Source organism: Castanea sativa, chromosome 8 (assembly GCF_040712315.1).
Source record: "Castanea sativa cultivar Marrone di Chiusa Pesio chromosome 8, ASM4071231v1".
Lineage (NCBI taxonomy): Eukaryota > Viridiplantae > Streptophyta > Magnoliopsida > Fagales > Fagaceae > Castanea > Castanea sativa.
Genome location: NC_134020.1, coordinates 34,284,821 through 34,428,999, shown reverse-complemented (window position 1 = coordinate 34,428,999; position 144,179 = coordinate 34,284,821). Strand labels below are relative to the sequence as shown.

The window sequence follows — 144,179 nt, the reverse complement described above, 5'->3', positions numbered from 1 at the left end:
TGAGAGAGTAGAGAGCTGTGTCTATGCTTGACTACTTGTGGGCTTGTGGCTATGTGAGTGAGAGAGCTAAGAGATGAAGAAGGAGAGGCGGTCGTGTGAGATAATGAGTGAGAGAGTTGAGGCAACTTGGGACGGCAGTGAGGCGTTGGGCAGTTGGGCCAGCAGTGAGATTAAGAGTGAGTGAGATTGTGAGTGAGTGAGGGAGATGGTGAGCTAAAGAGGCGGCTTGAGCTTAAATGAAATGAGAATATAAAATTTTAGGGTTTATAACTATATATATATATATATTAGGGTATTTTAGTAACTATATATATATATATATATAAAACCGGGTTGGGCTGGGTCCGGGTCCAGGCCCGGTTTTGGAAAAAACCTGGACCTGACCCAGACCTGGTTCAGGTTTTTTTTTTTAAAACCCAAACTCGACCCTATTTTTAATCTGGCCGGGTAAAATCTGGCCCATTAGGGTTGGGTCGAGCTGGGTACTCGCGGGTCAGGCAAAAATTACCATCCCTAGTAAATTTCCCAAAAATCACTTACACTCACTCCACTAAGCCAACACGTCTCCTATGAGGAGAGTGGAACTAAACAAGGAGATCCACTCAAGATCTCCTATATAATAGTTAGACTTCATCAAATCAAAGGTATGTGAGAAATTGACTAACTCTTATATTTTGAGAGTTCATGGAGATCTTGAGGGAATTCTGAAGGGTCCTTGGCCAACACTACACTAATGCACTCCGATAGTGTGTTTCCTTCTTTTTTCTTTTTTTCTTTTTTTTCAGGTTTTCAAATTATACACAAAGTTCAAAGTATATAGCCCACTGATTTCATACTTCATCAACAACAAGTGATTAACAAGTGGTACTGTTGAAGACACAAGACTACTCCAGAAAAGTTAAAATTGCAAGTCTCAATCCTTGTTGATCTATTGAGAATAATTGAATCACAGCTATTCTTTGGAAGTTTCTAAAAAAAGTTTTTATGCTCATACCTACCATGCTCCTCCTTGCAATGCTTTCTACTAGGTTTGCTTGTGTATTCTGTTTTCAATGGTTTTATTTTATCTTTTAAGGGTTGGAATTTGTTTTATTTATTTTTTATTATTTGTGATTTGAAATGGGATCTTCTTTAGAGAAATATTGTGAATTTTTTTTTCGTGTGTGGAAGATTTGAGTTTTTAAATGATTATGACATAGTTTCGGGGTGTTAATTGCATTGTGTTTAGTTCTTGAGAAAATAGAGAAATAACTGATCTAATTGCACCGAACCAGTATGGTACACCACACTTCGTGTTGACCAATTCTCACCCTCCACAAGTTAGGTGCACAATCAGGCGTATGAAGAATAATTGCTCCTATAACTGCCGTGTAGAACCCCTCTACCAAAACCAGCCCCAAGCGAAAATTATATGTTGTACTCGGCATCTCTCACACAGAGGCGGGCCCCACAATGTGTGGGACCTGTCAGTGTGTGAGTGACTCGGCATATATACCTGGTACACCAAATACCAGCCCCATCGCAAGCCCTAATTAAAACAAAGTAACAAAAATAAAAACAAATAAAAAAGGTTAGTGAGTAAAAAAATTATGAAAATATTTTAAACACTAAAAGTCAAAGTTCACTTTAAAAAAATTAAAATCAAAATACTGACCCAACCATCATTTAATTTATTTAGTCTTTTATATAATATATGTGCATGGAAAATCAGCTCGACAGATGTCATGTATTTAATTGGCCGAACATTACTCCATTGTCTCTGTCTGCCACCCTTTCCCAAAGGAGAGGAAAACATCTTGTACACCCATACAGTAAGTAACGTATATGGGCGGAGCATTTTCTGCGAAATTTTTATTAAAGATTTTGGTTAAAGTTATGTTGGGATACGAGTATAAAAAAATTTATTTATAAATTAATATGTTATTAATCACAAAAAATAACTTAAACATTTATTATGTTGTTTAAGTGTTATTAACCTAATTCTTGACACATTAATTTATAAATTGTGAAATAAACTTTATAGTAGCTCTAATATTTTCTTTTGTGTGTGTGAAAAAATGTGTAAAAATATGTTTAAAATTGTTTAAAATGTAAAAATATGAATTTGAATATGCTTACCAAACAGACCCAAGTGTTTTGTAGTTTAACTTGTGTTTCCAATAAAAATATTGAAAAATCAAATTTTGGTCATCCCAGCATAGTCATGGCTATGGCATGCCCACGTGCACGCTGACACAACCAAATAACCTTATTTTGGACATGTTCGTATAGCTGCCCGTTAGAGCATCCACAGCAGTAGAGCTAAAAATTTAGCTTTTTAGCTCCACCAAAAGTTACTTTATCTATTTTACCTATTCACTTTACAAAACATGCTGCAGCAGTGGATCTATTTTAGTTTTTAACACAATAAAATAATATAAACATCACAATAAAATAATATATCTACTACAATAAAATAATATATTCATTACAATAAACAACCATCACAACTACCCGCAACCGCTACCATCGACTCTTCCACCGCCACCGCAATCGCTACCGCCACCGCTACCGCTGCCGCCACCGCCGCCAATTCTTCCACCACCGCAACTGCCACCGCCACCGCAGTCGCTACCGCCGCAGCCACCGCCACCACTACCACCAACACCGATTCTTCCACCACCGCGGCTGCCGCCGCCACCGACCCTTCCACCACCGCCCAAATTATACTTATACATTTTTTTTTTTACTAAAACAATTTCTCAATCATCATGATAACAATAACGTAACAACAATTTCTTTTTTAGTACTAGTTGATGGACAGAGATGAAATCAGTCAACCAACATTTCTCCATATAAACGTGTATTCTAGAAACTGTGTAGGATGTGGTTCTTTTTACAAACTTCATTTTGGTTCTTTTTTTAGTAATATCATGGTTATGAAATCCATAAATTCCTGCAAACAGAAAAATTCCAATCCATTTCATCACAAATACATTCAGTCCAATACATTCTGTACACACAGAAAATTCCATACACACATAAAATTACCCTGCACACAGAAAATTCCCAATACATTCTGTCCAATACAAATACGTTCTGTCAATTCACAAATGTTCAACTGACTTGAATCTGTACACACAGAAAATTCCATACACACAGAAAATTACCCTGCACACAGAAAATTCCCAAATACATTCTGTCCCATACAAATTCGTTTTGCCAATTCACAAATGTTCAACTGACCTGAAGTGAAACAGAGGGCTGATCGGCGGTGAGCTGAGAGGGCTGATCGGCGTGGGTCTGAGGCCGAGAGGGTTGATCGGCATGGGTCTCAGTTGATCGGCGGTGGAACGGTGACGTTGAAGACGGTAAGGGCCGGCGACGGTGAGCTTGAGAGAGTTGAGAGCTTCGACGGCGTGGGCTGAGGTTGATCGGCGGTGAGCTTGAGAGAGTTGAGACGGCGTCGGCGTGGGTCGGCGGCGAGCTTCAGAGAGCGACTGTGAAGAGAAAGTGAAGGAGAGAGTGAAATGGAGAGACTTCCGAAGTGACTGAAGAGAGAAGACGGCGTTGACGGCGGTGGCGGTGAGCTTCAGAGAGGGCTGTGAAGAGAAAGACGGCGTCGGCGGTGAGCTTCAGAGAGGGCGGTGAGCTTCAGAGAAGGAGAGACTGAAATGGATGAGCTTTCCGGAGTGACTGAAGCGAGGAGGGATAGCGTGAAATGAAAGCCAGGGAGCAGGGAGTCTGATAAATGTTTTTTAATCGAACCCGAATAAAATACTATTTTTTTTTATAACTTTCAGCTACAGTGCTCATGTATTGATACATGAGCACTGTAGCGCAAAGCTAAAAAATTTTAACTTTGCCTCCACTGCTGCGTATGGGATTTTGTGGTTTGAGTGGAGCTAAAATAGCAATATAGCTATTTAGCTCCACTGCTGTAAATGCTCTTACAATCTATGAGCTATATTAAAATAAAAATAAAATAAAAGCATAAAATAAAATAAAATATATAGCCCCCAACCGCTAACCACAGCTGAGTCAAACTTCTATAGTAGGTAAGACCTCCCCCGAATGCAGGTTGTGTAGACGTCAAGATGGCCAAAGTCCAAGCAGCGTTGAAGGGTTAAAGTTAAACGCTAAACGCCTCTTCAAACTTTCATTCTAGACTTCTTTGGTCTTTGGTAGTGTTATATATTTTCATTCACAAATTCCAGCGTCTACTCTTTATTAATTTCTCGTCCCAGCTGATACTCATCAACAAGCTCTCACGAAGAAACGTAGAGAAGAAATTAAACATGGCTTCCGAGGGAGAAAGCACTTCTCCATCTCTACAAGACACACCTGTTTGGGCTTTGGCAACCGTTTGCTTTATCTTCATCTACCTCTCGATCTTTATCGAGCACTTGATCCATCTTCTTTCCAATGTAAGTAAACCAAAATTAACTATTGATTTACACACGGGAATAGTATATAACATGGTCTGCAATTTGATTGATGAACTTTCTTGCTTTTAATAAGTTCATAAATGCTAAGTCAAAGGTAGCTACTTGATTATTTAACAATGGTTTATTGGTGCAGTTGCTTAAAAGACACCGAAAGACTTCTTTGTTTGAAGCTGTGGAGAAGCTTAAATCAGGTAGGTTTCTAAATTATACAATTTAATCAGTATATGTATTAAGTGTCCGATTGATTTATTCATTTACTTGGTTTTATTTGGTGCTGTTGCAGTGTTGATGTTCTTGGGATTCATGTCTCTTATATTAGCCGCAACTCAAAGATACATTGCCAAAATCTGCATACCCATCAATGTTGCAAACTCAATGCTTCCTTGCCGCAAAAGTGCATCTATACAAACAACTAAAGCAGTGGGATTTTCTGACATAGGGACTGGCACATTTGAACATTCATTGCAGGCAAAAGATGCTTTTGGGGATATTCCATGGCTAGAAAGAAGATTGGCAGAAGCTGATACTACTACTACTAGCACTAGCAATTCTGATTATTGTGGTTCCCAAGTATGTTCTATCAATCTTAATTATTTATGACATTTTTCACAATTATTGAAATAATCTTCTTCTGATTCTCGCATAATAAAATTGGTGTCACCTATGATATTTTTCTAATGGCAATATATCATGTTAGTAATTATGAATATATTGTGTGTAACATTACTAGTTTAGAGAAGAGGAGTTTTTTTTTTTTCCTTATTTTCTTATCATTATTAATTGTGATTGGTTTGCAGGGAAAGACATCTTTTATATCACAAGAAGGGATCCTTCAGCTCAACAATTTCATCTTTGTGTTAGCGATCATGCAGATTATCTATAGTTTTCTGACCATGGCTTTAGGAAGGGCCAAGGTATGCCTACTTTTGCAATTTAATTTTGAGGCAAATTGCATGTTTACTTTTGAATATTTTAGTGAAAGTTGTTAATGATGTAATGTGAAAGACTTAAATTAAATATACTAGAAAACAAAGTGGAAATTTAGATTGATATGATTAACAAGTAACAACCACCTTCCTAACCAAATCTTAGAATATAAGAAATTAGTTTTATTTGGACATTATCTTTGTAGAAAAGATGTGTGCACAAGAAATACAATTAGTATTTTTCATTAGGAATAACAACACTTTAAATTTGTCCTATTAATTTCCTTTTTGAGCAATCTTTGGTGGAAATCTCAACCTCAAACCCAGTTAATTTGAATACATGATCTTAGAGTTTTTTTTAAATAAAAATAATAATTAAGTGCAAAATAGCTGCCCCCCTCGTTGGCTCTAATTATATATATGCAAGTCAATGCACCCAATACATAATGGACTACGGTATATTTGCAAAGGCAAAAAATTATGTATAAAATATTAAATTTGATCTTGTACTCAGATCACAGATAAAATAAAGATCAGTTGAAACAATTGAAGGAGGGAATAGTTGAAATCGTACTGCCCGTTTTTGTGAGCATTAGATGAATTTGGACAAAATATTCAAGGATGGCATCCTTATTTGTTATTCTAATTAAGATTTCAGTAGTGCATCATAACATATACTACATTTCAGAGATCTAAGAAGAGTTTGTAGACGTCATTATAATTTATAATCTATAAAACACTGAAGTTGTTTCACTTTATAAAATTGTGCCACGTCATTATACTATTATTTTTTAATTAATTTATATTATATTCTATCTATATTCATACCTTCCATTAGAATTTTTGTAAATCATATTTTCTTTATATAGTAGAATATATATAATTCTATATAAAAACACAATCATAACGAATGCATAATACTAGAATATAAAATTCCATATACAAACATAATTGTAAAAATTTTCTATTTAAAAATAAACATGTATGATCAAATTTTATATTTGGACTGGGGGGGAATAATTTGTGTATGCAAAACGAGTTCGTACCATGTCAAACCATGAGTATTCAGTTATATGGGTTGACCTGTACCTGACATGTTTAGTAAACGTGTCAAAAATTCTCAACCCTAACACGACCTGTTTAATTAGAAAATTTGACCCGACACGACACGTTTAACCTATTTAATAACTTGTTTGATTAGTTTAAGTAATACCTGACCTGAATAACTTGTTATCAATTGTCATATATCTAAAATTAAAATACAATCATAACCATATATATAGTAATAAACATATAATTACAACCATAAATTAAACAATAATAACAAAAGCTAATACTTTTATAAGCTAAATGGGTCAAACGGATTCATATGTTAAACACGAACACAACTTGTTTATTAAATGGGTTAGCTATGTTGACCCGAATGAAAAATATAGGGCACAATTTTGTTGAGTTAAAGTTAATTTATGAAATAATTTTTTTTTCTTAAGAACTTCATTGTATTTGTGCTTGGTCCCTTTGGAAAATATTGTTGGCTCCACCACTAAATGTCACTTATCTTTTCAGGTATAAAATTCCATTGAAGGTTGAAAATTGACCATACTCATTTTATTTGAAAATTTCAAATAATTTCTTAGACAAGCACACAAAAAAAATCATAAAAAAGTAATATAATATTATTAAAATCTCATACTCAATAGTTTTCATATACATCACATGAATTAGCGACTAATTATGAAGTATAATACACTTTATTGATGGGGGAAAATGATTCATAAGTATTCATACCCAAATTTAAAGTAGTTGCGTAGTTGCATACTTGCATGTGTTTTTCACTTTTTCTTTAAATATAATTGGACTTTTGTTTTTTTCACATACCTAAACTTTCTTTTAATAATTTTTTTAAAAATAGTGAGTAAACTCTTTAATGCACTATGCACCTACAAAAAGGCTACCCAACAACTTTTATCTACACTTAACGGCATACGTTTGGTCATAAATTCATTTGTCAAACCAAAATAACTAAGGTGATGACACCACTTAAATTTTTTAACTTATTAGTTTATTCTAAAATAAAGTTATCTTTATTATCTCACTAAGAAAAATAACATTATATAACTCATTGATATAAATATTTTTTACCAGCAATACACACACTCCGTCTCTCAAAATTAACTTCAATAATTAAGAAACTTGATATAAAACCTAGATGTAAATAGTTTTTTGTTTCCTTTTTGTTTTTTGTTTTTTTCCCCCCCTCTAATTTGGCCATTGGAATTGGAGGAATGTTAATAGATGAGGCGCTGGGAAGCTTGGGAGAAAGAAACTCAGACAGTTGAATACCAAGTAGCTAATGGTAAGATTATGTTACAGTATTCTACCAATTTTGAGAGAAAATTTTTTTCTTTTAGCCTCCTTGATTTTCTTAGCACATCAATGAAAAAGGACTTAAAAATATATTAAATTTATTTTTAATCGAAAATTGAGAAATTAGAAAGAATATCATCCACAAAGATTAAAAAAATTTCTTAATTGCAACGTGTCCTCTACTTCTTAACTTACACAATAGTATACCATTTTTGGAAAAAGTTTTATCAGGAATTTAAAAAGTTTTACATCTTTTTCAATTTCCTATAAAATATTTCTAAAAATAAATGGTTTAATGTGTGCTCTTAGGGGTACACATTAACCGGACCCAAATAGATCAAAAAACATAGAGTCTAGACGAAGCCATTGCTATAACCCAGAAGCCTTTCAGGACAGATTTCCATGTTTTTGAAGAGTCATGTTGTTTGGTCAAATGTCTCAAATGAAGAAAATAATTGGTGTAAGATAAATAGCATGATTGCAAAACCCTAGCCATAAAGAATGTGGATATTGCCACAAATGCCGCCATGCTAAATTGATTGCAATGATGGCCACAGATACCATTATGGTCATTGTGAGATTTTATTGTGGCCGTAAAAGAATCTCAATGAAAAATAAAATATTAGAAAAAAGTTAGTAAAAATATGCGATCTTATTTGCAATTTTTATTTTCTGGTAACATATTTTCAAACTCAGCATATGCCTGCTTGGTATTCTCCTTTTTTCTAGCTTTTATCCCATGCCAGTATAAGAATTTGAATCATCATATCCACTATTTTTTACATTATTTCAATATGGCTAAATAAAGATTATTTCAGGGTTCAAATTCTTTTACTACAAGCTGATTCCACCATTTTTATTTATTTTATTTTTTTCACATCATGACTCTTTATTTAGATCCCGATCGATTTAGAGTTACAAGACAAACAACCTTTGGGCGCCGACATATGAGTTCTTTTACAAGAATATCATTCCTTCTTTGGATTGTGAGTTCATTTTCTTTTCATTGTGATATACTTCCATTTTTGTCCTTCCCTCAAGAATTTACACACGTAGCTCTAAGTCTAACAGTGTAATTTTTGTATATAAATTTGAATTGAACCAGAAATGCTTCTTCCGTCAATTCTTCAATTCAGTAGCCAGAGTTGACTACCTCACTCTACGCCACGGTTTTATCTCGGTTAGTTTCTCATTCTACTTTTCTGAATTACAGTTTTCATCCTAGATAGTCATTATTTTGAACTAAATCATTCATAAACAGTTTGCACTTTATTCAATAAAAAAACTCATTTATGTTTATTTGTTTATAAACAAGCTAAGTTTGAGCCTTGATTTTAAACTTGTTTGATAAATGAGTCAAGTTCAAGCTAAAAAAATTGTTCATGAACAAAGGGTTCAATAAAAAACAAGACAAGTTTAGGTTGGTTTGTGAACTTGGTAGTAACTAATAAGCTTGATATGGACTTAGTAATAAGTTTGATATGGACTTGAAAATAAACTCATATCTTACTAATCATTTAATTAATTGAGAGTTAGACCACTCATTCAAACCAAAAGGCCTTGATCGATAATGTGTTTGTGTTAGATCTCAAGTTCAAAAACTCAATATAAATCTTGGGTTTGAGTTCAAGCTAGGCTTAACTAATGAATTAAGCCAAGTCAAGCCAAGTTTAGCGTTTTGTACTTTTTGACGAGCTCAAGCTTAAGCTCAAACCAAATTTGAACATTTTAAATTTGTTGTCAAGCCAATCTTGAACATTCAATGCTCGACAAAACTCGGCTCATTTATAACTCTAATTATTATATTATATGATGGACAAAACGTATATACAATACTTTAGGTGTTGTTCCTTAGATTCCCCTTTTAAGATTCAGTCATGTGGCTACTTAACTAAAAAATATACTTCCGTCCCATGAAATTATATCCACATGACAAAATCTTAAAATGAGAACCTAAAGAACAGCACCTAAGTACTGTACCTAAGTCTTACTCATTATATGATTCATGATTCTCAAAATCATGTAAAGTTTATTGAGAATAGTGTAATTTCTTTACCAATATGTAAAAAATAAAAGTGTCTTCAAGATGTTAAAATTTATAATAATAAAAAATTAGTAAACACAATATTTTAAACTATCTACAAATTGGAATGCACTATTTTCAATTTCTGCCTTTTTCTCTCTTTATTTTTAGATGAATGAGATTCAATGTGTACACAATATACAAGAGCTTAGCTGCATATGTCATTATTTTTATTTATTTATTTATTAATGGAAAAAAGGCGAAGATGACACTAATATAACTCTCGTCCACTGATTTTGTAGGCCCATTTGTCAGCAAATAACAACTACAATTTCCAAAAGTATATACAACGATCACTGGAGGATGATTTCAGAGTTGTAGTGGGCATCAGGTTTTGAATTTATACACCCACTATAAAATGCGTTTGCCCAATTGATGATTGATATTCATATTCTACTTTATATCAATAACTTTTTTTTTTTTCCTGCTTGCCAAGTTTAACAAATTTTTGTGAGTTTTAGCTAGTTCAATTATTAAAGTGTTTTGTTGTAAAATAAGAAATTTAGGATTCAAAATCCTGTTTATATCAAAATCAATTAATATTTTTAACCTCATGATAAAAAAAAAACATCATTATGAAACGTATCTAAAAATAAATAAATAAATAAAGTCCAGCGAACTTTGATATGCATGCTCAATAGACCCATCAAACCCCATTTAGTCCCAATCCAAAACGATGGGGCGATCCGCAGTAGGTAAATAAATTGTAGTTAGTTTGGGCTATTTTTCCATCCAAAATGGGCTCCGCGGGCCTTACTAGCTCACATCAAAATGAAGGTTAGCCTGAAAGGGCCGACATGTAAGCATTGCTAGGCAATTGTTGGCACCTCTCTCTCTCTCTCTCTCTCTCTCTCTCTCTCTCTCTCAAATAAGTATAATAGAAAAAAGAAATGAAGGGCATTCTTCATACTATGACTCAGAGCATTCACATTTAATTATACATAATTTCTATATTTTGGACCAACAAAAAATTTTCGTGTCTATTTTAGGTAACAACTTTCACAATATACCTTACATTTCATTTCTCATTTGCATTATATTTTAAAAAATTTTAGGTAAAATGCAGGTTGATCCCATGGGGTATGAATCAATTGCAAACTAACCTCCTGTGTTATCAATTTTGTATTATCCCCCTAAGGTTTAAGAATTGTCCAAATTGACTCCTCCATCTCAAATTATTCATTCTATATTATCCTTTATGTATTTCTATGCCTTTTCATTTCGGTTGTTTTTGCTGAATTTTTATTTTTTTTTTGAATCAAACGAACATGTCTTTATATTGTACTAAATAAATTTCATTTCCTATATTATTTAAGTAAAACTACATGCACAAGAAATTTAACAACATTTTTCACACACGCTGAGTTGGCACTTTTTATTGATTTCATTTTTTTATCGATTGTTTACAATTTACCACATCAACCAAGTGTCAACTTTTTTGTCAAAATTTTTGTGTTTTTAGACTTTCTCATACTATTAATTATGCTTTTACTTTTCGATCTCTATATTATCAAACTTAATAACATATTTTTTAAACTATGTGAACAGCCCTGTAATGTGGTTTATCTTCGTCATTTTCATACTTGTGGATGTGTACGGTGAGCAAAGAGTCCTTGATTACTTTTTATTTCTTTTTATCATATTATGTTCCATCTTTACAGTCAACTAACTTAATAAATTATACTCATAATTAAACTAAAACAGGTTCGCATTTCTACCTCTGGGTATCATTTATCCCATTAATTGTAAGTATATTCAAAACTTGTAATGCAGTTTCTTATAGTTGTGACATTTTACAATGTCGTTTAACAGCCGATTTTCATGCATTGTAGACAGTGCTAGTTCTTGGAACCAAACTCGAAGTAATTGTAGCGAAAATGGCTATTGAACTCAAAAATCAGACTCACGTAATCAAAGGAGCACCTATCGTGCAACCCAATGACAATCTCTTCTGGTTCAATCACCCAAAATTTGTCCTAACCCTTTTACATTTTACTTTGTTTATGGTAATATATTCCTCCTCATACTTAAATCAAAAAATGATAATTAATCTTCTTACTCTAGGTAAAATTGCTAAAATGAACTGACTGTTTTAATTTATCGTTCTTTTTCCAGAATGCATTTGAGATTTCTTTCTTTACTTGGGTCACGGTATGGCTTCCTTTTGGTCTTATTCTATTTGCATTGTATATATATATATAGTCAAGTGATTGTGAACTCATTTAACAAGTTCATCTTTCTTTTACTATTCAGTTACAATATGGAATAAAGTCTTGCTACCATGAAAGCCTTGAAATTCTCATTATCCGGATGGTATTAGCGTACGTGATCAATTTTTTTCCCTCTCCTTTTGTTTCCCCAATTAAGTGATTTCTTTATTTTCCCATCACCACCATCCAAGAAATTTCTAAGATTCACATTTATATGTATCTCCATGCAATTTAATTCAATAAAGTTAAAGACACAATTTTTCATTACTGTTAAGATAATATGTTGTAATAGATCGCAATTGATCAACATAAAAATGATATTGCTCTGATTATAATGTGTCATGCAATAGTTTTAGTGTGAGATTTGTTGTGTGCCTAGCATTATTAATTTAAATTTGTTCACTAAAAGTTGTTTATTTTGAATTCTATCTATATATAGGGTGATAGTTCAAGTCTTGTGCGGCTACATTACTCTTCCCCTCTATGCTCTTGTAACCCAGGTATTTATACGTGCATCTACATGAATGAATTCATGCATGCACATGCTTATTAGCTTATACATAAACTGGGCTATCGTTTGCACAGATGGGATCACAATTCAAAAGTGCGGCGCTAGAAGATCAAACAGTGCATGTTATAAAGAAATGGTATGCTGAATCGAGGGACAAGAAGAAACGAAAACAAGATCTTTCACAATATGGTTCAGATTATTTGTCTACTCCATCAAGCAGCAACAGAACCTTTGGTTCCCTCGATTTGTCTTCTCATCATCACCGGGTGCTAACATTCTCTGAGAATGTCAACCATGTTTCTAGCGAAATTGAAATTGTTGAAGAACATCAAGAAATTCACCAAGCCACAGACATGGATGGTTCAAATAATATAGCGCAAATAGAACTGACAGAGGTCACTAAAACTCAAAATTAGGGTTTAAAGAATGAAAGCCAACAAGATCAAGATGATGAAAACGGAATTGCCTATTTAGAGGATTCGGAGCGGGCTTTTTTGACCAAGTTCAGCTTATGTATGTACCAGCTCATCTGTTAATTATAAATATCCATAAAATAGCTTTGTATACATAAAATTTGAAAGTTCTTCTCAAAAAAAAAAATTTTGAAAGTTGGTTATTGTTGTGCAAGAGGGCCTTCCTTACAAGATTAATTGTGAAAAGTATTATTAGCTTTAAAGAAAATCTTTAACCAAATAAAAATAATAGGAACAAAGATAATATGATAATTAAAATAAAAGATAAAAACAACAACAACAATAGAAAACAAAACAAAAAACCATGTGTGGGATGGCACTTCCACACAAGTTTAGTAGTGAAAACTATTACGGATTTTAGAAAGATTTCCAAATAAGTAATTGGAACAATAAAAATCTAAATGAAACTTTTATATGGGATAAAAATGAGAATCGTTGGCTTTTATTGTTCCATACATAATTCAACCTCAATGGTTGACAATGCTATAGTGGACTGTAGAATTGACCTCCAAGGTTCCAAACTCACCAATGCTTTTGCAAATGTAAACACAAGTAGCCCATAACATAATGACACTTATCTTGATCACTTACATAGTCCGAGTCAACATAATTAACCAATTGTGTATCTTCAATCTTTGCTCAAGTCTCAAACCCAATTCATCAATTCCCAAAATGTATCTCAAGATTCATTTAGCAAATTGCCAATGATCTTTCCTTGGATCATGTGTATAACAACTAATCATACTGACAGTTTGTAAAATGTTAGGTTACTTATCATTGTATACATAAATCTACCAATCAAACTCGCATGTGCGACATGAGTCATGTGCTCTCACTCCTCATTAGTGCACAAGGATAACAAAGAATTAAGCTTAAAGTTAGGGGTACAAATATAGGCTTATTCTTCCATACAAAAAGAACCACTCCTTCATGTGTGCTTTGATAGGGGGATAAAAAAAGTAAGGAGGATAGAGAATGTGTATCTTTCCTTTTTTTTTTTTTTTTTACTTGGGAAGAGAAGATGAATGAAAGAAACATCATACCACTATTATATAAGAAACTACTTTTATTTTTATCTTTATAGTACTTAAAGTTTTATTACAATAATTTTTTTTTTTTTTTTTACAAATGAATATTAGAATCACATCGGGGAGAAAATTGTAATTGTGCTCCTTCCTTCATCTTTTCTCTCTAACTGAGGTGGATTAAATTTTCTAGGCCCAGATGGAGAATGTAACTCATCCTTACTTTCCATTCTCGTTTTCATCCATACCAAGTGGATGAAAATCTCAATCTCCCTCCTATTTTTTTTTAGAAAAATGTTATGTACACAACATTTTCATAACAATAAATCATAAGTAGCAAGTTGTTACGGGTTATTAACTTATTATTAATGGCAAAAAAGTAATTTCAATTGTAGCCTTAGAGATTTAAATTAGAACCAATCACAACTTACTACCTATAATTTATTAGAAAAATGTTGTGGATATAACACTTTTTTTATCCTCTCCAAAATCCCAAACTAAACTCATGGAGTCGAGCTAGCCTAAGCATTCATCTATCAATTATATATGGTAGCACCAGCTCATTAACTAAAGCACGGCTATAGACATTAAAAAACTCATAATTTTATTTTCACAACTTCCTAAAGTGATAAGTTGTAGTTGGTTTTACCCAACAAAGGAAAAAAAAAAAAGTTGTAGTCAACTCAAAATCACTTTTACATGATTCTATCATTTTCACAAATTTTTATTAGGGTGGTATTTATTTTACACACTCAAACTGCACATAAATCATAACTTAAAGTCACAATTTTCAAGTTGAAAATTGATTTTAAATCACGATTTATGTGCAATTTAAGTGTGTACGAGATAGTGTATAACAAGATATGTGAACTAATTTTTACCCTTTTATTATATATATATATATCAATCATAATATACCTCCTTAACATTTTTTTTAAATTATAAAGTTTATTGCATTTATAAACTTGCTGCATTAACTCTCAGTCAATTTGGGCCGCATAATCATTCAAATAAGTGGTGCTCCCTATAGACTAACTAGCACTTCTTTTTTACACTTTTTTCCGTAGACTAATCCAAGATTCCATTTGTCGCATCTAACTTTAAATCAAAATCAGTGATGGATGTATGCACAAAAAAATTTGCATAAGAGACGTAGACATAACATTTTTCATATAAATTAAACCCAAATTTAAATTAACCAAGACAAGTTGCAAGACAATTTGGGGGAACACTCACACGCATTGTGCTCCCCAACTTACATACCACGTGTACATCAAAAAAAATATGGTAAACACAAAACGACATGACCATTGAATGACGATGCCATATGCAAACATCATATTGCCCAAACTTGATCGCCATATTATTATGCATATACCCGATCGATGAAATCAAGGTTTTAGTTCTCGAAAGAAACATGTTAACATCCTTAAAAATCGAATCTCAAAAAAAAAAAAAAAAAACAACTGCATATATCTCGATATCAATAGTAACAAAATTTATGGATTCCAGTTAGCTCAACTGGTAAATCTCTAATGGTTGAATAAGAAATTTGAGATTTAATCTCCACCTACACCAAAAAACCGATTGATGGGTTAAAACTCTCTCCAATAATGACAAAATTTCTTAAAATATAATTCAGAAATATATCAAGCTAAAATTTTAAAATTTATTGATTGATTGAAAAAAATTCGGAAAAAAATAACGAAAAATATCATATTGAGTTATGAGGAGAATCAAGGTTTGTATACTATCTGCCCTCCTCGCTTATTGTAATAAAAATAAAATAAAAAATAAATAAAACAAAACAAAACAAACTTGCATGTTAGAATTTTTGAAAGTTTAACCTTAGACATAAGACACAATTTGATAAAGGCCACGTGTTTCAAACCAGGCCCAGTTTAAATCAAACACCAATAATTCGTGAATGGATCTTATCATGTCCGAGTTCGACAAAACAAAAATTAAAGCTGGAGCCCACTTCTTAAAAAGGATCACAAACATATTGGCCCATTATTGCCAGAGCATAGCTAAATCCTGCTGCCAAAGTTGACAAAAAACCGAAAGTCTTCAACTCTGTGCACTGTGCACTTGTTAGCTCACTACGGCCCAAAAACCGTGGATATGGATATACAGAAACACTTTCAAATTTTCCATTTTCTTTATTAAAAAATTATTTCCTCAAACGACATGAAAGAAAATAAAATACATAGAGGAATTATATATTTCCAGCAAATAAATAATAAGTATTTTTTATTTTTGGCATTAACTTTTTTTTTTTTAAATCACTTGCTCCCTTTGCCAAGTTCATGGGATTTAGAACATCAATTTTATAGTAGGTTCTAGTTAGTTCAACTAGTAAAGTTTATGATGGTAAAATAAGATATCTGAAGTCCAATCTCCGCCTACACCAAAAACCGATTAGCATCTTAGTCTGATGATAAAAAACTATTATCAGAAGTGGATGTCATAGGTTGAAACTCTCTAAAAAAAATCAGCTTTGTAAGACAAAAATATATATTGTTAATACAAGCCCCTTAGATCTTGGTTCGAGTGGGTTCGAGTTATGCTTTGTTAGGTTTCCTTTTCCCTAAAAACAAAAATAATTTTGAGACCCTACCAAATTGTTGTTATAGAGATTATTACGAGTTTATGATTATGACCCTATTGACATACCACGATGAAATTTAGTATTTGTCAATTGTCAGATATCCCAAAGATGTTATTATTATGGGTCTAGTAGTTGAGGTTGATATTACAACTGCCCCTCTGGCAAGTTGCTAAGAGATATAATTTATATAAATTTATCACTCTCAAATTAGCTATAAAAACATAGCCACATGATAGGGGTCAGAGTTTCCTGTGTGTTAGGAATTCAGGGCATCAATTTTTTGGACTTGTAAGTTTTAAGGGGGCAGGCACAAACACATTTATTTTGGAGCTTCTAGGTTCCATGTAAGGGAAACATAAGAATGGTTTGGAATAACCATGATTGAAATTGGTTTCCTGCAACATAATATTCATACCAACAATGACTTTGCTAGTTTTTCCTCGCTAAAATGCAAACTGACCCCTCAAAAACAACACCCACCCACCCACCCAAAAAAAAATATATATATATTATGAGCCTCTTAGAGTGGTTTCTACAGAGTATGAAATTAACTTACATAATTAATTATATACAGGATTTGATTGGACTGTTAATATGTGCATATTCTTTCAACTTAAAACTCACTTTTCTTGTCTTATGTAATATACGTACTTGTACTACACTTATATGTCTTCTATATAAATGCTCTCCTATGCGGTTTAATTCTTAAAAAGTATAATTCAATCCGTATTTCTAACATGAACTAACAATTGGGATTACACCTCGGTCTAATAAACTACTTGAATTGTCTTATGTAACACATATTTGTACTACACTCATATGTCTTCTATGTAAATACACTTTTGTACGGTTTAATTCTTGAGAAATACAATTCAATTAGTATTTCTAACATGAACTAACAATTTAGATTACACCTAGGCCTAATAAACTACTTGAATCCACTGTAAAAAAAATTAAAAAAATTAAACCCAAAAAAAAAAGAATGAGAGAAACAATTTAGGGGCAAAAGGCCAAAAAAATGTAAAATAGAATATGCTGTTTACAAAAATGCCCTTACCATACACGTGTTTTAGTTTGTGCTCGAGACCCTCAGGACTCAGGAGGATTAAATAAGTTGGGCCGAAGTTGGGCTTTAAGATTTGTATCCAAAAAAAAAACGCAAAAAACAAAAAACAAAAATTGAAAACAAAATGCAAAAATAAAACAGTTCTCTAGCACCAAGTTATCAATCCAAAAAAATTTTACTTAAAAGTTAACCGAAGCAGTAGAACCTCTTTTCATCTCCAAAATTGGGCCTCAATTAACCCCTTATATTTTTTCCCACTCTTTTATTATGGTGTTGTACCAATTTTGAGAAGAGAATATATGAGTTTTGAGTTAATTAAGGAATTTTATGAGCCGTGAGACATGGATCGGGTATGGGTCCCTCTCACTCAACCCTTTCCTTATCATAATTTAGCGATAATGAAAGCACTAAAAGCATATCTTAGCCCCAAACCACAAGATCTTTTATCTATAATAATGTTTCTTAGTAAAGTATTGTCCTTAAAAAAAATTTTAATGAAATGAATGTGTATGACCCTCGATCTCTTTTTTTTTTTTGGTTGTTGTCAAATATAAAACTTTGTTAAAAGCACTTAGTTATGCCTAAGATACTCCAATTGCAAGTTGGTAATCATGGGGATACCATTTGTCCCATAAATAGGACCCACGAGGTCTATTTTCGGAATTATAGTGAGTATATAGGCTCCTTTTTTAGGCACATAAGCCAAACTAGTTTAGCTTTATTAAGCTAAGCTAGTCCAAGCCTAGTTATATGGGGTCGTACATGCAATCTTTAGGGTTAATTTTATAGGCACATATAATACAACAGCTAATAGTAATAATCTTTGGTGTCACATTATCTAAACCAAATGAATGGGTATACTATAAGATTAGTAAATTTACTAAAAGAAATGCAACAAAAGCACATACATTATTACTATCATTAGTAAAGAACATTATCTCTCACCAACTTTGGACAAGTGTGTGCCAACCAACACTTTTGTGCATGCATGAGTAGCTAGTAGGCTAGTAGGCTAGTAGGGTCATCATCGTATAAAGCCTTGGGCTTAGGGAGACATGGACATATGAGAAAGGGTACGATGAATGCGGGCGATTAGAAATTAAAGAAGAAAGATAAACAAACAAAAACAATGCACCGGACAAACACAAATTTTGATTAAAGAAAAACAAAGAATCAGTGATAAATAGAGAAAGAGAAAAAAATTTGAGTTGTGTTTGTCGAGCAGTGATTGGGAGCAGCAGAAAGTAGCCGGCATGAGTCTCGAGGGACTTCCTTTTTTTAATCTCTCTCTCTTTCTCTCTGCTTCACACACTGTGCCTATAGCAGTGTTTTTTTTTTTATGGATACACAGAAACACACAGTTTCTCTCTCTCTCTCTCTCTTTCTTTTTCTTTCGTGGTTGAGAAGTAGTAAACACATTTTTCATTTTTTGGATAAACCCTGTGAGAGAAGACACTTGTATTGGCCTTTAATAAAAGTGAGGTTAATTATATTCAGCGACAAATGTTGGTGTGACATTTCAGTATCTGTGTCATAATGTTAACTAGCTTTCCTTTTGGAAAAAGAAGAATTCAATCCCCACGTGCACTCAGCTAAGCGTGGACGCTCACTTTATTCACTCTCATCAGTATGGTGAAAAATAAGCAACTTTACGTATCCACTATTCTCCTCTAAGTTTCTCACCCAAAAAAAGAAATGATTCTCTTAGACAAGTGAATAATATCTAGGTAATGAAACTATTATTCATTTAAATTATAAAAAAAAATAGGTGAGTGTCGAAATGGATTGATTAGGTTGAGTTTTTCATTACAATCAATCAACTATTGTTTATTTGTTTTTGTGAATTCTCAATATAATAGCACTTGCTTGATTCTTTCTTAACGAGTGCATTCGAACGCCCGTTAGCATATTTTATTAATAATATTATACTTTTGTTAACATGTGTCAAAGTACACCATGAAATGGACAAATATTGAGTCTAGTGCACTTGATCCATTGATGATGAACGAAACTCAAGATTGTTTAATAAGAAAATGAACAAATCTTGAACATATAACCTTGTTTGGTGATAATCTTGAACTCAATTCGTATTCGAAATAAAATTAAATAAATTAGTCTAAACTTTTAATACTCATATCGACTCATTCACAACCTTAATTTCATGTTGAGATTCAAATATGTGACATTCTAGTTGGAGAAGCCAAGGAAAAGTAAATTTAAAGGTTAGGAAAAAGTGAGAAAAAAGAGTAAGGGTAATCTTTTTCCCGCTAACCCTCCCATTTTTTAAGCTGAAATTAAACTAGGAAACCAAAATTTGAAGCTTGAAAATTTTCCCATCATTTTTTAAAAGCAATACTAAAAAAAAATTATTTAAATGTGTTATTAGAAAAATTAATGTCAATAATAATAAGAATATTGATAATTTTAGGTTCACTATATTTTAATTAGTTTCATTAACCTTTGTGAATTAGAGGTGTGTGGGTAAAAATGGTCAGAACACACATTTGGGCCTTACGTCTGATTTGGCGGTGTGATCCTGTCTGAGCAGAGCTTTTGAGGCCCACAAGCCAGCTCTTGCTAGAAAGGTTGATAAGGTTGTCCGAGGAGAAGCATCTCCTCGGCTAAGTCAAGTGAAGATCGTATGACACGTCATGATGTTTAGGAAGAGAATTCTGGAAAGCTTGTTGGGTAAAGATGTGTTCCACATAGTTATAGAGAGAGAGAACGTATGAGAAATATCAAGGGAAAAGGCTGTTACCACCGTATTAAAGACCCTGCACCTACCTCTTTGGCCGCATTAATGGAGAAATAACCTCTGAACAGTAATGTTCAGCCTTCCAGCTATTGTTTGAAGACTTCAAGAAGGTGATGGATGGGACAAGTATCTAATTGGGTATTCTGTGGTACACATGGAAGATGAAAGGGAGAAGAAAAGGGATATAAGAAAGAAAAGAGGCATTAGGAAAAAGGGGGGATCGGAGAAAAAAGAGAGGAAGAGATAGGAAAATCACTGTACATATTATCTTCAGTCATAATCTTTTGTTTAAAGAAAGAAAGGCAATACAAGTGATCCTCGGCTTACGTCCGAGGAGAGTTTCAGTTATTTTCATCTATTGATTGCGTAGGTAGTGGCGATCTAGTCTACCTATTGGTTGTCCAATATACGTAAAGCCTAGATTTCAAACTCACGCTTTATAAATTTCATTGTATAAGACTTTTTGGGCCTGAGTCCATCACTCGTTTAGGTCCGGGTTCAAATTGTGCACTTACAAGAGGTTAAGATTAAAAATGGAGAACAATTGATTTTAAATTTTTTTAGGAGTAACTTCCTTAACAAGTTGCTTCCAAACACATGTATTCTCAAACTATATTTTCACTTTTTCTTTCATATTTTAGTCTCTCCTTACAAATTTCAAGAGTCTTATATCTTAATGATATTTCATGTTTTCTTTTATGAAAAAAATCAAAAATCAAATATTTCACCTCCATTATTAATTTATTATAACTATAAAAATAAAATTTAAATCTCCCTAGAAATAGAAAAATAATTTCTATTAGACAATAATTTTCACGAGAGTTGAGTACTTGTATAAAAACTACCCCTTTGGCAATTATAAAAAATGTTGTCACTCTAGAATTATTGTTATTAGTTGTTAGTTGAACAAGAGCAATCAGACACCGAATGTCAAAATGTGTAACCCAATTTACGAATGAGATATTCCAACGATCATTTTCAACGTCATATTCATTCATTACTTCCAAACACAAAGAGCAAGAGGATGTAAAGCAAAATATCAAAATTCCATGTGGCCATGTTGGGAGGGTGACTATCGATTATTGTAAATACGATTGCATGGTAACAAAGTGAGACAAGAATCTCAACAAAAAAAAAAAAAAAGTGAGATAAGAGGGAAGAAGAATATGACACATAGGAAGTGGATTTCTAAACTTCAATATCAATGCTCCTGATCAGAAATTATAAATTTTTTAAGGTAAAAAAAGTATAATAAAAACTAAAAATTAGTTATAGGTTCCAGTTAGCTCAATTGATAAAATTTTTAATACTTGAATAAATGATCTAGAGGTTTAATCTTCACATACATCAAAAATCAATTGATATTTTAATCTGCTGATAAAAGATACAATTATCTTAAGCAAACGCTATAAAATATGAATATCTTTCATTCCCAAAAGCTATCCAACTTCCTCTTGATCAAAAAACACTCATTTATGTTCGCATAGGAATCTTCTCCACTCCCCATGTAAGATGATTTTTGGGTCAAAACCAATAAACTCTTTCAATAATGCCTATTTAGAGGCTCCATTTTTTTTTTTTTTTTTTTATAACCGTTTCTCCTTTTGGCGGGGAATCCCAATTCTCAAGTTTGAAATAGACTAGAATAAAATCGGATTTATATATATATATATATAAAAATGATAACAAATGTCCTTAGGGTATTGGTTAATAATTCATTTAAATAAAGTTTTAATGGGAAAAAAAATTAATTTTTTGACAGCTTTCTTCATTTCTCATAAAAATTGTGTCAAAATTTTCCTAAAACAGATTGTTAATCAATACCCTAAGGACATTCGTTAGCATTACTTTTTTTTTTAATAAAATACACTATACTCTACCCTTTTTTAAAGCAAGTATAACCCACTTTATGTATAACAAAAATATAAATTGGTATGTCAAGAAAATGAAGTCACCATGACAACTCCATTCATCTCTTATGGTTTCAACTGTTTTAATAAAAAAGAAAAAAGAAATATATATATATATATATATATATATATATATATATAAAATTCTTAGTAATGAAGCTGTGGCTGCCACTTTTTTGTCCATTGCATTTGTCACCGAATTAAGGGTGTCATGTTGCCATCAGTATGTATTTGCCACTCATGGTCATGGGCTAAAATTATCCTTTTACTGTAGGCTCTTATTATGAGTTTGTTATATGATAATGGCGTACCAATCCATCCTCGAACATGAAAGAAAGGGCCATTTCAGCTGTTAATTAAACTTAAAACTTCTTGAAAAAAAAAAAAAACTTAAAAAAAAAAAGAGATCATGACTTATCATCTTATATTCAAACGGAGCTTCTTGTAGATTTTGACTTCCAATACTCTCTACAAATCACAAATCCGTGCCAAAATGGTTCAAAAAGAGGTCACAAATCACAATTACAATATCTTTATGATAATTTGATAGTTAAGAGAGAAATTATTTAAACCCTAATTATATTTATGGAAACACAAAAAAATATTAATTGAATTACAATGCTTTTAGTACAACAATATTAGTACAAGAGCCCAAAAAGACACAATTATTAGAATTCATAAAATTGATAAATTATTGCAGCGCTATAGTTTCCATTTGCTTTATTACTCGGTACACTGCTTAAAAAAATAAATTTCTATGTGTTTCATACCACACAAATTCCAATTAAACTTTTATTAAATCTCAAATTTTACATTTGATAAATTACATAATTGATATATAAAATAAAAATTCATAACAAAGAAAGATATAATTTTTGTCCTTCAAATTCGATTTTAGTCCTCGAATTTAAAAAAGCAAATTTGGCCTCAAAATTTTAGAAAGGAAACGTAATCATGGGGTGCTTTTTGAGGGATTAAAATAAACCAACCTTATATATAAGGGACCAAAATCGAACCAAGGCCGTATATATATTAAGAACCAAAAACAAATTTTATATCAAATCACATCCTTCACTCAATTTTGTACTTTAACAATTAAAAAGGTATTAGTTTCAAAGTTAAATAATACATAAATTCTTAAATTTATAGTTCATAATTCACTAGTCCAATTGTGGGGGGACGAGGATCCCAAAAACAATTTAAATAGGCAATCAAGGTTATTTCTGAAGAGCTAGAATCCAACAATTGATCTAGGGCGTTGATCTCACAATTCGAAAAGAGATTGGGGTAGCACACTTGATGAAGGTTCCGAGGACATACCTCGGACCTCGAGGGATGAGCACTAGTTATATGAATGACATAATGTTAAACCATCAAAAATGAAAGAAAGCAAACTTGACACGAAATACGATAAGGATGAAGAAATAAGGGTATAGAAGTCACCCCCTCCGCATTAAATATAAGACAACCACTCATCTGGTCGTATTAATGAGAAAGTGACCATGAACAATGGCAGCACAGCTAAGATTTTAACGTAAAGCTTGCTGGTATGTTCTCAATGGGACTAGAGTTCTAGAAATGTGATCCTAACCCTCCAAGTGTAGGATCCAGATACATTGTAGTTGAATATAAAAGCAAGAAGAAGATCTAGATAAGAGGAGGGAGGAGGAGAGAGAGAGTCAAAAAAAAAAAAAAAAAAAGAGTTTATCCATTTTGTAATCTCATCCTCGGACTAGACCCGAGGATCAACACTTGTGTTTTTTTCTTAATCAATTTTCCAACTATGAATTAATGGAATAAATACCGTTTCTCATTCAATTCTATGAAATAACCCTTCTTAGTTTTTGCATTGGATATCAAAAAATATATTTGACTTCTCATCTCTAAACAAATTTGTTGTGATAGCAAACAGTAAAATCATCATTTAAGACCACAAGGGTGATTTCTAGCTTTTTTGCCATTACACCAATGATTTCACAAAATAAAAACAAAATTGAAAGAAATAGTTTTGACAATAATAGAATAATAACTAGCATCTCAAAATTTATCTTTAAAGACATAATCATAGTAGGATTACTACATAGGCAGATAGTGGTTTTTTTTTTTTCCTTAATTTAAAAAAAATAGTTTTGAAAAATATGAGAATGTGTTACAGGAAACAATTAATGCTACAAGCATATTACATAAATTTTATACAAAAAATTATCTAGACTAAAAACAAATAGAATAAATGAGTTACTATAATTTATTTAACTGTTTTACATAAATTTTATTTCCTGAAAACAAGAAGAAAAAGGTTATTAATAACAAGCACACAAATTATGGGTTTTGAATAAAGAATGTTACTCCCGAGGTCATAGTCAAATACAATGATAGATAGATTGTTAGTAGGTGATGGACCTAGTGGAGGGAGATCACAGATTGACAAATCAATTATTGGTGTTATATATTTGCATTTTACTGTAGGACGCTGTATAATTTAAGAATTTTTTTTAGGATAGTTATTAATTAAAAAACTTAAATTATAGAAAATCTAATAAAGAGATAGTTTGAAATTATCAATGTCACAAAAAAATATCCCAATACATAAATACAATTTCTTTTGATTAACAAAGACAAAAAGAATAAAAAAGTGTCATGCATCATGATATTTAAGCATTTAGGTGAACATCATTATGCATTACACATATTTTTTTGGGGAGATTTGCATCACTGCCCTAGAGAGAGATAGACATTTGATATTCTAAAAATGTGAAGTATGAGAATAACCAACCCAAACAAGGAAATCAAATTTGAAAAAAGATTGTATTTATTATACACAAAGTATTTTACAAAGTTTTACACAACCCAAAAAAAAAAAAAATTGCGGTTTTTGGTGGTATGTAAAAACAGTTGAGAAATATTAATGTCACAAAAAATTTCACCACATTTATTATAACTAATCACATGGTGAGTTGTGAGTGGTAGAGACGTGGACTCCATGAACTCACTAATTTTTATCCACCACTCACAACTTGGTACTTAGCAAGTTGTAAAAAAATTTGCAACCACAGCATTTTTCAATGGGTTGGGCTTGTGTCCAGTGACCAATTTCACTAAACATGTTAAAATGTGGACACTTGTCCAATTTTAAATACGTGTCTATATTTTAATGTGTCCAGTAGAACTGGCGAAAGCCTCTCCCTCTCTCAAAACAGTGTGCATATATGATATAACAAGTATTTCTCTTAAAAAAACAAAAACAAAAACAAAAGTTGACCCGCGGATCAACCCAACCCAAAAGACCTTAGCAACTGCCAATTAACAAGTGACAACAAAGAGTAAATAGAATGCCCATATTGTCCCTGCTCCCCGCTATAACAGTTGATTGGGGTAAAAGCCTTGTATTTTAATGATGGAATGCCCGTGTACTGCAAATTTCAGTACGAAACATACAATTCAGAATTCATATAGAGAAAGAGAGACAAGGACGGTTTAGTAAATTAGAGGATACTACAGAGAGAGAGAGAGAGGAGTGTAATCTGTGATGTGGGGGTGGGGGGGGCTATGCAGTGCAGCAGCGCCAAAGACGCAGGTTACTGTTGAATTGTCGAGACTCGAGAACAGTTTTCTTAATAAATTTTACAAATGTTGAATTGTTATGTAATTGCTAATTCCTGTAATATCCACCACCGAGACTACTTTATTGTCTACAGTTAACAACTTCGGCCTCACATTACTCTAAATTTGTCATGAATGAATGTTGTTGCAGTACCTCTAGGCTTATTTTCTGTATTGTCACTATTGTATGTGCTATGTCTCTCTCTCCCACAGTTTGAGTTTGTCACCTATAAACTTTTCCAATCCACTCGCCCATGCTTCTTGCACGGAGACCCAGGGCCCAGCTGCACGATGGTTTCGGCTTTTTCTATGTATCCTTCTTTTTGGGTACAATTATAACCCTCAAAATAGGAAAATGTTAACACCACACAATTTTAGTCACAATTCATCACGTGTTGATCAGTTTAGTGGGTTCATATAAGTTTACACTTTTATCACTCACAATTCGCATAATGAGTTGTGGCCAAAATTTTGTAAAAGTATGTGATCGAGTATTGCTCCTCAATACAGCTACATAACTCTCTTCTTCTTCTTTTTTGGTAAAATAATAATTTTCAACCTAGCCCATGAATTGGCTGCTATTATGCTCTACTATTTATGTCATATGAAGTTTGAACCTTAACTTTTCATTTTCAAGAGTTAGGTGGCGTTTGGATTTAGCATTTATGAGCTGCGTTTGCGTTTCCTGCATTTTTTTTTTTCTTCTTCAGTTGAGCGCTTCTTGCACTGTTCATTATCCATGAACAGTGATTTTAGGCTTATGAACAGTGCCAATCGTGTGAACAGTAAATTTTTTATTTTTATTGTTTTCAATTTTCAGTGGAAATAAACAGTATCCAAACTGACCCTTAAGGAAGTAACAATTAATCTATATGTTATTGTGTTTAGTTGTTCTGTACTCAAAATAATTAAGTTGGGCTCTATATGTAGTCTTTTTGGATACAATAATAACCCCTCAATCCAGCTGCATATTTTTTTCCTAGGACAATAATAAACCTTAACCTAGCCCATAAGCTATTCATATAATGTTTTCATGTAAAGTTTGAAAACTTATATATAATTGTTTTCTCGTAAATACCAATCAATAGCATAATTCACGTTACCAACAGTTTCGCAAGACCACACACTGACACAAAATCATGAATCATCCTTTTTTATTCATAATTAAAACTTTCAAATGTATTATTGAAGCAAAAGGTATTAGACTAATGTATTATTGAAGCAAAAGGTATAAGACCCTACCTTCTACCACTTTTTGCATGCGAGGGCATATAATGTAAAATTGATGAATCTCATTTTATACATGTTGAATATTGAAAATTATTAAATGCTTTTTTTTAATCATAAATTATTAAATACTTTTAGAGTAATATTTCTTCCTCTCTCATCATAAATTTATCCACTATTATGTTACCGCAGTATTAGCGAGTGAGCATTGCTCATGGAGTATTGAATAATTAGTTGATATTTATTATGGTTGCAACTCGAACAATTATAAAAATTAGTTGATATCAAGTGCGATGTGCAATGCATTTTGATAAATTTTATAAGAAGTTATTTATAACCCATCATAAATACGATTATTGTTAGTCATAGTTAATCTTTGAAGTTTTTTAGTAAAACTAAATTTAAACTAAATACATTGGAGAAAAAATTCCTCCAATTCATGCAACCAATAAATGTCATTAAATCACAATTCACATTATCACCTACAAACTGTTGATTTCTAGGTATCTTTCTAGTATGATTTATGCTTTATATATAGATTCTATAATGTTAATTTCTAGGTATCTTCCTAGGTATCTTTCTTATGCCACTAAAGTCTCTATATCAACACCTACAATTTTTATGTCAATGAAAGTAGCTTTTCATTGATTTCAAAATTGATATCAGAGATAAAATTAAGGCACATTAACATTTTAATTGAAGAAAAATTTGATTTTCAAATATCGTAATTATAATAGAGAGAAAATTGATAGAAGGATATCTTAATCAATTAGCTATAAAAACTGCTAGAATTTTCATGATACAATAATAGAAAAAATAATGACATAGTGATACAATAATATCACAATTTAACCTCCAAATTTTAATTGAATAAAAGCAACCAAAATACCAAAAAATACTACAAATCCTTATCAAGTATATGCATCGTATGAAAAACCAAAAATCTCAATTGGCACATAATATGAAAAAATCAGCCCAAACACATTAGAATGCTACATCAGTAAAAATGTATACATAAAATATAAACAAAATATATAAGACGAACATAATATTTTGGAAATTAACATACCTTTCAGAAAGGGAATTAAAGATATTGTGAGAAAAATTATGGAAATTTAATTTTTAAATTCAAAGGAAATGGAGATTTATATTGGACAAATGTAAATACAAATAATCATATTACTCAATTTGTTGAATCTGACTCTTGCACTTTTGCATTGAAGTTAGCTTATGCAGAAAATTGAGAAGTTTTCTTAATTCATATTTTTCCCATAACTTTTTAGATTCATTCGTATCTATCCAAAGCATTTAAAATTATAAATGTATACAAATTGTTTGAATTATGAGAGGTGCTACGTCCACAACATTTTTACAACATTTTCACAACAAATCATAGGTGGTTAGTTATTATTGGTTCAAATTTGAACTTAACACTAAGATTACTTTTTTACCCCAACAATAACAACCAGTAACAATCTGCCACTTAAGATTTGTTGTAAAAATGTTGTGGACATATCATTTCTCTTATATTAATACATTGAAATAAATGTATCTAACATAAATGCAAATTTTGAATGAGGTGAAAGTCCAAATGAAAAAAATGTCATACAATGTACTACTTGGCAGAACCTCATATTCTCCCGCACGAGGTCTCTACTTATATATATATATATATTGTAAGCGCACAAGTACGCCTGGACCCAAGAACAGTTATGGGCTCAGGCCCAATGAGCCTTAAACAATATGAATTTGTAGAGTGTGGGCTTTAAACCTAGATTAGAAATGTATAGGGATTAAATGACAGATTAAAGATTGCCAGTACCTGGAAACAACAAGGAGTAATGTAAATAGGCCTCCTCGGACGTAAGCCGAGAGCTGTTCTTATATTATATCTCTTTCTTTGTTTTTTTTCTTTTTTAGGTTACAAAAAGTTCCGTCCCGTTTCTGTTCTAGGTCCCCCCTTAAATACTCCCCTTTTTAATACTTTATACACGTGTTGCCCCCAATTCCTCCCTTAGCCTAGATATTTCTTTTCTTAGTGCCTTTGAACAGTAACTAGAAGTTTCCCTTCCACTGTTCAAGTGTCACTTCCCCATTAATGCGGCCAGGGTGGTAGGTGCAGGGTCTTTAATGTGGAGGTAGCAGCCTTTATCTTTGATATTCTTCCAACATCGGTGCTTCTAGGACATTCAAGGGTTCACCCCCTTTAACCATTGATCTTGACCGTGTCATTCCCTAACCTTTACCATGAAGTTCCGGGTTCTCTAGTGTCAGTCCGAGGGGAAAACCATCCTCGGCTGGACCCTCGGATCCTCGGCGTATGGGCCGACTTAAAGTACTAACAAGTCCTAAACTCAAGAGCAGGTCGGCCTTACTTAGCAAGACCCAACGGCCCATATTACTATCAAGATCTTTTTACTCCCCACATATATATATATATATATATATATATATATATATATATATATATTACTTGGTTAGTATTTAATATAGTTCAAAAGCAATGCTTATGCCTCTCACATAAATCTCATCATAAATTTTATTAGTAAAATCTATTACATAAAATGAATGAGTATTACTCCAAAGTACTAAAAAATTAAAACCATTACAATAACCATTGATTATTCATTAAAATGTTTATAATTTAAGGAAAGAAAAATTTTCTCTTTAACCAAAATCTGAATTTTATTTTATTTTTATAGAAAAATGCTAGAATTACATACATTAATTTTTTTTTAAAAATTTGTTGATGTGGTGAATAATTATTGATTTTATATAACCATAGAATTTGATTTTTTTTGGTAAAACACATCTATTCATGTATTGCATCATTTAAAATTAAAATTTTCTACCTTCTTGATACCTATTATTAATTTTTTTTAAATAAAAAACTAGTGTCTCATCACAAAGTAATTCAACATTCATAAGTACTTTATGATAAAACAAATTTCAAACATTTATGAATGTTGGATTACTTTTGAATTTTTTATTTGTCTAAAACAAAAAAATAAAGGGGAACAAAAGTTTCTTTTTTAATCTAAATTTAAAAATTCTACTAATTTTTGTAAAATAAATTAATGAATCATAGTATACATCTTTAAATTTCTTCTGCATAGACATAGCAATGAAGCATTGCTGAAGGATTTATTGATATACATATATATATACATATATTTCTGTTGGCTGAACAAAACACATTTAAGAAGGCGCTTGAATTGCACTCCATTATTAGGTCGAGTAGAAACAGTATCTCCAGAAAAATATAAAGAACAAAGAGTGATGAGACTTGAGATATAGGAAGAGTGGGACTGCTGAGAGCTCTCTGAGTCACTGAGTCCTAACAACTAACAACACGCCCACGATAGTTGCTGCCAAAAGTCTCAAGGGTCCCAACTTTCACATTGACAATTCTCTCCATTTCTCTTTTGTTTTTCTATTGATGAACCACTGTGGCACTGTCTGGTCTGATATCTCAATTCTCAAGCCTCCAGTGAATGCAACATAACTGAAAAAAGATTACCCATTTGCAACAGGACCATTTTCTGCTGGACCATTTACAACTTTTTCTTCATTACCTTATATGCACCCTTTCTTTTTTCATGTATGTCAAGTGAATACAAACACGGATGTCCGTCGAAAACATCAGAAACTGCCAATTGACTTAAAAAGTTTTTATTTTTTTGTAAAACGCTGCTATAATATAGATTAAACGCTTCTGTTACAAAATAGCTTGATTTTATCAAAAGCCAACAAAGTTTCTCAAGAATGGCTTAAAAAGGTTGTTGCTAAATGCTAATATATTACCCTTTCTAAAAAAAAAAATGTCAAGGCAATAAATAATGTGATTTTATACAGGTAAACAAAAGAAGTTGTAAATGTGCTTAGCTTTAAATGAGTTGCTTTATTTTCTTTTTCTTGAGGATGGCTAGCCTAATGGTAGCTTGCTATTATTAATTGGGGAAATATCTTTTTTTTTTTTTTTTTTTGTGTTGTACACATTGAAGTATTGAATGAAAACCCCCCTTTTGTCTGGGTGGAGGGCCTCACCCACAGTGACAGAAATTATGAATAAAAAAAAGAGAGAAAAAGATAAAGCAAAGACAAAGCAAAGGAGAGAGAGAGAGAGAGGGGTGGGGGAGAGTGTGGGTTCTGTACTGTCTTAGCCTGTCCCCCCCACCCAACACAGTTTCTCTCTCTTAACAGTCTTAAGTCTAAAAGCCACTACTCTCACATTGGCTTTTTTTGCCTTTTGCTTCTGTGCTTCCTATGCAATTGTCTATGTCTGCTGCTTCTGCTCCCCCTTCTCAGTACCTGCAAATGGGGGGGGAATCATACTTTGAATTTCTTGTTATTATTTGATACCCACCTCTTTTCTTCTCATCTTTTAGCCCTTTGGCTTGGTATCCTCCCAAACATGACTTTCTTGTTGTTTTCTATTCATAGGCTTCCACTCCTCTCCTGTTTTAGCTTTGTGGGTACCCCTTAATATATATATAATATATATATATATATATATATGAATTCCTTATTTTGATTTGACCCCATTTCCCAATTTCTTATTAGTTTTGGTTTTGTGGTAGTACCCTTTGCTATGACCACTTGATTACTCTCATCCCCTCCTTTTTTTATTTTTTTTTCTTTTTTTTATTTTTTATTTTTCATATTCTGGTGGTGTTGGGTTGGCTATTTGGTTGTACTTGTATTGAGCCACACACAAGAACCAACTCTGGGTATTCATGGAAATTGATCTGAACCATGCAGTGAGTGAGGTGGAGAAGAATGCATATTGTAATGGGAATTGTGGCAAGGGTGGCTGTGTCTGTTGTCTGTCCTCTTCTACTTCTTCATGTTCTTCAAATTCATCTTCACCTCCCAATGTGTCTTCTTCCATTTATTTGGAGCTCTGGCATGCTTGTGCTGGCCCTCTCACCTCTCTGCCCAAGAAAGGAAATGTGGTTGTCTACTTCCCTCAAGGTCACTTGGAACAAGCTGCCTCAGCCTCTCCTTTCTCACCCATGGAGATGCCAACCTTTGATCTCCAACCACAGATCTTCTGCAGTGTTGTAAATGTCCAACTTCTAGTGAGTTCTGAGTTTTTTGCCTTTTTTTTTTTTCAAAAAAAAAAGTTTTGATTGAATTGTGTGTGCTTTCTTCTTTGTAAAGTTCCTCCAATTTAGCTCACACACAATTCAATATTCTTTTAACTTGGTTATGATGTTTGTTCTCTCTTGAAACAGGCCAATAAGGAGAATGATGAGGTCTACACACAGGTTACTTTGCTTCCTCATCCAGAGGTATGATTCTATTGCTGCTTGGATTTTAGCAAATACTAGTATTTTATGTCAATAGAAGGAAAAAAAAAAAATCAATGTTCTAGTGACTTCTTAGATCCTTGTTGCTTTGAAATTAATTTCTCTGTTACAATACTCCTTTGTTCTAGGAGGGTAAAAAAAAATGTCACATACAGTGCACAGAGCTCCCACTTTTATGGGGTTTGGGAGAGGTAATATTTTGATGATGATGATGCCAATTTTGTTTGTTTTGTAGTTGGTGGGAAAGAATTCAGAGGGAAAAGAGCTTGAGGAGTTAGGGGTGGATGAGGAAGGGGGTGGAGGATCACCCACAAAGTCTACTCCCCACATGTTCTGCAAAACACTCACTGCTTCTGATACCAGCACTCATGGAGGCTTCTCTGTTCCTCGTAGAGCTGCTGAAGACTGTTTCCCTCCTTTGGTGTGACTTTAAAGATATTATATTCTCTCCTTTTCTAAATAGATAATTTAACTGAGTCACTGTGATTAAATTGACTTGTAAAATTGATTGGATTTCCTTCATTGTAGGATTATAAGCAGCAGAGGCCCTCTCAAGAGCTTGTTGCGAAAGACCTGCATGGCGTGGAGTGGAGGTTTCGACATATTTATAGAGGTAATGCTGATATAACTCTGTTGAGGTTTAATTGACAGAAACATTGATTGAGTGTGATTTTTATTTCTTTTCAGGTCAGCCAAGGCGGCATCTGCTCACTACAGGATGGAGTATTTTTGTAAGCCAAAAGAATCTTGTTTCAGGGGATGCTGTGCTCTTTCTAAGGTATATATGCTTTTCAAAATTCTAGTGGCATTTGGTCACCACATGGTTGTCAGTACGTTTCCTTTCTCATAGGAACGAAGGCATATTTTATTTCACCTTTTCTTAATGAAGAGTATCTATTATACCATAATATAAAATAAAAGATCTACATATCTCAAAATGTCAGAATTTTTTTTTAAAGGACATATCAGAAATTTTCTATTCATGTAGAGAAATAGACAAATTTCATTTGCTACCTAATTGAACTAAACAAGTAACAGACATTTAGGGGGCAAAATTTTCAATTCCATGCCTACAAAATAACATGTTCCATTTGGTGTCCACATGTGCCCCAATGTGTCCACCATCTAGTTATATTAATGTCTTTCAAACATTTATGATGATCTTTCTAGGGGTGAAAATGGAGAGCTGAGGTTAGGAATTAGAAGAGCTGTTCGACCAAGAAATGGTCTTCCTGATTCAATTATTGGCAATGAGAATTCTTATCCAAAAGTGCTTTCACTAGTGGCTAATGCAATATCCACTAAGAGCAAATTCCATGTTTTCTACAGTCCAAGGTATTACCTACTGTCCATCATCTGCTTATTTTATCTAAGAAAATGCACCTTATAAACTATTGTTAAAATTGTTGTGTCTTCCATAATATGTTTCCTATCAACTTAATTGACCGTCTTGTTTCTCAGGTAACATTGGTAGTTGATATCAATAGTAAATATGATTGCAGTGGATTTTTTTTTCTTACTTAAATCTTCTCTAGCTAAGAATTTAATCTGTTAATTTAGGTCATGTATGTTTAATGTTTCATTGAAGCTTTTGAATTAAGGCCTGAGTTAAGGCTTGTGTGGTTATGATGATAGCCTGTAGAGGAAGTCTTGACAAACCAGATGACTGTATTCTTGAGTATGCTAGTGTATTTTATATTCACCTCATGATCTTAAGGGCAAGATTTAACAAGGGCAATGAAACATAAGTGTCAATTATATGCGAGGCCAATTTGAAAATATGTGCTAGAAAGAAATAAAGAAACTGAGAAAGAAAAGGGAAACTGAAGCATGTTCTTTGTTCCTTGTTAAAGCAAAATAACACAAGCACTAGCAACAGAGTGCTGCCAAGAGAATATAACTTATCTTAGTAGGGTGAGGGAGACTTAATGCTTTGAATGAAAACAACTTAATTGAGATTGTAGAATATGGCTACAAATCACAAGTCTTGCCTCCATGAATGTGCGGGCAATTCATTTATACATTGGTAGTTCATGGATGTTTGACGTTTATGATAAGATGTATGCGTGGACATGAATCGTGGGTGGAATTATTAGAAACTATAATAATGTGAGTAGTCCTATATGTTTTTTGCGAAGTCTGTTGATGGGTTTGGGAGCTTCCATCTTTGTACTATGGATCCAACCATGTCAGTTTTCTAGGAATCCTCCAATAACACCTCTCAGGGGCTTCTCTCTATCTTGTGTTAAATGTGCACAATGATTAAAGGATGACTTGCATTCTCCCACCCTAAACTATAAGGTCAATTGCAATGTCCTCTTTAAACTTCAAATCTCGGCAACCAACCTTCTAGATTATGGGGTCAAGTTGCAATGTCCCTCTGCCTTTAAAGTTTCTCTAATTTCCATTTACCTTCAAATTCACACACTTATCACATGATCATGATCATGTGTTTTTTTTTTATAAATATTTTTATCACATGATAAGCATGTTAAAATTTAGGTTAATATGACTCAAATTGAAAGGATTCTACTAGTGGGGGCGTTACAACTAATCGCATAGTTTAGGTGTTGATTGTTCGAATTTAAGGGAACATTGCAAATGATCCTATTGTTTAGGATGTGAAAGAGCTTAACCACAATAGTATGATAACCAGGCCCTCAGCATTGGGCAGGTTGCCCCTTGGTTGTGTTATCAAACAACTCCAAAAGAATCGAATATGCTGATTGTTGTAGACCATGAAGTTGATGTGAGGGCGGAAGAGCATCTGAGCATGGAATCATGGAAATGCTCAACCTTAGGAGGTTTAAAAGGTTTCAATCGTGTAGGAAGCTGGAAAGATCTGTGCTACGACATCCAAAAATTTTATATAATTTTTTAAAATATATATATATATATATTTATAACACATTGAAAATAGAAATCTAGAATTTGTATTACAATATATAAAATTTAAAATATTAGTATATCTAATTTACATATATTAGAGATAAAGAACGAGAAATTTGTCATTGAATAGGAATTTTAAATACCTCTCCATGTGACCTTTATATCAAGCTATAGTTTTCCCCCTTTTTCCCCACCGGCCCCCCCCCCCCCCCCCACTTGAACTCATTATGATAACTCTCTCGTTTTATTTTCTATTTGGGTATTTTGAAGTCTTCCCAAATTGAAAAGCATTAATCATGTGATGTGAAGTAATAGCTCTTAAAGGTGTCTGTTTGTTGTCTTACTGATTTTTAGAAACTTTTAAGCATAGTTGGTAAAGCATATGCTTGGATAGAAATAACTTTGTAACATGTTCTGTTCAATGCTGAACCGCAGGGCAAGTCATGCAGAGTTTGTCATACCCTACCAAAAATATGTCAAAAGCATCACCAATCCAGTGACAATTGGGACAAGATTCAAAATGAGATTTGAAATGGATGATTCACCAGAAAGAAGGTCTTCTTTGATTTCATTTGATTACATGACATGACCAATATTTTTGCCTCACTATGATTCTCTTCTCAGGATATAATATCAGATTCTGCTTCCTCACAGGTGTAGTGGCGTAGTCACTGGAATAAGTGACATGGATCCCTACAGGTGGCCTAACTCAAAATGGAGATGTTTGATGGTGAGCTTTGTTGTTTTTCTTTAAATATTATCAACTATAGTGAATGTACTTGAGTTTGAGATACCATTGAATTTTACTCAAATGATCTTTTATAGTCCATTTTCTTGATGTAAGTTAGCACAAAGTCCCCCACCCCCAAACAAACAAACAAAAAAGTGCTAATAAACACCTTCACATAGAAATATGACATCATGATTTAATCACCATTCTGGAATCTAGTAATTACCTAGGGAACCACTCTTTAAGTGCAGATTATTGTGTCCATCCAAATGAATTTTTGGTCTAAAATTGAATTAAATATGGCCTTGGCAGGCCCTTCAATGAATACTGTCTTAATGACATTTAAACTCATCTGACGAATACACTACACATGCATCTTTTTTGTGTCACGAAATTCATATTGAAAAACACGAGTTCTCTAATGAACATGACATGACCATTTTAGCATTAATATCTTTTATAATACACAACAGGTCAGGTGGGACGAGGATATAGCAAGCGATCATCGTGATCGAGTTTCACCATGGGAGATTGATCCTTCTGTTTCTCTCCCACCCTTGAGCATTCAGTCTTCCCCAAGGCTTAAAAAACTGAGGACAGGTCTGCAGCCAGCCCCACCTGACAACCCTGTAACTGGTACAAATCTTTCCAATGAGCTAGTAAAATTAACTCTTAGTTATTTGTATTTTCCTTCAGCAAAAAAAAAAAAAAAATCTATTTGTATTTTCCATTGAGATAGTCTGATTTTTCTTGCAGCAGGAGGGGGTGGGTTTTTGGACTTTGAGGAGTCTGTAAGATCCTCTAAGGTCTTGCAAGGTCAAGAAAATATAGGTTTCATATCACCCTTCTATGGATGTGATACTGTAAACCGTCCACTGGATTTTGAGATGCGATCCCCTGCACATCAAAATCGAGCATCAACTGGGATTGAAAAGTCTAATATTAGTGAGTATTTGACGGCTCATCCCACCACCTACACAGGCTTTGTGGAATCTGATAGATTTCCAAAGGTCTTGCAAGGTCAAGAAATATGCCCACTGAGATCATTGACAAGAAAATCTGAATTTAATTTAGATGCTTGGAGAAAACCCAGTCCTGGTTGCAATTCTTTCAACATGTATCAAGCATCCAAACCCAATTTCTATCCACTGGAATCAGAGAGCCTTCAAAGCATGTATTTTCATTATAAAGACATGTATAAAGCTGGCTCAGATCCCAGAATGCGCTCTTTTGCAAATAACTTAACAAGAGAGAATGTCTCATTCAACCCATCTTCTATTCAGACAGGGGTTATAACAAATGAATTTGGAAAGCCAAATCTACCAAATGAGCATAGGCCAGCAACACACGTGCCTGCTCCTCCCACTTTAGGGACAAATATGAGAAATCCAAAAGATGAAAATTTTAATGGAATTGTGACTGGCTGTAAACTTTTTGGGTTTTCTTTGACTGGGGAAACTCCAAATTCACAAGTTTCTGGTAAGAGGAGTTGCACTAAGGTAAGCTACAATACAAGCAACTTTGGATAGTTACTAGCCTTTTTTACTTCCTTTGCCCACTTATGTTACATAATATGAGTGAAGGTTCACAAGCAAGGCAGCTTAGTAGGAAGGGCCATTGATCTCTCAAGGCTAAATGGATACGGTGACCTCCTGAGTGAACTAGAACGGCTGTTTAGCATGGAAGGCCTTCTACAAGATCCTGATAAAGGATGGCGGATCTTGTACACCGACAGTGAGAACGATGTAATGGTCGTTGGGGATGACCCATGGCAGTAAGTGTCTCTTGTTAGAAATAACCTTCTGCTATTTGTTATACCTAATAACCAGTTTATTGTGTGATGGTAATCAAATTAAACACATTTATAAACCTGGTCACATTTTTGTTGTAAGAAAAAAAATGTGTCTGTGTGTGTGGGGGGGGGGGGGGGGGGGGGGGAGGGGGAGGGGGGAAGAGAGAGAGAGAGAGGTTTGATCTCTCCTCTTACCCCTGAAAATAATTGTAGTAGTAGTAAATGAAAATGAATACTACTATTATTATTGGTAATAACAACAGTGTTCAATGGCTGTGGCTCAATAAGTTGAGATTAATAAGTTCTCATATTATGGTAGAGTACATTTTGGAGATGCATATTGGGAAAATTTTTTAAATTACAAGAAAGATGGCATCCGGTGAAGCTATTTTGTTTTTCAGTTGATTCATATGGTAGTAAAATTATACGATTAAAACATGTAAAAATAAAAATGAAAGAAGCAGTGGAAGGAAACTGGAGGTAGCGAACTTTACAAGACAAACTGATGGCAAACCTTGTTTATTGTGGTTCTTTTGGAAGATCTAAGGTATAGATTGCATCTCATTCATGACTTTTGTGTTTGGTATTTATTTTCTGGTGGCAGCGAGTTCTGTAATGTTGTGTCCAAGATCCATATATATACCCAAGAAGAAGTGGAGAAGATGACCATTGGACTGATCAGCGACGATACTCAGAGCTGTTTGGAACAAGCACCAGTTGTAATGGAAGCCTCGAAGTCTTCATCAGTAGGCCAACCGGACTCTTCTCCCACAGTAATTAGGGTTTAAGGATTACTTTTGTATTAGTAAGTATTATTATATGTTTGATCTGTTTGTGTGTGCTACTTATAAACACCTGCTTCTGGCTACTTATCTCCCTTCTGGTGAATTCTAAGTTCAGTGGTTGCTATTATCAATGAAGATACTGAACAATAAATTTGCATGCCTAGGCCACAGGGAAGTCCTAAGTTCATTGAACTCTTTTAAACGTTTGGTTTATTCTCATATATACAGAATATTAGGCAGCCCCGTGGCTGATGCTTTGCTACATATATATTAAGGCAGTTTTTCTACCAAAAAAAAAAGGCAGATTGATATCTTTTACCAGCAATTTCTTTAACTTTCTAACAACCTCCTTTGGTACTCTTAAATAAAGAGCCCTTTTTTATTCGTCAAAATTGTTGGTGGTTCATTGAATGGCTTCACTCTTTGAAACGGAGGACTTGAATTTTTTTTTAATGTTTCTGTTTTTGTTTTATTAATGGATGGTTCAATGTAAAACCCAATAATGACACTTTTCCCCTGGGGAGGTTTCAGGGTTAATAGAAGAGTCAAGGTCAAACTAATGTGCACGAATGTGGATTTAAAGCTTCACAGATGTTGTCCAAACACATAATTTTCACAGAGATGCCAAGGGATTTTCTGTGTTATGACAAAAAGATTGAGAACAAAATGTCTAAATCCAACAAAAAGAATAAATACAAATGTCTCATAAGTTTTCATGGATACATATATATATAGATAGTTCCTTGATTGCCCTCACGATCCGTTCTTTAGGGTTGGAGGCAATGTGTAAAGATCTCTACATCAAGAGACTGAAAATAATTCTTTATGGATACAATTTGATTTTTTTTTTGGATACAATTTGATTGGTAACGGTTTTAGCTTGCCACCAACCAAAGGAAGTCAATAACGTTCTAACACTGGCAATATTTTTTATCACATACAAATACAAATAATATATTTACACCACTATTTTTTTATTAAATGTTAATTTTAACCAAGTCCACCGGTGAATTACATTATTTTCATATATTTTCTAAGTTTGCAAAATTTCAAGAGGATTAAAAATCAATAACTGTGTCATCAAACAAATATTTAAAATTTAAAATTTTGTAGTTTAAAATTATGCATAAAAAATAAGTTTAAGAATTTAATGGTAAATAAAGTTTGATTTGCGTGAAATTTAGCATGCATTTTAAGAATATTAAGAACATGTAATTCAATGAAGATATTTTCAGATTATTATTCCAATAAAAAGTTATTAGATGGTGTAATTTTATTATTATTATTATTATTATATATGGTGATACTTAACCCCAAAACTATACACTGGCTGATACCAGTACTAAAATATTTTGTTCTCCTAAACAAACCGAAATAACCTACAATACAAAATTGATTCCCTTGCCTTGCCACCAACTACAAGCTTACTTATGTTTCTCCCGGACTTTAATAAAAATAAGGTCAAAATTACAAATTATATCCTTTAAGTTAAACATTTTTTTAATTCAACTCTTTTAAGTTTCATTTTTTAAATTCCATTTCTTTAACCATATCTTTTTTCTCTATTTTTCTGTCCTTCCATCTGGTTCCATCCAATATTATTTACTTTCCCAAATCAACGCCATTTTGTTTGATATAATGGTACAAATTAGACATAGCCAGAAAGGATTACATTGTAAACGAATGCAAATTGAAGGACTAAAATGAAAAATAAAAAATAAAAATTGAAACTTAACATACTAAATTGTAATCATATCTAAGTTAAAGATAATGAATATAAATTAGTTTCAACTCCAGCATCTTTGTTTTTAATGAGACATGGCAAGCTAGTTTGAAGTTCATGCCTTAAATTTATCTTATTCAACCAGTGAACCAGTGAATATTCATCTTCATCTGGACTTTTCTTTTCTTGACGCAAAATTTTATATTCACTGTAAAGAATCTCAAACAGCTTGGGCTGCATGTATGATTCTCCTGGAAGGAACAAGTGACACTGGAGGATGCTTCAGTCCAGCAACTTAAAAAAGAACGCACAACTTCTCTCCTACTGTTCCTTAAAGAGTTCACGACCTATAATCATTCGTCTGATCTCACTAGTCCCTGCCCCAATTTCATACAATTTGGCATCTCGAAGCAGACGACCAGTTGTATACTCGTTCACGTATCCATTACCACCTAAACATTGTATAGCCTGCAATATTGCATATAAGCAAACCTTTTTTTTTTTTAATTGGTAACACACCCAGTGGGTCTTAAACCCACAACTTCAATCTCTATCCCATTATTATGAAAGAAGTGTCATTTAAGCTATAACTAATCGGCAATATAAGCATACTATTTTGCAGGGATTGTATTTGTATGCATGTAATCTATTCAATGAATGAAATCTCTATCACTGCTGTAATGCTACTGGTCACAGGTCAAGATAAGGAGGGGCTCTATTGGATTGGTTCTACAGATTTCTTAGTGGGGGAAAAATAAATAAATTTGCATGAATTCTTATGTGTTACAGGCTTCAGCTAGGGCATTCAAGCAATATGGCCCTACACGAATCAAAGGGGTAGAACAGTACCAACTACAGATCTTCAGCATTTGTTGAGTTTATTTTACTAAGGATCCTTGCTCGTGTTAGCTTAGACAAATTCTTCTTTGGGAGGGAAGAAAAATCCCCAAGGATCAAGGATTAAGATATGCATCAAGTGAATAAATGCAACCATTACATAAGCATAACAAGAATAAATAAGAACAGAAGTTGTGCAATGAACTTTCACCTGTAAAGCAACTTGGGTGGCTCTTTCAGCTGCACAAAGTATTACTCCAGCACAATCCTGAAAATTTGTGTTCTGGTTAGCTTATGATTCAGTTAGCAATCTTATGCTGCTATATGAGAACCTTATAATTTCTCTTTCATGAATGAAAAAAATATGTGGCAGCATTGCCATTGCTCCATAATCATTCATAGAAGCAATAGAAAACAGAAATTATAACAATATCAAATTGGAGACAATTCCGAGGGGTGAAGCAGCGCGCCGGGGGGGGGGGGGGGGGGCAACATTCCATGGCAACTTTGCAGTGTTTCTTCAAACTTGATCAAAATTCATTTGCAACAAACATATGAATGGAAAATCAATAGATGACAATATGCAACCATATCAATACGTAGACACACTTTAATAGCCTCCCTCACATGCTAGCCTGCCCAATAACTTTGAAATGAATGTGGGCTTTATAAGTACAAAAGAACACAAGGGTTGAGCTTAAAAGAAAAAGGAGCACTAATACAATCTTGGAGAACAGATTATTCTTCATGATTAAGCTTTTAGAAAATGGGCCAATAATGTATAACATCACCACACACTAGCATTCATATTGATGTAGACTAATAGAAATCATAAGTAAAACAAAGAGCAGCCAGTATTTGCAGTCAAAACTGGTCTGCCTTCTTTAATTGTCAATCCAAGGGTAACCCTAAAAGCAATTTTTTTTTTTTGGGCTAATAACCAAAAAAATGTGACATTTATTATAGCTTTGATGATTGGAGTGGATTTCAAAAGCTCCAACGTTCACCAGCAAAATTCATTTCATTATGGACCCAACTTTACAATATGAATTTGCAATGAACACGAACATGCTGGCTAGAGATTCAAATATTGTTAGATGCATTAAAATCTGAAGAATTATACTTGGACCCAAGAAAGAAAAGAAAAAGAAATATCAAAATTTAAAAGGCACCTTAGGGTTAGTTTTTCCACTGTCAGAGTCTCTTGCAACAGAATACACATATGACCTGAAAAAAAAAAAAAAGTTAATTTCTGCCACATGAAAGATTAATGACTGTAAATAACAGTGCATCATAAAATCAGAATCCCATGCCTTGAGGATTGTAAAGAAGTATACATGTCGGCAATTTTACCCTGCAATTGTAGATCAATAATCAACATAAGGATTAGGATTCATGCACTGAAACAACTACACATCATCAGAATAATCAGTTGTGTCAATAATAATCATGAACCTGTATAAATTGAAATTCCCCAATTGGACGACCAAACTGCTCACGCTGTCGAACATAAGGTAGAACAACATCAAGACATGCCTGCATAATACCTAGAGGCCCAGCTGCCAATACAAGCCGCTCCAAATCAAGCCCTGACATCATGACATAGACTCCTGAAATCAAAGGCAAACGTCTTATGAGAGATAAGACTTGGGTAAAGTAAGATAGACTGTCATCATAAATTACTACAACAAGAACTAGAAACATTTCGGTTACGCTATTAATGTGACATAATAACAAGACCGTTGGCGATTATAATTCAGTTTAACAAGAAGTTCTGATTTTCGGCAGGGGGGGTGGGGACTACTACTTTTTCAGTTACGCTATTAATGTGACATAATAACAAGACCATTGGTGACAATAATTCACTTTAACAAGAAGTTCTGATTTTTCCGCATGGGGGGGGGGGGATTTTAGACAACTACGACTTTGATTAGTAGTTCCAAATCAAATTAACCAAAATTACGAGTAATTAGGTTCCCAAAGTTTCAAGAGCAACCGGGTTCCTAAATTTATAAGAGTATCCTAAGCATGCAACTTGTTGGTACTCACATTAGGCATCCAACATAATTAAAAAATTTCCTTCCAGTAACAAAATTATGAGATTATGGAATGCAAGACCTTTTCCTTCCTGTCCAAGAACATTTTCTTCAGGAACAAAGCAATTTTCAAAGACAAGCTCACATCTGCTCAGACCATTCCATTATTAGTTGAAGATAGGGACAGCTGAGTCAGAATTGGACTTCAACAAAGATATTACATTTAAAGAAAAGTATAACATACGTATCACTTCCGCGCATCCCAAGTTTGTCTAATTTCTGGGCAGTACTGAATCTGCAGTCACCAAAAAAAGAATTAACATTTACAAAAACATCATGGATTCAAGATGTTCCTGTTTCAGCCTCCTAAGGTAATTTTAATTTTTTTTTTTTTTTTAAATATTCCTATTGTTACTTTATTTTGCTTTTAATCATTTCAAGCAATCTTCATTTTTATTCACATTGGGTGCCAATGAAAAGAAACCATTCCACCTTGTTCAGTATTATCTATTTAAGAATATTAACATACTCTCAATATGAATGTCTACCTCCAGAAAACATGTTTATTCTATATATATATATGGTCTCTCTCCCAGAACCCTCCTTTTTTTTTTTTATAAGTCCCTCCTTAGTCCTTACTTCTCTTATCAATCAAATCATCATGCAGTTGGCATAGCCACAGCGCATTGCTCATCTAAACTTGAGGTGGGAATCACAATCATGTTTTAAACAGTTTTGATCATGTGTATAAAAGTCCCAATGTTTGAGATATTGTCTGGCTCATACTAATGCTATTTGTAACCAGTGCACATGCCATCTATGAAGCCCCATTACCAAAGTTCCCCTCTTGGACTGGCTATAGCCCAACATGAGATAATTGCTCAATTATATTTCCCAATGACATCCAATAAAAAGTTTGACTTGCACATGTGAAAAGATAACACTAAATCAACTCTAGTGCAAGTACCCGGGCATTCCCTTTTCAATGATGAATGCTGTGATTCCTTTTGAGCCAGCTGTTGTGTCTGTTTTCGCATAAACAACCTGTCCCAGTTCTACAAATCAGTTGTAAGAAACACAAGAATATAAGAAAAGTAATACAGTCTAAAAAGCCAAATTGATAGTTGTATAAGCTATTAAATTCTGTTATCATCCATAATTTTGACCATGCAATAAGGCAAAACAAAATGCCTTTGAGGACTAGAGTTAACTCTTTTCCCTTCAATTTTAATTCAAATAGATTCAAGAAAATTGCAGTAAGAACCTAGATGATGTATGATCATCTACCCACAAATGAAGACAGGTGATTCACTTGCATGCATAAGAATATGGCCCAGAAGCAAATATAATTGGTTAGCTCTAAAAAACAGGAAAATTTTCTAGCTTTTTTTTGGGTTAACATTCAAGGGTGCCTTTATCTGTTCAATTGATTAAACCATCTATTTTCAACCTTGGAGTCATTCTCATTGAAAGAAGGGGATTTTGTCCCTACTGTCAATTACTTAGAGAAGATGATCATACAATCATACGAATAGAATGCTGTCAATTAGAACCCAAAGAAAAGATAAAAACGTTGTACGCTAAAGAAGCTTCTTAGCATTGAGTTCTGAACATTGAAACATTAACCTCACAAGATGGTGGATCTAACATGAATATTACCAGAGAGAAACTAATCACAAGTCACAACACTACAGAGTTTCTATCATGGAGCAAAAGGTTGCATCTATTTGAATCTCATATATTAACGCCAACCCTAAAATTGTATGGCACTAAGTCGCATCCCTCAGTATATGCTGCAGTCCACTGGTGAGGACATAGAGAGTTGACCACTAGACACAGAAAGTAATGGCTATTCTGTGGCAGAATGCTCTCTACAGAGAACTATAGAAAATCTGAAATCCTCTCATGTTCATGAGAAAAGAAATTTAAAAGTATAAATTTCAAGATCAAACTGTATGTTGGCTGACGTGTACCTCATACATAGTAAACTGACATTTATTTTTCCAACATCTAGTGAATGGTTTTGCCACTAGATATAGTATACAATTAACTAATAATGTGCAATGATAATAACAAGCATAACAAGAGGAAAACAATTCTAACAAGAATACCAATGTTTGAGCAACTGGGCCATTGGTGCACCACATCTTGTTTCCATTTATAATATAACCCCCATCTACCCGATCAGTCTTGCATTTCATACTAACGACATCAGATCCAGCTGAGAACAAAAAAAGATAAATCAGTAAAACTATGTAAAGAAAAGTTGCATAGGCCTCAACAACATCTATAAACATAAGACAAAAACAGAGTAATAGTGTAAATAAGTTACCATTAGGTTCACTCATTGCAAGAGCTCCTACATGCTCCCCACTGATAAGCTTCAGAAAAAGAGATTAACAAGGTTAGCAAAAAGAAGTAAACAACATCAGAGCAAATTCATCTAAATATAGGAAGTTGAAGATGGAGGGGGGGAGGGGGGGGGGGGGCAGAAGTGGTGTCGTGCATTAGAAGAGAGCAAGTAGCATTCAATTCAATTCAATTTACCTGGAGGTTCTTCCCCTTTTTTCATCACAGTTTAATTCACACAAATTACCATGATTGGTCAAATTATGACCTTATTATGGATTATACGAGGCATGGAAAGTTTTCATATAAAAAGCTGTTGGTGTTGGCAAATTCAACCATCTCTTTCAAAGGATTCACCAAAAACTTGTTTTTTGATGAGCCATTATTTTTTATTGGCAAGTTGCACTAGTACCCCATGGGTTCTAAACCCACAAGCTCACCTCCAACAATTCTTGTGGGAGAAAGAAGTGACATTTGAGGTAAAACCCATTTGCTTGATGAGCCATACTTGAACCAACATAATTTGCTATACTATCCATTGCTATGTTATCATAGATCTTCTTATACTTTACTTGCTGGAGCAATTATCTGAATAAGTAGTATTAGTAACCTAGACCAAGTATTTGTCAGTATTTGTCATCTGAATAAGTCATGGCTGTAAATAATGGAAATATATAATTTGGAAATAGATCAATAAAGAACCTTTGGCAAGTATTTCTGTTTCTGGGCAGTGTTTCCATTCCTCACCTACAAAAAGGAAGGAAACGGGGGTTAAGAATAAGTAACATCTAAATATTATTACAAACTGAAAGATAGTTCTCTTTATTACCAATTGATTAATGCAAAGGTTAGAATGGGCACCATAGGAGAGGCCAACAGACCCAGAAGCACGACTTATTTCTTCCATCGCTATACAGTGATACAAGTAACCTAGACCTAGTCCTCCATATTCCTCTACAAGAGAACCAAGAGTTAACTACTGGAAATTCTGAAAACAGGGTGGAACATGATGACAATACATAAAAAATGAACTAAATTGCGGAACCAATTCTTTGTAGTGGGACTAGACTTAGTTCAAGTAACGTAATGAAGAAAACTTATTTTGGAAATATAAACACTTGGTTCAATTAATCCATATTTTGGAAATAGCAACACTTAGTTTAATTAACTTAATGAGGAGAACTTATTTTGGAAATAGAACCACTTAGTCCAATTAATCCATATTTTGGAAATAGCAACACTTAGTTTAATCAATTTAATGAGGAAAACTTATTTTGGAAATAGAACCACTTGGTTCAATTAATCCATATTTTGAAAATACAAATACTTAGTTCAATTACTCCATAATCTTAAACAATAAGAAATAACACAGCCCAAGAGGAGAAAAAAAATTGGTTGCAGATGAATATGGAGATCTTCCATCAAAACATACCACAAACCATAACACAAGGCAGTGAAAACTCCTATAGAGGTGGATTAACCAAATTCTTCTATTCATTTAAAACTCTACCTGGTGCTGTAATTCCATGGAGATTGAATTCACCCATGAGTTTCCATAAGTTAATCCCCTGAAATAAGAAAACGAAATACATTCATAGCTTAACTACAGGATAAGTAGAGTTTATAACATGAAAAAAGTATAACTTGTACATACCTGTGGGAAAGAATTCGTTTGATCTATTTTTGATGCATGAGGGGCAATGTTCTCTTGAGCAAATTGAGCAACACTTTCTTTGAACTACAAAAATTGCATAGAAATATGTCAAAATGCTATAGGCATTATAGAACCTACTTAGCTAGTAACATATGCTCTTTTTTTCTTTTTTATAGTTAGAAGCATATGCTCTTTGAAGAAAGCTTTTCTAAAAAATAGCTAAAAAAAGAGTCTCAAGTTAGATCAAATTCTTCAACAGCTTCTTGAGTTACAAGAAGAAGCTTAGCAAAAACACACACATAAGTGCCTCTTCTTTCATATCGACATGAAACTAAGTCAAAATGTTTTTTACAATTTTTATTGACAGTTAGTCAAAAACCAAAACAGAAGTTTGAGGAGCTCACTGACAAAAAAAAAATCAGTCCCTACTTTCTCCTTTTGCAATAAAAGCATCTCTTTTGCAGTTATTCAATCTTTTACCTAAAATAGAAAATGCAAAATATTAAAACCTGTAAAAAAAAAAATTGAAAGCATGTATACATGGATTATCTTTCTCTTTTGTATTTACTAACTTGCTGGGTGATCAACAAGATTTATTTCATTGGTTTGAATCCAAGCATTTGAGCACTTGAAATTTCAAATTATAACTACAGTTAATTTCACCCTAAAAGGCCAGCCATATCAAGAGCTCTCCGCAGTTGTTAATATAGCCTAGATCAACCTAATATGCCTAACAACTTAATAGTCCAAATTCACACAATTTCCTTGTTTTCCAATAATTATTTTTACCTATTAAAAAAAAAGTCCAATTCCACACAATTTGGATATCACAATCTTCCTCACTCAAATCTCTAATATCCTTGTCAAGACCTGTTACACTACAACACTACTAATCACATGGTTGTCACAATTTGAGTAGGGCTAGCCACATTTGTGCTATAACCAAAAATAACTATTCACAATTGGAACTCCCCCTTGATATAGCCTAAGTTGGCATAGAACGTGCAAATTCACACAAGACAGGCCATTAGAAAACCAATATGTTACATACACAATATTTTATTGATTGCTACAATGGAACCAATGCCTTCAAGTTTGATATAATGGTCTCCCTTGAGGGAATTCAAACTTCCAAGTTAGACTAGCTAACAATTTGTAACTTGGGAAATCATGACTATCTTTCGTTCATCCACAATTTTACCCATGGGGCATCTCAAATATCCCATTCTCTAGCAATACCAAAATTTCATTTAGGATTTGGTAAACTTCCAAACATTGAGAATATATTGAAACTCTAAAAAACTGCTCCACTCGAAAATATTTAGCTAGTTGGGTCCTCATTGCCATTGAAATGTGAATATTTGAGTTTTGCTACTTTTGGAATGATAACACAACTCGAACTCGTTGTACTTGGTTCAATCACTGGACCTCCCCGTCCCACATCAACTATGGCACCAGTGAGCTTTTTGCATGATCGTGACTTTGGTAGCTTTTTGCATGATCACGACTTTGGTTACCAACTTACCATGAAATTGATCGAGGTGAGCATACATCATAGCAAGCATCTGTTGCATCTCTTTGAAAATTTGTTGTCCTGAAGCTAGAATGCTAATCTTAGCTTCTAATCGCTCAAAATGGAGACTCCTACATGACTTGCTCTAATATCATTAGCTACGTGCACAATTTTTTTATTGGTTGCTTCAAGGAAACCAAGGGCTAATAAAATGGACTACTTTGACAAAGTTGATATATAATTCCTAGACTAGATAACAATTTGTAACTTGGAAAACCATGACTATCTATATCAATTGAGTAAATCAGAATTTACACATGAAATTTCAGTGACATAAAATAGGCTTCAACTTTCTAGAATTAATCGACACAACAAATCATAACTTATCCTAATCCAAATTAATCTACCTCATCCTAAGTTAAACTAATTTATTTGAAACAATGTTGGTAAAAAAAAGCGTCAAGCACACAGGCTTCTTGGAGCCTAAGCGCAAAGCGCAAGCACACACCTAATTGAAGTAAAGTGCATATTCGAATCAAATATAGCATCTTATAACCTCTAATATAATTATTCATGACATATAAAAAAAAATAAAATAAAAACTTTTATTAAAAAAAAATTGATATTTTTCCTATTTGCAATTGTATAATGTTTGAAGTTCAAATTTCACTTAATAATGTTTGCAATTGATATTTTTCCTATTTCAATTTCTTAAAAATTTTATATAGTAAATTGAAAACAATTATCAATGAACAGTATTTTAATAAACTAGTCATAGAAAGTTTAAACATAACATTTCATATAATTCTCCTGCACTTTATAAAAATACAACACCATGATAGTTATGATCAAAACATCAAATTAAGTATATGATTCAATCAACATACATCTAAAAGGCTTTTGACATGTGAACAAAGAAACTGCTTTTGTAATACAACACCTCAAGAATAGCGTATGTATAATAAAAAATCAATGGTCCATGTCATTTCCTTCAAGATTAATCAATTTGTTAGATTAACAACACACTGATTTGAAATCAACAAAACGTAGCACTATCATTATTACCTAATACTAATCAAAACAAATTAGATTCATAACACAATTTCCAAAATAAATCACAAACACACACACACACAAAAACAGACATTGGAACGCACAAACATACACACACACACACACACATACATACATACATACATACATACATGCATGCATGCATACATATATTGAGAGAGACCTGTATCTGAGTATCATCGAAGAGTAGAGCGGTAGAAAAGTGTCTCTTCCTTGTGAAAATACTGGCACATACAGACCTCGCTGCAATAAACCTTTGCATCGCTACGCTATCTAATTTTTGGTTTTGGAGTTCAAAGAGAAGAGAAAATTAGAAGGAAAAGATTAATTGAAAGAATCGGAAGAAGAAGGATAGGTCAGACAGAGTAGGGAACCCCTTAACTTATAGGCTATAGGCTATAGGCTATAGGCTATAGCAGTGTAAATTTTTAAGGTACAGCCGAGCTCATAGCTTGTCCGTATCCAAATATGGCAATTTTAATTATTCTAGGGTTTCTATAAGGTACAGCCGAGCTCATATGAACCTCTGAGATCGTGATTAAAACTCAAAGCTAGTAATGTGATTTGGATTTTGCTAATGTGTGTCCTAAGGACACGTAATAACTTATCATTTTTGGAAAGTTTTTCTTGAAAATTGAAAGATTTTGATAATTTTTTTAATTTTCGAGAAAATTTTTCTATAAATGAATGGATTAACGTGTGTCCTTATGGTACACATTAACCAAACCCATGTGATTTTTATAGGCTGTCAAAAAAAATTTTTGATGTGATTTGTATAGGCAGTTTAGATTTTTTATTAGGTCCGATTAACGTGTGCCCTTAGAGCACACTTTAAGTTATTCATTTTTTAAAATATTTTCTCGAAAATTGAAAAAGTTGTTAATATTTTCAAAAAAATATTTTCAAAAATAGCAAAATCCTTTTTTATTTTATATGACAAGTTGCTATGATTTGAGAGATGTTTTTTTAAGTTCACTGGACTTGGCACAGGTGATAATTACTAAAGAGGAGTGGAGTAAAGTGACCAAACTAGTGGGAGTTTTTAGTGTATACGACTGAAACTCACCGGTTTGTCCCGGTTCATGCCTGCTTCACTCGTTGACTAGGCTTACATGTGCCAATGCGTCAACAATCCTATCTTATTCTATCCTATCCTTCCTCTTTTTTATTTTAATTACCATACAACTTTTTTAATGAATAAATATTATTCAATTCTAAACTATAGGATCCACTTTGTAATGATTTGGAGTTTATATCATATGATTCATATCCTAGCCTCCTCTCTATCACAAAATTATAATGGTTTATTTGGATTGAGATGAGTAAAGTACACTTGGCTTTATAAACTAATTTTAAGCCAATTTTACTTTACTCTCGCTCCCTCACTCTCAATCCAAACTAACTATAAGAGGATACAATTTGCATAATTATCCCAAATAAAACAAATAAATAAATAAATAAATACAATTTGCATAACACATCCTGCTCTAGTGATTGTAGCATTTTTTTTTTTAAACTTTTCCTTGAGATTTTTATTTAAATCATAATATGCGAGCCATATTTTCTGAGGTTTATAAATTTGCAAAAAGTGTGACCATCATAATTAATTTTGTTATATACGGGTGCTGAGTTTATAATGGGAGAGATAAAAGAATAAAATCAAAATGTTAAATAATTGATGAGAGAGCGGAGGATGGGACTATTGATATGTATTAAAAAGGTTGAACTACCTAGGATATAGAATGTCACGGATAAATGAATACAATTTTGCTCAAATGCTAAATAATTTATGAGAGCGGAGGATGGGACCATCGATATGTATTAAAAATGTTGAATTGCCTAGGCTACAAAATGTCACGGATAAATGAATTTAATGTTGCTCAAATGCTAAATAATTTATAAGAACGGAGGATGGAACCCTCGATATGTATTAAAAAGGTTAAACTATCGAGGATATGCAATATCGTGGATAAATGAATACAATGTTGCTCTCAATGCATCTCTCTCTCTCTCTCTCTCTCTCTCTTTGAACCCCTATTAAGTCAAATTTAAAATTTCTTGAAATATAGTTAATAAAGTCAAATAGAGTTTTATGATTCTTATAAAAAAAAAAGATACGAGAGTTTTGTCAAAGTAACTATCTTAACAATTAATAACTCATTTTATATCTTGGCAATAGAGGTTGATTTATGGTAAATTATATTGATAATTAATAAGAATGTGACCGCTTATAGTAAAGAGAAGATAGTCATTTTAAAGTAAACACAGCTTTTATGTCTCAACTTTAATTATATAATAATTGAATATGATATTAAATACTTTAGTATAACATTTTTGTGAAAAAATATCATAAACTTTATCAGTTATTTCTGATTAGTTTTAATTAGCTCAACTGGTAAGTTTGTGATAGTTGAATAAAAGATTTGAGGTTCAATCCTGCTTACCAAAAAACTAATTGATATCTTAGTCTAATAATATATATATATATATATATATATATATATATATATATATATATTGTAGGGTCAATTGGCCCAAGAGTATGTATTGGGCGAGAGGCCCAATCTGAGGACACTAAATGGTTCGAGGATGTGGGAATATCGACCCAAGAGGCAGTGCTGATGGATAAAGAAGCGGAGGTTGATCAAGGTCATCCTGGAAGGTGGTCCGAGGAGGAGTCCATTCTCGGATAAATAAAGCCGAGATAGGAAAGGGTTGCCCGAAGTCCAAAGGCAATATTCTAGGAGATCCTATAAGTAAAGATATGTATGGTAGGTGTACAGGATAGGAATAAGGGCTATGAAATATCCAAGATGAAGCTGCTACCACCACATTAAATGCTCTGCAGCTAAACATTTGGCCGTATTAATGGGGAAGTGATGCCTAAGCATCAGAGTTCAGCCTTACAGCTATCTCTAAAGACTTCAAGGATGGACTGATGGAACAAGTATCCAAACTAGTAATCTGATCCATACGTGGAGGATGAAGAGAAGAAGAAAGATGATATAAAAGGAGGAAAAGATATTCAGGAAAAGGGATCGAAAATAGGAGAAAGAAAACACTGTAGACATTAAGATCAATATCTGTAACCTGTCTTTGAGAAAGAGAAATATAGGAACTAGCCTCCTCGGCTTGAGTCCGAGGACAATTTTTTTTTATATAAACTATCTTATCTGTATGATGTTGCAATCTAGCCCATTATCTTTGTTATTTAAAATCACTAGAACCTAGATTTCAAGCTCACTCTCTACAAATTCATTGTATTGGGCTTTTTAGGCCTATCCCAATCTTGTTTTTTGGGTTTGGGTGCAACTTGTGTCCTTATATATATATATATATATCATTGGTTTTCTTAACAATAAATTTGTAGTCAAGTTTTTGAATAATAACAATAACATTTATTGTCATAATTTCTTTATATAAATTTTTTTCTATTATTGATGTTTAGAGTTTTTCGAGCACATAAGTATTCCTTGAATGTGCGTAGTTCTCCCATCCTACACACATTAAGTAATTACAAAAAGAAATCTCTTAGGAGCACTCTAAGATAATGGTTATAAATTTTGAACCTAAGAGTTTGAATCACCAAATCAACACTTTGAGGTTTGTATTATGCTAGTTTCGGTATTTGTACAAATATAAACATCCACAATCTTGAAAAATCCGATTCTTTATAAAATCGAAAGAAAGAGAGAAAACTATTTTTATAGATTGTGATTGCTTATGTAAGTGCTCAGAAAATAAAGACCCAAGCCCACTAAGAACAATAATACCTTATCCTTCAAATCAAGCCCAAACAATAGAATTTATTGAGAGAGAGTGAGAAAACACTTCAAGTGCAATTCTAAACTAAGTTCTAGCGTATAGCCAATGAGACTAGAGTGATAAAGAAATGAAGTATAAGTAGTGATTGAGAAAAATGCTCTCCTCGGGTAAGTCTGAGGATTCATTTCTTATATATGAATGTTACAAGTTTTAAACCCAGTAATACATTGTTCACTTCCTTGTTTTTCTATATTCCAGAGAAAAGCCCCTTACTTCTGGAAGGTTCCCTACCTTTTATGTCCTTCTTTCTTGCATCATAGCTCTACACTTGTACGCCTTTAAACATTCCTCAGGGTAATTGTCCCATCACAGCTCTTCTGAAGGTGGTAGAAGGGGCTGCTAGCTGTGAAGTCACTGTTCAGGTGTCATTTCCACATTAATGCAACTGACATTGTTGGTATGAAGCATTCAATGCGAGGGTAGGAAGTATATCTTTCAGGATACTTCCTGCCACGTCCCTTGCTCCTTCCATGGTCCCCTTTTCCCTTATTAGGCCTTTGTAAGATACTAACTACCCTGTTTCTGCTTCCATCCTCAAGCAAGTGGACTCCTCGGATCTTACTCATCTCCTCGGGCTAGCTTAGACAAGCTTTTCCGTGGTCTAATCCTCTCTGCTCCTCGAACCCCCCATAACTTAAATCTTAAAAAATTATATGAAAAAAAAATCATAACATAAATTTTTTTGACACCATTGTAAGAATACATAAAATGTAACCAACGGTAAAATTTAAATAAGTATGGATAATATTTTTTGCTATTGTTAAAAAAACTTGTTGTATAATAAAATTGATATTAGTAATAGATCTATGAAAATTGATGTTACTTTAATCATAACTAGTCAATTTAACAAGTTGCAAAAAATATTTAAAAAAAATTTGTATCCTTAACATAGCCCTGAAATTTAGGATATATATATATAAATATATATTTTTTATATAACTAATATTTAGAGTTTATAACTTTTTAAATTACTACTTATTTTTTAAATTACAGTCGTCCCATCAAAATTTTGTAGGAATGGCAACGGGTCGAGTTTGGGGTGGGTTTTTCTATTCTCGAACCCGACCCGCGGGCCTACTACTGTGACCCGAACCTAGACCATTTAATAAACGGGTTTTTTTCTCTCCCCAAACCCACCTCGTCTATGATGCCCCAATTTGATTGATTGTTTGATGTGTGTGGGTGTATGATGAGTCCCACATCGGGTATTTACTGAGTTGAACTAGGCTTTATTAACAACTACAAGGAACCTTAATTGTGACTAGTTCTTTTGAGGTACAGTGTAGATGTGGCTAGCGCTTTTTCTTAGGTCGTTACATATGGTATCAGAACCAGCCTGGTAACCCCGTGTAGGCTTGGAGACACTACTCCACAAAGTGATCCCTAACGAGGACGTTAGAGATTTAAGTGGGGGGATTGTGATGCCCCGATTTGATTGATTGTTTGATATGTGTGGGTGTGTGATGAGTCCTACATCGGGTATTTACTAGGTTGAGCTGGCTTTATTAACAATTATAAAGAACTTCATTTGTGACTAATCCTTTTAAGGTATAGCGTAGATGTGGCTAACACTTTTCTTTGGGTCCTTACATCGTCGGGTCCCCGCGGGCCCTGTCCCCTCATGCCCAACCCAGCCCAAAACCAAAAACACAAATTTCGATTTATGATTTTTTAGCCCAAAATCAAAAACACAAACACAAATCCAAACATAAACACAGATATCACAAACACAAAATTCAGATTTATGATTTTCCCTTTCAAAATCACAAACCAAACACAAATTTCAGATTTATGATTTTTTATTTCAAAATCACAAACACAAACAAAAACACATAAATCGTAAACACAAACACAAACTCATATGATTGAGATGAACTAAACTTAGAAAAAAGAAAAAAAAATGGAGAACGACGTGGAGTGAGGCCGTAAGGCCATGAGTGAATAGCTAAGCGAGGCAATGAGGGGGGCGGCTGAGTGAGGCCGTGAGAGGGTGGCTAACTAGCAGGGTGTGAGATGGGTGAGGGATATGGCAGATGGGCGAGGGAGATGAAAGGGGCAGAGGGCTGTGCAACAGTGCGGGATCAGCAACAACGAGGACGAAACGGAGTTGAGAGAGTAGAGAGCTGTGCCTGTGCTTGATTGCTTGTGGCCGTGTGAGTGAGAGAGCTAAGAGATGAATGAGTTTAGAATATATTTATACTTAGGGTTAGGGTTTTTAATTTTTTTTTAATATTATATATGTAACCGAGTCGAGTTTAGGGTCAAGTTTGCATAATACCCGAACCTGTTTTGAGTTATTTTAATTAAAACCTAGACTCACCCCATTTGCTTCAGAGATCAGGTAAAACCTGACCCATTATGGTCGGGCCTGGCTGGGTACCCGTGGGTTGGGCCCAAATTGCCATGCCTTAAATTTTGGTAAGAAAAAAAGGAAAAAATAATTTGGTGACGAGTACCCGTTGGTCGAAAAAGTCGCCTTAATATCTCGAAATACCGCCTTAGAAAAGTTGTTAGGCATTCGTTAGCGACAATTTATTATATTTATCGAATTGAGCTAGTCTCAGTCATCAGTCACTCCCACCAAGTTTGAAACTTTTGAATTGAAAACACACTCCGAACTCCCAGCCGAGACGGTGACTGAAAACCATGATTCCATAAACACAGTGTCTCAGTGAGACCACTCTCTGTCTCTATCTTTCTCTAATTGTGTCTGTTACAAACAAACCCTAACCATGGAATCTAGAGATAAAAAGGGGTCGGCTCCACCGAAGCCTTCCAAGTTCGCGGTGTACCAGAACGCAGCCCTCTCCGCTGCCCTCACCGCTAAAAGCTTACAGCCTCCCAAATACACCCTCCTCTGCATCTTCTGTCTCTCCTCCGCCTCCGCCTGCGCTCTTCTCACCGTTCTTTCTCGGTACTATTTCTTCTTTCTCTCTCTAGTTTCACTTTCAATTTAGTTTTATTTTTCTAGTTTTTTAAAAGCTTCCCCTAGTTTGAAACTTGTTTTTTTTTTTTTTTAGTTTAAAATTAGCGCTTGTAAAAAGCTACGAGGAGATTCTGTTGCGAAACGGAGTTTTTGAGTTTTAAAAACGCTCTTTTATGCTCCCAAAGATAAGTGTTATTAGTTTCTCTATGGTTTTAAATCTTGCATTATCAAGATGAATTGATGGGACAATTTTTGTAAATTTTGGAACTTGATTCGATTGCTTTTCGGTCTTATTTACTCTTGGTGATAAAATTTAAATGAATTGTTGTTGCTTTGAGGAGCAAGAAAGTGTTTCGAATGTGAAAGTGTCAATGCCATAGGGTTTTGTGACTTAGTTTTCAAACCCTTTGAATGTGGGAAAAGGAGAGGAAAGAAAAGTAAAAGTTTTGAGTCATGAGTATCTCACTACATTGAGTCAAAATTTAAACTTATACAGGAAAAATTCCGACAAAAATTTTTATTGCTTAACAAAACTGAACCTTGAATTCTTAGATTTTCAAACTTATTATGCTAGTAGGAGATGGAAAAAAATTTATAAGCAAGAAAAGGACTTAAGTCCTAAACAAAGTAGGAAAAGAAAACAAGACATTTATTGCTTATGTGCTGAAATTAATTGAGATTTTCTATTATAAGCAACATAGATTCAAGTGTTTATTGTCCATTTTCTTTTCTCTCCAACCAAAAAAAAAAAAAAATCCAAACTAGAATAATGCATTTTAAGTTCTTAATTATGTCCATGGGTTTTGCTTTTGAAATTCATGTCGCTAATTATCTTCAATTGACTTTTTGAAGGGAGAATGGGTTCATTGATGATTTGAAGTTCAAAAGTCTTCCCCAAGAAACAGCATGTAAGTTTTTAAAAAAGAAAAAAAATTCCTTAGATTAGTTTACTGACTGCTCTAATTGCTATATCTATTTTGAAAATCTTGTTTTTGTGTCTCAGATTTGTTTGTCAAGGCAATACAGACTATAGTGGGCTTAGTCTTTTTTGGAACTATCTTTGCCCTCTTTAAAGCCATCTCTCTGCGTAGAGAAAGAAATATTGCTGCTGTGCCTGTTTTATCTTCCAATAAAGGAAATAAGGATCAAACATGTCTTTCGAACCATCAACTAGAACTTTTGGGAATAAAACCAAAGGTTAAACAAGTAGTATCCGATTCTTCGAAGAAACCTCCCAAGTCTAGACCTCACTTGACACCTTCTTCAGATGTCCTTGTTCCACTTCATCAGCCAATTACCAGCCCAAATCGTTCATCAAGAACGAGTGCAGATAGATCAAACTCCAGTGGGGGAAATAGGATCCGTGCTGTCAGCACCCCGTCCAAATCACCAAGTTCTTCCTCTTCTTTATATCTTGTCCCTGGTTCTGTTTCACAATTGCCTTCTGTTCAGAATTCGCCTGGGGTGGATTCGGTGGTCTCGTCTCCTTGGTCAAATAAGCGAACCTCCTCTGGAAAAGAGATAACATCAGAAGAACAGCTTGAACAGTTTTTGGCAGAAGTAGATGAGAAAATAACAGAATCAGCAGGGAAACTGGCTACTCCCCCCCCAACCATTAGTGGTTTTAGCATAGCCAGTCCGAATACAATTTCCAGTTCAGCTAATACCTCTGGAACTACTAGGAGTACACCGTTAAGGTCTGTGAGGATGTCTCCAGGTTCCCAGAAGTTTAGCACTCCCCCCAAGAAAGGAGAGGGTGACCTTCCTGCACCTATGTCCATGGAAGAGTCCATTGAAGCTTTTGAACATTTGGGCATCTATCCTCAAATTGAGCAATGGCGTGACCACATCAGACAATGGTTTTCTTCAGTTTTGCTTAATCCTCTACTTAAAAAGATTGAAATGAGTCATATTCAGGTCAATCATCACCTCCTTCTCTCATCCTTTTGTTTTTATTTCTTTGGCTACTTTGTATTTTGTGAAAAAGTATGATGTTCTCAATAAATACTCATGGCATGTTGCGTTTAATTAATTTTCATCTTGATTACAGTTTGTTTATGGTAAAAATGTGGGATTTGGGATTTATTCTTCCCAAATTGAAATTCTAGACTTTCTTGAGTGATATAAATGATAGGTGGAAGTATTAATTGCTGGGCTTTTATTGGGGATTCCTACTTGAGTTTAGAAAAAATGAAAAAGCATATGTTTATCAATATAATACTACAGAACATAATTTGGAAAACCCATATTATATTCAGGAATAAATCAGCATGATATGATTACTTTTCAACTTTGCTTGGTACTGGTTTCTCATATAAGTTTAAAACTTGACATAATTTGGAATTGACTTGAAAAACTGAGAAAAATTAGAAAAGAGTTTGGTGCCTTGAATGATAGTGATGCAAGTTCTTAAAACCTAACACCCCTCTCCCCCGGGCTCACGCCCCTTCTTCTTCTTATTGGGTTATGGTAATACAGAGGGAAATGGATTGCAAGCACATGTTTAATTAAAAGTTTGACTAGCGTCAAGCATCTTAAAGATTAATGTTCCTTTTTTCATAATATTAACACATGCTCTATGGACATATGAAGGTCCCTAGTCATGTTGCATGAAAGATTGTCCTGGATACTGCAAAGAGCTGAAATCAAATGAGATAATCAGTAGCATAAATTCCTCTACAATGTCGTTCTATTGATACTTATCTAGAATTCTTGTATTTGTAGGTAATGCAAGCAGCTGCTAGACTAGGTATTTCAATTACAATAAGTCAAGTCGGAAGTGATTTACCAACTACTGGAACTCCAACTTCTGTTTCTCCAATTGATAGGACTAAGGAGTGGCAACCAGCATTTACTCTAGATGAAGATGGAATTCTTCATCAGTTACGTGCTACTCTTGTGCAGACTATTGATTCTTCCACATGTAAGCTGCCCCACCATCAATTATTTGATATAGGTTATTTTGAAATTACGGGATTTGTTTTGTTTACAGTCCTTTGCTGATGTTTTATGTGGTTGTTTCCATCATGTGCAGCCAAGTTGCCTCTAGCCAACCTGCAACAATCCCCACAACAGAATCCCTTGATCCCTATTATGCAGGAGTGCGTAGATGCTATCACTGAACACCAGAGACTTCATGCTTTGGTGAAAGGAGAGTGGGTTAAAGGATTGCTACCTCAAAGCAGTGTTCGAGCAGATTATACTGTACAACGGATCCGAGGTAATTGGAATCTTGATTTTTTTCTCCATATGCTTATTGCCTTTCTTAGGTCTCCCATAGACTTCTGAATTAGAGTATGCTAATCTAGAATATCTTATCACAACTGTTTTGTCTGTGTAATCTAACCTTAGATTACTTGCATGTGGAATTTCTCAGAGCTCGCTGAAGGAACCTGCTTGAAAAATTATGAGTATCTTGGAAGTGGGGAGGTATATGACAAAAAGAACAAGAAGTGGACTCTTGAGCTTCCAACTGATTCTCACTTGCTTTTGTATTTATTCTGTGCTTTCCTAGAGCACCCAAAGTGGATGCTACATGTGGATCCAACATCTTATGTTGGAGCCCAGTCTATCAAGAACCCATTGTTCTTGGGAGTTCTGCCTCCAAAAGAAAGGTTTCCTGACAAATATGTTGCGGTCGTATCTGGTGTACCTTCTTTTTTTCATCCAGGAGCTTCTATACTGATTATTGGAAGGCAAAGCCCCCCAATCTTTGCCTTATACTGGGATAAAAAGCTTCAATTTTCACTTCAGGTTAATATTCGATATGATCAATTTTCTGATTACATTGAATATGTCTTGCGCTGTTATTTTCTAATGAAGAGGTCTCATTGTGCTTAAAATTTTGTAGGGTTCAGGGCAAGTACATTACATATCTAATTAAGATTTTGTTTTCCCATTACATCGAATATGTATTGTTGGGCATGATTGAATATTTTTTTCCCCATATAAGCCAGGATTGACATCTTGTATGTGTTTTGCCTGTTTTGTCCAGTCTTGATAGCTTTATTGGATGGGTCAAGCTTCTATTTACTAGGTGCCTTTAGTGTGATAGATCTAGGCTTTGGCATCCATCCATGCAATAAACATTCTTATTAGCTATTTTTTTCTTAGTCATTCATTAGAGAAAAGCAATGTCTGTATTGACATTTCTCTGTCCCCTATGTGTGTGCCCTTTTGCAAATGTGAATATACTTAACGTGTTGGTGCTAGTTAGTCATTTATGCATAGTAGTGTCTATGTCTTAAAAATAATTATGTTATTTATTTTCAGGGAAGAACAGCACTTTGGGATTCCATCTTGCTTTTGTGCCACAGGATTAAAGTTGGATATGGAGGGATGGTTCGAGGTATGCATCTTGGTTCCTCAGCCCTGAGCATCCTTCCAGTTCTGGCTTTGGAAACTGAAGACTGAGTACTTGTTAGGGCTGCTGCATTTTTCTTGTAATAGGCTTATTGCTGCTGACAACAGCTGCAAAGGACTCGTGAATATGAGTTCAGACTGCACTTTTCCATTGCTAACTTGGCTGAGTGAAACCTATCTGAGATGAGACCGCTGTTTTACTCACCCTATTCAAGTCCATTGATGATTGACTCTGGGTTCCGGGGTTTCTGGCCATTTTGTATTCTTTAGATGAGAGAGCTTTTGGCCAAAATGTAGGGATAATTTATAATTTATTGGCTTGTACTGTTCTGCAGAAATCTTCGCTTAATTTCCCATTGTCCAAACTTGTGTCATGCAATCATACAACAACAGTCCCTGATCATATGCTAAACACCCCTGTTTGAATAATTCACATTATTCTAGGGTGCCTTTCATCATAACTTCAAGGAAGAATGACTTAATGGGAAACAATGCCTGAATTTCTGTACGTATGATTCAGTCATTATCAGGGTAATTCTAAAAGCAGTCAAAAAGAAAATACCTTCCCCTGTAAAAACAAAAATATATTGATCTGAGGTTTAGTTTGATTTTTTGTTCTTTTAAAAAAATTATTTAAAGGGATTTAGCCTGGGTTTAGTGACTCCAAAGGTACAAATTTGTTAGAGTTCTAAAACTATCTGACGGACTGACACCATAGGTAACATCATTTTTTGTTCTTTTTTTTTTAAATTTTTTTTTAATTTTTAGCCTATCTGTAGGGTTTCTTAGAAGGAGTGTAGGAAACTAAGGAACCTTAAAATCTTCTATTACCACCCCAAATATACTCATGATCTTGGACTAAGACTGCGAAAGAGGCACATCTAGATGATGAGACCAAAGCTGGAACAAAACTTGTACTCTCTCATGGAAGATGAAATTCTCCATAGTGCTACAAAAACTAGAAAGTAGAAACCTCCTAAAATTAAAGTTTCGAAGTTGCATCAGTTGGAAACTCACGGATATGACACGTTTAAAAAAATAAAAAATGCAGTCGTATGGAATTACAATGGGTTTTATAATTACAACGACAAATGCAATAACAAGTGGCCCGTCTAGCTCAGTTGGTAGAGCGCAAGGCTCTTAACCTTGTGGTCGTGGGTTCGAGCCCCACGGTGGGCGCGAGTAGTCTTTTTTATTACATGTCCCATTAACATAAGTTTAGCATTTTTAGCTTGAAATATGTTGTTCCCCTCGGGAGCATATCACCTGGCTATAAGGATACACACCATTTGTGTTAAACCATGACCAAGTTTATTAAATTTCATAATTTATGTTACTAAGAGTCTGTTTGGATAGAACTTATTACTGAAAACACTGTAGCAAAATAATTTTTAAATGTGTAAAAAGTACTGTTCATGCCAAAAATCACTGTTCATGGCCAATGAACAGTGACAGACACGCTGAAAAAGAAAAAAAAAGGAAGCCAGACGTGGACGCTGGACGTGGAAGCTGAATCCAAACACATTCTAAGTGCGTTTGGATTGAAATGAAAAATTAAAATTATTTTACTATTCAGCTTATTTTTGCTACTATTCATGAGCCCATTGCACTTTTTGATACTATTCATGAGCCTATTGTACTATTTCAACTAACTTTTACATTTATTTACAATACTTTCAGCAATAAGTTTTCAGTTTTAGCAAAACTAGTCACTAACCCGTGCTATGCATGAAGGGACAGACTTAGGATTTTAGGCTAGGGGGGCCGGAGTTAAGCGAATTTTTTTAAAAAAATACGCATCCATATAGTATTAAAAAACTATCAACCAAGACAAATACACAAAAACCATTGTTTCTTAATATATTAAGATACAACCAACTACCAACAAAAACAAAAGACACGAAACACTATTGCTTCTTAATACAATTATCTATGAAAAAGGAACTCGACGCTCTTTTAAATCTTCAAAATTATCTATGATTGAATCCAAACTAAATGTCAAAACTATATCCCTTTCAATGTATAAATTTAGTATTTTTCACTTCTTTTCAATTTATAAATTTATCTAATTTAGCATTATGAGTTACCAATAGGCGTAAGTGAATTACTGTTATTTTCTTAAATTTATGTGACAATTTACTATATTATATGATTTATTATGCATTATCCCCAAAATCTTTTCCTAAATTTACCCTTTTTTTTTTCTTTCACTTGTCCTTGTTATTGCACAACTACTAGTCAACAAACAATCAAACATGTTCTCTCTCTATCTCTCTTTGCTATACAATATAAGAGAGAGAGTCACAAACACAGAGTGACAGAGAGTAACGAAGCCAAAAGGCCCAAAAAAAACACCACAGACACAAATTCAATTCACAATCACCAACATCAGTTCATCACTATCAGTAAAAACACAAATACCACAAGTCCACAGGCACAGATAGTCAGATTCACAAACAATCAAAAATTATATTAGGTTTTGAAGGATAGAATAAATACTTGTGAACTACTGGACTGGGCAAATTGAGCAACCGACAGGAAGATGGGTCTCATGTCGGCATGGCGGAGTAGGTGAGTGGCCTTTTGGGTCTGCGACAAGCGACAGTTGACAGGGACTGGGGCGGGTTTACGAGATGGGTCTCGCGTGATGGCGGCGTGGGCAGCAAGATGAGTCTTTCTCGCGTGGTGGCGGCATCACAGCGTGGACAGCGGCAAGATGGGTCTTTCTCGCCTCTCACTCTCTCAATTTCTTTGTACTACTCTCTACTCTATCTGTCTCGCTTCTCACTCTTTCTTGCCTCTAGCTTTCTCTCTTTTTTTTTTTTTTTTTTTCATTTCGTTTTTCCATTTGGTTTTGGACTACTGGCTCAGTGGGTCTACTCTTTTTTTTTTTTTTTTTTAACATTTACATGGGCTCTGGGTTGGCTAACTCAGTGGGATGGTTCAAGATTTTCGGAGGGGGGCTTGGGCTAAAAAGAAGGGGGTGGGGGGTAAGTCTTCTTCTTGTTTTTGTTTTTGTTTTTTTTTTTTTGTGGAAAATTTACTTACTAAAATTTTTTTTTGGGCTTAGGGGGCCGGGGCCCCCTTAGGCCTCCACCTGGGTCTGTCCCTGTATGCATGGGAACTTACATATTTGTGAGGTAGACTAAAATAATTTTATAAAAAATTTAAGAAACTACACCATTGCATAATTTGCTTTTGTATAACTTCAATTTGTGTTACAATTTGATGAAGAAGCCGCTGCTTAAATGTGCAATGACTTACAAAAATTTGTAAAATGATAATTTTATTTAAATATTGTGTTGATGTGGAAAATTATGAGAGATTCAGAGGCTTTGGCTCGCAAATTTGGAGATAAATTATCAATGTTTGAGTTTGAGTTTAAGTTGGACTTGTTAGAGAGATAGAGTTTCACTCATTGTTAAGTTTGGATTAAACAAAAATAATTTTATTTAAATAATATGATATTTATCTTTAAATATTGTGCCGATGTGGAAAATTGTAAGAGTTTTAGAGCTTTCAGTTTTATATATAGAGTTTCACTCATTATTAAATTTGGATTAAACAAAAATAATTTTGTTTAAAAAAATAATAATGATGAGTTTGAGTTTAAGTTGGACTTGTTAGAGAGATAGAGTTTCACTCCTTGTTAAGTTTGGACTAAACAAAAATAATTTTATTTAAATAAAATAAAATCTTTATTTAAATATTGGGCTGATGTGGAAAATTGTGAGTTATTTTTATTTAAATATTGTGCTGACGTGAAAAATTGTGAGAGTTTCAGAGGTTTCGATTATATATATAGATACGCGGTATCCAAACACACCCTAAGAAAACCACAAATGATACCCAAAAGTTATAATCTTAAAATTGACATTGTGAGTTTCTTTCTACCCTAATTTTTTAGTCCTCCATGGGTGTTTCTCAATGTTATTCTGCCTTGTTCTCTTCTTTTTGAAGAGAATGGGGTACTTATAGGCAAAACAAACTTGTTCCCTAAAGAAGGGTGAGATGGCGGTGATGACCTTTGTCAAATCGTTCATGTTGTCGTCAGATTTGTGGAGGGGTTGTAGGCCTAATATTATTTCCTCCATTGTTCAGACAGGTTATTTAGCATTTTAATGCTAGATAATTGTCAGTAGTTGGTAGTAATAAATGCAAAGGTGACAACTTTCTTCCCTTTTAAGTTATCGTTTCCTTGTATCAAAAAAAAAAAAAAGAAGTTATCGTTTCCCAATTCAAAAGGTTTACTACTCAGCATGGGGGCTTTGTTCATCAAGAGGTATTAAGGTCAACTTAGGAACCTCGAGACTTGAGGGTTGTACGAGATCATGAGCCTCAATTTTCCTTAGACATATTATTGGAAGCTTGGTTCGGTTCGACCGTGGAGATCCCAAGGGAAGAACTCAACAAGGATCCCCCCCCCCCCCCAAGCTTGATCCTTAAGATGGGCTTGTTCGGGCCATCGGCAATGGGTTTGATTAGGGGAAAATTAATTATGATTAATTTTACATTGTTACTTTCACCATCTTACTTTGTTTGTCCTATTTGAAAAGTCAAATTTTTTAAGGGAACATCATTTATTGTCTTGTCTGCCTTATAAAAATGTATAAGTTTACAAAACTACCCTTAAATAAATTTATCAGCTTTTTTTAAAAAAAAAAATCTTAATGAGGCAACTAAAAAAGTGCCTTAATTAAATTGATTTTTTTATAAATATAAATATTATACTTAGTTTTCTTTTCAAATAGTTTTGAAAATAAAGTAGGGTATAATATGAATATTAGTAAATTAATAACTTTTATTTTTAGAAATAGAACGATATTTTGGGACATTCTAAAATAGAATAGATGACAAACTAAATGGGACGGAGGGAGTATTATTTATGAACGTGTTGTTTTAACGCTCCGTTTGTTTCAATGGAAAACCTAGTGTAAAAATAATTTTCCTTATTTTTCAGTGTTTGGTTGCATAAAAAAAAGATAAGTCAAAGGAAAATTATCTTTGATCAACATAAAAAGTATGACTTATTTTTAGAGATTGTTTTCCATTAAATTTTTTTGGAAAACAACTCTATCTCATAACAAGCTAAATAAGGGAAGTTAAGAAATTTTTTTCAACTCAATTAAAGTTGCTACCAAACATGAGAAAATGATATAGTTTTATAAAAAATGTTTTTTAGAAAATAACTCATTTTCTAGAAAACATCATTGTTAAAACAAACAGAGCGTAAGTTAGATTTTTTTCTCAAGAGTGGCACATATGATATTTTCAATGGATACGTTAAGGGTTAAAATCCTCTAACCCATCTATAAAACATTTGAAAAGTTATATTAATCTTTTAGTTGCAAAATGACAAAACTTAAATACAATACAACACATTATAGAACTATTCTTTTGTTACCCATTTTAAAAATCTAATATACTTAGAAGCTCTGTCACTTCTCTCTGTCTCTCTCCACAATGAATGCAAGGAAAGCCCAATAATGCATAAGCGCCCAGGTTGTTCTATATGCTCTTGTAGCCTTCCATGCTCAGTTCCTCAGGGATCTCCCCCTCTCTGGTACTTTTTATTTTTCTCTTGAATTTACAAACCCTTTTAACTAGTTTTGAAACTTTCTCATAATCTATATTGGTAGATTATCAAATGCTTTAAGAAAATTTATATTTTGAATATTCAATTTCAATACCATGTTTTACCTTATGAATTCAGAAACCCTGACCTATTACCTGGTTTTGAAGCTCTCTCATTATCAAATGCCCTTTTTAATCTTCCTTGTTTTGAGTTCTATTAGATTATCACTCCTACTTTCTTAATGGGTTTTTAACAGGGGAAAAAAATCGTAAATCCCATTTGCTTTCTTAGTAACTAGATAGGTGGCTAATTTTTAAAACATGTGACTAAGTAACAACATTGTTATTCAAAAGCTGAAAACTGCTCTTGATGTGTTTTCAAAATACCTAAATTAACAATTGTGATTCAAACAATTTTTTTTTTTTTATAATTTATATATAAGCATGATTCAAATACTCCTGACTAAACTCTCCTGTCAAACATATTTTTTTTGGGGTTCACACATTTTTTTCGAGCTCTTAATTCTCAGTATTTAAACACCAAAAAGTACTGTTCCAGCAGACATACCAAACAAACAAAGCCTAAGCATATGTATCTAAGTTCTGGCCTCCGTAAAAATGTACTTAGAATTGCAAGTCTCTCTCTCTCTCATAGTCTCATCATTCAAGTAAAAACTCTCTCTCTCACTCACTCAATAAGCCTACTTTACTCAGTCTCTCTTAAAGCAACGGACACATTCTTGTCTTGAGATTACAAAAAACCCACCACCCCTTCTCTGTTCTTCTCTTCTCTCCCATTCAATCTGATCACAGCACCGTCGCGACGCTGCGCCTTTCCACCGCCTCGACTCGGCATCCCAAGCCTCCGCCGAAAAAAAAAAAAAAAGAAGCAAAAACCCGTTTGCCAACTGAGAAAACCGTAAGCCCCATTCATTGTGTTCAATCTTTTCTATAATTTTTTGGTTCGAATTTCGTCTCTATTAGCTTATAGATAGATCAACTAAATATATGAACAGGACCACCTTGTTTCGTATTAGACCATGTTTGTATCTGGGTGTATGCATAGCTTTAATCAATCTCTAAGACATTGTGTTTATGTTTAATTGTAATATCTTATATTTCTAGCAACAGATCCTGAAAACTTCGTCGATTATTGTAAAAAAAAGAACATCAAGGTTTGATTTTTGCAAAGGTTGAAACTGATGTTGGTGTGTTGGAATCTATATCAGAGGGCTTGAGTTGTGAAGACTTTGGGAGTGAATAGTGAATAAGCTATAACATTGAGATTTTCCCTATTTAACTTATTGACCCAAATTGATAGATTGAAATAAAAAAAAATGCAACTTCAGGTTCAGCCTTTATCTTTGGGTACCTTGGATAACTGGGTATGTGTTAATTTAGTAAATGTTTGTGTTGTTGTTTTTGAGTTCTTAGACCTGGGTAAACACGTGGGATAAGCATTTGAGCTTCTTTGAGGAGAGACTTTGAAGGGCCTAAGCTTTGGAGAGAGTTTTCTTGAATTGATATCGTATCGGATGGAGATGTTTCGCTTATTGGGCATAGTGTTAACCTTCACGATGTTGTTGTTGTTTGTTTGTTTCTAGTGTAGTTGAGTTTAGTTTTCCAGAGGGTTTGGTGGTGGTGGTGGTGGTGGTGGGCTCGTCTCATTAATGTTTGTTTCCTGAGAAAACTGAAGTTAAAAGAAATGAAGTTCCATAGTTCTCTGTAATGACTAATGATGTCTTTTTGTCAATGATAGTGTGGCTTAATTTGGGGGTTTTTTTTTCCCTTTGATTTTTGCATAAGAATTTATGTTGATTTTTATTATATAAGAGTATGATGAGTTGGGTTTTTTTATGGATTTTTTTTGCTAAATGGATTGGATGTGGATTTGGTTTAGCAATTTTTTCTTCTTTGAATTCAGAGTTTGTTGTTGTTGTTCTCTCTCTCTCTCTTTCTCTCTCTCTCTCTCTCTCTCTCTCTCAGAACCTGTATACAATCAATGTGGTCAGGTCATAGAACCCAAAAAATTGACATTGTCCATTAACAAATTTTTAATTTAACAGAATCGGGGACATTGCTCAATTTTATTTTAAAGTCGAGAAGACATTGAGATGGACCCAATAGTTTAGGGAGGAAAGTGAAATTAACCCAAAGTTTTATCTTAATGGATATCTAATTGTTAATCTTCAGTAAATATAATAATATTTGAGGACTCTTTTGATTGTTTGAGTGAAAATATTTCTGAAGTAATATCTGTTCTAACACATCAACAGAATTTATCTTGCAGCTTGGTCTCCATCTGAGAACCCATTGCTTCCTTGGCTTAGGGAAACATGAACAATGGAAATGGAAGACGATTGAATGGGGAGACAGAGGAAGATGATGATGACGAAGGAAGTGAGGGAGACCTTGATGCTTGGGAGAGGACTTATGCGGATGAGAGGTCATGGGAGTCTCTGCAAGAAGATGAGTCTGGGCTTCTCCGCCCCGTGGATAACACGACCCTTTACCATGCGCAATATCGCCGGCGCATTCGCTCTCTCTCCTCCCAGGCAACTACTGCTCGGATCCAGAAGGGTCTCATTCGCTATCTCTACATTGTTGTTGACCTCTCAAGGGTATTGGAATCATCACTTGATACCTGTCTTGTAGTAGTTCCCTTTTGAATTTTATGCAAATGGTTTGTTAATATGATCTGCTAGAACAACGTGCTAGTAATTATATGCTGGATTGAGAAATCAAAATATTGCATCTTTGTGGTGAGTATTGAATTGTAAATTGTAAGATCTGCTTAATTGGCATTTCTCCTGCCATGCCTAATGACTGTATCTAGGTAATACAACATACAACAGACTTTACATGTTTCTGACCCTCTAAAATATTTTCTTGAAAGTGGGTTTGGCAAAATATGTTTAACCTACAACTAATTTGACATCTAGGAAAAATATGTTTTTACATGTGGCATGCCCAACATATAAAGAACTGGATAAAGCACCAGATCTGGCTTTTAATTGGAAACTACCTTCAATCAATAATGACTAGGGTAGATTTGACAGCATGGATTTAGAAGTTTTGGCAATTCTTTGGATTGATTAATTTGCATTGTTTATATTTATTTATATTTTTTTTCATTTGCCTTCTCTCTATACGTGTAGGCAGCTGCAGAGATGGATTATCGACCAAGCCGAATGGCTGTGGTTGCAAAACATGTTGAGGCTTTTATTAGGGAGTTCTTTGACCAGAATCCTCTTAGTCAGCTTGGTCTTGTGACTATAAAAGACGGAATTGCTCATTGCTTAACAGATCTTGGTGGCAGTCCTGAGTCCCATGTTAAAGCGTTGATGGGTAAACTGGAGTGCTCTGGTGAATCCTCCCTACAGAATGCCCTGGATCTTGTTCATGGGTATCTAAATCAGATTCCATCATATGGTCATCGAGAAGTTCTCATCTTATATTCTGCTCTTAGTACTTGCGATCCAGGAGATATATTGGAGACTATCCAGAAATGCAAGAAGTCAAAAATGAGGTGTTCAGTTATTGGTCTCTCTGCAGAAATTTTTATATGCAAACATCTCTGCCAAGAAACTGGTGGCTCTTACTCTGTTGCCATGGATGAGGTGAGATCTACTAACTAGTGGGTGCTTCTATATTGTAACTAAAATAATTAAATTTTTGTCTCCAGGCATTTGAGTGCAAAATGGCATTCTAAATGAAGCACTAATTGTTGTAATCATTAAAATGATAACTTAGAAGAAACAAAAATCTGATATTCATTTAAATCCACCTGAGTCTAATAGAAATTCAAGAAAGTGAAGTTGCTATGAGGATAATGGTTTGGAGTGCTGCTTACTACATTCGATCATTCAGAGTTTTTTTTACAAACTTTTTTTTCCCTTTTTTTGGCAGTCCCACTTTAAAGAGTTAATACTGGAACATGCTCCCCCACCTCCAGCCATAGCAGAATTTGCCATTGCTAATTTGATAAAGATGGGTTTCCCACAAAGAGCAGCAGAGAGTTCTATAGCAATTTGTTCATGTCACAAGGAGGCTAAGGTTGGAGGGGGTTACACTTGTCCAAGATGCAAAGCACGTGTGTGTGAATTACCTACTGAATGTCGTATATGTGGGTTGACACTCATTTCTTCACCCCATTTGGCAAGGTCATATCATCATCTCTTTCCGATAGTACCATTTGATGAGGTGTCTCCATCAGTTCTGAATGATCCACATAACAGATTACCAAGATCTTGTTTTGGCTGCCAACAAAGTTTTCCAAATCCTGGTAAGCAGTTGCATAGGATGAATAAGAAATTTTTTTGCAAAGCATCTATTACATGGGCAATCCACAGTTTGGCCTGCCAATTGATCTTTTATGATAGTGCTGAAATTGCATTTGGTAGTAGGAATATATATATATATATATATATATATATATATATATATATATTGCTGAATCATGTTATACTCTTTTTGGGTTTCAACTTTATTGAAGTAATGCATAGGGATAGAAGAAAATGGGGCTAGACTGTGGTCTCTTGAAAATATATTTTTCAAAATAAATGATATATTAGTTTCTTGAATGATCTAGTAAGTCTAGAAAATCTGGTCCCTCTAGGCTTGGTGCTTTAGCACCCGATTCATTTGGTGCTACAAAATGGGCAGCAAGGTCAGGCAAGTGGTGGTATAGAACTAGAACTAAGACAGGATGATGACTTATGAGAACAATATTGTACTATGATGTAAATGAGAGAAAAAAGGGCTGATACAAATATAATCTAAGCTAATGAAATCTTAGAAGAGTCAGATACAGCATTGAAGTTCTAAGCGTCCCTTGATTCTTTTCTTTTCTAATGATTTTGTAAGTATTATATTTGTGTCCATATGAGATATGTCCTAGCCTTTCCTGCTGATTCTTTTTTTCCCCTTTTAATTGATTTTGTCTCAGGAAACAAACCTAGCCTTCGTGTCGCTTGCCCAAAATGCAAACAGCACTTCTGCCTTGATTGTGACATCTATATTCATGAGAGCTTGCATAATTGCCCTGGTTGTGAGAGCTTCAGGCATTCGAAGTCCCCCATTGCTACTGAAGAATGATGATTCCTGTGACTTAATAATACCCCCCACCCCCATCCCCCACAAAAGGTGCTAAAAGAAATTGTGTTTCAATACTGGTTCTCAAGCCAAAACTTTTTTTTTTTTGGGGAAGAGGGGGAGGGGGGTTGTAAGTTCTCTAAGCCACCCACACAGACTATAGCTTGCATAGTTGTTTTTGGTTGTGAGAGCTTCAGGGCTTCAAAGTCCCCCCTCCCCCCCCCCCCCCCCCCATTTGCTAGTGAAGAATGATGGTTCCTGTGACTTTTTAATATCAACACCCAGGTGCCAAAAGAAGTGATTCAATACTGGTTCTCAAGCCAACAGTTCTTTTTGTTCTTGGGGGTTTGGGGGGGGGGGGGGGTGTTGTAAGTTCTCTAAGCCACACAGATTATGCTGTCAGAACCATCCAGATTACCAGTCCATTTGGGCACACTCATATGGCCTTGATTTAACCTTTGAAGAGGGAATGCATTAATGCTTGTTAGGTGAAAAAGAGGGAGTGACTTATCATTTTTGCAACCACCAAGGTTAAAAGAAACCAAGTTGGTCATTTTTCCATATGAATTGTGGTACTTTTTATTTATAAAAAGTTTATATATGTTATTGATATGTTCTTAGTGAAGAGAGTTTTTAGCCTTGAAATGCAGCTTTGCCTTTGATGTCTCCTAAGAATTGAATGAGCCTGGGTAGTAATCCTTCATGATTTGTGGTAGGGGATACGAATATGATGGCTTTCTTTACTATCTGTAGAAATATTTTCTTTTAAAACATCATAGATGACCCTTTTTAATTTTATATGTTTAATGTGTAGATGGAACTCAGTATTCTAAGTTTTTGTAGCTTGTTTTGAAGATCTTTGTTATGTTGATGCCCCCATTTTAAGCATTGGTTTAATTTCATTAGATACCCTGTGTTTCCTCTTCTATAAAAAAGGAAATGACTTATCTTGGGTTAGAGAAGAGGAATGTTTGGAATGCCCAGGGAAGTCTGTTTGCAGTGACCATGAGGGACTTGTGCAACCCAATGAATTTGTGTGTTCTCTCTTTTCTTGTTGCTGAAGGTTTTGTAATTAATTCAAGATAAGAATGTTATTTGAAATGTGAATATTGAGATGGTTGAGGGCTGCCACTCTAGAGAGCTATGCTTGGGAAGCCTCCACATCTTTTATCAACATCTCATTGTCATGCAAATGGGGTCCATATTTTTAGAACTACTCTGGGAAAAAAAGTATCTAATCTTATTAGGGTATTAGAATGTTCATTGTTAGTTGTATAGCGGATGTCTCAAATTACTGTGCCATTTATACTAAAAAAATAATAAAATAAACTTGTGCTATTGGATTACACGATTAAAAATATTTTAAAGTACAAGATTGAAGACTTCTATGGAAGACCATGTCCTACATGTTATAAGTAATAGAGGATAAATAGTAATAATGTTTAATGGCGAAGTGTTTTTCAAGAGGTTATTTTGCAACAAATTAAAAATGATGTATTCTGGCAGCGGAACAAATGTTCTTAATTCCCTCTATAATAGGCTATTTTGTAGTGAAAACATTTTTGTATTGAAGGAGGGTTGGAATGGTTTGTTGCAGGCCATGCTGGGTGTGTGCTCTTCGTAGTTTAAACCTTCTTTTTGTTTGAACTAGATAATTTCCCGCGCGATGCGCGGACACTTTGCAATTTTATTTAGAAATAATTTTTATGTTTTCTATTGTATATGGTATTTATGTTTTCCAAAACTATTGTCGAATGCTTTAGCTCCCTTTTCTTAATTCATATTTATAACTTTTCTTATTCTAGAAGTAGTTCCAAACTATTGATTGGCTTTTGTTTACTAATATTGGTATATGAGATTGAAATTCTATAGTTATTAGGCATTCCTAGGAGACCATATCATATTATAAATTTAATATTAAAAATAATATATAAAAAAATTGGTACTAAATTGTAGTTATTATATATAGAATAAGGAATAATGAAAATACTTGTTTTCCAAACTGATGGTATGCCTTTTTCTTTAATTAGCTTTGTTAGAGTATCCATGCAATTTTCCTCAATGTTCATATTCAAAATATTTTTAGTATTTGATATATTTGTGAAGCAAGCTCCCAAGCATTCAAATATAGTATAAGGAAATTCAGCAATATATATAGTAGAAGGAAAATTGCAAAAAAAAAAAAAAAAAAATCTAAAAGTCTTTGTATGATTTATTAAATTCATATAAAATAACTTCATATTAACTATTAACAAATTTTCTCAAATCTATTAAATTATAAACCTCATTCATAATTTTGAATACAATTCTAATACTTCACACTAATAAGGGAAAAAAATTGTTTCATTTATGCGTGTGCAATACAATACATTAGTATCAAAGTAAAAGTAAAAAAAAAAAAAAAATACAAAAAGACTATTGTAGAGAATAAGTAAAAAAAATACAAAAAGTCTAATGTAGAGAATAGGTAAAAAAAGAAAAGAAAAAGTGAAATAAGGGTTGAAGGTTGACAAAATAGTATACAGTGACATATATTTATCAAATCAAAAGTCTCAAATCCCATAAAGGGTTCTTCATGGCTTCAGCTTGTTGGCAAAAATACAGTCACACATCACCGTAAACCCAACACAAAAACTCCAACTCCAAAAATCTCAAACAACCAAAGGCTCATATCCAATCATAACCCTCACAAAATCCACATGACCTTTGACTTCCGCATCAAAACCACAAGTCGTTTACATTCTTCCTAGTTTGGAGAATCTCATATGTGCATTTGAGTTAGGATAATGTAAAAGACTATGGGCAAGGGTATATAAAGGAGTAGAAGTGCAAGAGGTGAAAACCTAAAAAGGAAAAAATAATCTTGAAACGATGTACCTAAGAAAATAAAGAGTCATTATCTTTTAATTGGTGTTTATTTAGTAAATAAAGACTACTCATCTTGGTGAGAGATAGATGAATAGTCTTGAAACGATGAAACAAAGAAAACAAAAGGTCCATATCTTTTTTTGCAAAAGAATCCTAAAGGAGAGAGCCACTTGGCAAAACCTCATATTCTCTCAAATGAAGTCTCTCATTTTATATATATTAGTCACTAACCCGTGCGATGCACAAGATAGTTAAATAAAAATTAAAAGTACTTATTTTGTTTAAAGGTTTATGATTTAGCTTTAAAAAATGTATAACTTGAAAATAAATGAAAATAAGTAATTTTTTGTTCAATATAATAGTTTAGAAAAATTCTCTTTCTTTCATATCATTGGTTCCACATAACACATTCCGACGTGGGCTATTCTATGGTGATGACTTCACATAATAATCAACTACAATTAAATTTACTATTCATCACTAATCTAATCTATGTTATCTTGATAGTAGATCTACAAATTGTATTCTCATATTCTTAGAGATTGCCATATTATTATTATTATTATTATTATTATCTATATATAATATAAACTGAAAATTTTGACTTTTTAAGATACTTACGTTAGAATTAGGATAAAAAAATAATTATAATTTTTTTTTAATTAGACCTCACGTTAGAATATTTTTTTTTTAAATGACTCACTTTAGGTTTCAAAAACAGAAAAAAGAAAAAAGAAAGTGTAGGGTCAATGGGCCCCGGGATATATGTTGGTTTGGTCCAAAGGTATTAATTGGGCTAAAGACCCAATCCGAGGACACTGAATGGTCCGAGAATGTGTAAATGTCAGCCCACGAAGCAATGCTAAAAGGTAAAGAGGTGATATCTGGTCAAGCATATCTAAGAGAATGGTCCGATGAGGGATATGTCCTTGGCTATCTAAAGCCGAGGTAGAAGAAAGGTTGGTTGACCTTCGCAGACACTATTCTAGAAGATCTTATAGGTAAGGGTAAGCATGGTATATGTAGAAGATAAGAAGAAGGGCGGTGTGATATTTTTAATAAAGTTGCTATCACGGCCACCGCATTGAATGCTCTGCAATTGCTTCTCTGGCCGCATTAATGGGGAAGTGAGGCCTGAGCATCAGGATTCAGCTTTACAGTTGCCTTCAAAGACTTGAGGGGAGGGAGATGGGACAAGTATTTAAATCAAGAATTTGATCCATGGGTGGGAGGTGATATAGAAGGAAGAGGAAGGTGCTCAGAGAAAGGGGACGGAAAAATAAAGGGATAACACTGTATACATCACCATCCTTAGTTGTAGTCTATCTTTGAAAGAAATAATATAAATCATCATCGGCTTGTGTCCAAGGACAAATTTCTTTCATATAAACAGTTCCTTGTGTGTAATGTCGTGATCGAGCTCATTATTCTAGTTATCTAACATCATTAAAACCTAGATTTCAAGTTCACTCTCTACAAATTTCATTGTATTGGGCTTTTTTGGCCTATTCCCTTCTCACTGTGGGTTTGGGTGCAAATTGTGTCCTTACAGAAAGTTTCAAGTAAAAAAAAAAATTTAGGATTAAGGAAAAAGAGGGAGAGAGACTCCTATTAGGACTCTCTCACTATTTAGTTTAAAAAATTAAAACTTTTTTATAAATTAAAATGATGATGTCACGTTAGATTAAAAAAAAAAAAAGACTCACTCTAGGTTTCAAAAAAAAAAAAAAAATATATTCATGTAAAAAAAAATTTAGGATTAAGGAAAAAAGAGAAAGATTCCTGTTAGGACTCTCACTATTTAGTTTTAAATTTTTTTTTCTTTTTATTAAAATGATGATGTGGAACATTGTGAGAGATTCAGAAGCTTCAGTTATATATATATACACTAGTGTTTAACCCGCGCAATGCACGGGGTCATTTTATGATTTAGGGTCAGCTTTACAACACTCATCATAAAAATCATTTGATAAGTTTGGCTTTTGTCTTTCATATAAGACATGCAATATAATACCCCATATTTATGTTGTTGTCATTAAAAATCTTGACTTTGCATGTCATCAATATGTGTTGCAATATAAAAGAAAATTTTTAAAGAAACGTAAAGGTTATTGTAAATTTTTTAAGTTGTATAAGTACAATTGATACCTTTGTCTCTAAGTTCTATTCCAAGTCTTCTATTTCAGTGAAATGTTACCTTTATAAATTTTCACAATAGCTCAAGTGACTATTACAATGAATGACCCTTTATATGTTTGTAAAAATCATAATCTGTCTTATTTGCCTTTATGCTTTTACAAAAACATGTGGAAAGAAAAAGGTATTTAGAATGGATGAGGCTCTAGAAATTGACTTTCATTTATTGTATGTATATCGGCTTAACAATTATAATTATGTAAAATCCAGAAAAGCTTGTTGTGTTTAAACAAATGAACCGTAAAAACACTTTTGAACTTTGTTTAACACCAAACACAATTTTAACTATTTAATTTAATATTCCCATTAATATTAGAGTGGAATAATGAAGTCACAAAATAGAGTATATATGCTTGGACAATGAAAATAAAATTGAACATTATCTTGATGAAGGAATTAAAGAGAAAAACACAACCATAAAATTTCATATCCAATCATTTTGACAGAAAGCCAACTTATTTAGAACTACCACCTAAAAGTTAAAGAATTAAGATACCTACTTTGGCATTATAGGATATCTAAAGAATTTCAATATCGTTAAGTCTTAAATTTGCTCACAATTGTAAAATGATGTAAAAAATATTTTACATGGTACTGACATGCGTTGTAGAGGAACAAAACTTATCGTAAACAAAGATGACCCACAATCGAAACATGTGTGATCATAGCTAGAAAAAATAAGCACCAAAATAGTTCTCATCATAGTCAAACTTTCTTTAAAATGTTGATTTTCAATTGGAAATCTTATAAATTATATGTTAGCACTCTTCAATTGGCATATCTGATCCACATATAAGGAAAAATGTACCATAGAGAAAACATTGAAATTAGAGACTATGTATAAAATTGGACAAACAATAGTTAACATTGCTAAAACAATAGTTAACATTGCTATAACAATAGGGTTCAACCAGTGTTCATGCTCTGCTTCATTTAAACATCTACAATAATAATAATCTCTAAGAAAATGCATCAATTAACCTTTTTTTAACCACAGTAAAACAAATATGTACAATCTGCAAATCTCAACAACAATAGAGGATTTAAAAGTTCTCTTTGACCAAATAGAATAACATCCCAAAACAATAACTAAATATATCCTTCTACATCCCAAACACACATAATCCTTTTTTATTCTTTTTCTGTCACTCAAACACACATGACCTGTGTTAGGTGTAAAAAAACATTATTTTAATATGGTGTATTGTAAAATAAAGAATGTGATGTAAGGACTCTTGTAAGAGTAGTGGTTATAATGAAGTCCATACATATTAGAGTAGAATACTAAAATCACAAAATAGAGTATATATTCTTGAAACTTAACGTTATCTTGATTAACGAATTGAAAAAAAAAAACCCATAGAACTCCATATCCAATCATTTTGACAGGAAGCCAACTTATTTAGAATTAACACCTAAAAATTAAAGAATTAAGATACCTACTTCAGCATTACATGGTATTGACATGCATTGTGGAGGCACGAAACCTATAGTAAACAAAGATGACCCAATATCCAAACATATATGATCATAGCTACAAAAAATAAAAAAAAAGTATCAAAACAATTCTCATTATAATCAAATTTTCTTTAAAATACTGATTTTTAATTAAAAATCTTATAAATTATATGTTAGCAATACAACCACTCTTCAATTGGCAAATCTGATCCACATAAAAGAAAAAAGATATAATAGAAAAAACTTTGAAATTACAAACTAAGAATAAATTTTTTTTTTTTTTTTTGTTGATAACTACAAACTATGGATAAAATTGGACAGAAAATAGTTAGCATTACTTTTTTTTTTTTAACCACAGTAAAACACTTATATGTTCAATCTACAAATCTCACCAATAATGGAGGATTTAGAGGATTTAAAGGTTCTCTCAAAGAGAATGCATCAAATTTTTTATTTTTTTAAAAACATTAAAGCATAAATATTTCCAATTGGTGAAATTCCCCAATAATGGAGAATTAAAAGGCCTTCTGAGATATAACTCCCAAAGTAAATGAATTTAATTTGTTCTAGCATGTTCTTATATTGTAGTTAGCCATGACAATTAGCCCTGCTTATTATCCATTTTGCTTCATATCAACTCCTAGAAACGTGCTACAAAATTTAAAAGATAAGTGGTAGATGTGAAGCCAAAACTTTTTTTCTAATTAAAACATGATAAGTCACTAACCAAATTGAGTCTTAAGAATTGAGAATGATCTCTGCCATATTTAGATGTACCAAAAGCAAGGGTTCAAAATATGGTAATCCAGTAACAATAATAAAAATGAAGATCGTAATTATAGCATTTGGCAATCATAAGCTCATAAAGTACTGTCTTTTGTCTTTTGTAATTATAGTTGTAATGTGAACTTCTAGACATATTAACTTTAGGTATAAACAGCACTTCATGTGTGGGAATTACTAAAAATTTTTTTGCAAAACATAAATCATGCATTTCAACACTTACAGAATAATCACTAATAGAACTCAAAACCCTTAAAAGCAAGACAATGTAATCATTGAGTTAGACTGAATTGGAAAACCTCACAAACACATAAATAAGCCAACTTGATTACAAAACATAGCAGGAAGAAAAAAATCAAAGAGAACTCTAACTATCTATTTGGCTATCGGAAGAAGATTGAAAAAGATTAATGGAATCATAATAGTGTTTTAGACCAATTGAATCCAGAACAAAAACCAATTCAAACCTGAGTCTACTCACACATAGATATGAAAAAACGTATTGATCTACCTTAAAATTAGCACTTGAATCAAACCATTCACATACAAACCAACAACTTTTGAGTACAACACTACTTATTTAATAGGAAGAACAGCAGCCTGAGCCTATATGCAAAAATTAGTGAAATTAAGACCCAACAAATAATTCAGCAAATTTAGACCCAACAAATTGCACTCCAATTAGTCTTACATTTGGGAGGAAAAAAAAATGACAGTAATAAATTGCAATTTTAAACACATTTTATCAAACAGGTAAAGATGCTGCAAACTCAACAAACACACAGTAAGTTAATGCTCATTACACATTACACAAAAAACAATCTCTAAATAAATGTTAAGATAAATGATATATCTTTGTTTTCGTTGTTGTTTTTTTATTATTATTATTGACTAATACACTTATCCTAACCCTTTTTGATAGTTTAATTCATTATAGAATATCAAATGGCATTCAAGATCAGTGTTATAAGATGCTATAACCTATAACATTAATACGAAACATATACTGCACTTTCTGTCAGACATTTTATTAGATATTTTGCATTCAAATAGGCTTCATAACAAAATTCTTATACATGGGTAGGAGCTGTTAGTTAACAATTCAACCATGGATACCTTTAGTTAATTTTTTGTGAACACATGGAAGAAGAACAATTGAATGCGAAACCACATGACAAATCCAATTGAAACTTCTGATTTTGTTGCTGATGCCACAACTAATGATTATGGTTCTGATATTATGATGGTTTTATTGTTCTAAAATGCTCTGAAACTCGCATGAAATAAAATAGATTTGCGATGCAATCCTCCACTCTATTTAGCATTCTAGCTATCCAAAACAATTCCATTAAAATTTTATGAATAGGAATAAAATGGATAGTCCATCAATTAATCCAATTCAAAACACACGCTAATATCTCAATGACTCAGTGTCCACTATTTCTGGTAGTTTCAATATTATGACACCAATAATTTGAGTCACTGACCACCCTTTTACCACTGCAGTACCAAATCCCACACACAAATATTATATTACCTCAATATATATAAAACTAAAGCATTGAAGTTGCAAAGATCATTAATTGACACAAACCCATCCTATTTCTGGTATTACAGAAAGTATTAGAAAACTATAGGCCACAAAATTCGAATAACCGTAACATAATTTTACAATAGATGATTAAAAATGAAATGTATAGATACTTCTAATATTGGCTAATTGCAAACAAATCCAGGATTTTATGATGACTTAAAACAAATATATGATAATGCACACGCAATAATCATGATATATCGACTTTCATACTCAAAGAATCACCCAACAGAAAAAATTTAATTTGTGTAAAATCAAGTCTTAACAATTGCAAATTTGCAATCATTATTAATGCATACAAAACCCACTATCATAGAGGGTCCCATATGCTAAATTGCTACATGGAAAAACTAATGTAGTTTTTTTATTCTAAAAAAACAAAAATTAAAAACCTCAACAAAACAACTATAAACTCGAATTACACCAGATCTTAAACTTACTTGACAAATGTGATATTCTCATCTACCATTCCTATGAACCACTATGAATAAAAGAATGAGAACATAGAATATTTGAGAATCAATAAAATTTAAAAGAAAATATTTGATTACATAATTTTGAAACAGAAAGTGAGAGCAAAATAAATATAAAGAAGTTGGAGAGGGGTACTATGCTGCATATTTAAATTTTTTAAAAGAAAAGAAAAATGAGAACAAATAACTTAGGAACCAAAAAAATAGAATCAAACTGGTTTCACACATACTAAAGTTTATAACAATGAAACAACGATCAAAAGCACACAACTATTGGAATCCCTTATTAAATAAATAAAAACAATTGTAGAAGTAGTTTAAAAAACCCAAAAGACACAAAGAATGCAATTGCAGGAAAATGCTTCCGTCACATAAACCATACATGTCACTCAAAGAACCTGTCTCATTCATATACTCATTAGCAAACTCTTCAGGGCAAACAAAAAAAAAACCTTGAGCAAATATTCAAAATCCCATAATTTTACTCCCCCTTACAAATAACAGAACAGGTAAGAGGGAAAACAAAAACCCAAAAGTTAAAGTGAAATTATTAACTTTAAAAGATCACTAATCATTAAAAATTTAGGTAGGACTTCATCTTGTAGGATTATGAATCAAAATAATTAAATTGACAGCAAACCATAATTGAAGAGAATATTAGGAAAAGAAATTAGTACCTTTGCTTTAATGAAATTAGAAACTCTAGAATGTAGAAAGATTCCACTTCAATTTAAATTTGGAAACAAACCCTATTCAAATTGTAAAAGTTAAAAACATATAACAGATCTAATTTACCTTTTAAATTTGTGAAAAAAAAAAAGTCAGAGATAGAATAAGAACCCCATCGGAAGCATTGTTTGAGGGGAATCTTTTTCGTTCTTGATGCTGAAGTTGGCTTCATCTTCCACCTGGAAATAAAAAGAAATGAGTGAACTCTGATCTTAGTTTCAACGAAACTAAGACGAAGAGTTTTTTTTTTTTTTTTTTGAGGAATTGATAGACATTCTCTATATGTCTACTTCATAGTTTTTGTTTTTTATTTTAGCAGTTTAATTGGGATTGAAGAGGGTTCTTTAGCCTAATATGTTTGTCCTTCCAAACGGTAAGGAATTGGGCCGAACTGATTGGTTTAATCTTGACATGGCAGAAATTTAAGTGGGTATTTTTCCTAAGTGGCATAACATGAGACATTGCATTTAACATAAACTTAGTTCACATACCTCCACCGTATGCATTCAAACCTAAATAATGTAGTATATTTAAACATATAGTAAAAGCAACAACAATGTCTGGTAGCATGGTAAGAAAGTCTGTATAGACAAATCAAATAGCAACAACAATGTCTGTTAGCATGGAACTTTGATAGATTGTGTTGTTTATGAAAGTGGGATACCAAAAAGTGATGAAACAATTTAGGAGATTCAGTCACTGTGGAATGATGCATTAGGTTTGACTTATTCTTTTGTGAGTTATTGTTTTTATTGGATCTAAAGGGATGCTAACTTTGTAACTCATGAACTGGGCAAGAATGTTTTGTATTCAAATGTAATAACTGTCCCGCCTACACAATGTAAAGTACTAAATCTTGCTTGGAGTTTCCACAAATAATCTTCCTTAGACCACTAAACACTCTCTTCCTTCTCTTATCTAGCCTCCAAATCGTTACTCTGTTTACATCTATTTTTTAAAGAATTAAAAAAGGCAGGAATTTTGAACAATCACCAGAAACCATCTAGTTGACTTTTCCACACAATTAGAGTTTTTTAAGCCTTCAAATAACTCTTAGATGTTTGCGCAATTGATACTCTTTTCTCAATCTGATTGCAAACATACAAACTTGATTTTCATAGTCAATTTTTCAAAGTTAGATATTTTAAAATCAGTTTTAATTTCTTTGCTTTAACAAAGGATTTTTTTTTTTTTTTTTCTCTTTTGGGCAGTTTGTTTTTTCTGGGTTTCTTTTTATCTTTTGTTGTGAATATGCTGGCTTAACTTTATCACTACCTAAATGGTAAAAAGCCCAAACTGCATACATAGAGTACCTTTTTTGAAAGAAAAAAAAAAAAAGAAAAAGAACAAGAGAATTGCATTAGAAAATAAAATCAAGAAGTAAAACAATTAGGCTATGCGAACCTTTGAACTTGTTTGGGTAGTTGTTCTTGCGCAAAACAGTTCAAAACAGGGCTCTTAAAATTGAATTATAATGTAATATTAGACACCCTTGTCAATATATATTAAAAAGGGAATTGATGATATAAACCTTGAAACTTTTTTTCAGCCATTCAAAGCAACAAACATACTACCAACAGAAGCCAATTATTGGTTGGAATTTTCAAAACCCACTACATCTCCAACCCCATCAATCTATGAATTAAATTTCTAATTCACCCGTCATCCAAGTCTATGCATAACGAATTAAAATAAACAATATCCAATACAGCAGAATTAGAAGAAGACAAAAATTATTAAATGATCACCCAACAACATTGTCAAGACATTAAAAAAAAAATTGAAACCTTAACTATTTTAATTAATATCTGTTATCTGTTAATCATCCTAAAGAATAATTTACCCAAACTTAAGCCCTAATCAAAAGCAATTCAATTGAAATACCAAAAATAAAACATATTTTGTCAGCAAATTGTAAATTAATAGTTGAAAACTTTACCGGAAATGTCTAAGGAGTCTAAGTAAGTATGAAGGTGACTTGAAGGAGGAAATCAAAGGGAGACCAGTCTGATAGTGATAAATTCCCTTAGATTTCTCTATCTGTCTCTGCAATTTTGCCTCTTACAACCATTTCTTCTCAATTATTGTGAAAACTGATTAGGGCCTTATATATATGGTGGTTTTTTTTTTTTTTATTTAACAGTGTAAAGGTTCAGCAATTTCGCCAAACCAAACAATCCCTAAAAAAAAAAAAAATGAAATGGATCGCTGAACAGGTACATCTCTCATAATCTGAAATAAAACAAAAAATTAAGTAAATAAGAAAACAAAAAATTAAGTAAATAAGAAAAGGGTATGATGAAAAGAACTTAATGTGTAATTCTTAAGCCTTTTTTATGCTATAATTAAATGAATTCAAATTTGAGGTGCAAACGGGAAGAAAAACTAAATCTAACAAAAATCTGCCAAACAGGGAAAAAAAATCTAACAAAAAACAATAATGACAAAAAAAAACCCAAGAAATAGAAAAAATAAATGAGAAATTAGGTACCTCTAACCTTGATGCAGTATTTTTTTATTATTAAAGACCCAATGAGGAGACGGTGGGTCATTTGTTACTTCATTGTGGTAAGGCTCATTGGTTGTGGAGTTTGGTGTTTAGATCTTTAGGGATTTCTTAGGTCTTGTCAAGATCGGTTGCGGATACTCTTTTTGGTTGGTGGAATTGACCTGAAAAGCATGTATCTAGCATTTGAAATTTAGCTCCTTTATCCTTGATATGGTGTCTTTGAAGGGAGAGAAATAGGAGGACGTTTGAGGATATAGAAAGTTCGGATGACCAGCTATTAGCTTCTTTCAGTGGCTCTCTGTTTGACTGGAGGGACTCACCTCTAGTGACTCTCCCCCTATGTTTCTTAGCTCTCTTTTGTGTAATTAGTATCTTTTCCTTTCTTTTTTCTTTTTTCTCTTTCTTTCCCTTTGTACTTTTCTCTCTACCTTATGTTTTCTGCATAAGGTAGTGTTCTTGAATATATATATTTATTACTTATCAAAAAAAAAAATGTCTGGCACAGAAATATGGTATACTACGATTAGAGAAAAAGACAAAAGAGAAAGGAAATCAGATATCAAAAATCAATTGGGAAGACGGAATCTAAACAACTGTGATGGGTATAGAAGTAAAAAGGTGTAAACATTGTAAGAACAGAAATTAAGAATGAAACATTTGTTGTTGCAGGGAAGGAACAGCACAAAAGCAAAGGAGAGACTTGGATTGCTTCCAAGGATTTGCCTTCCCACCTACAAACCCAGAAAAAGAAAAACCCTTTAATTTTTTTTATTACACAGATTTGGAATTGAAATCAATCAATGACAAATGAAATCTACAACTGAATCCAAGAGAGAGTTAAAAATTAAATAAAAAACCTAAATTTGTACTTGATAAATGCAGAGTGAAAAGATTGGAAGCTCTTCGCTAGGAATGCACATTTAAGAAGCGTAAAGAAATTGAAAAGACCAAAAATACTCTTTGCAATCCACGCTGATAAAAAAATTACCGAAAACAATTTTAACTCCAAAATACAAAACCAAACAAACAACACAAATACCCCAACCATAAACCAAATCTAATTTAATAACCTTTATCAGAATCAAATGTAACCCAAATGCCTAAATTGAACCTATACTACCAAACACCCAAACATAAATCATAGAATTTCAAAAAGAATAAAGAAAACCTTTTGACGGTGATGGTTTTCACTGTTGCAGAGGTTTTTTTTTTTTTGTCGTCTGTTTGATGGGTTGGAACACGCTAGGCCGATCTGTGTGTGCAGCGAAGAATCGCAAGTTAGAGTGAGGTGGCGTTTGGATCCAGCGTCTGCGTCTACGTTCACGTTTCAGTTTTTTTTTTTTTTTTTTTTCCTGCGCAGCTTTTAAGGGACAAAGGCTACTGTTCATGTACTGTGCATGAACAGTAGCCGCAAAAGTAGACTTTTTAGCCCTTTTCTGTGTATAAGTGGGTCCCGTGCACTGTTCACGGGACCCATAAACTTCACTTTTCAGCATTTTTTAATTAAAAATGGGTCCGACAGTAATATTTACACATTTAAAAATTATTTTGCTATAGTGTTTTCAGTTTTCAGCAATAAGTTCTGATGATGCCAAGAAAATCAGTAGGCTGGATGCTTCGGACTTCAAAGGACCACTGGTTCTCTCTACGGCCTGGAAAAGAAAGAAAAGCGAATCAAAGGCGACCGGGGCTGCCGGCCAAAAATCCTCCGATGGCAAAGTTAGTTTTTCTCTCTATGTTATCTGAGTTCCAACTTTTTTGGAGTAGAAAATGAACATCCCTTGGGGTTGTCTGAAACAGCCTTTATATAGTGTTCTCATAGGCGGTTACCAAAATTGGAACTTCTCCTGACTTCAAGGAGAGATAGAAATAGAACGCAACTTGCATAACCGCTTGGAAGTTATGTTCTTGTTTCACAACGGATACCTGGCGGTTATGCGTAGGATAAGGGATTATCACATCTTATTCGGAGATTTTCCTATGTGTGATACCCTCGTCTAGGAGTTCCTCAGTTGGGTGTGCTTTGTTACACGCGCAGGGGCTGTTTCATCTATCGGGCAAATTCCTTCAAGACGAGGCTGTCGGCACTCTGGACGTGCGCATCACTGGTGGTGCTTACCTCGTCCAGAGTTCTTCCTACCTGGACGAGGTAGCTGAAGGTAGGTCAAGAAGGGTGTTTACAAGTCCAAACTGGCCATGGACGACCTTTATGGACGACTTGGAGATAGGCAAAATCAGTACCCCATCAGTTGCCCCCTTGTTTAAGGGTCGTCCAAAGTTCTTCGGTTTTTGGACACACTTCAACATATTATCCCACGTGCCTCAAGGTAGAGGGTGGGGCTTTAACGGCCACCACATTGTGCCACGTGTCATCATTTACTTGGATAACCGTCATGTCGATTTGAGTTTTTGAGGAAGTTGCCACGCGGCTTTCCCTGATTGGATATTTCGTTTCAGGCCTTACTTTTCAACGCATATAAATAGTGGATTTCCTCCCATACCCTCTCCATTTTTCAAATTTCCTTGTTTGACATCTCTCGTCCGTTGCCTCGTCTAGGAGTATTCCAGCGTCCCTAGTTTCCGTCGTCTAGAGCCAGGTATTTTCTCTACGCTCGTCTTTAGGTTTCCCTTACATTTCCACAATGTCCGAGGTTTTTTCTTCGTCTAGCAATAGTGTTAATAGGGAGATAGACGAGTATTGTAACACAACTAGCTATAGTGGTTCTAGTAGTGATAACAGTAGTAGCGGTGGCAATACTACGGACGAGTATATTTCTGGGGTTCCTGGGGTTCCCTTAGAAGTTTTCCAGGAAGAGTTTAGGACGAGAGTGATGTCAGGGTCCAAGGCTGGCCCTTCTAGTGCTCCCTCGTCCACCCAGAAGGACGAGGTTGAGACTGTATACAGCTGTGCTGTAGGGGTCCCGGCTAGGACAGACGAGAGAAAATTAGCATCTCTTCGAAGCTGGTACCAAATTCCAGACAAGCTAAATCCTAGATTGGCCGTCCGTGATGAATGGTGTTGCCAACCTCATTTTGGTATTGGGGTTTACGAAGCCTATCTCCTAGGGGGTCTTAGGCTTCCTCTTAACGCTTTCGCTAGGGAGTTACTTACTAGGTTAGGTATAGGTTTATGTCAGCTAAATCCTAATGCATGGAGACTAGTTGTTTCTATGCAAGTTTTGTGGAGAGAGGTTTTCGAAGGGGATTGTCCTCTTACCGTGGACGAATTCCTTTTTTGTTATAAACCCTCTGAAATTAGTCAATCTCGTGGCTTTTATCAATTCACGGCCAGGAGAAAAGACTGTAGGATAATAAAATCTCTGGTTACCTCAGATAGGAGTTGGAAGACGGAGTTCTTCTTCGTCTCAGGTTTTTTAGGCGGGACGCCCCGTTGATGTGAGCAGGGATTCATTTCCTCCATATACAGGGGAGTTAGGGAACCTTCAACCTAAAGGTACGCTCATCGTTATCGCATCACCTTTATTACATATCTTTCTGAGCTAATCTCTTCGTCCTTGTCGCAGGTGTTAGAAGGTCGTCGCTGATCAAATTTTATCTAAGACGTGTTCAGAAGGCTCGTCTTCATCCAGAGAGGGACTTCCATTCCTTGGTTACCCTCCAGCGTCTTGCGACTTGGGGACTTGGCCCAGAGCCCTCTCCGGAAGCCTTAGCCCACGAGATCACAGTTCGTCGTCGTGAGTTCTCGTCTTGCATTTCCCCCTTCTTCTTCTCTTTTTTTTTTGTCGTCTCAGACGCATTTGTTGACTTACTCACCTACATTCATTACTATCGCTGTTTATTTTAGGGATGGCTACCCTGAAGGAAAACAAAGGCAAAGGGGTTGCAGATGAACGTGACAAGCAAGACACAGAGGCTAGGGCTCGTCCTGCTGTGGGCGATAAGAGGAGCCTATCAAAGGCCATCAATCTTGAAAACCTCCCCAGCTGGAGAGCCAAGCACAGAAAGTCGTCCAAGCCTAGGGTCGTCTCTCCCGTTCCCCCTGTTCCTCCTCCTCAACCACCGTCCGTCCAGATCTTCGACGTGGAGTTGTCTAAGCCTGCTCCCACCCCACTGTCCAAGACCGGCGTTCCTGCCTCATCCCAACCTCCCGTTGATGTTGTGCCTAACCTTCTTGAGAGTGAGGGCTTGGCTTGGGAGAGGTTCCAACAGGCAGTGTCTGACGAGGACATGGCTGCATGCTATAACATGTCCCTGAAAGATTTTGAGCACTTGGGTGTCCACGATCTTTTCAAGGTAACTGATACACATATGCTCTCGTCATTAGTTTTTTATGCTTGTTTACTTTGCTTGATACAAAAATTCTTATTTGTTTGTGCAGGCCATGTCCAAGTTTATAGCTGCATCCAGGCAGGCTACTAAGCTGGACAGGACGAGCCTGCTGTTGGAGAGGAGGATCAAGGAGGTCAAAGATGAGTGCAAGGGCTGGGCTGAGACGGCTGCCGAGGCTAAGGACGCGGCCAAGGGTTTGCTGAACCTCGTCGAGGAACTAAAGGCTGATATAGTGGAAAAAGACTCTCGTCTTGACCACTTTCAGGGGAAGATCGACGAGCTAAGAAATTCCCTTGTGAGGGCTAAGGACGAGGCTGTGGAGGAATTTAGGGCTTCGAAGCAATTCACTGACCTTCTGGACGCCAACTATGCAGCTGGATTTGAAGATTTTCGCATGGAGGCGAAAGAAAAATTTCCAGAAGTTGATTTCAGCCCCATCGTCCTTCAACTGGGAGGTGCTACCAGTTCTTTTCTTCAGACTAGCTCTGAAGATGTCAATGTTGAAGACAATGCCTCAACCAAGCCTGCTCAAGACGACCCTGATGCCTGATGCCCTTTGTTGTTGAAAGATTTAGTACTATTTGTCCAAGTGTTTTGCTTGTCTTTTTTTTTCTTTTTTCTTTTTTCTTTTTTTAAGATGTATAATACATTTATCTCGTCTGGAGTACTTTTAGCGAGTTTATAAACAATTGCCTTTCAAGGCTTATTTCTTAAGGGTTTTTGGACGATGGTCGTCCACCCTTTAACGTTTAATGAATGTTTATTTTCGATTACTATTGTTGTTCCATGGACGAGTTTATGCATTTTTATATTTTATTCCATTGCCTTTTAAGCAATATTCCCAAGTGTTGGGTGATCGTTTACACAATTCCCTCATGGACGACTCGTTTAGGACGATGATGATCATTTTGCCTGCCCTTTAGGCTATTATTACTCGTATTTTCACGAGTTTGCAATCGTCTTGACCATATGCTCGTCGTTGGGATGTCATGCGTTAATGCCTACTTTCCTTTTTAGACGAGTGGGCTTTGGCTAAGGAAAGCTTGGACGAGCATGCCTTAGCATTTTTTCTTTGCTTTATCCTCATTCTTTTCTAAGGAAAGCTTGGACGAGAATGCCTTAGCATTTTTTCTTTGCTTTATCCTCATTCTTTTCTAAGGAAAGCTTGGACGAGCATGCCTTAGCATTTTTTCTTCTCTGCATTATCCTCGTTTAAAGGAAATCTTAGATGAGTTTGTCTTCATCCAGAGATTTTACTTGTCTAAGGCTTTTGCCTCGTCCATGGGTATTATCAAGGAAACTGGAATTCAAATACATAAGAGATCCAAACCATATTATTACATGAACATTGTTCACAAACTTGGCACATGCTTACAAGCTAGTACCTGATTAAAATACTCAAGTACATAGCATCGTCTTTCATAAGCTAGTCTGTAAGTAGTGCAAAAGTTTAAGAACTAGTGCACTTTTATTCATAACACACCATAACAGCAGTAAAAGAAAAAGTAAATATAAACAAACCTGCAAATCACAACTGTAATTTTGCCAGACTTCCCTCGTCCCCTTTCATTACCGATAGTACCTTCGCAGATGTTCCACGTTCCAAGGATGCTCTAACTTCCGCCCGTCCAGGGCTTCCAGGTAGTAGGACCCCTGCCTTTTGCAGTTGATTACCCTGTAGGGTCCTTCCCAATTGGGTCCCAGTTTTCCATGAGCTGGGTTCCTAGTCGCCAAGGAGACCCTTTTGAGGACAAGGTCCCCGACACTGAACCGTCTGGGTTTTACCATGGCGTCATGCTGTCTGGCCATGAGATTTTTGTACCTCGCCTTCCTTTGCTCCGCATCCATTCTCACCTCATCAATAACATCGAGGTCAAGGCGAAGTTGTTCCCCGTTGTCTTTCTTCTGGTACTTCATCACTTGGTGACTTGCCATATGGACCTCCGCTGGTATAACAGCTTCACTCCCATAGGCTAGTTTAAAAGGGGTCTCTCCTGTTGGAGTTCGTGTAGTCGTCCTATAGGCCCAAAGAACACCTAGCAGCTCGTCTGGCCATATCCCTTTTGCCCCCTCAAGCCGAGTCTTGATGATTTTCAGCAGGGATCGGTTTGCTACTTCTGCTTGCCCATTTACCTGTGGATGGGAGGGTGAAGAATAGTGATTCTTGATGCCAAAATGATTGCAGAAGTCCCTGAAGGGTGCGTTGTCAAATTGACGTCCGTTGTCAGATACTAATACCCTGGGTACTCCGAACCTGCATAGGATATTCTTCCATACAAAATTCTTCACGTTCTGCTGAGTGATTTCTGCAAGAGGCTCGGCTTCCACCCACTTGGTAAAGTAATCTATCCCTACCACCAAAAACTTCATTTGCCGGACTCCTATGGGAAAAGGACCCAAGATATCCAGTCCCCACTGTGCGAAGGGCCATGGGGCTGTCATTGGGGTCTGATACTTTGACGGCTGTCTGGGCACATTGCTATAACGCTGGCATTGGTCGCATACCTTGACATAGGCTTTGGCGTCTGCCTGCATTGTTGGCCAATAGTAGCCGGCACGGACGATCTTATGGACAAGGGACCTCGCCCTTGAATGATTTCCGCACGATCCTTCATGAACTTCTCTCAGAACATAATTGGACTCGTTAGGAGCCAGGCATCTCAAGTAGGGTTGGGAAAAGCCTCGCTTGTACAACACCTCATTTATGAGGACATACTTGGCTGACCTGACCCTTAACTTTCTCGCTTCATCCTTGTCTTCTGGAAGCCTCCCATCTTTGAGGTAGATTATTATCGGACTCATCCAATTTTCTTCTCCTCCTATATGATGTATGTCAGGGATGTCTATGCTCGACATGTACTGGATGTCGCCGAACTCGTCTATGGCTCCTGCCGAGGCGGCTTTTGCCAAGGCGTCTGCTTCAGTATTCTCCTCCCTAGGATGTTGAATAAAACTTATAGCTGAAAATTTTTGGGCAAGGCGTTTCACTTTGTTAAGGTACTTCTTCATTCGATCCTCTTTGACATCACACATCCCATTTACTTGGTTAATGACCAGTTGAGAGTCTCCTCTGATTGTTAACGACTCCGCCCCTAAGGACTTGGCCAATTCCAACCCCTTGAGTAGAGCCTTGTACTCAGCCTCGTTGTTGGTAGTTGGATACTGCAAACGGGCTGCATACTCCAGCTTGTCACCCTCAAGGGACTTCAGTATAATTCCAATCCCTCCTGCATACAGTGTGGACGACCCGTCTACATTAACCACCCACATTTCATTTCCTTCATCCTTGTTCAGGTCGTCCTGACTAGGGGTGAATTCTGCAATGAAATCTACCAACGCCTGCGCTTTTATCGTGGTCCTTGGGAGGTACCTGATATCAAACTCACTGAGCTCAACGGCCCACTGTACTAGCCGTCCAGCAGCTTCCAACTTGTTCATCGCCTTTTTTATGGGATGGTCTGTAAGGACGTTGATGATGTGTGCCTGAAAATAATGTCTTAGCTTCCTGGAAGCCGTGATTAATGCGAAAGCTAGTTTCTCCATCATCGAGTATCGTCCTTCTGCCCCTCTCATTGCGTGGCTTGTGTAATAGACTGGCTTCTGGACTCTCCCTTCTTCCCTGACTAACGCTAAGCTTACTGCGTGTGGGGACACCGCCAAGTACAAGTACAACTCTTCCCCAAGTACAGACGGGCTCAACAGTGGTGCCGTCATTAGATATGTCTTCAAGTCTTGGAAGGCCTTCTGACACTCGTCCGTCCATTCAAAAGCCTTCCTAAGGATTTTAAAGAATGGTAAACATTTGTCAGTAGCTTTCGATACGAACCTGTTGAGGGCGGCGACTCGTCCAGTAAGAGACTGGACTTCCTTGATATTTTTCGGTGGCTCCATGTTCAGTATCGCCTGGATTTTATCCGGATTCGCCTCGATTCCTCTGTGCGACACCATAAACCCCAAGAATTTACCCAATGAAACCCCGAAAGCACACTTGCTCGGATTTAATTTCATGTGGTACCGTCGCAATGTATCAAAGGTCTCTTGAAGGTCGTCAAGATGTTTATCCTCGTCCTGGCTCTTCACCAGCATGTCGTCCACATAAACTTCCACATTTCGCCCGATTTGAGGACGGAACATATGGTTAACCAGCCTTTGGTAGGTCGCCCCTGTGTTCTTCAAACCAAAGGGCATAACCTTGTAGCAATACAACCCTTGGCTCGTGACGAATGAGGTTTTCTCCTGATCCGCTTCATTCATCTGAATCTGGTTATACCCCGAGAAAGCGTCCATGAAGCTAAGTATCCTGTGACCTGCCGTCGAGTCCACTAACTGGTCAATGCGCGGCAACAGGTAGCTATCCTTGGGGCAAGCTTTGTTTAGATCAGTGAAGTCCACGCACATCTGCCACTTGTCATTGACTTTCTTGACCATGACCACGTTCGCTAACCAATCCGGGTAATGAACTTCTCGGATAAACTTCGCGACGACCAACTTCTGCACCTCTTCCTTAATGGCATTGTCTCGCTCGGGAGCAAAAACTCTTCTCTTCTGACGCACTGGTTTCGAATAGGGACACACGTTCAGGCTATGAGTAATGACGCTCGGATCGATGCCAGGTATGTCCTCATGACTCCATGCAAAGACATCGAGGTTTTTTTTCAGAAACCGAACCAAAGCGTGCTTTGCCCCCTCTTCCATGCTCGCCCCAACTCTGGTAGACTTCTCAGGCTGGTTATCGTCCAAAGGGACGTCCTCTAATGCTTCAGTGGGCTCAGCCACAACCCTTCTTCCGTCTATACTCATCGCCTTGTGCTCGTCCATGGCCAGGCCGCATAGCTAAGTAGCATTCTCCTCGCGCCCACGGTTCCTTGTACCTGGCCTACTCCGTGCTCGGTCGGGAATTTGATGGACGGAGTGGTAGGTAGAGGTTACCGCTTTCAATTTGTTCAAAGTTGGCCTTCCAATAATCGCATTGTATGACGATGCACAATCAACAACAAGGAAGTTCACCTCCTTGGTTATCTGTTGGATATGTTCCGACGACCATCGGCACGTGATGGTGCCCACAGGTTGCACCTTCATTCCTCCAAATCCTACCAACGGCGAGTTCACTGGTCGAAGCTGATCTCGTCCTAGTCTCATTTGTTGGAATGCGGGGTAGTAGAGAATGTCTGCAGAGCTGCCATTGTCTATCAGTACCCTCCTGGTCGTGTAGTCAGAGATGAGTAGGGTGATGACTATCGCGTCATCGTGTGGGTGGTGAATTCGTCCTGCCTCCTCGTCCGTGAAAGTAACAGCCTGTTGGTTTACCTCCCTCGTCCTGGTAGGTTGTCCAGACTGTTGGATGTTCTGCACCACCTTCAGGTATGTCTTCCTTGACTTGGACGACTGCGTCGTCGAGCTTCCTCCTATAATTACCCTTATTTCTCCTAGTGGGGGGCGTGATGATTCTTCCACCTTGGCCTTAATTTTCTCATCTCTCTGGTCTCGTCCAAGGAAGTTCCTCAATTTTCCCTGTCTAATGAGATTTTCTATCTGCTGCTTCAAGTCAAAGCACTCGTCCGTATCATGCCCATGGTCCCTGTGAAAACGGCAGTACTTACTCCTATTACGCTTGTTGGGGTCTCCCTTCAATTTGTCCGGCCACTTCAAGGATGGATCATCCTTGATCTGCATAAGAACCAGCTCTAATGGCATAGTCAGGGGCGTGTATTGCTGATTCCTTGCAGAGGAACTGGCCTTCTTACCATCCTTATCTTTTCTCTCGTCTACCCGAACTTTCTTCGGACGAGGTCCCTGGTCCGGGTAGCGATGGTGGCCCACTTCCGAGCGCTCTGCCCTTTTTCTTTTCTTGGCTATGATGGCGTCTTCAGCATTTATAAAATTCTGGGCTGAATGGACAAGCTCGGCCATAGTCTGTGGTTCCTGTTCGTAGAGCTTATGAATGAACAAGTCAGAATTGACCCCATTGTGGAAAGCGGCCAGCAATAGCTTGTCATCCATCTCGTCCACCGTTAAGGCTTCCCTATTAAACCGGGTGATAAAAGATCGCAAACTTTCATTTTCCCTTTGCTCTATGGTCAGCAGGCTAGAGGAGGAACGTTTGTGACGCTGTCCTCCAATGAAGTTGTTGACAAACAGCTTACTCAGTTCTTCAAATGATCCCACTGAGTTTGGGGAATCTTACCGAACCACACTCGCGTTGTCCCTTGAGTGTGTGGTGGGAAAGCTCTGCACATGATCTCGTCTGGGACCCCCTGCAGGTGCATGGTCGTCTTGAAAGTTGCAATGTGATCGCAAGGGTCGCGATTTCCATCGTACGAGTCTAAAGAAGGCATTTTGAATTTCGGGGGTAGAGGGTGACTGTTGATGGAAGCTGTGAAAGGGGAGTCAGTTCGATGGACCATATCATCGACTGGGTTTGCTCGCCTCATGTTTTCCCTCATTTCATCTATGGCTTTTCTCATCTGGTCCATTTCTTTTTCCAAATGCGGCACCCTTCTCGAAGCGGTACCCCGTGTTTGATCTTCGGACTCTACATTTTCCCCTCCTCCTTCCTGACTTGGGGCCCTTCCCTCCATGTGTCCTTGACGCTGCCTCCTGAGGTTGATCTCCCTATTCAACTCCTGGTTCTGACGTGTCAGTTCTGCCATAGCGGCAGCCATGGATTGTATGTGCTGAATAGAAGGCGGTTGCATTACAGGTGCCGATATGCGATCGCGAAGGGGATTGCTGGAAGCATCCCTACTCTCCTGGTGGCCTGGGCTGGTAGCCCTTGATCTTGTTCGAACCATTCAGCCTTTTGTCTGGGATAGAATAACTCTTGTCCCCACAGACGGCGCCAACTGATGATGCCAAGAAAATCAGTAGGCTGGATGCTTCGGACTTTAAAGGACCACTGGTTCTCTCTACGGCCTGGAAAAGAAAGAAAAGTGAATCAAAGGCGACCGGGGCTGCCGGCCAAAAATCCTCCGATGGCAAAGTTAGTTTTTCTCTCTATGTTATCTGAGTTTCAACTTTTTTGGAGTAGAAAATGAACATCCCTTGGGGTTGTCTGAAACAGCCTTTATATAGTGTTCTCATAGGCGGTTACCAAAATTGGAACTTCTCCTGACTTCAAGGAGAGATAGAAATAGAACGCAACTTGCATAACCGCTTGGAAGTTATGTTCTTGTTTCACAACGGATACCTGGCGGTTATGCGTGGGATAAGGGATTATCACATCTTATTCGGAGATTTTCCTAAGTGTGATACCCTCGTCTAGGAGTTCCTCAGTTGGGTGTGCTTTGTTACACGCGCAGGGGCTGTTTCATCTATCGGGCAAATTCCTTCAAGACGAGGCTGTCGGCACTCTGGACGAGCGCATCACTGGTGGTGCTTACCTCGTCCAGAGTTCTTCCTACCTGGACGAGGTAGCTGAAGGTAGGTCAAGAAGGGTGTTTACAAGTCCAAACTGGCCATGGACGACCTTTATGGACGACTTGGAGATAGGCAAAATCAGTACCCCATCAAGTTCTATCCAAACGGACCTTGAGTCTGAATTTTGATCAACAAATACGGTTCGATGAAAGTGAGTCTCTCCAAACGCACCGTACGGTATTTTAAAGAATAAATGTAAATGTGGGCAGTATTTTAAGTGGCATTTTTTCTTAATGTGGCAGCGCCTTTTTAAAGGCTTCTGCTTTTATATATAGCACTAGCTTTTAACCCGCGCAATGTATGAGAATTTGTTATTTATTTGTTATGTTTTATCTTTAAATTCCTTACAAAGTAACTTATTGCACTTTCATTTTTTTTTGTTACTTTTCATCTTTAAATGTTTTCCTTAAAAAAAATATAGAAAAAAGAGAAAAATAATAAATTTGATTTAATCAAATGTAATATACAATGTGTAGAAAGAAAAAAGAGGAATCATTTCACATCTCTTGTAAATTTCAAATACTTATTAAACTTGCATGGTTTTAATATAGAAATTCAAATATTCATAAGTTCTACACATTCATGTTGTCACACAGTTTGCCAAAAAATAAAATGTTGCACAAAGTTAGGTTGAGTAGAACACCATACTAATCAAATAACCTGTAGTTAAGCAAACTGCCTATTTGGCTAATCTCACCTCATGTATTGACAGACACAAATATCCTACACTAATTCAAGCAAGTCTAAAATAAAAACCATACAAATTTTAAAAGGAAGAAATCTAATATTAAGTAAAACAATTTCAAGTAATATCAATTACTCAATAAATTTCTTCATATGAGATTCAGGAAGCATGAAGTAATTCTGCTAAGAAAAGAAAAGAATACCCATTAAAGCATATTGCAGGAACAGAGTTTAAATTGGTAAGTACTATGTTGTAGTGCAACTCATATCCTAATAGTCCACTCAACCAAACTTTAAATCAAATAAATATTAAATCAAGGCTCAAAGAAAGTAATGGAGAAGCAGAAACATTAAAAAACTATAGATTCAAAAAAGCAAACAGACACTTGATGCTGCCTTCTTTTTAGTACAAAAGGCCATTTAGACTCAGAATGGGATAAAAGTAAATATTTGATTATAGAATTTAGGAATAGATAGTTGAGGAAAATAAATGTAAAGAAGTTGAACAGGGAGTACATTGCATATTTAAATTTTTAAAAAGAAAATAGAAATGAGACCAAATAACTTAGGAACCAAAAAATAGAATGAAGTTAGTTACACACATACTAAAGTTTATAACAATGAAAGAACTGTCAAATGTATACTACGATTAGAGTCCCTAAATATAATAATAATAATAATAAAAAATAGTTGAAGAAGCAGGTTAAAAAATCAAACAGATATGAAGAATGCAATTGCAGTGAAATGCTCCCTTCACATAAACCATGCATGTCACTCAAAGAATCTGTCTCATAAATATGGTCATTAGCGAGCTCTTCATGGAAAACAAAAAATAAACTTGAGCAAATATTCAAAATTCTACAATTTCACTCCCCGTTACAAATAACAGAACAGCTAAGAGAAAAAAAAAGCCCAAAAATTATAATGAAATTATTAAGTTTAAAAGATAACCAACCATTAAAATTTAGGTAGGATTCGAAATTGTAGAAACTGTATTTCAAAAAGTTACTATTGTGAAACCTACAGTTGGTACAATCCTCCATGGATCTGAATCAAAAAATACATTTGAGCAGTTCATTGGGTTGCAAAGCTAAATTTTCAATAAAAATTCAAGAACTAACACCAAAGTGTAGGTGCACACACATATGATAGATTTTTTGAATTATAAAAATCAACAGCTACTGTACATGAAACACTTTATGCTAGGGACCACAAACTAAATATACAAAACTGGCTTGAAATTGAAATTAGCAATTATACAGCCCTCACTATTACAAACTAAAATGTCTCAAAAACCAACAAACACAAACACAAATAAGTGAAATTGATTAGAAAGCATAGTGAACAAAAATTTGAAGAGATTTCCAACCTTCTATAAGGCTGCTGGAAATAGGGTAAAAAAAATTAAAGCAATTCCTACTTTCTATTAAAAAAAAGGATAAAAATTTATATCAATAGAGACATATATCAATAAAGAAATAATAATGAAAATCAACAAAATATAGATCTGCACAAAGCATAAATTAATTCAAATTTTAGGGGTGAACCAAAAAAAGCACAAACATGACAAAAAACTACCAAACAAAAACAAAATTTAATCAATACAACAATCGAACAAAAAGAACTAAAGAAATTGTAAAAATAAATCGGAAATTAAAGAAAAACTTTAAATATATATTGCAAATATATTAATGTTCACTCAGTGAAGGATCCCTATATCAAATATATTACTTGATATTGTGAATTTTGTTACTGTGAATCTATATTTATTGTGCTTTGGATTTGAATTACAAAATAATAAAACTAAGTTTAGATGATTCTATATCTAACATAATTGCCCCCAAAACTGAGTAAATTAGTTGACTCCTAGATATCTTTTATATAAATAAACAAACCAGAATATTATTTAACTGAATCAAAATAACAAAAATCTTTCATCACAGCATAGCAGAAAGTTAAGAGAAAAGACAGTGGAGGCAAATACAAAAGGACAATAGCAGTAAGAAAGCCGAACACAGGGGAAGTAACTCTTTCATCATAGCAAGCATATAATCTGACCTTTACATGGTACACTTGAACATACACAACAACTGTACTATAACTGGTTACAAATCTCACACACACCAGTACACAAATATTCGGACCTATACATTTACATCAGTTTTTTTTTTTTTGGACATATTTTGGATGAGATTTATTGCCAATAAATGATGGTACCTTAAAGGCTAAAGCCCAATGAAGAAAGGTAAATTTTCTTTATTTATGCTACCTTTCTTCAATATAGGAAGGTAAATAATCTTTGCATATATAATTATATATTGAATGAAAGAGTCCAACTTTGTGCTTTTTCCCATTAATTGAGTAGATCACGTCACACCACTCGTTCTTTTGATAAGAGGTCTTTCTTCCACCCACGGGTATCGCCGACATACGCTAAGGCCGGGTGGTCGGGAAGGATGTATGTGAGGCCAACTACTTCCTATACATCAGAGACGAGTGCGGCTTTCCAATATGATGAGAAGGAAGTCCGACGCACATTGATATTCTTTGAACAGCTGTTGCGCTTTGAAATCAAGGTAGTTGTTTACTTGCTCAACCATAATACCAGGCCCCTATCAATGACAGGTAAACTGTGCTATAAAGTACTATCATATCATCCCGTATGGGTTTATCCTCTCTCTCTTATCTTCGATCAAGCTACTTCGTTCCTTCTGTGATGAGAAATTCCCTAACGAAAGCTAGCCTTCTTCCATCGGATGCATTATCTAAAGGGGGGTAAACATGCTACAGATTCCGTAGTTCCATTATTGGATTAGCTTACATTACCAAAGGTTAGAGGAAATGTCGTAGATCTCAGTTGAGAGACTGAATGCGGATACTTTTTTTTAAGAATGAAAAAGGAAAAGAAAGACTTCGTCCCACTCTCGGATAATGAAATCACCAAATGCTGCTCGACCCCTGAAGAAAAAGACACTCCGGCCTAACAGCACTTTCCTTACCCGTTGTGCTCTGTCTGAGATAAGGAGCAAGAGGCTAGACGGAAGACCTCTAATCTACCAATCAATCTAGCTAGCATCCTATGACTTTTGTTCCAGAGGCCAATAACCCGAAACTTAATAGGAAGCTCTTCCTGTCTATAGGTTTTTTTTTTTTTTTTTTTTAAATGAAAGAATTCGAGTTCAACTTTGTGGAAGATCCCTGTATTGTGTGTCGGTCACCAGATTGGAATCAGTGGAGGAAGAAAGGTGTTTTAATGTTCAATACCTTCTTATTCTCTATGTTCTAGGGTTTCATTTTTTTCAAATCAGAGCAACTACAAATGAAAAACTTTAAATATATACTGCAAAAACCTTAACAACAATGGTAGAAAATAGGCATGGGAAACGAAAATATAAAGAGGGGAAAATATTTCAACAAAAAATTAAAAACAACATAAATGAAATGACAGAACTATATTTTTTTAGCAACACATAAATGTATGTTCTTCAGCACCAAATCGATTTCAATTTGAGAGAAATCATCAATAAATCTACACTCTACAGTAATTTTCAAAACCCTAGAAACGGTAATTGAATAGAAAACAAAAAAAGGGGGAAAATGCCTACCTTCTGAATTATCTTTTGCAGAGGACGAACTAAGTTTTTCAATTTTCACTGTTGCAGAAGACGAACATAGTCTTTTTTTTTCGCTTCCTTTTGGATTTTCATTTTTCGTATGCTTGTTGGTTTGGAACACGGTGTTCTGATCTGTGTGGCTATGGAGTTGCAGCGAAGAGGTGGAAATCAGAGTCTGGAACACGGTATTCTGATCTGTGCGGCTATGGAGTTACATCGAAGTGGCGGAAGTCAGAGTGAAATATGGAGTTTGCATTTTAGGCGTCGTTTGGATCTGCTGTTTTCATAACTCATAACTCAAAAATGGTGGGACCCATAACTCAAAAGGCTGTTTGGATTTTGTTTTCAGTAGTTTGCAGTTTTTGTTTCCATCACTCAATTCTCTGATTTTTGAGTGATGAGTTATGGAAACTGAAAACACATCTTTAGGTGTTTTCAGTTTCTATAACTCTGTTTTCAATGGCATTTCCATAAATAAACATTAACATCAGCCACAACTTTTGACCACTTTTTTTTTTCCTCACTGGGTTCAGTGAGTGGTCTTCTTCTTCTCCTTTTTTTATTTTCCCTTTCACACTACTGCTTCTTCTTCTTCTTCTTCTTTTCTTCTTCTTTCACTGGGTTCAGGTTTCTGGGGTTTTTTTTTTTTTTCTTCTTCTTTCATTGGGTTTCAGCAACCACCACTACAACCACAATAGCCACCACCACGCCACTTGCCAGCAACCACCATTGCCAAACCCACCACCAACAACAGCCACAAGAAACAACCACCACAAGAACCACCAAGAGGAAAAAAAAAAAAAACAAAGAAACCCACCACGCCGACAACCACGCCACCAAACCCAACAGAAAACCCAAGCTGCCGATTAGCACCACTTGATTACGCCGCCAGACCCACGCCCATGCCTCCACCCGACCCACGCCAGCCCACGCCCACGCCGCTACCCGATCCAATCCAGCCCAAGCCCACGCCCACGCCTGAGAAAAAAAAAAAAAAAAACCCCACCGTGAGAAATGCTTGGAATTTTTTAGAGTGAGAAAACAAAAAATGGAAGTGAAAATAGATGAAGGCTGGTGGAGAAAAAGGTTGATCTGCTTATGAGACCAAAAAGAAAGACATGAGAGAGAGAGAGAGAGAGAGAGAGAGAGAGTTATTAGGGGCTGAGTGAGTCAAGCATGGGTCCCACAAAATAGTAAAAATATTTGAGTGATGATAAATTGTTTGATGGTGCCAAACGGGTGTGTTTGGAAAAATTGGGGTATTTTAAGTGATGAGTGATGAGTGAAAAAAATTGAGTGAGGAGTGATGAGTAATGACCAAAAAAAAAAAAAAAATCCAAACAGGCCCTAAGGGTTTGTGTTTGTGTGTGTGTGTTTGTGTGTGTGTGTGTGTGTGATTTTTTTTTTTTTTTTTGTGTGTGGATAAGCTGCTTGTCTTTTTTTTATTTTAGAAACATGTTTGATGAAAGTGAGCCTCAACAAACGCACCGTGCGGTATCTTTAAAAATAAATTGTATACATGGCAGCATTTTAAGTGGGTATTTTTCCTGACATGGCAACACCTCTTTAAAGGTTTCTGCTTTTATATATAGTATTAGATTAGATTAGATTAGATATAGATATTGATTGATTGATTTACAATATTATTATTGAACTTTGGAATGTAAGCTTGGAGCTATCTAGAATTGAAGGTTACAAGAAGATGAGAGAGAGAAGAAGAATAAAGGCTACAAGCGATTTTATGGAGAAATATGGCGGTGCATCTTCTTTTATGTAGAAATGTACTACTTTATAAAAGTCAAAACATGTTCAAAACTCTCTCTTTAGTTTCCATTGTCATTGATTGTCTTGTTGACTTCTTTATCTTTTTCTTTAACTTTTTTGTGATCTTAAAAGTCATTATTGGCTTTTTGAATCACTTTCCAATTTGGATGACGGTGAATACATTTGTATTTTGATTTTGCTTTTTCATGCATTAGTTTGAACTATTTTGGATGAATGCTTTGTTTTTGCTAGGAAGTGCATACTTTACTTTCTGAACTTTGCCTGATTTTGCTTGTGTTTTGAGAATGAGTTATCTTTATATATATTTATATGAAAATTTTTATAATTATATAGAAAACACTCATTTCAAAAAAGGTGCGTACTTTTAGGTTATAAACACTTTGAATAATTCATATATAAGTTGAATTATATTTATAAAAATGATTAGTTAACTCAAATCTTTGCGCAATTCATAGGCAAGATTCCACACTCGCATGCTATTGCTTTGAAATGGTGACAGGTGGTATTACAAATAAAAACTACTTAACCAACAAACTCAAGATTATTTCCCCCTAAAACTCGTCTCAATGGCATGACGGGACTTTCATCTTTGGCAGCGTCACCCAAGATAACACTATCGTGGCACACGAGATCATCCATTTGATGTGAAAGAAGCAAGGGAAGATAAGCTATGGTTATCATTATTATTTTAAGTTGCTTGGTGTTTGGTTTGCTTGGTGTCGGGAGTTGTAATGGTTGAGAAGAGAAGAAGCACAGATAGAGCTGGCTGTAGTTGTAGTTAAGAGAGTTATGTGAAGGTTGGAGGTAATGCCAAAGAAGAAAGAGAGAGCAACGGTATTGACTTCGAAGTAGACAAGTCACTAACTTGGGCCTCACAAAGTTGCATCTAATTACAATAACATCACCGAAACAGCGAAACTCATATCTTAAAATTTGAAAACTGCCTAAACAATGAATTCATTTTCCATCACTCTAACTCAAAATTTTGAGTTTTTTCCATAACCAAGACTAAACCAAACCACTCCAAATTCAGTAGGGCCCACGTTTTTTGAGTTTTGGGTTATATAACTCAAAACTCAACAAATCAAACACCTAGGATTTTCAAAAGCTAGATCCGACGAATTGAACAATGTAGAACTATCTATACTTTATCAATCCTAATTTATGAAGGTACCAATAGGCTTCTTTAAATCAAACCGTGGCTTAAAACAAAGGTGATCTTATCTTACCTTTTGTTATTCATCTTGGTAGCTGATTCCTTGTCAAGATTGTTGATAAACAGGGAGTAAATAAGGGGAATTAAAGGGTATGCAAGTTGCTAGCGGCAATCCAACAGTATCACTCTTGATGTTTGTGGACAATCTTACTACTCGAGCTGCGGAAAATGAATTGAGTGCCTTGATCAATTTGAGGCCTGGTTTGGTTTATCTTTGAACAAATACAAATCCTCAATTTTCTTTAGCAAAAATGTTATCAGTCATCACCTAGCATATAGGCAACGTGCATTCGTTGGCTTAAAACAGTCTGATCCCAAAGTTGCCTACCTTGGCGAAAAATAATGCTTGTTTCAATGATGGAAAGCGAGAGTTCTATCACAGGCAGCTCAAGCCACTGGTGAAATAAGTGTTGTCAGCAATCCGTAGCCAATATGCCATCTTTGGACTCCTCCAAACTGTGTCCGCGATTCACTTGATAGAATCTTTTGAGATTTCTTCTGAGGTAATGGCAGACACTGTTATCTTTAAGCTTCATCTGGGTTTTGTAAGAGCCTCTAAATATGTGAGAGGCATTGGCATGAGAAGATTTTTGATGTTGACAAGATTCTCTAGCTAACTTGGCTGGTTTAAGCTAACAAACAGAGATAAGGAGCGGGTGAAAATTAACAAACAGAGCCAAGTGCCTCATATGGCACTCACTCATCTACTGGTTTTGATTGTTGCCCCTTGCAATCTACGCAACAGAGTGACAAATCCTATTGAAACCAATTAGAAGCTTGGGAATCATGTCAAAGGAAAGAAGAATCCTGTAGATTATGGTTACATGCTAGTGAGGGAGGGTGGAAATAGAGTTTTGACAATGCCATTAGCTCGGATTGTGTCACTCTGGAAGCAATGTCAATGCTTCTGGGAAAATTGTTCATGCTTGGAAGAACTTACTTTCAGTATCCCCCCATTTAGGCTGAAACTAACACAAGCCCCTAATGGCAGTTTAAAAAGCAGCCTCTTTGAAGCTTTCCTATTAATTTTTAAGGTGACTACTTGGGGGTGATTGAACCTATTCAAACTCGTGTGCCCAACTCTCACTGGTATATCTCTAATAAAATCAGAGACAGTATCTTTTATGTATTTTGCTGTCTGAAGTTGTGTTCATGTAAATCCTGGTTAAAATTTTATTGCCCGTAACCAGGCAGCCTCTTCCCTGGCACATGGGCACTTACCCATCTCTCTTATCCCTTCCTGCCGAGAGGATCATTGCATTTATTTTTGTTGTTAACAAAATATTTTAGCAACAACAAAATAAAAAATAAAAACAAGAAGAAGAAGAAGCTGGATTGAGAAAAGTGACACTCCGTGGAACAACCATTTGATGATTTTTTTATTTCTATAAATAACTGAATCTGAATGAACATTTACAGCCTATTTGCTCTCATCACAAAACAGAGACAAGATGACAGATATATGTATTCTTAAGGGGTATCACCCTTTCTACATCCAAAGGTTTTAAACCAAAGGATTTAATTCCTAATGTTCAAAGTTCAAAATAAAATGACAATCTGCTATACAATTTACCAGCACTGGACCTGCAGATCTTCAATGAGAATTTAGCAGAAATGCACGAAATAAACCTGTTAAAACAACAGTTATTATAAACACAACTTACAAGTATAAATGACAACTGGAAATGACATTCAAGCCAGTAACTTACCAACTTCAGAAAACAAATCTGCAGTAGCCAGGAGAGATCTTTCAATAGGTAATAACAGTTTTCTTGTGTTGTTTGCCGTAGATGCCTTGCACCAAATTCAAAACTTCCATTCCATTTCATGTGCACCAAAATGTCTCAACTTTGTTTGACTACAAATACAGAACTTGAGCTTATGCGGATCATAAGATCACTGTAAGATATGTTTTCTATGCCCAGAAAAAATTCAATCTATTAAAAAGGTCCAGTTTCTCTATTCAGAGTCGGAGTCTATAGAAAGATACAACCGCGGCCTTACAGAACGTTTTTGGCGAGGAAACGAGAAAGGGCTATCCTCTGATCTTTGTCTACTAGACTTGTCAGATTTAACATCATTCATACCAAGAAGCAAAGAAGCTGCACCAGGAAGAAAAGAACAATCAGCCCTACAATTCTGAAGAGATTAAACAGAAAACTTGCAGAAGGCCAGGTTTCAGTGTCTCCAAAATCAAATTACTGAAACAGTGCATTCACATGCTGATGCCGCACATCAAGATTCATGAGTGGATCATTCCCTGGAACTTCCAGGCTAAAATATGGCACCACACACATGCAAATAAATAAATGAAGGAATGTAAAAACCCATCTTGTCTCTAGATTCCAAACCTGGCTTCAAATCCTGAGAAAAATGTCTGGTAGAAACTTTCCGAAACTACTAGAATAATCTGTTACTATTCAAAATTCCAAGTGACAGCAATGGTGTCAAACAAAAGCATAAACACTTGTATAAAAGATCAAGCATGAAGCATTATCCAAACTGCCTATCAGGATATTGTCTCTGAAATTATAACAGAGCTATAGCAATTCAAAGTCGAAAGGGAACAAACCAGTATCAGCCAAAGAATCCAAGGTTCCATCTCCAGGTGGAATTTGCTGTCTCGAATTCAATCCATTTGGAGCCGCAGACTCACCATTACTGCCACTGGCACCACCCCCAAGCCTAAGAGAAATCCAATCCTCAGTACGAACACCATTTGATAAATCAGCCTGATCTCTCATATCAGTCTCTAGTGATGCAGCTGAAGGCCTTGTGGGAAGAAATATTTGCAGCGAGGGATCATCCGCAGCAAATGCAAAGGGATTATCAACTAAACCATCATTAATGTCAGTATCAGCACGACCAACCGAAGAATCTGGGACTAGGTTAGCAGGTCCCATGGCAGTCTCTGGAGTCAATGTATAGCCATTCATAGAGGTGGAACAATTCATAGAACCATGGTGTAAATTGACTAGGCTATCTGGCACATCTGGCACATCTGCCTCAGAACTAAATAACTGAAAACCTGGTCCTGCATGAGCTCCAGGCTGTAGTGACCAGAGGGGTGGCATCCCAAATTCATCATCATTGGCATTGAAAAGACTCATACATGCACCAGTTCCAAGAGGATCTTCTGGATATGTTTCAGAAATTCCAGGAAAAGTCATCCCACCAGCATCAGTTCGGTTCTTCTTATAGATGGTTCCAGAAGATACTAACATGCCATCCTCTCCCTCCGAGTCACTGAGAACAATAACTTCCGCATCCTCTACTAGTGCAGAGGGGTTTCGCCCTAATCCAAATGCTGAATCAACATTCAGAGACATGGAATCCATTTCAATCACATTGTTGTTAGAGTTGTCAAAATTCACTTCAGGATCCTGATTTACACTTGGATCTTCACTTCCTGTGGCACTGCTGCACATTGGAATAACTTTCTGTTCATGGTTTCCAAACCTCTCTTGTAATCTATTATCAGAAGACGTGTTCACATCTTCAGGTTTGCTGACTTCCCAGAAGCCATTACGATTCTTCCTTATACCGAGTTTCAAACCAGTATGACCTTCTGAAATACCTTCCTGTTTAATCTGCTTCATCCCTTCCATTTTTGATTTAACTTCCACATCAGGGACACAAAGAGTACCATCAGGAAAATGCCACTGTGCAAGCTCCCCCAGATCCCTCCGCTCACTTTCATTTTTAGTCTTTACACGCCAAGAACCATCAGGCTTCACCTCAATTTCCGTTACATCTTCTCCACAACCCCTCATCTGAAACACAATACCAGAATAAATTGTGTCAACACATCTTGCCAACAATCCTATGACAACTCTAAACTCAAAAAAGAACAGAAAATGTATTACCAGAGATGCAACACGATTGAAATAAGGGTCAATAATGATATTCTCCAATGCATAGTTCTTGAGACAAATGGGGCATTGCCACTGCAACCACAATCCAATGCTTCATTTAAACACAAAAATTCACTACAAAAGGACCACCCAAAAAAGCTTAGTATCATGTATTGAAGCTTACCTTTCTAGAACGTTGATTTAATTCCACAAAAACCTCAAGATCAAAACAACCCATGTGAACACAAGGTTTGAATCTTCCTGCGACCTTCATTCTTGAACCACTCATCTACATATTAGAGTAACAAATAAACATTTTTTTTTATAATAAAGATTTATAGATATCAAGGCAAGAGACACCCGAGTACACGGGGAGTCTACAAGGGTATACAATCAAATAAAGAAATTACATAAATAAACATAAACATAGCAAATCAGAACAATTGCTGAAACCTTGGAATCTAGCATTCACAACCCTTAACAAGAACCATTCACTTCTAGGTCAATGTAGTAAAGAAAATACAACCCAATACAAGTTTAATAGTAATCAAAATATGTAGAATTATGTTCAAGTGTTTGTATCACGAATCCTGCAGTATATTTATGTGCTACAAAAATTACCCCAAATCTGTAAAAGCCACCAAGGCATATGCCAGAGAAAGCACACATCTGCACCACATGAGGATAATAGCACCACCAAGACCATACAAGGTCAAATGGTAAGACCAACAAACCTCATATGTGATTCACAACATACAGGAGTTACAATAAAATAATATAAAAAATTATGGAAAGGAAGTCAAGGGAATAAGGCTAGTTTATTGACTGGTCAAACCAGATGGTAACTGCAGATATATGATCACGATAATGTGCATTTGCAGAGAATTTGAAGCAAAGAAAATGTGGAAGGGGGAAGGAGGGGAAGCTTCCACTCTAACCAATAATCATCATATTCTACTCAATTATTTACTCATTTCATTTTTAATCACACATCAAAACAATAAACAAAACGAACAAATCACATGATTTTAGGTGTGCTAGTGAGATGGCATTCAGGCATACTACCACCTTGCACTTGGGTGATTATGTCTCTTCGAATTTCAACATTAAACTTTGTCAACTCCTGTACCACTACCAGTATATTAAGCATGAAGCAAAAAGTAATAAGCAACATTATATACAGAAGCTAGACATTAATTTTAACCATCCTAGGTTTTTTTACCACAAGAAGTCCTAGTATACCTTTTTCATAGAGATAATAATAAGAACATGGTAGCAGCCTTTCCAGGTCTCAAGGTAACGACTATAACTCTTATAATTATTAATTACAGAAAATAAATAGCAATCCATTAATTTGCCCAACCAGTTGGATTGCTTCTTTTCAGAAACTTTCACAAGAACATTTCAAAATACTTTACAAGTAATGCGGTAGGATAAAGACATCCCATATTCTGCTTGTTAAGCTTTTCACTAAACAGAAAAGAGAAAAGGTGTAATTCAAGAACTAACAACATACTAAATGCTTTCCTGAGTAATTAAATTAGCTTATTTACACGCGCGCGCACACACACACGGCGCAAAAGTTATAGCCCCCAGAGCAGGGGGAATGGAAGATTCAAACTAGTGACCTGCTTAAAGAGGCATGATCCCCAACCGACTGTGCTACCCCTTCAGGTTGAGTAGTTAAAATTAACTTAGAAGCAGACAGATTACCAGTTTTATAAAAGAAAGGCAGGTAAATGAAATATATATATATATATATATATATACACAAATTTATATATTAAACACTGTATAGCTACATCAAGATTAATTATGTTTCCAGTGTGAAGTAAACAACTACCTTTTTTATTAAAGTATGTAGTGCATAACTACATGCCTAAATTAAAGAAAATATTTGTAATTCACAAATTTTGAAGTGGACTTACAGGACAACGTAGATTGACACCAAAATAATCTGCAACGACTTCTATATCACTGTCGCTATCAGCATTATCTGTAGCAGTTCCACCACCGACACAACGACAAACACGAGCAAGAGCGTCTTCCAGATGCTCTCCATCAGACTCTTTGGGAATTAAGTTGAGAATCTGGATGTCAAAGAAAAATCAACACCTCAGATGATAACCAAGGAAATGGAGAGTCAATTAACAGTGACAAAGGTTAGCAATAACTCTTGAGTTCTTAATATGAGTTATTATAATCTTTTTTTTTTTCTTTGAATTAAAACCCAAATTTGCCCACCTGGTTTTATCAATTTGCAAATTCAACAGAATGTAAAACTTACAGCTAAATTATTCAGACACATCAATTCAGCCAAACATGTCATGAAAATTATTTAGTGCACATATTCATTATGATGCAAATACTGAAGTCAAAATTTATATCAAATAAAACCATTTAAAGTATATCCCAAAACTACAAGTGCCATTCCTCAGGCATTATAGTGCTGCAATTAACTGGATCTATGGGCACAAGTTACAAAAGAATAACTTAACAATACTACAATGAAGACATAGACAAACTAATCACAACAAAATAACACCAGCACTAGTTCCAGTCTCCCAGAGCACTAACCAGGTAACAGATAATCATAAGCCAAAGGCTACACACCCTAAATGTGAATCACTGATTCAAAGTTTGGTAATGCCAAATTAAGAAGCATGGTGTGTTTGCCACACCAAGAACATGGCAAAAAAATAAATTTTTTTTGATAGGTAATCAGAAAGCTTTTATAAATGGTAGAAAAAAGAGACATACAAGAAGTTCATGATGATGAACAACAAGAAATAAAAGGAATAAACAGAACAATAAACCGAGGGGATTTAGGAAACTAAACCAAGGGAGAACAAAAACTCAAAGATAGAAGAAAAATCAGTAAAACCCCAACAACGAGACCACTCCAAAAGACTACGATGGCATAGAAGCTTTAACTCAACCAATGTCTTCTCTGTCCTCAAAGGATCAACGATTTCGTTCCAACCGCACAATCCACATTAAGCACCCTGGAACCAAGTTCCAAATGTCCGACTTATGCTTCCCATGCCATTGATGCTAGTAAGATAACAAACCCGCCATCGAACCTGGCATAACCCAAAGAATACCAAAGGCTTGAAGCATACAAGTCCAAAGGGAATGGGTAACAGGACAATGAAGAAGGTGGTTAACCGACTCTCCATCACTGCAACACACACAACACCTATAAGCCAAAGGGCGTCCCTTAAGCATTAGTTTATCCAAAGTGAGGATCTGACCATGAGCAGCAGACCACAAAGAGAACGCCACGCGCTTATGGCCTGTTTGGGAGTTTAGAGAAGGAGGAGAGTAGAGGGGAGTAGAGGGGAGGGGAGTAGTGGGGAGGAGAGTAGAGGAGAATGATTACCCTCCACCTTGTTTGGATGTTTTTATAATTAGTAAGGGGGAAGGGAGTAATTAGCCCTTCCCCTTGTTTTTAACATTGTAATTTTATAAATATAATAAGGGTAAATTAGGTAATTTACTTTATCAATAATTTTATGTGCTCTACTCTCCCTCCAAATCTCTCCAATTTGGGGGAATTAAAAATGAGGTGGTTGGAAGTAGTTGGAAGTAGTTGAAACCCCTTCAAACCCCTCCAAACCCCTCCCCCTCCTTCCTTAAAAAACTCTCAAACAAGGTAATTGAATTACTCCCCTTCACTCTACTCTACTCCCCCTCCTTTTTTAAACATCCAAACAGGCCATTAGGGATCTTTGGTTTCCAAACCCCCTTCCAAGGAAGCCAAGAATTCAAAACACCCCGGATCGCAAGGTAGTAAGACCGAGTGTCAAACTTACCATTCCCTTTAAGCCGCCAGTAAAGGGTATCTCTCCTACTACCCTGAGGAATACGAGTTTGGCTAAGCCGAAGAAGAGAATACGAAGCAGCCATCTTTATACACACACACACACACACACACACACACACATGGCTGGGGCAGTTGTGACATCATCCCAGAACGGCCATGCAAAAGTTGACAGAAAAAAAGAGGTTAAAAATCTGAGCAGCAATCAAGAGTGAAGGCCCTTGCACTCTCTTTCTCGTGTCCCAGATCAGATCGAACTATCTCTAGTCTTCTCTCTCTCCCTCTCATGATCTGCTCTAGTGCTCATTCACTGACTTATACGAACTCCGGTGACTCAAATTGGTGGTTATCAGCGCTACTGGGAGTACAATTGCTTGCTCTTTCTCTCTCTTGGCTAAACATGGTAGCATTTTTTGACCCTTTTTCTCTCAGCCATGAAAAAGCATGTGTTAGGATTTTTGTTTTTCCTTTTATGTGCAACTTTGGGGAATGACACTAAGTTTGGGGCTTTGGGCCTCTCTCTGGCTCTCTGCAGGTTTGCTCTTTTTTTTTTTTTTAATGATATTGTTAAAACTTAAAAAATAGTCAAATTTGTTTGATTATTATTACTCTGTTGCAGTTTGCATTGATAAACACAGCAGAAGAGTTGATTGCATTTTTTTTTCAATTATTGTTTTTAGTAGAGCACTTAAATCTCTTTCTTTTTTTTTTTTTAATTATTTATTTTGGTTGAAATATTTTAGATATGTTTTCAAATATTTTTATAGTTATTTTTTAAACATAAAATATATTAATGACACCTAAAATACATATTAATCAATTAATTGATTGGCATGTTTCCACTGTGTCATGTCATATTTTTCCAAGAATTTGTGTTTTGTGTCGTGCTTCTTAGATGCTAAGAGCAACAATAACTATTCTACAAATATCTACGGCTACCAGAATTAAATGACAAATATAATGATTGTCTTGCCTTTTTCTTTTTTTAAGTAATTTTCTCACTTTAATTTGCATCAATTGGTTCCTGCGTGATCAAATGCTTGGTAATATAAATGTTGGATTGAAATGAGAAATGAAGAAGAAAGCAAGCAAACCAGAATTTCACCAATCTTATTGTAAATAATATGTAATAAAACCCCATGTCATGTCCTATTTTTTAAAGAATTGCCATGTCTTTGTAGTGTTTGTCTGTGCTTTTAAGATGCCAAAAGTATCAGTAATTATTCAAAAAATACTAATAGCTACAAAAATTGAAAGACAAACAAAATGATTGACTTGCCTTCTCCTTTTTTAAGTAAATTTTCTCACTTAAATTTGCATCAATTGGTTCCCACATGATCAAATGCTCACTAATATAAAAAAGCTGGATTATAGCAAGAAATGGGGAAGAAAGCAAGCAAACAAGAGTCTGATTGTGAATAAAAAGGTAATACAACCCCTTTCCCCCCTCATCAGACACTAACAAACCAGACGCTTGATAAAGATTAATGAGCAATGCATCATATATGTGATTCCTAAATCAAATGAAGTAGGCATCACAGTTTACTTTCATTTCACGACAAATGGCCATGAACTTTCCCGGCACATTGTTCCATTTAAAAATCTATCTTTGAAGTTCCATAAAAACAGCATTTTAGAGGACAGCATAGCAATTTCCCTTCCCTTTACCAAAAGGCATAACTAAAGAAATTACAACTTTTATAACTAAGAAAACTCTTCCAAGTTGAATTCAAGCAAAATCAGAGATACCTGCTGAACACTGCGGCGCTTTACAATTCGAACACCTACGCAGAAAATGCGAGAATCACATCCTGTTAAGCAAATCTTATTAATTCCGTCTCTCGTATATGGTGTGATCTGAGACAACAAAAGTAAATTAATAAACTAAATGAATAACTTAGAATTTATTAATAAATAAATATATAAAACCAATAATTGTATGAAATACGTAGAAATAGCAATTTGATAAGCAATCACACACAGAAATCTGGCATATAAAAATAAATAAATGGGTGCACACACAAATATCAAGTTGGACCATAATAAAGACGTTGGTACATACAAGAAAAGGCTTATATTTAAGCAGGGGAAGAAACTCACAATTGGACCATCATCGCGACCATTAGCCCCAAGCAGTTGGGAGCCAGGTCTATTAATCGTACGAACAGGCATACCTGAAAGTTATATAAGACATGAGCAAAAGTTTTGCTTTAGACGCAGCCTAAAAGTATGATCATACAAAAGCATATCATTTGCCTTAATCACCATACCATTAACCTGCAGATCTGCAAATTGTGGCCACTGCATCCTAAATGGAACTTTGTCATTCAAGAGCATACACCAGGCCTAAAAAACAATATCAATATGCACAAATCAACTCATCTACAACTGAATCAGTTGTAAGTTCGCTATAAATCATTCTATACACTAATTGCAAGATACTAACCGACCTGAACATCATATTCTTGTTTCGACAGTAAGTCCTTGTCCGCCCTTGTGAGTTGAAATGATTTCTCCATACTTTGCACAGGGTTCGTACTGGACAAGACAAAAGGTTTAAAAAAAACCCACATATAAAAATCAAGTGTTTAGATCAATAATTGACCAAACACATTTAGAGCTTGTTTGGATGAGTGAGTTTCTAGATCATATCACTCAGTTTTCATAATTGAGTTCTCAAAACATGTGGGTCCCGCAAAAAATTTTATGTTTGGCTTGGTTTTCAACACTTGTTTCCATCACTCAAAACTCAAAAAATTGAGTTAGAGTGATGGAAACAGGAAACAGCAAAGGGGTGATTTCAAAAACTGAGAATTGAGTTATGAGTTTTGAAAACTGAGTTATGAAAACTGAGCTATCTCAAAACCAAACGGGCCCTTACTCTCTCTCTCTCTCTCTCTCTCTCTCTCTCTCAAAACAGTTCCATAAATATTTCCACTCTACTTACAAACCATTAATAAGGGGAAGGATAAAAAGTGAGATCCATTGTCAGCATAAAGGAAAAAACACGACAAACTCACCCATCAGTTGGAACACTTGTTGTAATCAACTTCACAGGAAATAAAGGATGTGCCATCGTAACCCAAAATCTGTACAGAAATAAACAGATCACAAATATAAAAAACTAGAGCTCCCAAAAGTTCATAAAAAGTAAGTTATATAACACGGGGGAAGAGGGGCAAATATATATATATATATATATATATATAGACACACACACCATAACAACTTATAGCATGATTAGCAGATGGCTCCTCAATCAAATGAATTATACCAAAAAGAAAAATATAAAACCAGATAAAAGCTTCAAAATGACAGAAATCCTCAAAAGGCTGCAGATACATTTTTGACACATTATGCTGCAGTCGACAGTAAGTACAAACAAGGTCGGGAATCGTTGTGCCTAAAAATAAAATCTCAAGCCTAGTATGAAGTATCTCAACAGCTCCACTTCTAAATCATGCCATTTTCAAAATTAATACCCTATTCCTAATTTAACATCTTCTTCATACAATTTGTTAACTAGAATGTCATCATATCTTCTTCATCCATAGCATATACCTATTTAACATTTTTGTTAATTTACACAACAGAAGAACTTCGTATTATGTGTAATTAAATGATAGGTACTAAGTTCCCTGCTTCCAACTATCTTTTCCTAATATCAAGTAGGGAATCAAGCCAATGACAGATGTCGTAAAGAAAAATCATTCTAACCCCAAAGGCATGTATAAAATTTAAACAATTCTATCATTTTTAGCATGCAGCTAATGTGAGTGGAGACAAGTACACATACAGTCAAGCCAACTTCCTTTTACTAAAGTAAAGAAAAAGGCAGGAGCACGAGAAGAAAAGATGATGGCAACAAGGCATCATATAAATATTTTATCATTTCAACTAATTTTAAATTCAAATAACTCCACATCATTTTTAGGCCACCTACAGGAATCAAACTTGCCAGTCAGCTTTAACTAGAGTAATGATATCTAGTGAATCATCAGCCATTTTCAACATCTTCTTCAATCATGCATAACAGCGCCTAAAGCCATCATATAAACTCAATTTCATCAACAAATAAGCACTTGTGCACTTTGTCCATCGCACTGAAATATTTTAAACAATATATGGATGGCCTAATTTATGTATTAACTGTAAAATCTGGTCCAAAGGTTTTTTTTCCTCTGATAAAGTACTATCTGGTCCAGAAATTCATGACCTCTTCCTCATAAACCTTTGGCTTCAACCAAAAGACCAGGAGAGTTACCGCATGGGAGCATCCCTATTGAACCAATGTCTCATCTAGTTTCAGGTCCACAAAAGAAAGTTGATTTTGTTGTATCTCCAAAAATATCAAAAGTTTTAATTTTAGAGTAACTTCACAAATCAAATAGAAATTATCATGAGAATCATTTAAAACATGTCTTTATGTTCTTAATATGCATGCCAAATTTTATGACAATTAGATGTTATTTACCATTCGATCCATAAACTCATTTTTATGTATAATTTTAATATACAAAGACTAGAAATTCAAACTTTTTATAAATGAGATAGCTATTGATCTCTAATCATGTTGAAACTTTGAAAGCATTTAGGTTATAAAAAAAGAACATGCACTCCGACAGTGTATTTTACAAAATTCACATCCAATAAAAAAGTATAGAATGGTGTAATCAAACCGTTGCACTACATGTCTTCACTTCTTAATACGCATGCCCGATTTCATGCCAATCGGATGTCATTTACTATAAACTCTTTTTTATGTATATTTTGAATATACAAAGACTAGAAATATAAAAAATTTATAGACAAGATAGCCATTAATCTCTGATCATCTTGAAATTTTGCAAGTTTGGGTTTATTAGAAGATGTAATCAAACGGTGGATTGGTCAAAAATTCACATCCAATAAAAAAATAAAAAATAGTGTAACATAGATTAAAGTTACACTAGGTGTAACTTTAACCAATCATTTAAATTTTTTTTATCATTAATGCAATTCTTATTGATATCAAAAAATAGTCACCCAACTTTGTTGGGAGTATATAGCTAGGGACCAAACAATCAATCACACAATCCTACATATACAGATGAGACTCCTCAAAAATTACACCCCAAAAGAACGCAGATAAAGAACCCCTTCCAACCATGGTTTTGAGTACAGTGAAAGAACCGAAAAAGGGACTGATTATCGGTTTTCTGGTCGGACCGGGGTCCAACCGATGGCCAAACTGGTAACGTCATAAATAATTTAATTAATAAATAAATAATTATAAAAAATAATAAAATTAAATAAATAAGAATATAGCTATTGATATTTACAAAAAAAAAAAAAAGATATTAAATTTTATAAGTATTTTCATGTTAAATTTAACTCAAATTAAAAGAAAAATAAATTATCATTTTTTTTAGAGGAAGAAAAAGAAGTTAACCTAAACAAACCACCAAATAAAAAAGGTCATGGTTTTAAAGTTTTATAATCATATATAATTTTCAGTATTTTTAGCAAAATCATTATTTAATTTAAAAAATATTTATCTATGTTAATATAATTTCACATCTAAATATTTCTTCTTAAAAAATTGCATTTATTATAAAAATATTTTATGCTTGTCCTTCTCTTGAATATTGCAATAACCTTACCGTGTTAAGGAAGTGCTGTATCAAAAAAAGGAAGTGCAAATAAATGTAGAATCAGTGAATCACAAAATGGTCTGCCACTCCCACCTAACCATCAACTTGGCCAAAGGATATCCACCCACAATTATACCAAACTTTTTAAAAAGCTTGTCCTCTCCTCTCCTTGTCTAAAAGGTGTAAACAAATTGCTGAAATCTCTCTCTCTCACTCTGAAGAAGAAGCAGCGGCAAAGCTGGAGTTTCCTCTCTCTCTCTGTTCCTCCAAAGCTTAGTTCGACTCCTCGCCCAAACCAAGAGATATTTCTTATTTCATAATCATTTTCTCACATATTCTTAAACAAATATGAGATTTTACCCAATCTAAGTGTCTCCCCAAATCTCCTTTTATCCTTGATCTGAGATTTTACAAATTAGAGAACAGCAATCTTGCACCTTCCTCGTCAGAAGCCAAAAAGTTGAAGAGAATTTGCCATGAGAAGCAGAGAAGAGGTAGTGAGGGCCATGATCGGCCAATAACCGGTTCAACCATACCGGTTTCCGGTTTTACGATTGAATCGGCCGGTTTTTGGTTATTTCCGGTTTTTGAGTGATTTCCGGTTTTTAAACATAACCAGACCGGACTAATGACCAGTTCCTGGTTAAACCGGTCGGACCATCAAGTCCGGTTTTTAAAACCATGCTTCCAACAACAACAGTAAAAAAGACCCAAAAAAGTGAGGCTAAAAGATTGCCAACAGGTACAGTACCAAACCAAAATAGCCATACCAAAAATCTCAATAAATAAAACAGTAATGGCATGCCCGCATGCAGTTCAGAAAACAAATTAGAACATGAGATACATACGGGTCAGCTCGACTGAGTCGACAGATTTCACAATAAAATTTGTCGGGTACTGGGGGGATGCCTTCCATGGGTCTTTCTGGAATTATAACACAACCGATATGTTGCCACACGTTGCACCTTGAATCCTCACACTGCAAAGTAAAACAGGGACACGATGCATTGCCAATCAATTGAATGTCTTAGAAGCAACTGCAACTTATGTGATTACCAATATATCAAAATGAATGGCACTACACATCCATTGAATTAATTACAATCCAAGTGTCTAGAGAGAGAAAAAAACCATCAACTATTAACTATACCTACCTTAATTTTTGACTCTATATCCAATGAATTCCCACAAAGACATCGAACCTTTGTCTCAGGTTGGAAGTGTTCGTCATTTTCCCCTTTAACTTTCACATTACTACTATCTGACACGCCTGGTGCCTTTGATGCTAAATCAGTAGCTCCAGATACCTGCATTTTTCTGGGAATACAAAAGATGCATGCATGTCAAAGAGGGGAAAGAGGCAAAAGAAAGGAGTTAAAGCATGCTATTTGAGCAGACAGAAGGTATTATTAACCATAGATGCACAACTAAATAGTAAGTAGAGGTATTAGAAAGCCAATATGTGGCATTACCATCAACTAGGAAGCACGGACACAGATACGGGTATGGGTACCGGTATAGGTACGGCACGGCTACTTTTGAAAAATTAGAACACAGGTACAGCAGGGATACGTATATTAATTAATTATATATATATATAAATATATAAAAAAATTTCATAATAAAAATATTATTTGTTTTTAAATAATAAAAAGTTCTTTTAGAAGCATATTAAAGCCTAGCCAATTATAATATATATACATGTGTACTGTCTACCTAGATAATGCAAAAGAATTGTAAAAAGTTAAACTACCTGGCTTGATAGGTGGTGGACTTCAACTCATAAAAGAGAAAATTTTGAAAAGAAGCACCTACTTACACATCTTTTGTTCACGTGGATGGCTGGAGATAAAATAGCCTTTCATGTGTAACAGTGAGGCAAACAAAACAATAAAAAGGTACACACGAACATGACAAGGAGGGCAAAGGGGGAAAACTGTAAAAGAGAAAATTAGATCTAAGAGCTGAAGAAGAAGAAGAAGAGATCAACGTGGGAGGAGGGGAAGAAGAAAATTGGCGTGAGAGGAGGAAGAAGAACAAGATGATCGGCGGGGGAGATTGGCATGAGAGGAAGAAGTGGGAGGAGATTGGCATGAGAGGTGGTGCGTTTCAGCCATTTTATTTTTGGGCACAGGCCATGTTCCAACCGTGTACCTGCCGTGTCCCGCAATTTTTCAACAAAAACAAATGGCTGGGACATGCATGAAGCCGTGTCCAACGCGTTTCCCATGTCCTGTACGTGTCGGACATGGGCACAGCAGCCCAAATGCCATGTCCGTGCTTTCCAGACCATCAATAACATTGCCAATCAAATCATGGAAGAAATACATTATACAAAAGGCAAACCTATATGTGTCATCCACTAGTTTTGCCACTTTTTCCTTTTCAACAGCATTTTTCTTGGCCCCCCACGGTTTGGAAACTGTAAAAGAAATAATATTGAAACTTACAGTTCTTATAAAGCCACAAAACCTGTCACATTTGGGAATAATAAAACCAAAGTACAAAATCTGAAGTAGAAAGCACATAACACAAGAGCTAACATGCTTACGAAATATTCCAAAGCATTACAGATAGACACGTATATTCAATTCCCCCACCACCAAGCAAAATGACACATCCACATTAATGGAAAAGAATGGTAAAAAAATAACATGAATCAATGGCATCAATGGAAAAGAATAACTAAGTTTGTTCAAAGAATTAACAGATGCTTAAAATACAAACAAATACTTCCTCGGTCCTTCTTTGTTTGTCCAGTTTAGAAAAGCTAACTTTTATAGAGAAAATTATTTAAAGTATTAACTCTTCGAAATCGCCCCTAAAACTTCCAAGAATTGTTTTATTGGTGAGTTACACACACACTCAATGGGTCTTTTTAACCCACAACCTCAGCCAGTCACCCTCCATCCCATTATCATGGGAGGAGGAAGTGAGTTGAGCTATAGCTCATTGGCTATAAACTTTCCAGAAATTAAACCTTAATAAATCAAGGGCAGGGTACATTGGGGATTTAGTAAATTAATGACTGTTAACTTTTTAAACTGGACACATTTTGGGACAGCCAAAAATGGAATATTGGACAAACAAAACAGAATAGGGGGAGTATAAAGTCCAAAAAAAATGTTAGCCTTTACATGTAATAAGATCCTTTGAGAAATCACAACTCCTTAACTTCAAACTATTCTTTCAAATAAGATTTGAATTCAACATCTTAAGATTCTATGATACTAGAATCATAGGGCTTATCAGTTTCCATGTTGGTAAGACGATTTTAATGAAAATGCAGAGCAAGCCCTACTCTAATACCACAAGCAGCTACACACAGTGCTGTTAAAAGCGCGCTCAAGCTCAAAACTTGAAGCCCCAAGGCTCCAACGCTTTTTGCCTCAAAAGTTAAGCTCATTCAAAGATGCACGCTTTTTTGAGCTTTTTCAAAAAGCTCAAAGCGTGCTTTTTAGAGATTTTTTATATTTTAGAGATTTTTTATATTTAAAAAAAAAAAAAAAACCAAAACTGAATTAAAGCTATAGGATCTTGACATTATTGATATAAACTATTGATTTTGTATATTTTTAGTGCAAATTACTTATAAAAAAAAATATTTTGAGTATAACTTGTTCTAAAACCCAACCCACAACCTCCCAGATCTTCTCTATTTTTATTTTTTCTCCCTGAAACAATAACCCACCTAGCTCCTTGGTACCAATTGCCATGTTGCAATGACCTCGTATTCTTAGCTCATTCATGGAAAAAAAAAAAACATATGATATAATATATGTGGTAATTGTTTAGTTACTTTAGTGGTTGATTTTGAACATAGCAAACTAATTCTTCTAGAGTTATAGTCATTAAGTGATTAAATTATTAACTAATATTACTAATTAGTCATAGGGCATTATAGATATAGGAGATTTAAGAAAGGATATTACATGGAAGTATTGATATCTAGCTTATCCAAAAAAATAAAATGACTCGCAATTTTTGTGTTAAAATTGCAAAAGTAAGGCATATCTAATTGTCATATAAATTATATAAAAAGTTTTATTTCAATTTATATGATAATTTGATCATTTGATTGTTGCATTTCTCATTAATAATAATTTTAAAATTTTTAAAATTATTTTTTAAAAATGTGCGCTTCACTTCAATCAGGCGCGCGCTTGCGCTTAAGTGCGCCCCTCGCTTTTACCAACACTAGCTACACATGAAAGAGGAGGAGAGAAAAGGGGGAGGGGGGGTGACACAACTAGGAAAATAACATGAAATTTAAAGTAGCAACTAAGATCGTTTAAACATTTGAATTTGCAAAGAAATAATGGAAGAAGACTTTTACCTGGATCATCAGAGAGGAGGGCTAAAATCCGATCAACAAGGTCCTACATCCAATATTCATAAACAATTCAAGTATTTCATTCCATATAATTTAGAAATATAAAAGATATTGCATATAAAAAATTCATTGCGATACACAGGCTCATTAACGGATAAATAATGAATCAGCCGAATTTGGGCTAAATTTTTTGCGAGTTTTATATTCTCTCTCCAGAAAATCCAGCCAGTCATACTCTCTTGAATACAAAAATGAAAGGAAATTACACAGCTAATGGAAATCTTGACTTTTGCAAAACTCAAGCAATCCAAGCTTAGATTGGCAGTGCAAATGCCGTAATGAGGAAGAATGAGAAAGAGACAGATTGCAAATAAAGCAAGCATACTATAAGGTGCAAAAAGGTACTATTAAAAATCATTGATAAATCACCTTAATAAATTGTGACACAATTTAAACAGAGAGAAAGGGAAAAAAGAACAATGAAATCCTCAACGAATTCATATGTGCACAAGAGTGAATTGGTTCCAATAGGGGAGGTTGATGATGTGCATGCCCTGGCTAATATTTTGGGCTGTAAAGTTGGTTCTTTGCCTATGTCTTATCTTGGCATGCCGTTGGGGGCTTCACACAACTCCCCTTCAATTTGGAATCCCATTTTGGAAAAAATTGAGCGGAAATTAGCCGGGTGGAAGAAGTTGTATTTGTCTAAAGGGGGTCGATTGATGTTACTCAAGATTACGTTATCTACTCTTCCTACCTATTTTCTATCTCTATTCACCATTCCTACTTATGTGGCTAATAAAATTGAAAAGTTGCAAAGAGATTTTCTATGGGGTGATAGCAAGATTCATCTGGCTGGATGGGATAAAGTTTGTGCGCCTATAGCTAGCGGTGGCTTGGGGATAAGAAAACTTACCACTTTCAATAAGGCCTTACTGGGGAAATGGTTGTGGCGGTTTGGGAAGAAAGAGGATCGGTTATGGAGGAGGGTGCTAGTTTCAAGATATGGGGAAGAGTGGGGGGGTTGGACCTCAAAGCTAGGTAAGGGAGCTCAGGGGTGTGGTTTGTGGAGAGGCATTCGCATGGGATGAGAGGATTTTAGCAAAAATTGTCAGTTTGTTGTTGGGGTGGGAATAGAGTGAGGTTTTGGCAGGATGGGTGGTATGGGGATCAACATTTCCAATTGGCTTTCCCAAGGCTGTATGGTATTACCATTGACAAGAAGGCATTTGTAGAAGCTTCTCTATCAAGGCAGGGGGCGGAGGATAAAAGAATTTGGGGTGTTCGTTTTAGTCGATAACTCAATGATTGAGAGACGGATCAAAGGCTGCATTTTCTCTGTATATTGGGAGCTAATACTCCTCCTTTGGATGTTGGGGACCGGTTGAGATGGAAGTTGAAACCTAACGGGAATTTTGACATCCGGTCGTATTATAACAAATTGCGAAATTCCCCCTCAATTGTCTTTCCTTGGAAAGGTATACGAAGAGTTAAGGCTCCTAGACGGGTTTCTTTTTTTGTTTGGTGTGTTGCTTGGAATAAGATCCTTACGGGTGATAACTTGAGATTGAGGAGATTTGATTTTGTAGACCAGTGCATTATGTGTCGGCATTGTGGAGAGACAGTAGACCACTTACTTCTTCATTGTGAGATGGCTCATCGGTTGTGGTGCTTTTCCTTTTATTACTTTTGGCTTGTCTTGGGTTATTCCTAGATCGATCCCAGATTTGCTTTTTGGATAGTGGAATTGGTTGGGGAAGCATTCGTCTCAGATTTGGAACTGAGTTCCGTTATGCATCCTATGGTGCATTTGGAAGGAACGGAATCAAAGGACTTTTGAAGACCTGGATAGCTCCGGTGCTTGTTCTTTTAGTGGGACTCTCTTTGATTGGTCTCGAGCTTGGGACTCAAGTCTAGTGATTCCCTCCCTTCATTTCTTAGCTCTCTTTCTCCTTTGCAATTAATATGTTGTCTTGGTTTCTTTTTTGTTTTCTTTCTGTTTTTCTTCTTGTACTTCCTGCGTTTGCTCTATGTTTTTCATGCATAGAGTAGCCGTTCATTTCTATATCGTTCTTACTTATCAAAAAAAAAAAGCTACAGAATGTGAAAGCACAGTTAGATGAGATCCAACACTCGGGCAGCTTCATTTTTCTTTTTACACAACCATATTTGCACTTAAGATAATGATGCCAGTAGCAACAAAAGAAATAATTCTGGCATCTCACCTGCTTCTTCCCTTGCTTTGAAAGACATAATTGAGTGAGGACATCCTTGAGCTCTTTTATTCGGAAATAAGCTAATTTATCCTACAAGCAGAAACAGGAAGTTGGCATAAAAATACTCAAATAGATAAACACCAACCAACAATCTTAAAAATACAGAATCAAGAAAATTTAACTGAAAACCCAAAAAAAATACATGCTCCTTCCTTTCCAGATTTAAGGTTGAGCATATGCAAAGCTCCATATAGTGAAATCTCAACAAATTCCAGATCTAATCAGTTTCCAGATATCTTCTTTCCTACACTGCATTAATGTGCTTTGAAAAGTATGCACTTTGATTTAAAAGATATCTATCCATAAAGAAAATAGATAATCACCTCCATGGATTGCTCATTAAAGGTGCCAGGTATGAGAAGGGGAAAACAAGATTAACCTGGCACCAACCTATATTCTCATAATTTTTGAAGTCAGCTATGGATCCTCGAGAGACTAGTCAGGGTTAAGCACATGTATTTTGTTCCGTCATACTATTCTTATCTCCTTTAGTGAACAGCATAATAAATAAATAGATAAAAACATTTATATCAATTTATCGACTCAAACAACACTTCCCAATGTTTGCTTATAGCTTGAAACAAGAATACTAAGTAAATAAGCTCCTTTCTTTTTACGGATACTTCAACACACAGCTCTCTCCCCACCATTTATTCATGAGGGAGGAGACACAATTTAGTTCAACTACAACTAGCATGAAGTATCCTATAGTTAACAACAAACTACTTTATATAAAGACAAAATTGGAATCCGTCAATAAAGCAATAACGCTGCATCTATTGCTCGGGACGAATGGAGGTGCAGCAGTTGCATAGAAAACCAAGTAGTAGCAACACCTTCGGTGCTGCCTCATTCCAGCATCCACTCTATATACTAACAAAAATGATAACAACCAAGAGGTAGCAGTCGAAGCCATTTGAGTTTACATCATCAAATATATCAATAACCAAACTAAGCACAACAACATCGCGACCATTAACTTGTCAGCTAAATTCAACACATCATGTAAGCCGCATGATCGCGCGGCGTAAATTCCATCTCAACAGTAATCAAATTAACAAACAGTATGAATTTACAAAATAACACAAACATATTAAAAAAAAAAAAAGTAAAATTTAAAAGTTCAAACTAAACACAGTGAAACAAATAATTTAAAAAATTAAAATTAAAAACAGAAAAGTAGCTATATACCTTGCAACTAGCTACCAAATCCATTTTTCTTAACCCCAAAAAATTAAAGCCTGTAGTCGAAACAAACGGATTACCAGTCAGCAAACCAACAAAACCGACCTCATAGTGCTCCGCAAACAACAATCGATCTAATCAAAAAAAAAATATCAAAATTATACACCAAAAAAAAAAATCAATCGAATTTTATTTAAAAACAAAAAACAAAACAAACTAATCAAAGGAAATTTAGAATCGAAAATCAAAACCCTAAGTGAAAATATTCTGAGAATCGATTTAAATCTTACGAAGAAATTAAAGGCCGATTGGAAAGAATTTAGGGATTTGGGAAACTCACGCCGACTTCTTTTTTTTTTTTTTTTCTCCTCTCTTTCTACCCAATCGAACTCTCTGACCTGTTTGCGTTTTGCGTATAGCGTTTCTTTTTTGACCGATGACCCAACCAGAAAACCAAATCCCCTATTACTTACTACAAAGTTCGGACCTATCGACGATTATCCAATCCGGTTTTTTCCACGAGAACAAGTCCGGGTTCGGCTTCGGTGCGCTCACGTGTAAAGATTATGTGGCACGCGCGCTTTTGCTCCCGGGAATTATCGGGTGCGGGACAGGGTTGTTTTTCTCTCCGTGGCCTTAGGCTGTTATGATTTTGCCACGTATCCAATCTAGTTACCGAAAGAGGAATCGGACGGCTCGGAAGATTTTGCATTTTAAAAAGCTTTTTTTGACCTCTTTATTCGTGGGAATCAAAGTAAGTACTTTAAATGAATGTGGGGTTGTAACGTTAGGTATTGACGTGGCATGATCATGGAGGCGGAGTGAAAGTCCACCACGAGTGGGTCCCACAGAAAAGTGTGAATATCAAAGTAACCTAAACAAGAGAAGATGGACTCAAATTGCTAATGCGTCCCCCCCTAGACACGCCCGCAGTGAGACGGTACACAAACCACTTTTCATGGACTCTCCTTTTTTTCCTTTTCTTTTCTTTTTTCTTTTTTGAATAAATAGACCACAGTCGGTACGCTACGCTGGCATATGTCCATTTTTTTGTTTTTATCCCAATAATGGATAATTTTTATTAAAAAAAAACTTTGGAAGAATTTTTTTTTTTTCTTTTTTCAAAATGTTAAAAAGTTTATTTCTATTTGGAACCACTTATTTAGCTAAAACTAAAAAATTTTTGCTAAAAATACTATAAATAAAGAAAAAAATTAGCTGAAATAGTACAATAGGACTGATAAATAATACTAAAAACAGTGGCGGAGTTAGAATTTCAATTTAGGGGCAAGATTTAAATAAAATATTAAACAAAAATAACCTAAAAAAATTAATCAATATGAATATCCAAATGAATAAAAAGTTGTAAATAACTGTAATTGTCATACAAAATTTAATATAAATGTAAATGTAAACTATTTTTTTTTTTCATTCCAAGTTTAATTTATTGAATAGGCTCTGACTTTTTTTTCGTTTTTTTAAATTGTTGCATAGTCATTAACAAACAAAGTAAAAAATTAATCTAAATACATAAAGTTTAAATATTTAATTTAATTCTTTAAATTCACAACTCCTTATTATATACATAACTTCCAATGACAATTATATGAAAAAGTGTAACTCCTATAACGGTTGTGGAACTTATCCTTGAACCTTCGAACCTCACCAAATATAGGGAAAGTTACAAATCTAATAACCATTTCTTTCAGACCAGACAAAGGTACGTTTTTACAATTCCTGAAAAGTTGGAACTCTAGAATTTAAGAGAGAAACTAACTTTGGTATCGGAGGGTTCTTGGCCGGTCAACCCCGGTCACCCTTGATCGTTTGTTCTTCCTTTTCAGGCCTTCAAAATAGTCGCTAGCCCTTTGAAGCACGAAACATCCAGTCTACTGATTTTCTTCGCATCATCAGTTGGCGCTGTCTGTGGGAAAGTGTTATTTAGATTTTTGATTACTTGTGTTTTCACAGTTCGAATTTCCTAGACAAAAGGCTGTATGGTTTGAACAAGATCAAGGGCTACTAGCTTGGTTCAGCAAGATACCCCCAAACACTGTGGGCTCATTCGAAGAGTTGAGTAAGTTGTTTGTTAACAATTTCATTGGAGGACAATGCCACAAGCGTTCCTCTTCCAGTTTGCTAACTATAGAACAAGGGGAAAATGAGAGTTTGCGGTCCTTCATTACTTGGTTCAACAGAGAAGCTTTGACGGTGGATGACAAGTTGCTATTGGCTGCCTTCTACAATGGGGTCAACTCTGACTTATTCATTCATAAGCTTTACGAGCAAGAGCCACAAACCATGGTTGAACTCGTCCATTCAGCCCAAAATTTGATGAATGCGGAGGATGCAATCATAGCCAAGAAGAGGAAAAGAGCAGAGCGTGTGGAAGCGAATCACCCACGTTATCTTGAGTAGGGCCCCCGTTCAAAGAAGGTACGGGCAGGAGAGAAGAAAGATAGAGATAGCAAGAAACCGAGTTCTTCGGTGAGGAATCAGCAATACACTCCCTTAAATACGCCCCTCGAGCAAGTACTTATGCAAATCAAGGATGACCCGTCCTTGAAGTGGCCAAAGAAAATGAAAGGAGATCCCAACAAGCGCAATAGAAACAAGTATTGCCGCTTCCACAGAGACCATGGGCATGACACAGACGAGTATTTTGATTTGAAGCAGCAGATAGAGAATCTAATCAAGCAAGAAAAGTTGAGGAACTTTCTTGGATGAGATTACAAGGACGAGAAGTTGAAGGCAAAGGTGGAGGATTCGTCACAACCCCTACTTGGAGAGATAAGAGTTATTATAGGAGAAACCTCAACAGGTCAGTCATCCAAGTTAAGGAAGACATACCTAAAGGTGATACAAAACGTCCACCTGTTTGGACGATCTCCAAGGATGAGGGGAGTTGACGAGCAAGCCATTACATTCACGAACGAGGATGCTGAAAGAGTTCACCACCCTCATGACGACGCAATCGTCATTACCCTGCTTATTGCTTATTACACGACTAGAAGGGTGTTGGTAGACAATGGCAACTCAACGGACATCTTGTATTATCCCACCTTCCAACAAATGAGGCTAGGACGAGATCAGCTTCGTCCAGTGAATTCACCCTTGGTAGGATTTGGAGGAATGAAAGTGCAACTTGCAAACACCATTACATTGCCTGTGGTGGTCGGAGCATACCCGCAACAAATAACCAAAGAGGTAAACTTTCTCATTGTTAATTATTCATCATTATACAATGCTATTATTGGAAGGTAGTAACCTCTACCTACCATTCGTTTGTCAAGTTCCCGACTGAGTATGGAGTGTGTCAAGTACAAGGAGATCAATTAGTCGCCAGAGAATGCTATTTGGACATGTTGGCTATGGACGAGCACTTGTAGACGATGAACATAGGTGAAAAAAGGATCATTGCGGAGCCCACTGAGGTACTGGAGGATATTCCTTTGGACGAGAACAATCCTGAGAAATTTACTAGGGTTAGGGCGAGTATGGAAAAGAAGACAAAGCAAACCTTGGTCCAGTTCTTGAAGAAAAGCTTTGATGTGTTTGCGTGAGTCACGAGGACATGCCAGGTATTGACCCTAGTGTCATTACCCATCGTCTAAATGTGTATCCTCACTCCAAGCCTGTCCGTCAGAAGAAGAGGGTTTTTGCTCCTGAACGAGACGAGGCCATCAAAGAAGAGGTCCAGAAGCTAGTCACAACAAAATTTATCCGGAAAGCCTATTATCCAGACTAGTTAGCTAATGTGGTTATGGTTAAGAAGGCCAATGGCAAGTGGAGGATGTGCGTGGACTTTACTGATTTAAACAAGACTTGCCCCAAGGACAGTTATCTATCGCCACGCATTGACCAGCTGATGGACTCGACAGCGAGTCATAAACTACTGAGTTTATGGACGCCTTTTCAGGCTACAACCAAATAAAGATGGACGAGGTAGATCAAGAGAAAACCTCCTTCATTACTAGCCATGGGTTATTTTGCTATAAGGTGATGTCTTTCGGTTTAAAGAACGTGGGGGAGACTTACCAAAGACTTGTTAACCATATGTTTCGTCCATAAATCGGGCGGAATGTGGAGGTTTATGTGGATAACATGCTGGTGAAGAGTTTGGATGAGGAGAAGCATCTAGACGACCTTCAAGAAACCTTTAATACACTTAGGCGGTATACCATGAAGTTGAATCCAAGCAAGTGTGCTTTTGGAGTTTCATCAGGGAAGTTCCTGGGGTTCATGGTTTCACATAGAGGAATTGAGGAAAATCCCGAAAAAATCCAAGCGATACTAAATATGGAGCTACCGAAAAATATCAAAGAAGTCCAATCTCTCATTGGATGAGTTGCCGCCTTTAACAGGTTCGTTTTGAAAGCTACTGACAAATGTTTACCATTCTTTAAGGTTCTTAGAAAGGCATTTGAGTGGATGGACGAGTGTCAGAAGACTTTCCAAGACCTTAACGCTTACCTCACCACAGCACCTTTGCTGAGCCCATTCGTACCTGGTGAAGAATTATATTTGTACTTGGCGGTGTCCCCACATGCAGTGAGCTCGGCATTGGTAAGAGAAGAAAGGTGGATTTAGAAGCCGGTATATTATACGAGTATGGCGCTGAGAGGAGCGGAAGGACAATATCCAATGATGGAGAAGCTAGTCTTTGCTTTAATCACAGCTTCCAGGAAATTAGGACATTATTTTCAAGCTCATGTTATTAATGTCCTAACAGATCATCCCCTAAAAAAACAATGAACAAGTTGGAAGCCGCAGGATGATTAATTCAATGGGCTATGGAGCTTAGTGAGTTCGATGTCCGGTACCAACCAAGGAGCGTGATAAAGGCACAAGCGTTGACAGGCTTCATTGCGGATTCACTCCCAGTCAAGACGAGCTGGACGTAGAAACTCAAAGGTGGGTTATCAATGTAGATGGCTCGTCCACGCTATACGTAGGAGGGATTGTAGTCATACTGAAGTCCCCTGAAGGAGACAAGTTGGAATACGCAGCCCATCTACAATACCAAACCACCAACAACAAAGCTGAGTATGAAGCTCTTCTTAAAGGGCTAGAATTGGCTAAGTCTTTAGGGGCGGAGTCAGTAGTAGTTAAGGGAGACTCTCAATTGGTTATTAACCAAGTGAATGGAATGTGTGAAGCTAAAGAAAAGCGAATGAAGATATATCTCAACAAAGTGAAGCGGCTCATACAGAAGTTTAAAGAAGCCAGTTTTATACAACTCCCGAGAGAGGAAAACATGGAAGCAAATACCTTGGCGAAAGCAGCTTCGGCAGGAGGAATTAGGGACGAGTATAACAAAATCCAATACATGCTGAGCATAGATCTTCTAGAGATACAGCAAATAGGAGGGGAAAAATTTGGATGAGTCCAATAATAGCTTATCTCAAGGATGGACGGCTTCTAGAAGACAAGGACGAGGCTAGGAAATTAAAGGTCAGGGCTACCAAGTATGTCCTTATAGATGAAGTACTATACAAGTGAGGCTTTTCTCAGCCCTACCTAAGGTGCCTGGCTTCGGACGAGTCAAATTATATATTGAGGGAGATCCATGAAGGAGCATATGGAAATCACTCGGGAGCGAGGTCGCTAGTCCATAAGGCCGTCTGTGCAGGCTACTACTGGCCAGCGATCCAAGCAGACGCTAAGGCTTATGTCAAGGTGTGTGACCAGTGTTAGCACTTCAGCAACGTTCCTAGACAGCCTTCAAAGTACTAGACCCCAATGATGGCCCTATGGCCATTTGCATAATGGGGACTGGATATCCTAGGTCCATTCCTGTTAGGAACCAGACAGATGAAATTTTTGGTAGTAGGGATTGACTACTTTACCAAGTGGGTGGAGGCTGAACCTCCTGTAAAAATTACTTAGCAAAATGTTAAGAACTTTGTTTGGAAGAACATTGTATGTAGGTTCAGGGTACCTAGAGTACTAATATCTGATAATGGGCAACAGTTTGACAATGCACCTTTTAGGGACTTTTGTGAACAGTTTGGAATCAAGAATCACTATTTTTCACCCTTTTATCCACAGGCGAACGGACAAGCAGAAGTGACAAATCGATCCTTGCTAAAATTGATCAAGACTCGGCTCAAATGGGCAAAGAGGGTATGGCCAGATAAGCTGCTAGGTGTTCTTTGGGCTTACAGAACGATTGTGAGGCCCCCGACAGGAGAAACCTAGCCTATGGAAGTGAAGCAGTCATACCTACGGAAGTTCACATGGCTAACCATCAAGTGATGAAGTACCAAGAGGAAGAGAATGAAGAAAAACTCTGTCTTAACCTCGATAGATGCAGAGCAAAAGATAGGGCCCAATTGGGAAGGACCCTATAGGGTAATTAACTGCAAGAGGCAGGGGTCGTACTACTTGGAAGCTCTGGATGGACGGAAGCTAGAACATCCTTGGAACGTGGAGCATTTAAGAAGGTACTATCAATAAAGGGTGAGCTTGGACGAGAATTACCATGGACGAGTGTTATGAACGAGATTACAGCTGTGGTCTACGTGTTTACCCATGTCTACTATCATTGCATGTTTTTACTACTACTATTACGTGTTTTGAAAATACAAAGTGCACTAGTTCCTAACTTTTGCACCGTCTACAGGCAAGTTTATGAAAGACGAGGTTATGTACTTGTATAAGTATTTTAATTTCATAAGGCACTAGCTTCTAAACGAGTGCTATATTTGTGGACGATGTTTATATAATAAATATGATTTGGATTTCTAATGTATTTAATGCATGAATCTAATTTCCATAATAGTACCCACAAGAAGGCTAAAGCCTAGGACAAATGAAAATCTCTAGACGTAGAGATGTAATGTTCAAAAGCTTTCCTTGAAATGAGGATAAAGCAAAGAAAAATAAGCCAAGGCATACTCGTCTAATACACAGACCAGAAAATTTATACTCGTCCAAAGAAAAGAACGAGAAAGAACTGTAAGCGTAACGCCCAAGTAGTGGACGAGAAAAAGCATACAGTGAGCATTTGAAGTACATAGATGAGCGTCCTTAGCCCAGACAATCCCTTGTCTTGGACGAGTGAAACACTAGAAACATCTTGACGAAAGATGAATGCCAGTTGTCCAAGCCCATAGACGAGGAAAAGAACTGGCAAAATTATCACTGCCACTCTTAGGATGAGTTGTGCTTCAAAAATTTAAATGGCAAACGAGCTGTCCACATACAAACAGGTCATCCATAGGAAAGGTACGTGGACAACCCTCCAACACTTGGGAATGGGCAAAATACTTAAAAGCCAGAAACATGAGTGGTGTAAACAAGAAAATACACCCGTCCATACAATAATATGTTAAATGATAGACAAATAATGAAAATAAACATTCATAAGTCAAAGCTTTACAGGATAGACGACCATCGTCCAAAAACCCTTATAAAGTAAAAACCTAAAAAAGGCAATTGTTTGTGAACTCGTCCTAATTTCCTAGACGAGTGAAATGTACTTAAACAAATTTCAAATGGTCTCAAACTATGGACCTTTTTCAAAAAAAAAAAGAAGAGAAAAGAGAACTGAGATAAACTTTTTTTGATACAAGTTTTAACTGAGGGGCATCTCTGGCCTTAGACTCGTCCTGGGCGGGCTGCGTGGTGGCATCGTCCTTAACATTAACTTCTTCTGAGCTCGTTTGGAGGAGGGAGCTAGCAGAGCCACCAAGGTGAAGGTTGATGAGGCTAAAATCTACCTCGGGGAAGCGTTCGACGACGTCCATGCGAAAATCTTCGAAGCTAGTAGCATAGTTCGTGTCTAGAAGGTCAATAAACTGGCTTGAAGCTTTGAATTCCTCCACATCTACCTTTTTGGCATCCTTGAGAATGGTACTTAACTCGTCATTCCTCTTCTGAAAATGGTCAAGATGAGTGTCCTTCTCAACGATGTCAGCCTTCAGCTCCTCGACGAGATTCTTAAACTCCTTAACCTAGTCCTTAGCCTTGCCTGCTACCTCAGCCCAGCCTCTGCAATCGTCCTTAACTTGCCGTAGCTTCGTCTCAAGCTTGGCCCTCTCCTTATCCATATCTGTGGCCTGCCTAGACACTGCGATGAACTTTGACATTGCCTATGCAAACGATTAAAAGTCCTATTAAAAATAAAAACAATGGCCGCAGCAAAATGACAGGACGAGGTAAAAGATAAAGTTACATACCTTAAAAGAGGTCATGGACAGCAAAGTGCTCAAACTCCTTCAAGGACATATCATAGCAAGCAGCCACATTTTCCTCAATCACAGACTTTTCAAATCTCTCCCAAGCTAGGTCCTCGTTTTCAATCATGTTCATAGGAACTTTTGGACGAGGCTGAGATGAAGCAGGGGTAACGGTCCTGGATGAAGTAACGCCAGCAGGATCAGGCACTTCCATGTCAAGGACTTGGACGGGTGGCACTTGGGAGATAGAAGGGGCAGTGCCTGGCTTAACAATTTCAGGCTTAGACGACCCATGTTTTGCCTTCTTACGCCTTCAATGACTGGGAAGATTTTCCAAATCCAGCTTCTTAGACAAATTCTTTCTTTTATCCCCAATGGAAATATGAGGCTGAGACTGAGCCTCTGGCCTAACAGCCTCGTCCACTATCTCCTTCCCTTTGTTCTCCTTCATAATAGCCATTCCTGCAAAGAAAATTGTTAGAATCATTCCTAAAGATGACATAAAAAGGAAATTTTCAAAGTAAAAACTTATGTCTACGGACTGTAAGTTCGTGAGCAGTGGCTTCAGGAGAGGGCTCAAGACCAAGTCCCCAAGTAGCGAGGCGTTGAAGAGTAACCAAGGAGTGGAAATCCCTCTCAGGGTGAAGACAAGCTTTTTGAATGCATCCAAGGTAAAACTTGTTCAAGGACAGTCGTCTAACACCTGTAAAAAAGAAAGGGGGTTAAATAACTATAGGATGACATACATAATAAAGATAACAACACAATGGTAATAAGCATACCTTCAGGACGAAGGTTCCCTAACTCCCCAGTATATGGGGCAAATGAATCCTTGCCAACCTCAACAGGGTGTCCTGCCCAGAAACCAGAGACGAATGGTAATAATAGGACGACATACATAATAAAGATAACAACACAATGGTAATAAGCATACCTTCAGGACGAAGGTTCCCTAACTCCCCAGTATATGGGGCAAATGGATCCTTGCCAACCTCAATAGGGTGTCCTGCCTAGAAACCAGAGACGAAGAAAAACTCCGTCTTCCAGTTTCTATCTGACGTAATCAAAGACTTTATTATCCTACAATCTCTCCCTCTGGTTGTGAATTGATAAAAGCCAAGGGATTGGTTAATTTCAGAGGGTTTATAACAATAAAGGAATTCGTCCATGGTGAGAGGACGATCCCTTTCAAACATCTCTCTCCACAAAATTTGCATAGAGACAACTAGTCTCCATACATTGGGGTTAAATTGACACAGCCCTAAACCTAACTTAGTGAGTAACTCCCTAGCAAAAGCATTAAGAGGCAACCTAAGACCTCTTAAAAGATAAGCCTCATAGACTCTTACACCAAAACGAGGTTGGCAACATCATTCCTCTCGAACGGCCAACCTAGGGTTCAACTCATCTAGAATTTGATACCAACTCCTAAGAGACGCTAACTTCTTATCGTCCGTCCTAGAAGGGACTCCCACAACACAGCTGTATATGGTTTCAACCTCGTCCTGAAGGGTGGACGGGAGAGCATTCGAAGGATTGGCCCCAGACCCAAACACTACTCTTGTCCTAAGTTGTTCTTGAAGGACTTCTAGAGGAACCCCAGGGACCCTAGAAGTATACTCCACGTCCGTGGTGTTACCCCCGCAACTACTATCACTACTATAGCCACTGTAGCTAGTGGAGTTGTGATACTCGTCTATCTCCTTATCAACACTATTACTAGACGAAGAAACGACAATTTCAGACATTTCGAAAAATTAAGGAAAACCTAAAGACGAGTATAAAGAAGATACCTGGCTTTAGACGATGGAAAACTAGGGACGCTGGAATACTTCTAGATGAGGTGATGGATGGGAAATGTCAAAGAAGAAAATTTGAGAAATGTAAAGGGTACGAGAGAAATTCCACTATTTATAGGCGTTGAAAATTGGTACCTGGAAAGACGTGACCAACCGGGAAGCGCTGCGTGGCATTTCCCTTGAAAACTTGAATTGATGCGACAGTTCACCAATGCAACTGTGACACGTGGCACATTTTGGAACAATAAAATTCAGCCATTAAAATTGTGACATGTGGAACGTCTGATTACCAATATCGTGACACGCGTCCAAAGGACACCAGTAGATCCTTCAGTGCTCTGGATGACCTTTGGACAAAGGGGCGACTGATGATAAACTAAAAATCTAACCAACTCCAACTCATCTATGGGAGGTGTCCAGAACAGAAGGGACATCCCACACAAGAAAGTCGTCTGTGAAAGGACAACCGTCCGTGAGAACGTCATCCATAGAAGGACAACCTTCCATGGGAACAAGGTGCGCTCGTCAGGAAGGCTCCTGGATGACCCCTTGACACTTAGGAAATTCCCAAGCATAGATTTACTTACATCTCAGTGTTCCAAGACATGAATAGGATCCATGTTCATTACTACAACTCCTTATTATATACATAACTTCCAATGACAGTTGTATGAAAAAGTGTAACTCCTATAATGGTTGTGAAAGTTATCCTTGAACCTTTGGACCACACCAAATATAGGGAAAGTTACAAATCTAATAACCATTTCTTGGGCACATTATATAAATGCCCATTCAGACCAGACAAAGGTACGTTTTTACAATTCCTGAAAAGTTGGAACTCTAGAATTTAGGAGAGAAACTAACTTTGGCATCGGAGGGTTCCTGGCCGATCAACCCCGGTCACCTTTGATCGTTTGTTCTTCCTTTTCAGGCCTTCAAAACAGTCGCTAGCCCTTTGAAGCCCGAAACATCCAATCTACTGATGGATGTAGATGGAGTCTTAGCTTTGATTAACCCGACCAAGCTTGTCATTAAGGGAGAATTTGGTCAAGATCTGAAGGAAGGCAACAAAGAGAACCTAAGCCCGACACTCACGCTAGTAGCTCTAGTTCCAGGCCCGTTACTCCCATCACCATACTGAAGCCATCAAGGATAGAAGAAACTCCACTGCTGCAACATCACAACTCCATCTTCGGCCTCCAAGACAGTTCAAGCCATAAGAAGTTTAAAGCTCTTCACACTATGGTAGATGAAGGAGAACACCCAAACCTAAAGGAATCCATGAACACTCAAGAGCTACTCAACACTATGGTAGCTAGTCAGATTCAACGAAAGGAAGACGTGAAGAGTATGATGCAACAGTTTCAGAATTTGAAAAGTAGTCAAGAGGAGGACAAGACTGATCATGATCCACCAGCCATAGAGAGTGAGAAAAAGATTAACGAGAGGATGAATAAAATGGAAGAGATGATTAGAAGAGCCTGTAAGATGGAGGACCTTATGGACTACGATTCTCTCTCACTATTCCCTAATGCAAGATTGCCACCTAAGTTCAAGATGCCAACCTTGGACAAGTTTAATGGGACCAACTACCCAAAGTCTCATCTGAAGATGTATATGAGGGCTATGCAGCCCTTAGGAGTGACTGAGGAAGTACTTGCTCAGATGTTCCAAAACACCCTGACCAAAGATGCTCTTAGGTGGTTCCTCAACCTGGATGATATGAAGGCAAGAAGTTGGGAGGACATTTGCCGAGAGTTTCACAAGCAATACAAGTACAATATGAAAGTGGACATCACAAGAAGAGATCTCGAGACTACCAAGCAAGAGCTGAAGGAGTCCTTCTCCACTTTCATTACCAAGTGGAGAGCTAAGGCCGCACAAATGATGAGTAGGCCAAGTGAGGAAAAACAATTAACCATGGTTGTAAAGAATTTATTACCTATGTATCATAAATATTTATTTGCATAATACTTTCCTAATTTTAAAGCTTTAATTGCTGCTAGAACCCAAATTGAGGATGCTATAAACAATGGAACCATAAAAACTGATGACCCACCAAGGTTTAAAAAGAATGTAGGATCTAAGACTACAGAAATTTCCAACATCCATAAAAGTGATCCTTATCAATTGATTGCACCTATTGCACTGGTGCAAGCGCCACAAAGGCCTAGACCTAGGAAGGAATTTCATGAGTTGTACATGCCCATAAGCCAAGTGTATGGCAAGCTAAAAGAAAAATGATTACTGAAAACCTTAGACCCAAGACTAATTCCAAACCCTTTGCCCTCAAAGTTTGATGTGAGTAAAAGATGTGTTTATCACCAAGGCCCTGGTCATGATACCGACCGTTATTTTGCCATTCGTCATGCAATTCAAGACCTAATAGACAACAAGGTGATTGTGCCGCCTACAAGGCCTATGGTCACTAATAATCCTTTATCCAATCACAATTTTAGGAAAGGACCAAGGATTCATTGCTTAATGATTGAAGAGAAAAATAAGGAAGACCTATCCGACCTGATTTATGACCTACCCGAATGCTTCATGATGACATGAAAAGAATTAATGGATATGACATCTACCACCATCACAAGATATGACATATGGAATGAAGTATCAGAACCCAAGGATTACCAAACACCCATAAATGGGAGGAGACACTTCAAACCTCAAATGAGCAACCAAACACCCACAAATGGGGGGAGACACTTTAAACCCTAAACGAAGAACCAACCACCCACAAACGGGAGGAGACACTTCAAACCCAAAATAAATAACCAAACACCCACAAATGGGGGGAGACACTTCAAACCCCCACATTTAGAGACCGACAATCTAGTGGAAGCCTTGAATAGATCTACCTAACAAACACCTGCCGAGGAAGATGAAGTCCTCAAGCAACTACAAAAGACACAAGCCAACATATCCCTATAGGGTTTACTCATGGCCTCATACAAACACCATCAAAACCTAGTAGATCTGCTTAACCAAATCCAAGTCCTTACAACCACAACCTACCAGGATCTGAATGCTATGATTGGATCCATAAATAAGGAACTCACCATCTCTTATTCTAACAAGGATCTAACCAAGAAGGGAAGCATCACAATGACCCTTTGCATATCATTGTAGATTCCATGGGGAAGAGGATACTGATGGTTTTGATAGATGATGGAAGGGCTTTGAATGTGTGTCCTTTGAAGATTGCAAGCTGCCTAGGCCTCAGTATTGAAGACTTTGTGCCTACAAATCAACATAAGAGGGCATATGACAACAATAGAAGAGAGGTCTTGGGGACCATAACATTAGAGCTTACAAGGGGACCATAACATTAGAGCTTACCATAGGACCAATGGTCAAGAAGGTGGATTTTCAGGTCCTTAATATAGACTCATGATTTTACATGCTCCTTGGGTGACCCTGGATCCATGACACGGAGGCTGTACCTTCTTCCTTATATCAAAAGGTTCGGTTCCACATGAAGGAGCTATTGTGACCATCTATGGGGATACTTTGACTGTGCCTAAGCCTATTTATGGTATCGACTCCACAAAAAAGCCATTGACCTTGGATGACTTTAAGATTGAGAGGCCTAGCTTTGAAAAGAGAGAAAGAGAAGTCGAGAAGATCTCAATGGACTTTGCTCCTTATGGTAACAACAATGTGGTAGCAATGATGAGAAGAATGAATTACCTTCCGAGGATGAATTTAGGGAGAACTGTGAAGAAGCCAACTGTTCAGGACTCAAAGATTCCTACTGCCACACCACCTTTTAGGCTAGGCTATAAGCCCACTGATGATGATTTGCTAGAGATAGAAGTGAGAAAGATGGCTCGAGCCAAAGCCAAAGCAAAATGACTCCCTTGTCCTTCAGAACCTCTAAAGCCCTACACTCCTGCGTTGAATGGGAAGTTTGTAAAAGCTGGAGAGAGCCAACGTTATTGGGGATTCCCTGAACCGAGATTTGATCCTATGACAAGAAAAGTGGTACCCGGATTTGAGATACTACTTGATTACCACAACAAGGCTCCAGAGTTGAAAAAAGAAGATACAACGTGGGTTCCTACTGATTGGGCTGATTACATGGATCCTAATGCCATGACTACGCTTCTTGGAGATCTTATTTGCAACATAAAAAGAAGAAGAATATTGGGAGGCTTGCTGGCCTGCATTAAAGAGCCCATATGAGCTAAGAACCCACAACGAAGATGAAGAAGGGGGAGCAACCCCTAGTGATGATGAAGATGAAAGCGACGACAAGAGTGATAGTAGTAGTGACAGCAGCAACAATGATGGTGGACATAATGATGACAGTAGCACCGATAGTGAGGACAACAGCAGCAGAAGTTATGATAGCCCATACAGTGGTAATGATTGGGTGAACCCCCTAGTGATAGAGAAGATAAAGACGCAAACTTCTTCTATGAGGAATATGATAGTGGTGTGGACTATTATGATCAAGACATTGAAGACGACGTCGAGGTTAACAGGTCGAGTGATACTAATAGTGATCAATACAGACTAATGAATGTGTTAGAGAGTGCAAGAGAGGAGAATGCACAAGCCAACTAAATGTACCATGAAGAATATCCCTATGGGCACCTTTCAGATTGGAGTGATATCACTAATATTAGCTCAAGGTCTGGCCCTAAGTCTAACAAGCATGGAAGAGAAGTTCCAGAATTGGGGTCGTATTACGATTCAAAACCAAGTTTACCTACTACTGAAGAGGAAGATGACATAGATGCCAGGTTGGCTACTCTAGACCAAAAGCTAATGGTTCACAGTCTCGGAATCATGACACTTGAGAATGCTGAATGTAGTAATAAGAGGGAAGAAGGAGGCAAGCACGACTTGTTTGATGAATGGATGGATAACATAGAGCGTCTGGATGCTTTGTGACAGACAAGCCTACAGACATGAAGATTGAAGAAGAAGCTACAGATTATATGGATATAGATCTCGCAATACTAATGCTGAGGGAAGAAGGAGCTTACTGGGAGCCATCTGTAATTGTGGAAGCCATGACCGAGTTGAAGAACTAGGCATGGGAGGGAGCCGCCCACTCCATGGAGGACTCTGTGGGGAAGATCAAGACTATCAAGTCAATCACGTTCGCCAAAAAGATCAAAACCGCTAAACCAGTTACCCCTGTCGAGAACATTGTTTCTGCTCCTATTGAGTCTATTTCTGCTAGTATTTCTGTTCCTATTAAGTCTGTTTGTGATAGTTTTCCAGTTGAGTCTATGGAGTCTGTTGAGAACTTTTTTCCTTTAAATATGAAATCTGATTCTACTTATTTGCTGGCTTTGAATGTTTTTACTTCTGAAATTGGTAAAAAAACTCTTAATAATAAGGAATTAAAACATGAATACCTAGAACCTATAAAAGAAAAAACCCAACCCATTAACCTGGGAACTGAGGATGAGCCTAAAATAATCCAAGTGGAAAACACTTTAACCACCTCAGAGAGAGATGCATTAGTGGAACTACTGACAGAGTTCAAGGAGGTCTTTGCCAGGTCATATGAAAACATACTTGGGATTGATACATATATAGTACAACATTGCATTCCAACAAATCCAACCATAAAGCTAGTCAAGCAGAAGTTGAGAACAATGAAGCTAGAATGGATTCTTAAGAGCAGGGAAGAAGTGGAGAAACAGTACAATGCTGGATTGCTAAGAGTGGTCAACTATCCAGAATGGTTAGCTAATGTGGTCCCGGTACCAAAGAAAGATGGGAATGTCAGAATGTGTGTAAATTTTGAAGATTTGAACAAAGCCATCCTAAAAGATGATTTCCCTTTGCCTCATATCGATATCCTGGTTGACAAGTAGGGCATGCTTTGCTATCGTTTATGTACGAATTTTCAAGGTACAACCAAATCAAGATGGCTTTAGAAGATATGGAGAAGACCCCCTTCATTACACCATGGGGGACATACTGCTACAAGGTCATGCCATTTGGTCTTAAAAATGCTGGTGCTACTTACCAACGTGCAACCACCACCTTGCTGCATGATTTGATCTATAAAGAAGTAGAAGTTTATGTTGATGACATGATAGTGAAGTCCAAAGATCGTGAAGGGCACATACCAGCTTTGAGGAAGTTCTTTGAAAGAATCTGATTCTACAAGTTACAATTGAATCCCAAGAATGCACTTTTGGAGTCACATCCGGAAAACTGCTAGGGTTTATGGTAAGCCAAAGAGGAATAGAAGTTGATCCAAAAAAAAATCAAGGCAATTTTGGAGATGAAACCTCCAAGAACTGAAAAAGAGATCTGAGGATTTCTAGGGAGGATACAGTACATTAGCAGGTTCATAGCCCAGTTCACCATGACATGTGAATCAATCCTTAAACTACTTAAGAAGGAAGTCCCTATAGTATGGAATGAACAATGTCAAGAAGCTTTTGAGAAGATCAAGAGTTATCTGATGAAACCACCAATACTTGTCCCACCAGTACCTGAAAAATGCCATTGTTGTTGTATCTCACCTTTACAGATACAACACTACTTGCTCAATACCTAGAGGAAACCAGAAAGGAGAATGCGATTTACTATATCAGCAAGAAGATGTTGCCTTATGAAGAAAAGTACCCACCCTTAGAAAAGAAATGTGTAACACTTGTTTGGGCAACCCGCAAATTCAGACATTATATGCTTGCTTATAAGATTTTGTTAATTGCAAAGATGGATCCTTTGAAATATTTAATGAAAAAACCTGTGCATGATGGGAAGACTGCTAAATGAGTCTTGCTTTTGTCAGAATTTGATATTAAGTACGTGACTCAGAAATCTGTGAAAGGGAAAGCAATTGCCGATCACTTAGCCCATTGTTCATCAGAAAAAGCTGAAGAGATCCAAGGAGACTTTCCGGTTGAAGATATCATGGGGATTGAAGTAGATCATGGAAGATGTACTTTGATGGAACAACAAATCAAAATGGGAGTGAAATTGGTGTTATCTTAATTTCACCAAAAGGAACACATTCCATTTTCTGGTAGACTTAATTTCTCTACCACCAACAGTGCCATAGAATATGAAGCCTGCATTATGGGTCTACAAGCAGCCTTAGGCCTAGGAGTGAAGGAGTTGGAGGTATACGGAGATTCAGCTCTAATAATCTCTCAGATTCAGAATAAATGGAAGATCAAAGAAAAAAGGCTTATGCCTTATCATGAATGTCTTCAGAAATGGGCATCAAAATTCAACAAGATCCAATACTAGTATGTGCCAAGGATGCAAAATTAAATTGCAAATGCTCTAGCAACCATAGCATCTATGGTGGATAGGCCAAAAGAAGATGAAGCCAGACCGATAGTGTTGGAACAGAAAGAAGAACCTGCCTACTGCATGACAATAGAAGAAGATGAGGGAAAGAATGGGGAAGGTGAATGGTATTCAGACATCCTACAGTACCTCAAGGATGGGACATACCCACCATCTGTAGACAAGAATGACCAATCGACCCTCCAAAGGTTGTCCACTAATTATATTATTTGTGGTGAAATACTTTACAGAAGATCATATGATGGAATTCATCTCCTTTGTGTAGCCGCTAAGGAGGCACAAAAAATAATCGAAGAAGTTCATGAGTCAAGTTATGGGCCACATATGAATGCGCACATGTTGTTAAGGAAGATAATAAGACAAGGCTACTACTGGACCACCATGAAAGCCGACTATGCGGCTCATGTTTGCAAATGTTATAAATGCCAAGTCTATGGAAATCTGAAACACATGCCACCCATACCACTACATACTATGACATCACCTTGGCCCTTCTCTACATGGGGAAAGACATTATAGGGAAGATTCATCCAACTGCATCCAATAGACATGAATTCATACTTGTAGCTATAGATTACTTTACCAAATGGGTAGAAGCCGCCTCATACAAAGACTTGAATTCAAAGAAAGTTACTCAATTCATTCAAACCAATATCATCTGCAGATATGGGGTACCACATGAGATTATCTCTGACAATGGGTTACATTTTAAAGGGGAAACAAATAAGCTACTGCGATGGTTCAACATTCAGCACTTCAAGTCTTCACCTTACCGTCCTCAAACCAATGGAGCAATTGAGGTTGCTAATAAAAATATAGGGTAAATCTTGAAGAAGAGCACAGAGAATTACAAGGACTGGCACCTACAACTACCCTATGCACTTTGAGGGTATAGAACATCAATCCGATCTTCCACAGGAGCCACTATTTATTCATTGGTGTATGGAATGGAAGCAGTCCTTCCCATTAACATGGGAGTCCGATTACTAAGGACAGTACTGAAAAGTGAAATCCCTGAAGCAGATTTGTTGCAAAGCAAATATGACCAGTTATGCATGTTGGATGAGAAAATACTCAAAGCCTTGTATCACATTCAAGGATACCAAAGGAGACTTAGGAAAGCTTTTGAAGTTGGGAGACCTAGTGTTGAAAGAAATTCGAGCCTCAGTCCAAGACGCAAACAGGAAGTTCAAGCAAAATTAAGCAGGTTCATACATCATCAAGCAAATATACTCTAGAGGAGCAGTAAGGTTAATGGATTTAGATGCAAACCCTTTCATTGAGCCAACCAACATGGATCAATTGAAGAAGTACCATGTCTGAAGTGGTAGTTGCAAACCAAGCTATAAAAAAAAAAAAAACAACAACAAAAAAAGACAAAAAAGGGGCTCGCTGGGCTGAAAACCAGAAATGACGATTTAGGCAAAAATTAGAGCAACAAAAAAAGAGAGGTAGGTTGAAAACCCGAAAAGGCGACCTACGTAAAAGGAGAGTAAAAAAAAAGAGTGAGAGAGCCTGCTAGGTTGAAAACCCGAAAGGGCAGCCTAGCAAAAATTAAGGCAAATAAAAAAACCAATGAACTACGTGATAACCTGATCCTTCTATCAAAGGGGGTACGTAGGCAACCATGCATTGGTCCAGTTACAATTTCCCAAAACCCACCGTTTCCTTATTAATTGAATTTTTTCAAAAATTCAGCTATTCCATTAAACCATGTCATTACACGAAAACCTAAACCCTAAGCAAACCATAAAAAACCAAACCCCAAAAGCCTATACCATAAATAGAACCCCTAACCTGTAAACCCTAAATAATTCCTAAAAATAAGAGTTTTCACATCAACTTCTAAATAAACATGCTCAAAGCCAAAAAAAAAGGTCACTTTGTATTCAGTCTTTTCTTTTTCTAGTCATTAATTTCTTTTGTGTTAAGTGCTTCACCCTCCTTGTGTCTTCTTTTGAATTCATAGTTATCTTCGTCGAGTCTTTCCCGGTCGTCTTTGAGAAATTGTTCTCTCATAGCAACCCTCTTAACTTCCTTATCAACAATCCTGTCTATCAGCCAATTAGAATATTCTGTAGTCATCCTGTGAAAGTGAACCTTGACAAAAGATTGGTCCACCCTTGTAGAAAGTTGCCCTCCATAACCCAACAAGGAAGATATGATCTGATCCTAGAGACCGTAGTAGAGGGGGTGGGCACTTCCACCAATAACAGTCCCATTGAATTGAAGCACTAGATTTCTTGTCTAGATACTTCACCTAATCACTCTCAGTTTGGCACTTAGTTTTGATTACAACCCTACTAAAAAAACTGCTAGGTCCATAATTACCGGTTGTAGGCTTGGCAATCATGTCCAGTCACTCCATAAGCCATATCTGCAAAGTCAAAGGACTCCCTAAGAAGTTTCGAGTTTTTCCACCATGAAATATAACATCCAGTCTTAGAAGAGTTTCTGCCAAGATCAAAGAAACAGGATTGTCAGCATCCCTAATTTGGCTCACAACACTTATA

General features: G+C 35.8%; 6 protein-coding genes, 1 long non-coding RNA gene and 1 other non-coding gene across 17 annotated transcripts; 5 read left to right on the top strand and 3 right to left on the bottom strand.

Moving 5' to 3' along the window:
* The first annotated feature begins 4,129 nt into the window (after positions 1-4,129).
* On the top strand, positions 4,130-13,097 carry LOC142608031 (MLO-like protein 3). Its single transcript, XM_075779733.1, has 15 exons — positions 4,130-4,406; positions 4,561-4,618; positions 4,711-4,997; positions 5,225-5,341; positions 7,649-7,709; positions 8,618-8,706; positions 8,826-8,900; positions 10,046-10,134; positions 11,352-11,401; positions 11,508-11,548; positions 11,636-11,809; positions 11,919-11,954; positions 12,057-12,124; positions 12,453-12,513; positions 12,599-13,097. The coding sequence occupies exons 1-15, from the start codon at positions 4,278-4,280 to the stop codon at positions 12,938-12,940; spliced, it is 1,677 nt and encodes a 558-aa protein (XP_075635848.1). The 5' UTR covers positions 4,130-4,277; the 3' UTR covers positions 12,941-13,097.
* Positions 13,098-31,709: 18,612 nt separating this feature from the next.
* Positions 31,710-38,862, top strand: LOC142607411 (auxin response factor 4). Of its 2 annotated transcripts, none has more exons than XM_075778897.1 (12): positions 31,710-32,272; positions 32,429-32,485; positions 32,739-32,924; positions 33,032-33,116; positions 33,191-33,281; positions 33,674-33,838; positions 35,828-35,947; positions 36,047-36,122; positions 36,596-36,758; positions 36,882-37,621; positions 37,706-37,896; positions 38,519-38,862. In XM_075778897.1, exons 1-12 carry the CDS (start codon positions 31,928-31,930, stop codon positions 38,700-38,702), a joined length of 2,403 nt encoding a protein of 800 aa, XP_075635012.1. In that variant the 5' UTR covers positions 31,710-31,927; the 3' UTR covers positions 38,703-38,862. The 2 variants fall into 2 exon arrangements, with proteins under 2 accessions (XP_075635012.1, XP_075635011.1); XM_075778896.1 differs by having other exon boundaries at positions 36,879-37,621.
* A 1,540-nt stretch (positions 38,863-40,402) lies between these two features.
* Positions 40,403-50,285, bottom strand: LOC142607189 (isovaleryl-CoA dehydrogenase, mitochondrial). Of its 3 annotated transcripts, XM_075778616.1 has the most exons (16): positions 50,049-50,265; positions 47,707-47,778; positions 47,299-47,382; positions 47,155-47,212; positions 46,474-46,598; positions 46,347-46,391; positions 45,628-45,676; positions 45,407-45,516; positions 44,263-44,339; positions 43,540-43,590; positions 43,378-43,442; positions 42,715-42,869; positions 42,573-42,613; positions 42,432-42,486; positions 41,471-41,527; positions 40,403-40,890 (listed from the first exon to the last, which is right to left on the bottom strand). In XM_075778616.1, the coding sequence occupies exons 2-16, from the start codon at positions 47,749-47,751 to the stop codon at positions 40,744-40,746; spliced, it is 1,164 nt and encodes a 387-aa protein (XP_075634731.1). In that variant the 5' UTR covers positions 47,752-47,778; positions 50,049-50,265; the 3' UTR covers positions 40,403-40,743. The 3 variants fall into 3 exon arrangements, with proteins under 3 accessions (XP_075634731.1, XP_075634730.1, XP_075634732.1); XM_075778615.1 differs by lacking the exon at positions 47,707-47,778 and having other exon boundaries at positions 50,049-50,285; XM_075778617.1 differs by lacking the exon at positions 50,049-50,265 and having other exon boundaries at positions 47,703-47,778.
* A 6,000-nt stretch (positions 50,286-56,285) lies between these two features.
* LOC142605538 (uncharacterized) lies at positions 56,286-61,361 on the top strand. The gene is made up of 7 exons (XM_075776940.1): positions 56,286-56,624; positions 57,489-57,544; positions 57,640-58,553; positions 59,361-59,559; positions 59,671-59,856; positions 60,013-60,389; positions 60,909-61,361. The coding sequence occupies exons 1-7, from the start codon at positions 56,443-56,445 to the stop codon at positions 61,047-61,049; spliced, it is 2,055 nt and encodes a 684-aa protein (XP_075633055.1). The 5' UTR covers positions 56,286-56,442; the 3' UTR covers positions 61,050-61,361.
* Positions 61,362-62,104: 743 nt separating this feature from the next.
* Positions 62,105-62,177, top strand: TRNAK-CUU (transfer RNA lysine (anticodon CUU)). The gene has a single exon. It is a non-coding gene; the product is annotated as a tRNA-Lys (tRNA).
* Positions 62,178-67,187: 5,010 nt separating this feature from the next.
* On the top strand, positions 67,188-72,554 carry LOC142606700 (general transcription factor IIH subunit 2). Of its 2 annotated transcripts, none has more exons than XM_075778035.1 (5): positions 67,188-67,491; positions 68,863-69,193; positions 69,731-70,192; positions 70,482-70,857; positions 71,521-72,554. In XM_075778035.1, the coding sequence occupies exons 2-5, from the start codon at positions 68,909-68,911 to the stop codon at positions 71,667-71,669; spliced, it is 1,272 nt and encodes a 423-aa protein (XP_075634150.1). In that variant the 5' UTR covers positions 67,188-67,491; positions 68,863-68,908; the 3' UTR covers positions 71,670-72,554. The 2 variants fall into 2 exon arrangements, with proteins under 2 accessions (XP_075634150.1, XP_075634149.1); XM_075778034.1 differs by having other exon boundaries at positions 67,189-67,491; positions 68,849-69,193.
* Positions 72,555-81,701: 9,147 nt separating this feature from the next.
* On the bottom strand, positions 81,702-100,557 carry LOC142608086 (uncharacterized). Its single transcript, XR_012839425.1, has 3 exons — positions 100,272-100,557; positions 83,707-85,007; positions 81,702-81,946 (listed from the first exon to the last, which is right to left on the bottom strand). It is a non-coding gene; the product is annotated as an uncharacterized LOC142608086 (long non-coding RNA).
* A 4,079-nt stretch (positions 100,558-104,636) lies between these two features.
* LOC142608109 (E3 SUMO-protein ligase SIZ1) lies at positions 104,637-124,874 on the bottom strand. 6 transcript variants are annotated; one of them, XM_075779819.1, is made up of 19 exons: positions 124,676-124,856; positions 124,392-124,519; positions 123,150-123,230; positions 120,928-120,970; positions 118,938-119,013; positions 117,746-117,908; positions 117,440-117,570; positions 113,979-114,047; positions 113,409-113,496; positions 113,229-113,304; positions 113,059-113,132; positions 112,708-112,815; positions 109,064-109,225; positions 107,320-107,424; positions 107,148-107,228; positions 105,854-107,054; positions 105,633-105,697; positions 104,991-105,383; positions 104,637-104,910 (listed from the first exon to the last, which is right to left on the bottom strand). In XM_075779819.1, exons 2-17 carry the CDS (start codon positions 124,413-124,415, stop codon positions 105,639-105,641), a joined length of 2,541 nt encoding a protein of 846 aa, XP_075635934.1. In that variant the 5' UTR covers positions 124,416-124,519; positions 124,676-124,856; the 3' UTR covers positions 104,637-104,910; positions 104,991-105,383; positions 105,633-105,638. The 6 variants fall into 6 exon arrangements, with proteins under 6 accessions (XP_075635934.1, XP_075635932.1, XP_075635935.1 ...); XM_075779817.1 differs by lacking the exon at positions 105,633-105,697 and having other exon boundaries at positions 124,392-124,441; positions 124,676-124,874; XM_075779820.1 differs by lacking the exon at positions 105,633-105,697 and having other exon boundaries at positions 124,726-124,869.
* Between the last annotated feature and the right edge of the window lie 19,305 nt (positions 124,875-144,179).

Excerpts from the sequence above, each read along its gene's own strand:
- LOC142608031 (XM_075779733.1), top strand. The coding sequence starts at position 4,278 with ATGGCTTCCGAGGGAGAAAGCACTTCTCCATCTCTACAAGACACACCT. Across the intron at positions 8,901-10,045 it reads TACGCCACGGTTTTATCTCG|GCCCATTTGTCAGCAAATAA; the intron begins GTTAGTTTCTCA and ends CTGATTTTGTAG. Across the intron at positions 12,125-12,452 it reads ATTATCCGGATGGTATTAGC|GGTGATAGTTCAAGTCTTGT; the intron begins GTACGTGATCAA and ends ATCTATATATAG.
- LOC142607411 (XM_075778896.1), top strand. The coding sequence starts at position 31,928 with ATGGAAATTGATCTGAACCATGCAGTGAGTGAGGTGGAGAAGAATGCA. Across the intron at positions 33,282-33,673 it reads GATGCTGTGCTCTTTCTAAG|GGGTGAAAATGGAGAGCTGA; the intron begins GTATATATGCTT and ends TGATCTTTCTAG. Across the intron at positions 33,839-35,827 it reads CATGTTTTCTACAGTCCAAG|GGCAAGTCATGCAGAGTTTG; the intron begins GTATTACCTACT and ends GCTGAACCGCAG.
- LOC142607189 (XM_075778615.1), bottom strand. The coding sequence starts at position 50,147 with ATGCAAAGGTTTATTGCAGCGAGGTCTGTATGTGCCAGTATTTTCACA. Across the intron at positions 46,392-46,473 it reads ACCTTTGCATTAATCAATTG|GTGAGGAATGGAAACACTGC; the intron begins GTAATAAAGAGA and ends TCCTTTTTGTAG. Across the intron at positions 45,517-45,627 it reads TGCAATGAGTGAACCTAATG|CTGGATCTGATGTCGTTAGT; the intron begins GTAACTTATTTA and ends TTTTGTTCTCAG.
- LOC142605538 (XM_075776940.1), top strand. The coding sequence starts at position 56,443 with ATGGAATCTAGAGATAAAAAGGGGTCGGCTCCACCGAAGCCTTCCAAG. Across the intron at positions 58,554-59,360 it reads TTGAAATGAGTCATATTCAG|GTAATGCAAGCAGCTGCTAG; the intron begins GTCAATCATCAC and ends TTGTATTTGTAG. Across the intron at positions 59,857-60,012 it reads TACTGTACAACGGATCCGAG|AGCTCGCTGAAGGAACCTGC; the intron begins GTAATTGGAATC and ends GGAATTTCTCAG.
- LOC142606700 (XM_075778035.1), top strand. The coding sequence starts at position 68,909 with ATGAACAATGGAAATGGAAGACGATTGAATGGGGAGACAGAGGAAGAT. Across the intron at positions 69,194-69,730 it reads TTGTTGTTGACCTCTCAAGG|GCAGCTGCAGAGATGGATTA; the intron begins GTATTGGAATCA and ends CTATACGTGTAG. Across the intron at positions 70,858-71,520 it reads ACAAAGTTTTCCAAATCCTG|GAAACAAACCTAGCCTTCGT; the intron begins GTAAGCAGTTGC and ends ATTTTGTCTCAG.
- LOC142608109 (XM_075779817.1), bottom strand. The coding sequence starts at position 124,415 with ATGGATTTGGTAGCTAGTTGCAAG. Across the intron at positions 112,816-113,058 it reads GTCGCGATGATGGTCCAATT|ATCACACCATATACGAGAGA; the intron begins GTGAGTTTCTTC and ends TTGTTGTCTCAG. Across the intron at positions 107,055-107,147 it reads TCAATCGTGTTGCATCTCTG|ATGAGGGGTTGTGGAGAAGA; the intron begins GTAATACATTTT and ends ATTGTGTTTCAG.